This window comes from Sabethes cyaneus, chromosome 1 (assembly GCF_943734655.1).
Source record: "Sabethes cyaneus chromosome 1, idSabCyanKW18_F2, whole genome shotgun sequence".
NCBI lineage: Eukaryota > Metazoa > Arthropoda > Insecta > Diptera > Culicidae > Sabethes > Sabethes cyaneus.
The window spans coordinates 160,049,113-160,193,291 of NC_071353.1; the positions used below are offsets into that span (position 1 = coordinate 160,049,113).

General features: G+C 40.8%; 3 protein-coding genes across 4 annotated transcripts; 2 read left to right on the plus strand and 1 right to left on the minus strand.

The window, feature by feature from the left end:
- The first annotated feature begins 1,729 nt into the window (after positions 1 to 1,729).
- Positions 1,730 to 3,340, plus strand: LOC128734800 (tRNA (guanine-N(7)-)-methyltransferase). The gene is made up of 2 exons (XM_053829155.1): positions 1,730 to 1,969; positions 2,679 to 3,340. The coding sequence occupies exons 1-2, from the start codon at positions 1,842 to 1,844 to the stop codon at positions 3,289 to 3,291; spliced, it is 741 nt and encodes a 246-aa protein (XP_053685130.1). The 5' UTR covers positions 1,730 to 1,841; the 3' UTR covers positions 3,292 to 3,340.
- Positions 3,341 to 11,369: 8,029 nt separating this feature from the next.
- On the minus strand, positions 11,370 to 99,403 carry LOC128743265 (rho GTPase-activating protein 190). Of its 2 annotated transcripts, XM_053839848.1 has the most exons (12): positions 99,288 to 99,403; positions 88,812 to 89,953; positions 37,289 to 37,719; positions 36,071 to 37,215; positions 27,923 to 28,375; positions 26,368 to 27,866; positions 17,962 to 18,006; positions 17,279 to 17,851; positions 16,809 to 17,209; positions 16,384 to 16,747; positions 16,034 to 16,316; positions 11,370 to 15,976 (listed from the first exon to the last, which is right to left on the minus strand). In XM_053839848.1, exons 3-12 carry the CDS (start codon positions 37,436 to 37,438, stop codon positions 15,778 to 15,780), a joined length of 5,112 nt encoding a protein of 1,703 aa, XP_053695823.1. In that variant the 5' UTR covers positions 37,439 to 37,719; positions 88,812 to 89,953; positions 99,288 to 99,403; the 3' UTR covers positions 11,370 to 15,777. The 2 variants fall into 2 exon arrangements, with proteins under 2 accessions (XP_053695823.1, XP_053695899.1); XM_053839924.1 differs by lacking the exon at positions 17,962 to 18,006.
- Positions 99,404 to 131,983: 32,580 nt separating this feature from the next.
- LOC128737389 (S-phase kinase-associated protein 1-like) lies at positions 131,984 to 132,481 on the plus strand. The gene has a single exon (XM_053832019.1). The coding sequence runs from the start codon at positions 131,984 to 131,986 to the stop codon at positions 132,479 to 132,481; it is 498 nt and encodes a 165-aa protein (XP_053687994.1).
- Positions 132,482 to 144,179: the final 11,698 nt, after the last annotated feature.

Here is a 144,179-nt window from a genome sequence, read left to right on the forward strand (position 1 = left end):
CAAGCTACTCCGCAACATGCATAACAGAGGGTGCTAGTGTGCAAGTAAAATGTGTAGGATGATGGTTTTTAAAGGATTTTCTTCTATGTGTCTTGTCAGTTCGTCAGTGCTTTTTTTTTTTTTGTATGCCAGAAGGGCATTGGGTTAAAAGGCCACTGCGACAGTCTTAATGATCGTCTTTTGTGGCAGGCCCCGATTGCTGTACACAGTTTACGGATCGCTCATACCCATTGATGGAGTTGAGCGGAATAGTTGTAATCCTGTGCCCCAATTCGGTACTACATGGTTTATAAAGCCAATGACCGTTTTGGGATTTAGGCTCCATACCTGATATGGAGTAAGAAGGAAACTTCCTAAGAAGTTGTGCCTTGATAATGCAAGAGCTCCGCAATAGCAGAGCAGATGCGCTGAACTTTCAGGTTCAGAGTTACAAAAGCGGCAGGTGTCAGATGATACCTTGCCGATATTCTTTAAATGATAAAGAGCGGGGCTGTGTCCTGTTAGGAGTCCCGTGATCGTGCGTAGTTCACTACGAGTTAAATGGAGTAGTTTTTTAGCTACTGCAGGGTTTGGGTAGATAAACTGTTTAGCTTGTCTACAACCCTGTGTTTGATTCCAACGGGATGCTATTTCTAGCTTTTCCCATGTCATCAGTTCGCCTTTCACGGCGGATGTGGAGGTGCCCAGAAACGGTTCAGGACCAATAAATTGCTGAGCTGATCCTTGTCTTGCTAGGTTGTCAGCAAATTCATTGCCCTCGATTCCGCAGTGACCGGGCACCCAAAGTAATAAAACTTTGTTTTGGCGGGAGAGTTCCCTCAATGCTGTGCTGCACTCCCAAACTAATTTGGACACGCATTTGGCGGACTTGAGAGCCAGTAGTGCTGCTTGGCTGTCCGTGAAGATACCGATTTTCGCATGCCTGTACTTTCGTTTCAAGCATATTGTCGCACAGATGTATATGGCATATACTTCTGCTTGAAAAACGGTGGGCCACTTTCCTAATGAGATAGTTTCCCTGATGCCGGGTCCGTAGACTCCGGAGCCTGTGCAGACAGTGCTTAAACAGTTCGGTAAATTTTACCGAAATCTGAACAGCTGAACGTTCGGTAAAAATTTCGGTCGTGCATAGAGCTTTTCAGTTATGTGTGTATTGGTGCTTGAAAATAAGGCAAACCACAACAGTAAACAAAAGAGATGCATTCCTTTGTCACCAAGGTACAGAATGAATTTCGTCTTCCGCTGGTTTAAATACCAGCATATTTTCAAAATATGTGCTTGAATTTGGAACAGGGTGGAAAATTTGACCGAAATATATGCCCTGCAGTGTGGCAAACGGAGAAACACAAGTAGTAATCGCTTTACCGCGAATTTACCGAATTCGGTGCTTTTTTTTAGTGTGTAGCCAGATTTTTGCAAATAATACCCACGCCGGCAGTAGATGTTGGCTACTATCAAACACATACAGTAGGGATAGGGTTACCAGTCCCTTGGAAGAAACCAAGGAAGAAACCTTAAAGCGGGCTTAGTAAAAATTAGAAACTGGACCCCTTCGGCTCAAAGCTGTACGATCATTTTGAGAAATGCCCAATAGCGAAATTCTGCGTTACGTAATGTATGACAGTCTCTTATTAGCAAGAAAATTAAAAACAAATCTGGCAGCTCTGACAATTCACGACTTTTGACACAACTTGAAAACGATAAACAAATACAAAACATACAGAAAGAAAACACATGGTGTTGCTCTAATAAATTTTCGAGAAATTTTAACATTTTTATCTCGTAAATTTAGTGCTCATCGTTTCGAATAGCTTTTGCCAAGTGAATGTGACTTAGGCACCATGGAAGAAAAAGATAAAACCAGCGGCCAAGCCACTGCCGAAGGAGAAGCACCGGTCCGGTTACCTCAGAAGCGCTTCTACCGACAGCGAGCGCACTCCAATCCTATCGCTGATCACAGCTTTGAATAGTAAGTACCTGTCCCTGTCCCGTGTCCCGCGAAGGTTTATGCTAAGTGCTAAGTATATTTAACAGGTTTAATTGTTTATAATCGACTGACTACATTTGGTAGGTGACTAAGTTTTCTATTTGCCAGGAATGTCTATCGGAACGCATTCTACGTAAATCTAAAGCTGAACATCCAAAAAGACTGTCGGAGATTTCAGAAATATTACAAATGTCCATCCTTCGAGAAAGCCAACCAAAAAGTTGGCTACGAAAAGTACCTAACTAGTCTAATTAGTAAAAGTTTTAAGTCAGTTAAAGAAATCAAATTCAATATGTTTTATTTCATTTAAAAAAAATTAGTTGGTAATGTTGGTTAACGCGAAATTTAGATTTTTGGGACGCTCAGCGACAGTCTCTGAACTTTGATTTTTTCATGGACTTACCTGCATTCCGATTCACTGTTGATCTAAATCGGTGCCTAAACTCTGATCGAAGCCACGCCACTTCACAAACCTTCGCACTGAACTGCAATTTTCCACTTTTTTTAGAAACATCTCCCGATAAGTTTTCTTCCGAAACACGAAGCACATTTTTTCAAATGTCTACTTTTAAACACTGCCTACTTTGTTAATCTTTGTCGCGACTTGAATTGTTTCAATTTGAATTTTGATTTTCATGGCTTACTGCTCGCTCGCGGTTTCAAAAAAAAACATTTCCATCCATTTTTACAGCCCCGTCCGACCGGACGATTACGATTGGTCGCAGCACTATCCCACGATCGGCGAGGGACAGCAGGTGGAATTCGCCGACATCGGTTGCGGCTACGGTGGCTTTCTGGTTACACTGGGTGAGTTGTATCCGGAGAAGTATGCCCTCGGCATGGAAATCCGCGTCAAGGTTTCCGACTACGTGATGGATCGGATTGTGGCGCTGCGCAAGCTACACGAAGGGCGCTATCAGAACATTGCCTGCATTCGGACGAACGCGATGAAGTACTTGGTTAATTATTTTCGTAAGGGACAGCTGGAGAAGATGTTCTTCCTGTATCCGGATCCGCATTTTAAGAGGGCCAAACATAAGTGGCGCATCATCAATCCGGCCCTGTTGAGCGAGTACAGCTACGTGTTGCGCGAAGGAGGTTGCATCTATACGGTGACGGACGTGCGGGATTTACACGAATGGATGTGTAAGCATATTGAGGAGCATCCGGCCTTCGAGCGGCTGAGCGAAGAGCAGCTGCGGGATGATATTCTGGTAGAGAAACTACTGGACAGTAGCGAGGAAGGCAAGAAGGTTACGCGAAATAACGGTGATAAGTTTGCTGCGGTTTTCCGCAGGATTTAAAGACTATATAACAAAATAAAAGTTAACTTCTTACCACTGAAAAATCTTCAATAATTTCATTCGTTCTGCATATATCGCCATGCAACGGCAAAAGGCTTGATATTAATTTTTACTCATATATTTAAACAATTTTCCACCAGTTTTTGCTTCTGTTGATGTTTTTTTTTTGTTTTGCTTTGACACATTCAATACTAGTTTTGTTTTGCTGTTTTGTTTTTTTTTATCATTTTTTTTCTTCATTTTGTTAAAAATTTCTTATACAAAAAGCTAGCGAGTGAAGAAGAATCCTTTTTTTTCTTGTTTAATCGTTCTTGTTTATTTCTGCGGGTTGGTTGCTTCATGTTTGCAAATGCATATTAATTTTCCTACCTCCGTCGGGTTTTTTTGTTCACTACACTCACATTTAAAAGTTTCACGACCGTCAACGTACGTGCCCTCACACCTTGTTGTTGATAAATATTTATTGGTAAGTTAGCATGTAATGGTGTATTATATGCCTGTGGGTATGTAAGTGGGTGTGGTGTGCAAGTTGTGTGGTTTTACGGCAGGTCAAAAACAATATCATTCGCGGTTGTTCGCGTGTGTGTGTGCTTGCATGTGTGTGTGTGTTTGTGTGGAGTATGTCACGTTTACTTTTCTAACTATTTTTTAAGTGGCCTAATAATTGAGTTTCGCTTGTTGTAAAATAAGTTTTATTCGTGTTTCATTTTTGCCCGTATGGAAAATCGGAACAGGACATCTGGCTAATTGTGTTACATCCAGTTCTTTTGTCTTTACTTTTGTTTTTTGTTCGTTAATTTCTAAGATACAGATTGTAACAACATTGAGTGTTTTTTTTTTGTTAATTTTACTGCATTTTTATACCATTTTTGTGCACGATGGGAATGAACGATGAATGGAGAGATGGGTTCGCTTCTTAATAAGTTGGTGGTTTTATAAACAGGAAGGAGGACAAATGGAGTTAACTAATCAGCGCTTTTTTACATTTGCTTATTGAAACGTTTTCTTAATTAGAGAACAACTAGCCGATTGCTCACGGAAATTTTGAATGCGGAAGTAGAGGAAAAACAACAAATTGCGCGACTGGCTTTTTGGCGTTCCATTTTCTGTTTTCAAATGCATTTGTTAAATACTTTCTAACTTTAAACCGACGACAGTTTGGTTGCTTCAAGACACGAATTTACAACTTGGTTTTGGTTTATCTTTTCCTTTGTTATCGATAGTACTACTAGCCATTAGTGTGTTTTCCTTCTTTTACATTGTTTAGCAGCCTATCTCGAGAGGAAGTCCCCACATTGGACCTCCTCGTTTCGGACTAAACTAACATTCGGTCAATCGTCTGTCCTCGCTTCTAAGCAGGGCGATTAATACACCTATCAGTTATATGATACGGGTTTGGGGAATCGACACTTATTTTGGGTCTTTCCGACTATACTGCTATTCTCCTATTCGATTCGTTCTACACTTTTCCTCCTTTGAGTTGCGATTATCGTGTAACTTTTTAGCCCCGCCGATTGAAAACTTTCTCGAACGAGACGGACACAACACTACTATAATTGCACACGGCAATTTACAAGCAACTTTACAAGTTTTGTTTTTTCTTTTGTGTGTGTAAAGTGGAAGTTTGACTTCATTATCCTAATTCTTATTTTCTCATTTCGTGTTGTGGTAAAAAGCTACGAAAAAAATTTAGAAAAAAAACACATGGCAGCATATGATCACACCCAGCAGAAATACATACATATATCTTGCGCTAACTTGTTTGCTACTGTTCGTCTCACTATTCATTTTGTTGTTTTCTTTTTTACGATAAGTGTAGTTTTGTACAACAATCATGTAAATTTTGTATGTATGTGTGTGTGTTGGTTGAGAGGGGCGGTTTCTCTTCGCAGCTTTGGATTTTTTGTTAAAAGCTTATTTTCAATAAAGAAATCAAACGATAAATAGAATAGCTGCGTCGTAATTGCGGCCCGAGCTGCTGATACCGATTACTCGCGAGGGCTTGCATTCCCGCCCGTGTGTAGAATAGAGGGCGAAGATGAAAAAGAAAGAAAAGGTAATGCAAAATATGTATTCCAGTGAGCCGCTAGCCCTCACGAGCAACTGGTTGCTCATGAGTTGTTTGACTCACGAGTGGGCTATGCAAAAAGACGATATGAGACTGTGCGTTCGCGAGTGTGTAGATAGCAGAATGTCTGCACACAGCAACGGTGGCTGTTGGCCTTAGGAGAGAGAAAACAACGCCGCCAACGAAAGCATCCGCGATTTGTACGGCATTTCTCCTTAGTAGTGTTAGGACCAATGCGAATTTGCCGCTCGAGAATAGAGCTGACCTGCTACAGACCGACCATACAGAGCAGCTTAACTTCGAACTTCGCTTCCGAGTCTCAAGTATGGCGTTCTAACAAAATCGTAAACTGCACCCACGTAGTTCGTCGTATTAATCACGTAAACTCATAGGCCCAACCAAGAACATGAAAACTGCTCAAAGCTGACCCATTTTCGTCGGCCTTGATGATGCTTTACTTATTTAGCAGTTTACAGGTAAACCTGTTCTTTTTGAGGCCCATCTAAATGGGCCAATTTGAGGCCAGTCTGAAAACTGAGAAGCACGCCCGGCGATCGTCGGCAATGGCGATCTCTAATTTCATATTCCTTTGTTTTACCGGGCATGGACCAGTAGGCAAGTAGTAGCGCTTTTTTCAGTCGTTCCTGTCCTGTCGCACTTTTATTTTTGGGATGCGAGAAGGCGTGGACAGACGACGGCTGTCCACCGTATACTTCAGCTTCATGAGGTGAACCACGGAGCTGTGGCTGCTTGCAGAATGCAAGTTACACTAGCCTCAGGTGCTTATATTACCAAAACGTGCGATTGTTATGGACACACTGAGACTTGGAGGGCAACCTAGAGTACTGAATTCAGAGACTGGCCATGGTAACTCAGTAGCTCGCGAGTACTTGTCATCATTAAACCAGCGACAAACGTTTCAAGTAATCAGTGAGTTTCGTTGGTTTAATGATACGAGTTATTGAGTAACATGACCAGTCTCTCAATTCAGTGCTCTAGGGCAACCTTCTCCTAAGTGAGTATCGAGAGATGGATGTAGTACTTCGATGAGTACCTAAGCGGCAATACTCCAGTAAATAAAGGTCCCACGATTCTATAATTGAAACCCTCCGGGATAACCGCCTCTAGACCAGTAATGTTGCGAAGCCCACACTCGTGTGGTCTAATTCCACAAATTCTCTCTTTCGGACTCTCGCTCTTATTTTTTCATTTACTGCGAAGAGCCTTTGCGAATGTGCATTTAGCTGTCAGCTACGGTCGTCGCTCTCGTTCGTCATTGCAACCCGCGAGGGCACTCACTCTCAACCACGTACGTCAGGCAGGGAGGGCGTAAGATGAAGAAAAGAAAAAGCAAATCTGTATCCATACAACCTAGTATGCCTTACGGGCTATTGGCTGCTCAAAGGTTGCTAACCTCGGGAGTGAGCTGTGCAGAGAGACGCTACGAGGCTGTGCGTTCGCGAATGTGTAGGTTGCAGAATGTATGTACACAGCCCCGGTAGTTGTTTGTCGTTTGCGTCAGTGGCGTAAGCGTTGGATGCTATGCTTCTCATACTCGCTCGCGTGTGAGTGGGCATTGTTTGCTTCTCGCTCGGTTTGCAATAAATATTGCTTTAGACATTGCCCTTTTTATGGACAGACTTAACAGCCGGTTGTTCGAGTACAGGAGAATTGCGGAGCTAGTGCAACGATCCTACTGACGCTAGCAGCACCGCTCAGCCGAGATTCGGACGTACGATGACTGGCTTGTTAGACCAGCATCGTACCTCGAAGCTAACTGGACGGTTCGATTCTAAAATTAGGAGACACAGGTGATGGTAAGTTGCCGGCCTCAAGTCAAGGAAGTTAAGAAGGTTTCGTTAGCGTTGATTAATCGCCGTGTAGCATATAGTAGCCATTAAGAAATTATTCTTTAAATTCTTATATACAAATGTTCCGTTTGCTTTCCAAATTCAGCACATTTCAAATGTATTTCCCGATGTTTGCGTCTAACTATTGTGCTTTGCAGCGGAATCTGAATTTTTTCTCCATGCCATGCATATGACGGAACGAAACAACAACATTGCCGTTAAAAGGGATGGGAACTAGCATTAAAAATCGTTACTGATAACTATCAATAGTTTTCAGTACGTTACTGATAACTCTCAGTACTAACTATTTTACCCATCACGACATTGAACCAAAAAATAGGAAATTGTATTATTATAACTGCATTATTTATTAGAAGTTTACTTTGTAATTTACCAAGCCAAGGGGATTTACCAAGGGATTCATGGGGGCTCCTGCAACGACGGACCTTACCCAAGCAGCACATTTTACGCACTCATGGTTGCAGAAACTTATTTACGACTAAAATTAGTCATAATTCGGTTACCACAACTGGTTTGTAACAACTGTGCTAGAAGGGTATTTTTGCCATCCGACAGAAATGTTGGTGGGCACGTAGTGCTCCCATCCCATCTTTATTGAATTCAACGCAGCATACGATATAGTCGATCGAGACCAGCTCTGGCACATAATGAACGAGCGCGGTTTCCGAGATAAACTGACGCGACTGATCATAGCTACAGAGGGTTTTGTGTGCATTTCGGGACACACTCAAGTCCCTTCGAAACGCGGCAAGGGTTGTGACAAGGTAGCAAGAAGACTATGATATCATTCCCAAGAACCTTGCGACGGCAGAGGCAATCTACACCAGGCGGAAAGCGGAGTCTATGAGGATTGGGTAAAAAATAAATGTATCGAAGACGTGTATCTCACGGACGGTAATCGTTGATGGCGACGAACTAGAAATGGTTGATGAGTTCGTGTATTTGGGATCGCTGGTGAGCGAGGACAACAATACTAGTAAGGAGAGCCCGCGGCGCATTAAAGTGGGAAGTCGAGTCTGCTTTGCCCTCCGCAAAAACACTACGATCAAGAAGCATATGCCGCCGTAAGAAGCTGACAATATAGAAAACTCTTATTAGGCCAACAGTTCCATATGGACTTGAAGTCGTAGGACTGCTCACAAAGGACACAGGCGTCCTTGCCGCGTTCGAGCGGAAGGTACTGTGAACGATATTTGGTGGAGTAAAAAATCAGAGGGGTTGTGTACAAGACACGACCGCATATATAGGTGACGCAGGACTACGTAAGTCTCATGTCTCGTAAGTGGCATGTATTCATGCTTGTAATCATTCGATTCTTCATGTATACATGCTATATGCAACATATATACATGCTACATGCGTTGTATGTAACATTTATCAAAGTAGTAACATTGCATACGTTCAATTCTCAAAAGATTTCAGAGTTATTTCTATGTGCATTTGGAAACAATTTAACAAAATCAAGAATACAAACTATTGCTTTCCTGCTACCTTATAGAAATTAAAGATTGTTTTTATTACCCATGGTTCCCCACGTTGAAGGAATTTTACCAATTGAATCCGATTTTATCAACAGCACATCTTTTCACTACGCTTCTAATGAAACGGCAAGCATGCGTATTCATACAGAGTCATGTTATAACCGAACACTACAGCTGTAGCACATTTTTCCAACACAGATATCAAATTCGCCTAGGTTTAATCGTCTCGCAGTAAAAAATTTGCGATCTGTTTGGACAACGAGCGTGTCATTTTTTCTGGCACACTTCCCTAACACAGACATCAAATTGGACTAGGTTTAATCGCGTTCGTAAGAAATTTGTTGGCACGAGGGGGCTTTGATACTCCCTCTGGCGTACTTCCCACGCAAGGACATCAAAATGGTCTAGGTTGAACCGCGGTGTTAAGAAATCTTGTTGAAATGAGGAAACTTTGTCACTTGTTTTGGCTTACTTCTCAAGCACAGATGCCAAATTGGTATAGGTTTAGTCATCGTAAAGAATCTTCCAACCAATCACGAAGCGAGAATTCTGGTAAAACATAGGTTCATTATTTTCAATTTTTCAATAGTTCAGCATCAAGAATCCATACTTTTCTTCTTTTGGGTCAATTCTTAGAAGATTTTCCGATCGATTAGTGTAAGAATATTGAAAATCGATCGGAAAACCGCTGAGCTATTAGCGCTCAAAACCTTTCATTTTTCGCGACGCTCGTATTTTTCGATTTTTTGGAATGACACCCTATCTCAAAACTTGCCGTAAGACGTAGCCCTACGTCAAAACTGAAAGTGGAGAATGGCGAAGACGTATGAATCACGAGCTATTTGCACCGCTTGGAGAGATTCCCATCGTACATCTGGTGCAAGTCGGTAGGCTACGGTGGGCCGGACAGTTCTCTTCAACAAACCCACCAGCAGGCTTCTGCCGTGCTCTGCAAAATATCTCAATTCTTGGCGTTTTACTGGCAAAGTGCTGAAGACGAATCGATTTGCTCTCTCTCAGTCGGATGTTACCTTCTTCGACGCGGCGAGTTTTGTTTTGCTTTTGCAGTGCCTTGCTACATTAAACTGTATGCAATGCACTGTATAAATCAAACGGGGAGCTGTTAGGTGAGGTGAGGTGACTGCGAGAATAAGGCGCGTGAGAGAAGTAAGGTGAGGTGAAGTGACTGTGAGAATACAAACCCCGCTTTTGGGCCCAAAAACTGCTTCCGAAATTGGGCTCTCCGATGGAAAGTCAATGATTGCTAATTTCCCGTTAACAGAACCATAAAGTTTTGGATGACAGCCCAGTACTGCAGTGGTTTGATAGACGATTACTTTTATTCAACTAATTTTCTATGGGCCCTATTCTGTACGTCATATCGAGTACACTTTGCCAGACTAGTCTGAGCAACTCGAGTACTCGACTCGAGTTGTCTGTCTGCAAGTGACCCAAGCAGCACCATTTGTTGCATGAAGGGTTACGCAACTATAATTGAAACATTCAAATATGGTAAAAATTCGTATCAGTAACCTTTATCGAACTGTTATGTGACTGAAAAAGTGCAAGAGGTGGAGCCTATATGCAACCAATTGTTACACAGATGTTTCATGGAACATCAATGTGCGTTACCTATCCATTCGTGACTACGATACTGAAAGAGATTTTAAGCCTGTTCGCACTCCTACGGAATCCTATGTCGCGTTGTTAAAACTTGCGTAAAAACGAAAACAAAAAAACTTTCTTCTCTTTTTTTCTCGCACAAAAACCAAACAATTATGAGCCACTTCGTAATCGCGAATTATGTTAGGCTGGAAACAAATTTCCTCTCCAGTCTCCAAGACGAAAATTATTTACATTAACAATACATTTACATGGAAATTAAATATAAGAAAACTTATCCTATTTAATTCTACTATGTATATTTAATCTTGACAGATACGTATTTCGCCTACGACGTATCTGTCAAAAATAAAATATACATAGTAGAATTAAGCTGGATAATTTTTCTTTTATTTAATTTCCAGGTTTCGTATTCTACTAAGACGTTCCAAAAACTTCAGTCAATACATTTACATTCGTAATGCGAAACAAAACTTTAGGGTTTTGGGCCTATTATGAGCTAATCTTCATGCCCTTCAAAATTTATCGTGCAAAATATAATTTTGCTTTGTATTATTTCATGCGTCTCGTGAAAGTTATTAATTTATTAATTTTCAAATTTAAAGAATTAAACCTGCCAAATTAAGAATTCGTTTACGATGGAAAAATGCGATGTAAAATAGAACTAGATACTGTAATCAAATAATATTTTAGTAAATGCCATTGGATCCTGATGAATGTTCGTGTAATTTATTGTTAAAATAAAAATGTTCCTTTGTTGGAAAATATTTTTTCATAAAAATATGACTGAATATGATGTAACATTGATTGTATTTGTTTAGTTACATTTATTTTTAAAAATATGCCGTAATCAACATGATGCAACATCATGTGATATTACTGTTTAGCAATGACGTTATAATAACACGATGTTGCGATGAAGTTTCATGTTACTAGATATACACTAATATGTATTGGTGGAAGCTAGTATAAGTATTGGATAACCTGAATACAACGTAATAATAACATAAAGTTGCTTATTTGTTGTGTGTTTCAATACTGTAACCGGTGAAGTTTTTTGCAATTTGAAAAAGATTTAATAGCAACATAGAAGATGTTTCAACTACTGCTTGGATGACACTTGCTTTGTTTTAGTTATTTATCGAGCAGCTATGCTGTCCGATTTCCTCGCATTCAACATTCGACAGTAACGGAGTCGAGTCGAGTCGCTCAACGTATAGAGCCCTATGTTAGCCACGTAGAAAAGGTGGAAGAGGGTTTCCCATGGATGATGCTTTGGTTTGCATGAACAAGAAACACCGTAATGCGCAGAATTAGGCACGCTTTCTCCCAAGATGCCTCCTATTAGGGCTCTTATAACTTGCCCTGGCATGAGGCATCGTTCATGGTAAATGCAGTACTCCGTGTAAAGGAAAGATGTAGATGCATCGGAGAACAAATCCATACTCAAGTCGCATAATATCGATTTGCCTGATTCTGCTTAGATTCCAGGCTACGACCACTCGCTTGTTAAGACAGACTTGATTACCTTTCGGCTACAGAACCCCTCAAGAACACGGGATTGGACAAAGAAGGTTTTTCCATGTACTTATTTTCATGAGAGGGGAGCGTTCAATTTTAGGCAATTTTGAAAAAAAGTTATGAGCAGGTGATTAACTTATGGATTAGACAATTTGCCACTGTTAACTCGACAAAAAAAAATTTGTTGATGAGTAGGTTATTCAACTATGGTATAGCTAGTACCCGCGGAATAAGTGCTTGATTAGCTATTATATGGTCGGTGTTAAGTCACAGACCGAACCAAGTGGCAAAATTCTGATTTTGAGAAAAACGCGTTCAAAGTTGGCTGCTCTGTAACTTTGTATGGTTCATAGCTATCAGTTGTACGAAATCATCTCATAGCTCTGGCTGTTTGCAACATTTATGTAGTCTGATTAGAGTAAAATGTAGCTTAGAAGATTCTTGATTGTATGCTGTCATTAATGCATTTTTTAAAATTTTGCGACTCGGTCCGGTCTGATTTAACACCGACTATATAAAAAAATGTTTCTTGGGAATACCAATGTTAATTGGCAGCCTGTACTAGATTTTGACTTGAAGTAACCGCATAGTTGAGGCTCATATTCGGAAGATTTTGTTGATATTGTGAAAACTGTATGAAGGTACAACAAAATCATCCCTGCGTTAGCCATTCTGTGAACCAATCCGGAAAGCCTATGCGCTTCAACTGGACGATACCAACAATGTGATGTGAGGTACACTTGCTGCTAAGAGTCGTGTTTGACGAGTGCTTCATGAAGCCCTGCTAGGTCTCACAGATGACTGATGCCACTGCGTTCTCTAGTGTTCTCCGAACTAGCAGTTCTAGAGGTTACACAATTCCAACGTCCCTAAAAGTTTCTGTAAAAGCAGAGACCGATGTTCGTCTTCTGTACGAGACGATATACGATAAACGAGACGTATCCGATGATAGAGCGGAAGGGTCTCTGATGAGCATGGGGCGTGCTATAGAATGACTCCAAACGGAACGTGGAATCGAGACGATTGCCTATTTTGGATTAGGTCGAACCAGTCTGGTAATTCAGAATACCGTTATTTTAACTATTGTTTTTATTTCCGATATCCCATTTTCTGCTGACCGAGTCAAGTCTTCCACACCGTCCCTGTTACCGTGGCTAATTTAAAATTACAGTATTTTCCATTAATTTCAATGCTGGCTTGATATAGCATACTATGCGGTCGATAACAAAAGTATTAAAGCAAACAAAAACCAACGCTGCAACGGTCGTTCGTTCCATTGCCACCAAACCCCAATTTCATTTCGTTTGTATTAGTGTGATAAATGTGTGCTTGTGTGTATTGTATGTTTGAATCTATGCATTCGTCGAATGCGACGTGTTGTTTGCGTTTACATGTTTAGATCAAAAAAACGTTCAACTGACGACTTGCTTGCTTGTTGTTTATACACATTTACACATTTAACACTTGTATTGGTTTTTTTTACTCCTGTTACTTCACATGGCTAGTTTCTCTAGTTTACAACTCATCATTATTTTGCTTAAGTTTTGACGAAACATTATGATACCGTTTTTATTTGGTTTAGATTTTCCTCTCTCTTTTTTTTGAGTAATTGATCCGTTTCGTAACGGGCGCCGTAACGGGTGGTGTTTTGCCAAACTTTCGAACTCACTCTTGTTTTATGTTATGTGTTTGGGTTTTGTTCCATCAGTTGGTGTGAAATTATTCGTCTTTAATTTGCCTGTTTTTTTTTTCTTCTGGCGACTTGCTGTCTTCTTCTACTACACTTTTGGGTTCTGTTCTTCTTTCTAGTTTAAAAATACGGTCTCTATCTAAGGAACGCGGTGATTATCTTCCTCACCACATTATTACATTTACACTCCCACCCTCTGCTGGTCTACTCTACTAGAGCAGTACAGTAGGCTTAACTGGGAGAGGGGGTTGTTCGACGTCGTACACATACTAATATAGGCTATAGCTTAATAAAATGTTTCTTTAAAATAAAATAAAACCCAACAAATTAAAATAGAAAAAAATATGCATAAAAAGCGCATCTTTTACTTACTCACCTTGTCTCTCTCACTTGATCACTTTTAGCGTCTCTATTCTTGTTCGTTTTGTTTTGTTTTGTTTGCTTGTTTGTGTTTTTTGAGTATAATAAGTAATTGTGTGGACAACTAAAACTATAGATTCGTTAGCGTTTCGTAGTTTCGTAGTTAAACCTAGTCACAATGCGTTTTGGGACGTGCTCGTATTAGCTTGATGAAATCATTTCTTGTTTTTAATTTTTTTTTTTTTGCTTTCCTTCAGTTGTTTTAGTGTGTGGGATTGTGGTTTAACAGTGCGTGGTTTCGTGGCAGCAGGATTGCGTTGCGATTTTTACTCATTATAAAACTATAAAACAACTAAAAAGAAAAGGACGAATACTTTTCGGGATGGCACGTTTGGTTAGTCTCTCCAGTTGGTTGGTTGGTTGAGATTGGTGGCCGATTCATGGGAAGGGGGGTTAAAATTTGGCAAAACTTGGGAGAAGAAAGCATAGGGGGGATATAAAATCTGGCAAATCTTCTGGTTGTCTCGTCGCCTCCAACATACATTAGACATCCGGATTGACTAGAGTCGATTGTAATCGTAACACTGTTGAAAGAATTTCTCGTCTCGATTCGCGATTACTTTAAAGGAAATGCAGCGGTAAGCTTTTGACACCCAGAGTTCCGATGGCAACAGATGATCAGAAGGTAATTAAATACATTAAAGCTGCTGGCAACACTGATTAAGCGCAGTTTCGTTTTGTCCGTTCCGTTGTCTTGTCTTCTGTTCTTCTTGCTACGTTTATGTGCTTCTGCTGCTACAACATTGGAGCATTCAAAACACACTAAATTTTCCGTTTAGAGACAGTCACATAATTCCTAGTTTTATGTGTTGTGTGTTTGTATATAATGTTTACAGGTATAATTAGAGTATGAGTTCGTTTCGATTCTCTTTCCTTAAAAGTACACAAAGTACAGTAACTAAAACCTACCAAAAAAGTATTTCACTTTATCACCACATATTTGTTACAGCTTATCGCTTTCATATCAATAATTGTATTTAATGGCTTAACAGGCTTACCGCTTACAGACGTGTTACTATTTTGTTTTAATAATTTGTTCCACTATTTAGAGCATTGATGGTTTACTTGTTTTGCCTTAAAATGTACACAGGTAAATATACAAATATTTTGTTTGCATGCTTTTGCTCAAATACACTGAAAAACCAGTTAAAAATATCTCTGAATCTATAATAGAATGTTGGTTGTTTTCATTTTCTCTTCCTGCCCGGGTTTCTCTCCCCGCTTTGATTTGCGGGACAGTAAGTAGCAAGTTCCGAAAACTCTTGGCTCCTGTTTTTCGGGCTTGGCTTCTTCTTCTAAGCATGGTAAAATAGCGAAATTTTCCAAAAAACGAAAATAGTCCGAGCCATTTTGAGTATCTAAAAAGCACTAAATATACACATTCACATCGACGACCGAAAAGGATTGGCTTCAGTTGGATCGAATTGCGTTTTTTCTTTGCGCTACTTTTCCGTTACTAGCCTGGGGATGGAAAGACAACAAAAAGCTTTTGTTTCTACCAGGGAAAAAGCGCAATAACTCACGGAAGAAGCCCATTTTCGCAAAGTCACAGTCGCTAAACAAACACAAAAATGTACAACAATTTTTCTTTTCTTGTTTTTTCTTTCGTCCCTAAACGCCTAGCTAAAAATGGTATCGCTAATTTATGCATTCGAGTTCCATTCGCCCGCCGCCGAAACGCGCGGACAATCTTTCGTGGATGATGGGTCAAACTAAAAATTAATCAACAATTCATTTGTCGTCCGTTTGCTGCTGCTATTGTTGCTGGTTACTGTTGGTCCAGCCACTTCCCGCCGGATCGTCAGTGCAGCATCAGACCATCACGAATGCTTCCTCGCCGCGGAACAGAAACGGATACTGGTCGATCATCGTCTGGACGATGTCCTCCAGATAGGGTCGCATCGTTTCGAACCGCATCATGTCGGTGAACTCGATCGGCAGCAGCGTTGGCCACCAGCAAATGGCCAGGTTTTTGCTGTCCATGCTGTTTAGTTTGGAGTTTTCGGACACCCTGTCATTTAGCAGTTGTTAAAAACCCAGATTAAAAGGAAAACAAACCCCAACTCACCTCACAAAATGCTGAAATATGAAGCTGAGAATGGCAAAGTTACTCGGCGGCAGTCGGCCGAGCAGCGACCGCAGCGCAATCAGCCGACAGCTGCGGTCGGTTTTCACCACGTCCATATTGTGACTGCTGATGGCTTGCTGGGGCCGCGAGCCGGCAATGTCCTCCAGTTCGGCCATCATGTCGGCGGCAAACAGCGGCGGCAGCCGTTTGGAAAAGAAATCCTTCAGTGCCGTTGCCACCGCATTCACGGGAATGTCTAACTTCTCGATGTCCACATCAACTTCTGCAATCGAAAAGAACCAAAACTTAACCCAAATCAAACTGACCGACAATCCACAGAGCCCGTTTACCTTCATCGAACTTCTGATACAGCAAATCAACGTGGGTCCGATTACCGGGCACCCGGTAGATTCCTTCGGAATCCAGTCCCTCCAGTTCGATAAATCGAACGCACTTCTCCACGAACAGCGGCACCAGATTCTTGTCCGACTGCTTAAAACTCGCGAGCGACGGTTGCTGCGGAATGGGAGGAACATTTTTAGCATTCTTACCGCCGGTTAGCTTACCGGCACGGCCTGCCGTTTTCTTCGAATTGGTGTCCGAATCCTTCGAGTCTTTGGAGCTGCTCTTGCTGCTGTCGATCTCCTTGCCGAACCAGTTCTTCTGCTTGGTGATCAACTTTTCCCGGTCACCCATCTTAGGCAGGACGCCAAACTATTAAAAAAAACAGACCGTAAATTTAGAATTTCAAGCTAAGGAATTGAACAAAACTCACAATCGGCGAATTGTTATCCCTCGGCGAGGAAACATCGATACTCGATTCATCCTCCTGCCGATCCATTCCGATGTTCTTTTCATTCTTGAGCTTCTGATACATCATCGGCATGCCGAGAGCGGATCCGAGCGGACCACCACCAACGCCCGGCAGGCTTACCATCATCGGTGGTCCACCACCGCCGCCGCCGCCACCATCACCTGCCCCAGTGGAACCGAGTCCACCACCGAACGGACCCAAAGGAATCTTCGGCGGTTGCACCGGAATGGCGGTACGCTTCTTACGGTGCCGCTTGTGTGTCTGTGGTTTACGATTGATTTTCGAGTAACCGTCCGTCGAGCGTTTGCGTTCCAGCGAGCTGGAATCACTCTCCGAATCCGAATACTCTGGAATGTTAAAAACTTCAAACGCAAAAAAAACCGTAAACAAATTACAACTCATATTTTAGCTTTCAAATAAAGTCAACTCACTTTGTTCCTTCTCCCGCCGCTGGCGGAGCTTGTTCTTTCCGGCCAGTTCCATCGCCTCACGCTGCGCAGCATCGGCTGCGCTGACGACCACCCGCTGCCCGCCGGAAAAGGTGGTAAATAATTGACTCGCCACATTGTTAACGGCATCGCTGAATGCATCGTTAATCTGCTCGTAGCCCGCTTCGTCCTCGTAATCTTCGCTGTCATCCTCGGGCGCTGCCAGCGGAGCATTCTCCAGCTGTTGCTGCAGCAGTTTCTTGGCTTTCTTTTTCTCCTTCTCGGTCATCGGTGGAGGCGCTTGGCCACCGCCCATCCCAAGCTGGGCCTGCCCGTCGGACTGGCCGAGATTCATCCGGGCGATCGCTTCGTTGACGATGGCGAAGCTCTTCAGGTTCAGCTTGCCCGGTTGCTTGAGCGTTTGGCTCGGGCCCTTGGGGCGAATTTTCTTCGCGAACGAGGTCTGGTTCGGTCTCCGACCGGTCGTGAACGCATGGTGAGCGTTCACCTGTTTCCAGATGTCTTCGTTCTGTTTGTTATCCTGCTTCGGAATGAGAAAGCCGTCATCCAGCCAACCTGCAGAAATCAAGTTTGGTGTTAAGCGGGGGTGATTAAATAATATTGTAGACAGATATTAATCGAATTGTATTAGTAAAATTGAATGAAGAAAAGATGCCATTAGTAACCTGAGTCGTAGGTGTTGATTGAGTCCTTGGATCCGCTGACGTCGGCTGGTAGTAGAGTAACAGAAAGAGAAAGAAGGCCCAACCGTGGTTAGTTTTGTTTTATGATTGTGGTTAAATTATTATGATGTACAGTATAATATTGAACAGTGAAGCACTTGGTGCAAGGTTGCTTGATACATAAAATCTTAACGTCTGTTCACATTTTATAATAACATTGGACGTTAGTTATGAGTCAGAAGTCTGAGCATATTCTGATTATTTTGAAAATGCTGAAAGCATTGACATAAATTGAGCAGAAGTTAGTTAGATAGCAAGAACATACTGGTAAACAGTAAAAAATATTGATCCTAGCTTGCTTCCCTGCGGCACACTGTGCACAGCAGCCTGTTCAAAATTTGTCACGAAGCTTTACATTTATTGAGCGCGCGTTACTAGTAAGTCAGAATAAAAATTAGTTTATCGTAAATACGACTTTTCTGCCCAAAAACGCATAACAGTCCCATTTGACTTTTTGTTACTTTTGAAAAAAACCTGGGAATCATCTTTAAAATTAAATTATTTATTCTTTCAATATTTCAAACAAAAAAATTATGTTTGTTCCCAAAATGTGGAAAAAAAATATCAAACTATGTCAGTCCCATATTACAAATAAACGTATATAACAGTCACAGTAGTAAAAATATATCAATAAACATCAATTTTTTGGGATCATTTTTTGGAAATGCATGGACCGATTTGACTGCAACAACTACCAGGCGGAAGATTTCATAACCTAGAAGAAGACTATTAAAGAGAATTTGGATCGGATGTTGTACGGTTCCGAAGTCATAGCGGGAACAAGTTCCGGAATATATAGAACTCGAACATTGGAGCACCTTGAATCCCAATAAACCCATTATGTGACACCTATAAGTATACGAATTTGCAAAACCAGGCTATTGGTAGTCGTATAGAGTGTTCAAGGCGTCATTGGCCACATCAAAACATGTCCGGGACCGTTCCGGATACCTCTACGGGGATCGGTTTCAGAATACAACTAAAATAGAACATGTGACATCTCTAAGTACTCGAAATTGCAAAACTAGTTCGCACTAGTTCATTTGTCGTCATAAAAAGTGCCCAAGATCACATTGGTCACACTTGGATACGTTCTGGGAATGTTCCGAACATACAGGAAAGCGACCAGCTTCTGAGCCAAACAAAGCTCATCACGCGACGCCACTATAAACTCAAAATAATAAAGTACAAATAAAAGGAGAAAAGACTAGGAAGAGATTTGGGCGAAAACGGACACTTTAAACAATTAAATCAAACAAGCACGTGAATTAAAACAACGACATGTGGTCTTGAAAATACTGCCGAGTCACCGGCAACGCAAGGATCAACGCATGCTGCGATTGTTATGCGTTTCTTCTTGCTTATTCAAGTTTTGGAACAAATTTTACGTCACTTGTGAACCAATTGCTTGTAAAAGTATTCTCTTATGTACATTCAAGTGATATTATGACGATTTGGACGTTTCGTTTCTAAAATCGATTCAATATTAAAGAAAAATTATCGCGGTTTCAACATCGTTTTTCGCAGTTGCACGTTTTTGCACATGTAACTGTCTCTCATTGGGTATGAAATGGCGACGGCAAATGAGGAAGCGTCCAACATTGTGGCTCCATGTGGCCTTACCCGGTAATGTTATATTGAGTAGCCAAGCTAGAATGTGTGATGATGGGTGGTTCCCGGTTGCCTGATCTCAAAACTGCGTGTTTGTGGATGACGGCGGAGCCACACGACATTGTTAGTAGGTAAGCTTAACATAAGTTATTTTAATTATTTCTGAAAACTCGGGCCGAAAAAAGTTTAAATAATGCTCATGGATACCAGAAGATAAAATTAAATTCATAATGGAAGCACTCATGTAAACTCAAATGATGCAACTCTATTCCATTCGAAGGACTACTGGTCAGATTGTTCTATTTTTGTCCATATATCTTCATATAATGTTGTATATACATATAAAACATATTTTATTACATTGCCATATACCATCATTATTGTAAAGGGGAAGGAGCATCAGGGTATCGAATGAATCGAAGACTGGATGAGGGATGTGGTAACCCGTCCAAGTCAAATAAGGTCGGAGAGGATTTTGACGCGCCCTTTGAGCATACAAATCATCACGCAAGATTGGTTTGCACGGCGAGGTTATGTATCTGGAAACCAGAAGTCTATGCTGGAAGGAGTGTCTTATATTCCCGTGGAATCATATAGGTGACATTGCTTATATAGATCCACCCAACCCCTTTAGGTCCTCACGAACAGCATTGACATGAAAGTTGCTAGGTAGATAAATTCGATTCTGCAGTAATTCTACTTGCATACAATGGGAAACCCTTAAGGTGATGGTGGCTACCCCCATACATACATACATGTGACTGTCTTCCATTCATGGGCAGTCCACGAATAACGCTTCATAGAGAATTTCCATGAAGAGATACAAGTATGGTGTCTTTGACAAAGTTGTTTGTATTAATATTCACAACAACTTCACCGAAAGCACCAGATCTTTATGTCGAATATACGAGAAAATAAATTTCGTATCTCACTTTTAAGGGAGTTGATCACCCAAAGATTTCTCTCACAAGAAGGGGCTTGTTATACCAAGAAATGCTCCTAAAGACACTACATGCGAAAAACTTCACGTTTCGGTGCAATATCACACGACCACGTATTTCGCTGTTTGGACCACTGTGCATTGAACCACACTTTATTTTCAAGTGTTATATTATTTCTAACTAATATTTTGGTAGACTATCTGCCCATAAAAGCATAACTGTCCCTTATGGGTTTTTGTCGATTTTGAGAAAAGCACGAAAGTAGCTTGTTTATATCCTAATTCACCTAAAAAACTGTAATTTAGACGGACTTTGTTTGAAAATTTTTCCAAAAAATATCAACTGTATGGACAAAATATGGACTGTTCAGGCCCATACGAAAAATAAAAGCATAACTGTCTCATTATGATATTGTCCATTATAAACATTTTTTTTTGCCAGTTGAGGTAACCATAAACCAGCTATAATAGCTTTGATAAAATAATATTCTCTTAGTTTCCGCCTCTATTGAGTACGATAACAACTTAACAAAAAAAGAAAGAAATATGACAGTAATATTTGTTTAGAAGTTTATTTCAATGTTCGACCACGATTTTTCCTTAATTGGCAAAGCTTTAACAGGCAGAATTTTCTTCGGCGGTGACCGGGAAAAGACTTTTTAACGGGAAACTAGCAGTAACTGACTTTTCGTTGGAGAGCCCAATTTCGGAAGCAGTTTTTGGGCCCAAAACCGGGATTCAGTTTATAGAATGAATACATTTCTGCATTCTTCTTGCCAATCTGAACACAGAGAAATATATTTTCAGGAACAGATTTTTTTTAAAAAAAAACTGCTTTTTGAAATTTACAGAATCGATGACGACTAATTTCACCTTAATAGAGCAACTCCTTTCTCCGTTTTGACGATGCCCTTTATACGGATTTTGTATTCCGATTCAGTTCGAAGCTCGAACTTCATCAAATTTGCCGTTGTATGGCTGCTCTTTTTGAATATTCGTGATACACATTTTATATAGCCTTGGTTAGGATTTCGAGACCAAGATCGAAGATATTCGAGATAAAATTTTTTGAAAAAATATGGGACATACATACTTTTAGTTAGCAACTTGCGTTTGTAAATAAAAGCATAACTGTCCCATCTTCGAAATTTTGAAAAAAAAATTGCATTGGTGTTTAATTTTACAACAAAATTTATGTGGATAGTTCCATTACTAGTGTAACGTGATGTTTTTTTCGAAAAAAAGTAAAATAATTCATTGTATAATGACGCACAACATATAAATCTTTCAGTCACTTTCAATCTCATTTTCCCACACCTCACGTTTTTCCATAAGGGACAGTTATGCTTTTATGGGAAATCTACTTTCAGAGAGCAAAATAAGGCGTTATATCCTTAGCCAATTACAGACCGACCTATGGTCTAAATGCCAATTAGCAAAGATACTGCCAACGTCTGTAAATAAATCATTATCTATATGGAAAGAGTTTAGTACGGGAGGTCCACGCTTTCTTCCTTCCCCTTGAAGGAGTTTTATCGAATTAGGAATTATTTCTGGTTCCACTTGATTCCTTGGGAATCTCTCTGCGATACATGCTGCGCAGTTGGCCTGACCGTTGACAAGCATAATAGATTAGTAGAAATCCGATTTGGCCCAAAAGGTTATGGGCCCACCCTCGCGAGAGCAGCAATTGTACTCGTGTGGGCAGATATCTGTGAAAATCGCGTTGTTTTCACGGCTGAACAACAGTTCACGAAAATTGAAAAACTGCGCATACAGTTTTCGGATTGGTGTGCTTCGGTACGTCAGCAAAAACAGTGGTCCTGTGCCTCTTGAGGTGGACTGGACCTTTCCCTTTTTAAGTCTTTTTAATCCCTCTATTTAACGTCAAACCATTCCATCAACCCATTTGACTGTGGGTGAAAAGGTGCCGTGGTGCTGTGTTAGATGCCCTTCAGAGCACAGAACTGTGCAAACTGTGCATTTTTGAAATGGTTACCATTATCAGATGCCAACAGCTCCGACATACCTAGCGAAAAAACTATCTCGGGCCACATGGAGAAAGAATCCATTACCAACAGCAAATAGTCCAGCAAAAGCGCAATGTGAACACGTTTTTACGTCTCGAGTGATTCTCGGCGATTATCGAATTGCTGTAACTCACGATTGTACGGAATGATCTGCTTGGCTGATCAGTCTTGATTACTTACTTACTCATCCAGGTGCGATGTATCCCACAAGTTCTAGGCCTTGCTCCACTTGGTCTAACCATCGATCTAGTACGCTGCACACCTCTGCGTCTAGTACTAATCAGATTTGAGGCGGACACCATTCTTGCGGGGCTGTTGGCCGGCATTTTCACAATATGACCCGCCCATTGTACCCCACCAACTTTGGCGCCTGTCTGAATACTGGGATCGCCGAAGAGCCAGCTCGCGGTTCATCATTCTCCTCCATACACTGTCTCACATACCCCATAAAAGATGGTCCTAAGCGCACGACGAACATTCTGGGATCCTACCAACAGCCCCGCCGTATGGATGGTTTTCTGCAAGCCCAGTTTCCGAAAGTTTACGCATGTAAAATAAAAAGTGCACGAAGACAAAAGTCCGACTGACTGGTGTCCGCTTCCGCTACCAGAAGACATCTTTACCAAGATGGCCGGATCTAACGTCTTCAGTCATATGGACCTATCCGATGTCTATCTTCAAGTGGAAGTGGACCCCCGAGATCAACCTCTCCTGACAGTCAACAACCACAAGGGTCTATTCCGCAATACTCACGTCTGCAATCAAGTCAGCTCCGGGTGCTTTCTAGCAGATCATGGACGCTGTGGTGTGAATGGCATCAGCAGAGCCTGTAGTTATTTGGATGATGTGCTAGTGGGAGGACGTACGAAACAAGTACATGATCGAAACTTGAAACGAGTACTTCAACGTCTGGAAGCATACGGATTTACAGTGCGAATTGAAAAGTGCAGGTTCAACATGGAAGCAGTGGAATATTTAGGCAAATCTGGCATTCCCTTCAGCTATCGCTACCATGCTGCCGCTTCCGTTCATATCTTGGTGCCGATCCGATGCCGATCCCGATGTATCAACTCTTGAAGTCTGGTGCCAAGTGGATTTGGTCGGAAGCATGTCAGCGGTCATCCAACCGATTCCGTGAAATTCTTCAGTCACCGTTAGCGCTCACGCACTACAATCCAAGCATGGAACTCGCAGTGTGAGCAGATGCGTCAAATTGGCTGCTATGCCTTTTGCTGCGCATCGTCATTCGGTCGCGACACATCGGCAGGAAAGGTTGTACTTGAAACATTGCTTCTGCTTGCCTCTGCCTGCCTTTGCTGCTCATTGTCATTCGGTCGCGACGCATCGGCAGGAAAGATTACATTTGAAACATTGCTTCTGCTTGTCTTTTACTGCTCATCGTCATTTGGTCAGCGGGTTTGGTTAGTGACACATCGGGCAGGCAGCTTTCGAGTCACATCCGTGACATAATTTTAAAGCTTGTATTTGAAACATTGCTTGCTTTACGGTGCGCATCGTCATTCGGTCAGCGGCTTTCGTTGGCGACACATCGACAAGCAGCTAGCATAACATCATCATAACATAAACACACAACAAACAAACATAAACATAATCCACACACCAATAACCTATCTGATGTACGAAAGTTGAAAATGGAAACCACGAGTCGGAAATTTGAGAATTCGAGATTGACAAACGGACCTTTTCAGGTCCACCATTTAAATTAGCTGAAAAGTTGAAATTATGAATTTCTCACATGTAAGAACACAATCCTTTAATGCGCAACTTGGGCATCTATCTATATGAAATTCGTACAAAAAACACCGGCTTTAGCATTGGAAGACGAATTGCTCTACATTCGGAGTCCTACGTCAAGCCTGCGACCGTGCCACTAGGCATGGATCCTTGTACTTTTTTATTTTTGAGAAATCGCCGGTGGCCGGGCTTAGAAGCCTGTCTGTCCATACACGACTTCCCCCTACAGAAAGTTTCGGCTATGCAGCTATCCTATCATGTCTGATCAACATCCACATCCGAACGAAGACTACGTCATCGCATCGATCGACCTGGAAGATACCACGGAAGACATCGTCAAGCAGTCAGTGAAAGCTCTCCCCGTTACGTTCAAGATGATTCAAGCTGGAACAGAGTCCGACGTAGTCCTGAAACAGGTGAAGCGATTCGTCCAAACAGTTTGGCCGTCCGATCAGTCCAAATTCAACGATCCACAGTTACAGCAGTTCTATCAGCGGCGCGACAGTCGATCCGTTGTTTCCGATTGTCTCACCTACGGAGAACGACTTAGTGATTCCAACGAAATTCCAATTGCCTTCTACACAAGTGACACCCGCGAGTAGAAAGGATGCGCTCCGTAGCACGTAACTACGTCTGTTGGCATGCAATCGACGAGCAGATTAGCCAGCGTTCGTACGTTGAATGTTGGAGAGCAGCCAAGACCAACAATAAAACCATCCTGGAATCTTGGTCAGCACCAGAAAAGCCTTGGCAGAGGATACATGAAGATTATGCTGGACCGATATGATTCAGAACAACGTAAATTCCACTAGACCTACTTCTGGAATTCTGCGGTCTAAGTGTCGCCAGTCTTCTAGAGTCAGAACACCACATGTGAGGTATGAGCCGTCAGCCGTATCATCTCTTCTAAGAGGGGGAGGTGTTGGGAGGACCACTCTACGAACCAACTACACACCACCTGAATGTCGATCGATTTATCGTCTGACACACACTCTTAAATGATTCTAGCTGATAAATAGGTCAGATTTAGCTAAAACTTGGTGAAAACTACTTATAATACCCTTAAATTGTACAAACTCAAATTTTGGGTAAAAAATTCAACCAATTTTGGCTGCTTGCCACCGATAATTGAATGATTCTCTTGACAAATAACGCACTTTTAAGTTCCTACTACCAATTTTTTAGATGAAAAGTCACTCAAAATCTCAAAACGAAAACGTTAGAAGAAAATTCCCCTTAATTTTATTCTCCTAACTCTCTCGTTGATGTTTTTTTGGCTTTCCGGAAAAAAGTTCAATGGCTCTCATCCTACATTTTTTAGTTTTACAGAACGCTTCAGTTCAGGTTTGCTAATTTATGAAAATATCTCTGGCGTACCTCAAGCCAGTAACCTGTGACCGGCAAATTTGTCATTTTTCAATGAATTCTGCGAAACAGTTGAGTTGACTGCAATGTTGGAGGTACGATCGAATTATTAGCATTGGCGTAACTAGGGAGGGAGCGGGGGTGCTAGAGGAAGCTAAGCCATCTGAGCTATCTTCGACAGGGATCGAGATTAAGAAGCGGTGAATACCCTCGACCTTTTGTTTCCGCTATACTATCAGAACGTAAGGGGTTCAAGCACGAAAACCACTCAATTGCAGCAGTTATTTAAACAGCTACGCTAGCAGATTAGAAATTAGAACTACATACTGTTTTAATGCAGTAAGTTAACTTTAACAAAGGTAACCCAAGTAACAAATTAAAGTTTATTGCGCTCTTAATGACCAATTTTGGTCATTAAAGCCCTTATAAGACTGTTATGAAATCTAAATTGCTGCTTGGGAAGTTAAATTTAACAAAGGCCTCGGCGCAAGAGATTTTTTTCGTACCTGTAGAAAACCACGAACTGGAACCATATTAAAAAAAAAATGTTTTTACCAATACCAAAAAACTTTCCCTTGATCCTCAAAAAGCAACCCAGCACCAGTGAGTAGTGCAGTAACATCCTTATCCTTACAGACAAATACTTACAGTTAATCTCCTCGAGACTGCTTTGCGACTGTGACACCGTGTTCGCCTTCAGCTGGCGTAGAATGGACGACGGTGTCAGCAGATGATCGGGCGGAGCCGGTTCTGGTGGCGTGGTCGGTGGTGGATAAATCTGAAATCCTTGATTACTTCCACCCTTATCGAAATCGCTACTATCCTCGTAGTAGTACATGTTGGAATACTGCTGCTGTTGTTGTTTTAGGTTTTCTAAATCGTCCAACGAGTTGATGGAACGATTATCGAACAGCATCTTCTGCTGTTGATGTGGATGCGGATGTTGGTTGCCACTGCGGTAGGTTGTCGAAGAACCATTGATCAGATAGCTCTCGTACCGTGGTGGTGGCTGCGGTGCCTGCTGGTGGTGGTGATGCATTGAGTGTTCCATGGTTCCCTCGCCGGAATCGATCGTGAGGGGTTCCTCCATGTTGAAGGCTTGTTCGATTTCCGGCTTCTTATCCCAGACCTCCTTGAGGAAGGGTGCAAACGAGGCAAACTTAAACTGGTTATCATCGTCGGAAGCGGTTGCGAAGTGCGCACGCAACTTGTCGGCTATGGCATTTCCCTCGGTGATTAGCATCTGCGAGGTTTCGTTGTTGAAGAAAGCGTTGACGCCACCTTGCTCCGAGACGGAAACGATCTGCATTGGTAGGTTCGGAATGTTCAGTGAAAAGGCGCTCAGTGTGGATAGGGAAGCCTTTCGTTTGCTCGAGTACAGCAGGATGAAGCCATGGATGAGGTCATCTCGAAAGGCGTTTGCTCCGTGGTAGGAGGACAGAATGAGTTCCACCCGTCGCTTGGAGTCACCCAGAAACATTTCGAAAATAATGTTGCGTTCTCCAGCGCTGATGCAGGACTGTTCGATCATCATCGAACTTAGCAGATTTTCGATCGAGAATGGATCGCCACAAAAAATGCACATGATAATTCTAAGATCGGGCATGTCCACTAGATTCATGCCGTATTTAAGTTCCTCGAAGGGGATCGAATCAATCACACTGTTTAGTGTGGTGTCCACAAAGCGTGCCTCCTGTCCGGAGGCATAGAATTCATTTTCGTCAATGAAGACACAGTGAAGGCGTTCCGCCAACGATTGGCCGTCAGCTTGCAGCTGCTGTAGGGTACTTTCGCTGTTCTTCTCATCGCTCATAAACACAATATGCAAATTGTTTACACTATCCTTAAAGTCCAGATTATCCACCAGCAGACGATCGAGCACTTCGTAGATGTAGGTGAAGGTTTGCCTATTCGAGTAGCAACAAATCAGCCCCTTGGAGGCCAGATCGAACGAGAAGGAATCGTTCTCCCGGTTGATGGTTTCTATGTTCAGTCCATAGACCTGTCCGTCGACGATGTACTCGCCGTTGTCGTTGCAATGCTGATGTACCTTGTCGATGAAATCATTGGCAATGTAATCCAGGCCGATTACGATCAAATTCAGCTGCAGCTGACCATCCTTTTGGGCAAAACGAGGGTTCGGTAGGCTGAAATAATCAATTTTATAACTTGATCTGACAGGACGAAAGCATAAAATACTCACTTCTGATTGGCAATTAGTATCCGTTCGATCAGCGCATCCATGCAGTTCGGAAAGGCCGGGCAGTGCTCGCGGATCGGACAGTGAACGAACCCGAGATGCTGAAACAGCATCAGCTTCCGGTCCTGATCGAGCCGATCGAGCAGCTTGTAGCGCAAATCCTCCTGCAGCACATCGGTAATCTCCTTCACGTCGTTCTGCGTGATCGTTCCCGATGGTTCAATGTTTTTAAAGTGGTAGAACAAATCTGCATGCTCCATTAGTAGCTCCTGGAAGTTGTGCTTGGCCGTCTCGATCAGCTCCCGCTGGTGGTTATCGTAGATCTGCTGACAATCATGCTCCGACAAGGCTTCGAAGCATTCGCGTCCCATAAACAGGACACGCACCTCGGCCAGTTGCTTGCCCGGCGTTACGTAACCGGTTTCCTCCAGTAGCTTCTTGAACTGCTTCTTCCATCTGTTGTTGCGTTGCGTTTCGAAAAAGGACACACAGAAAGTGGATATTGTAATCAAACGAACTCAAATCGGACTCAAAATATAGAATCTAAGGTAAAACTGATGTTTAAAGTTCAAAATCACCTCTTTGGCATCCTTTTTTGCGGGTGGTTAGTTAGTTTTTTGCATAACAGTTTTTTATTGTTTTAAGTTTTCACAACACAATGCAAGCCAAGACAGGGAGTAAATACAAGAGAAAGAGTTTAGTTAGATTCAGACGCAAACACACGCGCGCGTTCGTATCATACATAATAACACACACACACGTACAACACAACAGATTAACGAATTGTTAGTTTTGTTTACTTTACTACATTCTAACTAAACCTATGTATCTTCTAAAGTACTACACAGTTGGTACTGTTTGAATTTCTACTGAAAAGCACGAATTTTTGAAGAAAATCCATTCATCTGAAGCCAATTGCACACGAAGCGGTTACTGTTTTCGGCGGAAGTTGGTTGGAGTTTGTTTTTAAAGCTTGTGCTTCTAAAAGCTTCATCGGTTAAGCTGGTTTTTAAAAATTTACTCGACCAGATAGCTAAAAATACTAAAAGGAAGTGTTTTAAGTAGTGCTTATAATTATGCACTGTCCCAAGATAAGTCTACAGAGTAAACTGAGGACAGCGCGAAGTGGACGTTCGCGGTAGTCGACAAAAGCTATAAACCATAGAGTCGCATCCGCCAACCCAAGAGACCAAGAACTAGTGCGCAGTATTTTTAATGGAAATTCACCGCCAAACCTTGAAAATCGCCCGCTACTCAGCGCCATCAAGCGTCCCGCTGTTCCCGCAGTCTGTCCGTAATACGTTTTTCTCCGCCTTCTGAATTTATAAGATTTTTATTAACCGAAGGCAAATTTCGTGAGCTGTCAACAGACCTCGCGAGCGCGAGCGGCACATTGGGATGTATAGATACAGATTTTGCTTCGCTTCTTTTCTTTTCTTCGTCTTACGCCCTCGCTTGCCCATGTGGGTAAGAGTGCGGGCCTTCGGGAGTGATGATAGGTATCAACCGCTGGGTTGCAATGACGAGCGAGAGCGACGACCGTAGCTAATGACTAAATACATACTGGCAAAAACTCCGAATCCGAAAGAAGTACTTATGCATGTGTGTTCGTTAGAACGAAATCGCGCGTGGAAGAAAATTGGACGGTAGGGGAGAGTAATGAAAAAATTTTTGAATGGAGGGGAGGGTTATTGGTAGCTACACTTAGCAAGTTGTCGTTGTGACTCCTACTTTTTGTCGAATGCTGGAAGGTGCTCTACTCTTTGGTCTACTACCTTTCAGTTTGGAAAAACAAATTTTTTCCCCTCCCTTTGATTAGCTCTCCTATATCAGCCCCTTTTGTCTACAGCCACTTATAGGTCTGATTTCTATCCTAAGATCCTTATAATGAAAGAGAAACAAAGCCAAATTCCTTATATTATATTGACCTACCCACGTAGTTGTGACCCTCCCATCTTTTCACACCCCCTTCCTCTTATCTCTCAGCCACTTGTACAAAGTCTATCGGTCCAAATGCAAGATAATCGCAGCCACATTTACTTATTTGGACCTCTCCCTCTTTTTAGCGACTACCCCCTTTTTGTCAACCCCCTGTGCTGATTCACTTATGTCAAGAAGCATGTACGCCAAGTTCGATGAAGAACAGTGAAGGCGCTTCGGAGTTATGGCGTTCACTTTTTTCTTTTTAAAAATGTTAAAACCCTGCAAATTCAAAGTTGATTTGTTTGGGATAGAAAAAAAATCCCTTCTCCAATTGTTTGATATCATGCATAGTAAGCTACGTTCTTTTGGCTTGCCGATTCGGCTTGCATTGCTCCAAGAATGAAAATGGCCTATTTTTAACACAAAATTCGATATAAGTGTAGAAGTAAAATTGATAACCAGCTTCTTTTTTTGACCAAAAGTTGCGTCGTATTAAATCGCAAAAGATATTTCAAGAAGTGTTTGGCGAGAAATGCAAAATAAAAAGTTACAGAGAAAAATCGCAAAATAGCAAATTCACCTTAATTTTATTCAGAAAAAACGCCCTAATATGAAAACGGTTTGAGACAGAGGGATCCCATCTTCTGCAATATTACTCAAAATACTTCCAGCTATAAAACTGCTTAAGTAAATATCCTCCCATCTTGTTTCGTTCTGAAGATAATTTCAGGATCTTGGTTAATTTAAGGGTCACCCTAAAATAGCTCAGGCCAAAAAAACGGCATCCTAAATTGAGATTTTGTTTTTCGTTTTACTGATACTGAGTTTTTCGCGGTCAAATGTAAACTCTATTTTGATTAAAGCAGAGGAGCGTTTGGTGCGAAAAATGTTAGACTAAATACTGGGCAAGTTTTCAATCTGCGGCTAAAAATATATTGAGTTTAGTTCGTGGCAGTGGGACTCCAACCCACAATTTCTCGATTAGTACTCGAGTGCTTTACGCATTTAAACTACACCACAGCCATGTATTAATTAGTCTCAGATCTTGGTTTTCTACACATTGCAGTCGATAACAGTCTATCTTCTCGTGTAGAAGCAAAGGGCAGTCATACTACAAATAATAACCGTCACCGGGGGAGCGTATGTGTGCGAAAGATGGAATGCTTGGACTGGTAGGACAAAAACTAGATCTGAAACTAATTAATACATGGGTGTGGTATAGTTTAAATGCATAAATCACTCGAGTACTAATCGAGAAATTGTGGGTTGGAGTCCCACTGCCACAAACTATCCCAATATTTTTAGCCGCAGATCGAAATTTTCTTAGTATTCAGTCTAACATTTTTCGCACCAAACGCTCCTCTGCTTTAATGAGATTTTGTTGCTAACATGTAAACCATCGACTACTATAACTACATTACACAATTTATTCTTCTTAATATGTCTTTCTGGACCACAGTGCATTGATGGGAAGACCTCCGTACAAGCTACACGTTCGATTCTGCTACATCATGTGTCTGGCTGGAAGGTTGGAGAACGACCATTAATCGCATAACCAACGTTATATCCAAGTCCAAGTCTAAATCCAAAACTGCTCAAACTGAAATCCAGTTTTAAGCCCAACCCAAGCCCAAGTTCAAACCCAAGTCCAAATCTAAGCCCAATTCCAAGCCCAAATCCAAACTCAGGCAGGCTCAATTCAAACCCAGGTCGAGGCCCGCCCCCAGGCATAACCCTAGGCCCAGGCCTAACCCTAAGGATAAATCCAAACAAAGTTCAAGATCAAATCCAAACCAAAGTTCTAGCCAAAATCAAACCCCTAGTCCAGGACTAAACCCAGGCCGAGACCCAAAGCCGAGCCCAAGCCCAGACCTACACCCAAGCGTAAGGCCAAGTTCAATTCAAACCTAGGCCGAAGCCAAAGCTCAGGTTCTGGCATGGGCCCAAGTCCAAGCCCAGGCATAAGCCTAGGCCAAGACCCAAGCCTAAGCATAAGTCCAAGTCCAGACCATAAACCAAGTCCAAGCCAAAACTCTAGCTCAAATCCAACCCCAAATTTAGGCCCAAACCCAAGCCTGAGTCCAAGCCAGGCCCAGACCCAGGCCTGAGCATAAGCCCAAACTCAGGCTAAACCTAAATCCAAATCCAAACCTACATCCAATCTCAGACCGAAGCGCAAGCCCAAGCCCAATGGAAACCCAGGCCGAGGCGCAAACTTAAACTCTAGCCTACGTCCAAATCCAAACCCAAGCATAATCCTAGGCATACACCCAAGCCTAAACATAGGTCCAAGCCCAGGCCCAAACCCAAGTCTATGCTCAAGCCCAAGCCAAACCTCTAGTCCAAATCCAACCCTAAGTACGGGCCAAACGTAGACCAAGACCCAAAGCCAAGCCCAAGCCCAGGCCCACACACAAGCGCAAACCCTAGTCCAGGCCCAAGCACAAGTTCAAACCCAAGTCCATGACCAAGCCTAATCCCAATCCCCAAATCCAAGTTCAGAAGCAATTTTACAAGCCTGGGATCCAGGCCCACGCCCAAGTCCTAACCATAGCATAAGCCTAGGCCCAGACCTAGCCCTAAGGATAAGTCTAAAGCCAGGCCCAAGCGCAAGCCCAAACGCTGGCCGAGGTCCAAGTCCAAGCCTATGCCCAAGCCCATACCTAAGCCTAATCATAAGCCCAAACTCATGCCCAAACCCGAACCGAAGCCTAACCATAAGCCCAGGCCTTAACCTAAGCATAAACCCAAGCTCAGATCAAACCCACGTCCAAGTCCAGGCTTAATCCCAAGCCCATACCTGGACAAAGTCCAAACCCAAGTCCAAATCCAAAACCCAAGCATAATTTGGAGTTCAAACCCAGGCCCAAGCCAGTCTTGGCATAAGCCTAAGCAGTGATGTTAAAAACTCAAAATCTCAAAACTCATCAAAAATCAAAAACAACTGTGAATTCTCGCGTAATTTTTCAAAAGGACCTAAGTAACAATGAGAGATTCTCTTCGTGCCTCTTCTCTTTCACCTCCCACGGTAATGCAAATGCACTTTAAAACACCAGCTTTGCATGAATCGGTTGCTAGCGTCATTATCTAGCTAAACGGGAGGAATTTTTTTGTTGGAATGCATTCATGTCGCCGTAATAATCAGAAGAGAGGGACGCCAAAGAGAGTCTGTCAATGTTACTTAGGTCCTTTTGAAAATTTACGCGAGAATTATGTCAACTCGATCCTATGCAGAAAAAACTCACGCGTGAGTTTTTCTGTTATCATAGCAAGAAGCACAAAACTCACACATATTTCTTCCCGCTTGATCATATTCTGCTTTGCTTCAACTGCTACCCGGAGCTATACACCTATACATACAAATTCGTTGTTGAACAGTATAGGCATTCTCTCGTGCGATACGTAACTGTGACTGAGCGTAAGAGAATGAATCTCTAAATAAATCGTAAAGTTAAACTAAAACACACATTTAAACTACATGTTTATCTAATTCTTATTAGATTTTATACTTTCTAATTAAGAAAATGTCGATACCCGCGAAGGAAAAATGTAAATTCTGCCAATTTGTTTGCCATCTTCATTCATGAATGTGTGCTAGCTTTTTTCGCAGCTGATGTTTTCTCTGGCGGTTAATTCTCTTTCGCTCTCTGGTTCGTTGTATGAAATGCCAGCTGTGGAAGAAGTAAGCAAAATGCTCACAGCTGAATTTGGTTCACATCGCATAGCAACAGAGACATCGCATATAATAACGAGAGAAATTCATATGTGAGTTCGGCGCTTCTGATCAAGGTTGAAATTTCTTATGCTTGAAATCTCATTGAGTTTTTTGCTGCTATAAATTTTTCAACACTAAGCCTAAGGTCAAACTCAATCCCATGTTCAGGGGAGTTCCGTAGCCGCATAGCTACGGAGCACTATGGACCAGAAATTAAAATTTTGGGACAAATATATTTGCGGTTAAGCGGCATGCCTCAGCTCAATGTGATCTTCGGCAACTTTTTGAATGAAAAAATGTTCCATCTTTTGAAGGGGTCGTCCAATATTTTACTGAAGACTGTTTTGCTTTTTCTGCATTAATTAATAAGATATAACTGTTCTTAGGCTAAAAACCGTCTGATGAAAAATATGTATTTTTTCAAGGGTGGTGTTTTCGGAGAAGTAAAATAACAAAATATAGCGCATCTTCCTGCATTATTAGGGTAACCATGAATTCACCTATAAGGGTGCTACAAACTTTTGTTTTCCTAAATAATTCTAAAAAAAGGTTTTTTTCTCCAAACGTTGCAGAACATACTAAAATAAGCAACTTTGCTGAATAAAGTAACTATCTATCTCTTACTGGTTGCGAAATATGTGTTAAAAAAGTCCTCTTGAAAATTTATTAAACTCAATAACTTTGCACACGATTATTTTATTGCTTTAAAATGTTCTACAAAGTAATTCAGAATGTTGAAATACATATTTTCTGTGAAGATTGTTTGACGCTAGGACGTATATTTATTAAGTTATAAAATGTATGAAAAAAAATCCGCACTATTCCCTGGTGTTCTCAGCCATGGTATTTCCAGGTATTCTCTGAAATACACATTTGGGCAGATAGCTTTAATAATTTCCTGCAAATTGGTATGCAAACTAAATGCAGATGGCTAAGATATTCGGATTTTTCATCAGACTTATTAATTAATGCAGAAAAAGCAAAACAATCTTCAGCAAAAATATTCCTCTTTTATGTGCAAAATATTTTCTAGAACATCACATTGAGCTGTCTGTTGAAATAAACATGTTACAAGAAGAAATGTGATTTGAGGGGTCGTTTATAAGCAAAGGTCAATTTCTGAAAACGGGTAAAAGGTAGAAGTTTCATATCTTCAAAAAAGTTACTTGAAATTGGTTTATCTTTGATATTTTGAAACCAACAAGTGGAAAAAAAGTTTACTCAAAAAGTTATTACTTAAATTGTTGTTTAAGTAACGCTTAAATATTGGACGACCCCTTCAAAATATGCATCAATTTTTTATTCACAAACTTGTCGAAAACCACATTGAGCACATGCCGTTCAACCGCAAATATTTTTGTCCCGAAATTTTGATTTGTGGACCATAGTGCCGAATCTGCTTTGACAAGCGAGTGGTCGTGGATTCGATTCTTAGTAAAATCAGACCATTCGATGTCAAGTGACTTTAGCATGGATATATTCTTAAGCCCCTCATTACCTTTCCCTAATGCTGAATTCTATATTACTCCGATGAAACCTTTTGACAGTGCAAAAGTCACTCTTATGGTTAAAAGTGTACTGGTCAGAGAAACGCGTTGAGTCCTCGCCAGGGACACTTATAATATCAGATAGTGGCAATAATATGGGCAGGGATTCTGACAGTGAGGAATGAGTGGGTAAAGTAGAGCAAGCTTTGAAAGAAGGGTAAATCCAACACACACGCAAGCACGCATAAAATTTAATAAGCATATCGCTCACTCAATAGCGATTATAGCAAAAAGAAATGCAGTGCACGTTAGACAGCAAACACCCGGGCGATATCACAATAGATCAACGATAGTAGTGGCAGTGATGAGTCCATGCGGGAACAAAATTTCAAGCCCAAACCCATGCTTGAGCTCAAGCTTGCTTCAATTACTCCCACCATGTTCGACGATTGCTACGAAATTTGTTTAGCAATACAATTGTTACTAATTCTGACCATATATTAAATTATTAAATTAATAACTAGGTAGGTGCCGGTGGTTCCTTCATGATTACATGAACATGAATTGCATGTTGAGACTATACAACATCTTCCACAACTTATATAGAGGATAGCCACGATAACTCAAACTAAACGTTATCCTGAGCGTGACGATCAACAGATGACCTCTTACCCCATAGTGGGATACAGAGGGCTACCGATGGCTTGCAGAAAAGTCCAACGCGTTAAGGAACTTTCAAAAAAAGAAAAGTTGATTTTAACGCCCCCACTTTGGTGGTATATGGGAGGCTGAGATAAAATCAGCAAAAAACCAGCAGTCAGAAGCACAGCTACCTGTCCTTAAGCGTACAGGTAATTACTTTGGCGACGAAAAAAACTCAACATGAAGCGTTTTTAAGAAACCTCCAACCAACTTACCCTTCGAAAAGAAAAACCTCCCCACTAACTACTCTACAGTACAAAACCAACCAACAAGCTAAACAGCACACACCATCCACAATCACAACTCAGAATTCACTCTACTTACTCCAGTCGCTTCTGCTCCTGCTGCAGTGCATTCATGTGATTCTTGAAAACCGTTTCCGCTTCGGTCGTCTCCAGGATATCGAACGGTATCCGGTTTTCATCTTCCATATCACTCATATCGCTCAGTTCCGCCCAGCTGCCACCCCGTTCGACTGCGTCGAAGAAATACTGCTCGAACTCAACATGATTCCGGAAGTAGTTCCGAATCGATTGCCAATCGTTGAAAGTATCCAACTCCAGATTAATACTGTTCATGTCCGGCAAAAGCTCCTGCAGAACGCAAGCGAACGATTCCATGTAGCTTTGAAGCTTCTTCGCCTGATAATCTTCACGAAGCTTTTTAATGTGCCGTCGGAATATTCGCTGTCCAGCTTCCTGACCGAACAACTCCAGAAAATCATTCCATTCCCGGTGGCTAGCTAGCTTTTTCGACGAGCTGGTCCAAATCGACCGGTGATCCGTGATTTGGGTGCGTATCAGACGGGTCACGAACTCCGAGCTGGCATTCAACAGATCGGTTCGCTGTTTGGCCGCCTCCGTATAGCTCATGATTTTCGATCGCTGCTTCGCTTTATCGATCATCTGTGCCAGCACGATGAAAGCCAAATCGACGTTAATGCTCTCGTGGGCCGAAGTTTCCACCATCACGATCTGACCCTTGTACTCCTTCCGGCTGCAGAATTTCTCCACCTCGCGGATGTACAGCTCGTTGGCGTCGTCGTTTTTGGTCGTTACCAGCACGATCGGTTTTTTGTTCTTTAGGATGTTGTTTACAATCTGATTGGTGAACTCGATCTGCTTCTCGACGGTCCGATTCGGAACGACGCTGACGTCGAACACGCACACGAATCCATCGACTAGGAAACGACCCTCCGGAAGGATCACTTCCTCGTACTCATGCTCGATACCGAGCTGATTTTTACAGATATACTTTAGTTTCTCCTGCGAGCTCAGTCGGATGGCCGAACAGCGTTTGCTGTACGGTTCCATTTTGCCCACCTTGAACGGCTGGAATGTGGCATCGTCGACGAATTCGGTCTGCTCGACGACGCTGAAATTATACTCGACCCCCTCGTCGGAGGTTTTGCGCACTTCGCCCCAGTAGAGGAAGTGATCGTTGTTGACGACTCGGCCACTGAAGTCGGACTGCATTTCATTGGGAAAGGGAGAAAAGTTAAATATATTTTTTTTTTTTTGAGAAAATTTGGTTTCAACTCACCTGACTCAGTACCGAAATGTGATCGATCGCGTAGTCATCGGTCTTCGGCCGGACGAACCGATTGCACAGGCAGGACTTGCCCACCCCCAGCTGACCCTTGTCCTTCTCGACACCGGACAGTCCGACGACGGAAACATTGATCTGTTTCATTACGCCGCGGGGGACGCCGCCTGCAGCCTAGCTAGTTGGGTGGGTGGCTGCTGCAGGTGGCAGCCAATTTATGCAAATTATGCTTGACGTGCAAAACTAGATTTCTCGGTTGGTCGGTCTGTCGGTCGGTCGGTTGGTCCGAGACTGAAGCCGGCCGGCTTTACGGCAGCTGTGATTTTCACCGTTCGTCGTCTTTGCGGTGTTTCTCCGCGCGCGTGTGTTTCACGTTTTCCCAGTCGCTCGTCTGCGCGCCGCTGATGAGATAATCCTGCGTAATGATGCTAGAGGAGAAGAGGAAAAGAAGAAACAAAGTTGCGTCATTAGTATAAAAAGCGCAATGAGATGAGATGGTTCCATAATTGTAATAATAAAAATAATAAGAGCACGCTGCAGCGCATAGTGAGAGTCCAACAACTGCGGGGGTAGATCACGACGGGACGGGGACAGACGGAGAAAGGTCAATAAATAAAACTGAAAAATTGCACTGGAGGAAAATAAATGAAACACGCCGCCGCCGGGCATGAGTGGACGCGTGAGCGAAACACAGAAAGCGAGTAGGTCAAGAAGGCCACCACCACGGAAGGAAGAGCCGTACCCGTGCTGTGCCGTGCCGTGCCGCGGTGGCTGGCAGGTCATGCCCGCCCGGATGGTGGAGGAGGCAAGCAAGATTAATTTTATTACTTGTGATTCGTTAAATCATCAACTTAATGCGGTTCGTGCATTGGTTACTAAACTTTTCGGGTTTTTCGGTCGGTATTGGGCGAAATTTTCGCGTTGGAGTTTTTTTTCACGGTAATCTGAGAGTGTCTCAAGTCTTAATGTGTGCATAAATTTGTATCATTGACTCATTGCAGAATGGTGTGTTCATATTTCTCTATCATTTCAGCGTGGAAGTTGGGTTATTAATTAAAATTCTTAACCATAAATACTTCTGCAGGTTTCGGAAAACCAAAAAAAGACGTATTCATTTTTGACAGCTAAATATATTGCTATAAATAATGACATGACATTAGTATAAACAATATTGTGACACTGAGCAATTTATATCTCTCGAATAAATGCGCGAAAGCCGCAGCAGAAAAATGATGGAAAAAATAAAATAAAATGAAAGAAAAAGTTAGGCGAGACATGATGTTAGTGAATCAAGTTGAAGGAATTTCTATTTTTTATCATGCAGAGGTTTTGCGGTTCGAAAAATATTATCGTTGTTACGTGAACTTGATCACAGACCAGATTGGCTTGACTTTCATTTGAAAAGTCTAGAATGTTTCGAGCAAGGAATAAAGTTTTTCCGACTTTTCTAAAAAAAATCTCCAGACGCGTATTTTTTGTGGATAACTTTTTCCCAACATTTTACCGAAATTATCGAACAAATTTGCTTAGAGTTTCCCACACAAAATTATTCGAATGAATAATTTTCAAATGCATGAAACAAGCCTTGGCAGCACGTAGTATTACGATAGGTTTTAACTTTTCCTAATTCTAGACTTTGTCCTGACCGACTGATGATGTTCAGTGCAAGGAAAGCAGCGAGTGTTGCTGAGTGGACCTCTCTCTACGGCAGAACAATGCCGAATGCAGAAAACAGTTTTCGTGTCTACGTTAACCATTCTAGTTGAGCTTAAACAATTTATATTGACAAACTAGAAGAAAAAAACAGTGCAGAATCAGACTTAGAATATCCGAATTATACTTTTTAAAGTAATGAAAAATGTGGAAAACAAAATGCTAAATAAAATTTAGAATGACCGAGTTCCGCTTCTAAAGTCACAGAAAAGAGTAACAGGATAGTACAAACTATGGTCGTAGGGTCGCAGAGTTTCATTAAATCTTGGATTTCCTCGGACATGGAAAATTTATATCTTTTGAACCAGGCATCGTAGAGCAAACAATTTTTTATTAAAATGTAAGTAAGTTTCCTTAGCAGTTCCAATAAAATATTATCTATGAAATTATTTTTATAAAGTTGTCCACGGCGGCGGACCTTGACAGTCAACTATTTTTCACAGCATGCATATAAACCACATTATATCCCGTAAGAAAGCAAAAGTTAGAAAGCTAAGTTTGTCAATTCATAATCGTTTTTAAAAAAAATTTGATTGGATTGTCACCGCGACCAGTAGATCTATTGTTATATTGCCCGAGGTGTTTGTTGAATTTTGCACTGCATTTGTTATTGGGTGCGGCAGTAGTTTAATTAAGTAAAACATTCGGGTACCAACCGCAAGACCGAGGGTTCGAGTCGCACCTATCATTGAATGACCCAATATTTTCTAGTTAATTCAGTTTATCATTCTTCGCATCAGACACTTCCTCACTCCCAAAAAACTAGTCTAGATGATCTTGGCGTGGTTTAATCAGGTTTGGCTAAGTCTTTTCTTAAATAGGTCTTCAGTTCAGTACACAAACTATAAGAGGTGTGACAGGGGCAATGTAAAACTCAGCATGAAAGCAGGTTAGTGAAGGACCAAAGAACATATCCATGCTTAAGTCACTTGACATTATATGATCTAGATTCTACTATAATTCGATTACACGACCGTTCACTTATCAAAGCAGACTCCGTAATTTTTTGCTGTTCTTGAGCAATGGCCAAAAAATGGCCGTCTATAAAATGTTATGAAACTCTGTGACGCTTCGGTTCAGCTTTGGACGATATTTTTTTTTAAAAAAAGCCAAAATCTAAAGAAAGCAAATTCTATTCCTGTAAGCCAAAAAAAGCGAAATAAAGAAAACATCTTATTAAGCTTCTGAATGTTACAGAAAATGTGAATAACAATAACAGATCCTGAAGTGACCAAATTTGTCTTCAACCTTACAATGGCAAAGTTAGGCACCTAATGGGCGAAAAAATGTAACGCAAAATGGCTAGACTAGAGGCTAGAGACCTTTGAATGGACTGCATATAGAGATAGTTAGTTTTGGAACGTCAACATAAAGATTTGTTTGCTGCCAGTTGATATATCAACAATCTTCAAATTCAACTCTCTAAAGGCTTAAGTTGTAGTCCTGAAAAGGGCTGTTTTGATTTTCATCCATCGCCTGGCAATCGAGCGAACTTGTCTTTCTCTTCGTAACGTTATTCTGCAAGTCATTCTGCTTTACTTCTTTAGCGATGGTGATACGCGGCGGCACGTGCTCCTTGATCGTAGCGTTTAATGGAGAGAAAAGTAGACCCGGTTTCCAGCATAAATGCGAAGTCGAATCTCTTCACTCGTATTATTATTGTTGGCGACGCCTTTTTTCCGGCCATGTTGGGATTCAGTACCGTTTCACCTAAACCACTTCCAGTTCATCGTCGTTCATAGTCACTGTCCATCCATAGTCACTGTCCGTGGGAGGCGAACATTGTTTTCGCTTCAGGCACTTTCTACCACAAATTTTTAATTTTTGAAGAGTTGATTTGTAACCCAATTGCCCCATTCTCCGTTTTAAGTCTAGTGTAGATTGCCTCGGCCCTCTTTAGGTTTGTAGTAATGATGTCATAGTCGTCTGTGAATGCTAGAAGTTGGTTTCTGAAGATCATTCCTCTCGTTTTGATGCCCGCTCGCTAATTACAGCTCCAATGGCGATGCTGAATAACTTTCTTTCTTTTTATCGACATAGGGTATGTTGCTACATCGTCGTAATTGCCTATTTCCGTCCTATCCAACACATATTATTAAAAATATCAGCATTTTTTGACACACAATGCAAAACTAGTTATTCCCTCCCTAATATTTTAGTTAGTTGTCTATCATACGCGATCAATCAAAGTGAGCAGAGATCTATTTAAATGCTTTTTATCATTAAAGAAGTCCTACAAGCCAAATTTCCTACGTTTTTTCGTGCGACGAAGAAGACAATGTCGACTAATCGTTTTAATTTCATAATACAGCCAGGAAAACTTGCCTGACCTGCAGAAATTTTGTAGAATAACATTTGCCATGCCGTCCTATACAAATACATGCACGTTAGCTTCATAAACATTGTTGTGATTTTTATTTCGGACGATGAAAAATTTTGATGGACGGATTTTAAAACCGTACGACGAATTTTAGAAAAAAAGTCAGTTGCGTAATTTCAATAATATGCTTTAATGGTCGCTTTTCAGTGATTTCAAAGTTCACGGATCGGAAGGTAAGTGTGTTTTAGTCAAATCAGCACAAGAACTTTTGGAGTATTCATTAAATCCATCCAACAAATGATGAAAATTAGAATGGCTTTACTTATTACGACGGGAATTAGAAAAAAAACCCTGTCATTTTACTTTTTATTTTTTGGAGAAGCTTAAATGGCTCATATGACCAAGCAAAAATTGGTTGAACTGAAAATTTTATATCAAACCAAAAAGATCGGCTAATAAGCGAAGGTGAGAGTCGAACTCACAGCTCTCAATCTCTGGTTAAGCGCTTTAGTCTAACCAATTATACCACTGAACTGTCTGCTATCTACTAGCTCTGAAAAAGAAGCAGGAAAAGCCATGAGGTTTCGTCCAAGTGCAGAGGCGTTTCGCACCACACCGAGAACAATCCCGAATGCAGACTACTCTAGTTTGCATTTTGTAGTGTATGAGTTCAAGTGACTTTGCTCGACTGGTCTGCTCTTGGTATTATGAGAGGCACACGTGACTCGATTGTGTCGAGTATTTCGACTGAGTCGACTTCTAAAAAGCTAGTGACTCTGCACTGGCAGTAAATGACAAGTAACTTTGTTTCGCTTTGGTCGAGAATCGACTCGAATGTAACAAATATCGGGGCATTACTTTCCTCAACTTTGCATACAATATTCTTTCCCGCATTCTGTTTCATAGACTAAGGCCGTTTTAGAAAGCCTTTGCTGGTGAATACCAGTACGGTTTACGAGAGGAATTCTATAACGGATCAAATGTTCACCTTGCGACAGATCCTCAATAAAATTCGGGAATTCAACTTCAAGACTCACCATTTGTTTACAGGCTTCAAGGCGGCGTATGATTCAGTTAAACGAAATAAGCCGTGGCGGATTATGTTTGAACATGGTTTTCCAACTAACCTGATTAGGATGATACGTGCTACCATTGATGGTTTGAAATCAAGAGTCAGACTCGTTTGTGACGTTGCGTGGTTTGACTAGGGATCTGAGGAACAGGCGTACCGTGAACCCCCGCTGGTATGACTTTTATTTATCTGAACATTTTTAATATGAACCCCGGTAATATAAGTGCTCACATTGAAAAATGTTCAAGTGTCATACATAATTGACGGTTAAGCTTACCGGACAGATTGGAAAAAAGAAAGAACTTTTAATACATTTCCTCTTGCCTTAAGTCGAGGTAAGTTTGAGGGTAAATTTCCTATCTTCTGCAATCCGGACATTGAGAATTCGCGTACATTTGATGTTTTCAAAATGTTTTCGTAAAATCAAAACAATAAATGCATAGGGTGCGCTCCTTGCGCGTATAGAAAATGAATAGAGTTACCAAATATTCAAATTAAAAATTAACTTGCCTAATCTGAGCGACGTGTCATTATTATTAGCGGGAGTCTACGGTACAAGCATCTCAAGGAGGCAGCTTTGGATAAGCTGGATATCACAAACTATGCCTAAACGAAGATATAGTGGCTGGTAGGGAGCGCGATAACCCTTCAGGCGTTGGAACTGCAGTGGCGATAGACGAAGGTACTTTTGAAGTGGGCGACAAATTTGTCTATGTGGGTACGTTAGTGACATGCGCCAACGATGTGAGCTGTAAAGCAGAAAGGCAGACAGCGGCTCCCAATAGGGCTTTCTACGGATTACGAAGGCTGTTGAGCTCCCGTAGCCTGCAATTCCATACGAAACTCGCGCTCTATAAGACGCTAACTGTCCTAGTGGTACACTACGTTCAAGAAAAGTTGGACGTTGAAGGAGAGCAATCGACGAGCTCTTGGTGTTTCAGAGCGTAAGATCCTGCGATCAACTCTTGGGGACATATTAGAAGATAGAGTGTGGCGCAGGTGCATAAACCACGAAATATACCAAGTACACAAAGATGGGGATATTATGGAGCAACTAAAACACAGCCACGGTGTTCAAAATACCAATATTAAAAAATAAAATATACCATTCAAATGGAAAATGCTAGTTGGTTTGTATTGCCATCCTACACCTCTGAGCCAATTTTAAAAAAAATTGATCGACGAATTTTTGAGTTACGCTCTTTTCAAGTTTTAAAGGGCATTTCGCTCATATAAAGTAAATAAAAATCTTCAATGACACTTCCAAAATGAACGTAAATCACAGCCAGTATTGATTTTTTATGTAGCATATGCCCATTGCCGACCATTTTAGGAGTTTTACGCTGTATTGGGACTAACCGGAAATGCCTGGAAAATAGCCAGTATCGAACATGAACAAATACTTATCATGCGACACCGCAAATTACGCCAGAATTTAAAAACTAAATCACTGATAGTCAAATCAACTACCTAGCACCACGTTGGTTATATCTGGACAAGTTCCGGGGATTTCCGGGAACTCCCAGACGAGTGGCCAATTTCGTCCATAAATAAAAGCTTATCGTGCGGCACCTTAAATCACACTAGAATTCAATAACTAGATCAGTGGAAGCTAAATCTGCTATCTTTGGTCAGGTTTGGTCATATCTGGACATATTTGGGGGGCTCCGGAAACCCCTAGAAAATGACCAATTTCGAACATGAACAAAAACTCATCATACGACACCTTAAATCACACTAAAACTTTTAAAATAAATTCAAGTAAGCCAAATTGAGTACCAACAACTACAATGGCCAATTCCGAATATGTCTTTATTATCAAAAATGTACCACATTGTGTTATTGACTTCCCAGGGGTTCTCGGAGTCCCCCAAATATGTCCAGATATGTCCAGATATGACCAAATCCCTTTAAGTATGAAATTACTTCAAGTTGGAGTAGGTAATTTTTTGCATTTGAGGTGCAATTTTTAAGAGAAATAAAGATTTGATATTGCAATGAAGATGCATGATGCTACTTTCAACTGCAAGGAAATGAATATTTCTGGCACTGAAAGTATTGTTATAGCCTCGAAACTTTATTTTAGTTCATATAATTCTAAGAAAGCCCATAAAATATTGCGCTTGAATAAATTTAAAGGGCAATGTTCTGAAACATCTTTTCATCTTTACTTTCCCAAATTTTTCTATACCTACTAGCAATGCAATTGTGAGAAAATACAATTTACAATTTTGCTCTGAAAAACAAGCATTTCTTTTGCAATATCCGGGAGCCTGATAAACTTTCCAGCCGGCAGGCAGGCATACCTCAGCTCGGCCTCAGTCGGTAGTCGTCAGCAATCGGAAAATTCAACTAAAGTCAAACTACTACGCTCTAACGGTTGCTCAATGGAAGCTGCCTAAATAATGAAAAAAAAAATGCCTCCGAGAGGAAAATTTCCATCCCAGCACAACACAAAGCAACGACTTTTCACCAGTACAGTGCTTCAGAGCCAAACACAGCGTTATTACTTCCGAAACTGTGTACAGGAGACGGCTTCTGTTTCTTTTATCGCCTTACGCAAGAATAATTCCTTAAGTACTGCAAATTATGCAGTGCTCTCATTTCTCCGCGAGATGCTGGATGATGCTTTTGCCCTCCCCGTGCCTGACGACCGACCGACGACGGCGTCAACAACGAAAACAACAACAACAATGCAGACCAGGCCAGGGCACCTTGTTTCGCATGACTTATTAAAAGCATCAGTTTTAATCTTCGACGGCGCTGGCCGGAAAAAAAGAAGAAGGAAAGGTCGGCGCGATATGGAATCTGATATGCGTCCTCGTCCCTGTGTATGTATGATCGTCGGGGAGTACGGTGTTGGACTAGATTTTTTCCGCATTCTCACTTTTCTTTCTGGCTTTTGGTGGATGGAACCAACCGCGCACAGTGCCAGTGAGTGAGTGTAAGCGGGAGACCACAATGACCCTGAATGAAGAAGGTACGGCGGGCGGCGGTAAAGTTTATTTTCGAAGGGGTTGAGGCGCAATGTTGCGGTAGCAGCGACGATAAAATAGTTGAATCCTTGAATGCTCGGGTCGGTCGTCACCGTCGGGTGTGTGCTGTGTCCTAATGATTATTAGGGTGGCAAACGACGGCTGTGTCAGGAAAGTTAGATTAGGCTTAATATTTCAGTTTGAACGATGGTTTGAAGACGCCAGCTTGCTGTAAGCAAGGGACTCAAATTACGGTGTAAAATTTGATCAAGATTTACTAAACCGAAATTTGCAACTTGTGTCACCCTATTTTGGCTAATAACCCTGAACGCAAAGGTAGACTAACGAGTGAGAGCGAGAGCACGGCTGCGCTCGTACGTTTAGAGAAAATCGTTGGAAAGGGACCAATCTTTCTGAATGAAGCCCGGCGTTGCCCCATCATTGGCATGGCATTCAGCAGGACTTACATAGTGGGAGTGAAAATTAGTCTTTTGTGGGGAGTTTAAAAATAGCTAAATGGGATCAAAAAAGGTCAGGTCCACCTCTATTGAGATTGAGAGACAACCGGCATCTCGAACTCGAACCTGTAAGAACGTGACGAGCTGGAAACACACACCCACACATTCCACCCAGCTAAGATCGGACCGGTTGAATAGGTCAAGTTGGCTTTCGATAATATGATTGTTTCCGACGAAAGCTTCTTAGAGTTTCCAAAAAGTTTCCGGACTCGGACTATTGTACTGAAAATGCTAACAGTTTACAAGAACAGTTTACTCAACTCGCACGTGATAAAGTCAACCGACGGAAGGTCTGATTAACATTCCCTTTAGCAGCTCCAGCTGAACAAACATGAAATCAATGGATTTGTCACTCATTTTCGGGGCCCTTGACAAAGCACATATGTGTGTACCTAACTATGGAGACGCGAAATTTGCTTTGTGCAAATTCTTCGATGAGAGTTCGCTATCCTTCCCGCAGGAATTGGCTCGAAACAAAGGAGCATGCATTGAATACTAATATTTTCATTATCTCCATCGAATCCAGCAGCAGCAGCAGGCAGGAACGATGACAGCAGAGCAGGTTGGTCTTGCGTTCCTTTCCTTGCTCTGTCTGTCTACATTGCTGCCACTTCGACACGACAACGATGATGTTGACGACGACAGCAATGCGATGACGGTGGCTTTGAATTGCCATAAAAATAGCTCCGCGCCAGCTGGTGCCAGTCCATTCCAATTGTCCTGACGTTTTGATACTACGCTGACTGTGACGGTGGGGGTGGGGGTGGTGGCGGCAGGATGAACTGAACCAGCGACCGGACGGAAATAATGCTTTCGTGGTGGTGCCTGTGGGAGTCAGTCAATGGAGTCTCTCTAAAGTCCACTCCGTTCAATGATGCCGGTCGGTGCGATTAGAAGAAGCACGGGTCCGGGTGTAATTCCAAGCCGGGCAAGGCAAGAAGGACTCGGGAGTTAACTTCGTGTGCAGATTACCGAGCAATTAGTTATCTGAGCTCACGATTGATGCAGAATTAATACAGTTTCTGCTCGAACGGATTCATTAGAAGTAATCGGCTAGGAAAATGAAACCGTTTGACTGGTTTGGAAAATGCTGCACGTGTACCGTGGTTTGTGGTGTAAAACTAGGGCGCGCAGATATAATGGAAAATCCTTAGATTACAATTCTTAGCGGCGAATCAGTTGAGGGGATAATTCTTGTACATTTGCGAAAAGATGTGGTGTTTTACGGTTTGACATTTACTCTTGGGAAATAACGAACATTTTGAACTAAACTAAATTGAAAAGATGTAATTTCCACGGCTTGATAAGAATGCAAGTTTTACTACATACATCTTTGGATATAAGTTACCGTGACAATTTTTGTAGAAAAAAACTAGAAATTTGAAAAACATCAACTACAGAGTATGATTATTTTAAAAACTTCTAGTCGTAGTTGTCGGGCCAGCTGCTGATGTACGAGTAAATGAAACTAGCAATTATCTCTTTTTAACAGCAGCGCAGTGCCAAATGTACAGTGTAATTCGTGCAGTTTCTAAACGTAAACAGCTGCTGAGTTTTACTGGGAGTCGTCGAAACGTCAAACTTCGTCGCGATAATTGGCAATACAATGCATTCGAATATGTATAATCCTATTGGACTGTGCGGCTGCTGATGTTCTATGAAGAAGTCGAAAGAGTAGTTGTTGCTTTGCTCAGTTACTTTTATTGACAATGGCAGCACAATGCCGAATGCAGAGTACAATTTGCGGTTTCCCATGAACGGAACTAACGGAACTGCGGTAGTCTCTCTCTCTCGCTCGTCGGCCTTGACCGTTCTCCATCAAACTTGGTACACTTGTTCCTTGACATAAGGGAATCAGCATTAGGGATGTTCAGAAAGCAAACCCAAGTAGCACTTGTAACTAATCATAAAAATAAAAAAATACAAAAAGGTTGCACAGCAGTTACATTTAGGATACTTATAACGATTTAGGTTACATAAAATTAAAAATAGTTACTTTTTAGTTTTCTAGTGACAAAAATCGCAAACAGTTACCAGATAGTTACCAAATGACCAAATTGAAACCTTTTTTTCGAACTGTCAACAACTTGGTCGTCGCAAAAGAGTCACATTTCAGTTACGAGTTACCAATTAGTTATCAAGTGACACAAATGAAACCTTTTTCCAAGTTTGTCATCAACTTGCTGGTCGCAAAACAGTTAATTTTCCGTTACGAGTAGTTACGAAGTCAAAAATAGTCGGCTAGTAACATTTTCGCAACAACTTGTTCACTGTTCCTTGTAAACACAACGGATTAAGCAAAAACTAGATCTCAAGAATTTTACTTATGGTAAAGATAAACAATTGGTACACGGGTTGTAAAATGCTCTTGTAAATGCGTTTATTTACTTAATTGATGGTATTTGGAATCTTCTCCGCACAGACATTGATATTAAATAAACAAATTTTGATTATTCTCAAACGTCAAAACGATCAAGTTACATCGAAACGAAATCGGCAATGAAAATAGGTTACAGTTTAACTTAGAAATGAATAAATGACCACAACAGATTTAATATTGGTTACCGTAACTAATAGCGTAACCAGCTCGAAGGCTAAGATTACGTGCAACTAGAATGTAACTGAATTGTAACCTTCTATGATTAACATTGCTGGTAAACTGTTTTATTCAAAGTGAAACTATTCTTTGATATTAAATTAACACTTTCTTTACAAGAATCACTAAAAAACACGTTTTCCCGATATCTATGAACAGTGTCTGCTTAAAATCATTGCATGAAATGCAATATGCCGAAAACGATACAAAACTTCAAGGACGATGGTGTAGTAGTTAAAACCAAAGGCAAAATGGCTATGAATTTTACTAAGTGATAGCGAAAACAATTTGTTTTTAATGATTTCTAGGTGAATGCTCCACTAATTCATTATTGCTAAGAATAAATTTAAAAATCAGAAAATTAAAATTAAAATTTTTATATTTGTACATATTTGTTTTACAAAAAATCAATTTTTCAAAGAAGTAAGTAACGAAAAGCTAGATTAAATAAGAGCGCGTGATTTTTTCAAAGCTAGAATCATGCATTTCACCATAAATTTGAAACTGCATTAAAATTTGTGTTGAAATAACAAGCGAAATTTATACACTCTTCTATATTCAACAGTTAAATTTACTGCTTGACGTTGACAGCCATAGATTGAAATAATAAACCTGCTGCATTGTTTTCGCTATGCAATAAAAGTTTCAAGATAACTAATTTGCCATCAATTGAAAGTCAATTTACAGTTTATGTGTAACTTCAATAGTAACCATTTTGTAACTATGCATGTTACATATTGGTTATTGAGTAACTGTTAATGTAACCATATTTAGTTACATAAGTTGCGCTATTTCTGTTACACAACTGTTATATTTTAGGTTACTGTAACCGAAGTTTTACATTTAAATTTGTCGCTGCGACTCAATTGTGACAACGTGTGCTACTTGGGAACAGACGCAACAAAACGGAGTGCTGACTGGGAGGGAGCCAAAAAGGGAAGAGGGGCGAAGAATATGAATATGAATGTATGTTTCAACATAACTCCCAAAAGCCTGGCCTCACTTTTCAAAAAGAATTACTATTCCAAATCAGGACTAAAAAATTTAAAATACATGTAATAGATTTTTATGTTATTTTTGTGCTATTTTGGTGTCCTCTTAGTATTATTTTTGGTCACTTGAAGCACCTTTTATGAATTTTATTAGTTTTATACAAGTTTGTGCCATTTTGATGTGATTTTTGTTGTGCAGTTGTGAATCGATGTCAATCCTTTTGATATCAATTTGCCATCCGTGCAATTTGTGTGTAATTTCTTTTTCGTTATACATACTACCAGTTTCACGCTATTTGGTGTTGTTTTCAAATTATTTTCGTGGCAATGTTTAGCCATTTTGTGTCACTTTCATACTGATTTTGGAATTACTTTCGTGTTATTTTTTACTATTTTTGCGTTGTTCTTAATTAATTTGCTGTCTTGTTTGTGTCATTTTTTGTGCTATTTTAGTATCATATTAGTATTTTTCGTATCAATTCTTTTACATTTTTGTATCATCTTCGTAACATTTTTGGGTCATTTTAAAGCCTACCTGTGTAACCTCGCATTACAACATGAAAAGGGCCTATGTGCAAATGAATGAGAGATTCTCCTCGTGTTTCCTCTCTTACGTTTAATACGACGACAGAAATGCGTTTCAATTTATTTATTTATTTATTAGGAATCCGGATATGGGTCTTGCCCTTCATCCATAGGATATTTAAAAAAATCACTAGAATACAAACGTATAACATAAATTACATAAAATGCACTCTTAATTTATTTGTAATTGATTGTCTACATTCTAAAATTGATACAACGTTTTGTACATCGTTTGCCATGGACATCATGCGGCGAACTGGTTCGTTCATGCTGTAGTTCGTATTTCTCGTGGGTAACTGGAATTGGCGAACTCTCCTCAAATTTCTATTTCCTTCGTTAAACGTTACCTGACTCAGAAGGTATGGCGAGTAGAGCCGGTCCGTTAAGAGGTCCTTCAGGAACAGCACATCGTTCATTTTTCGTCTACAATCCAGCGAGTTTAGATTTATTAATCTGCAGAGATCTAAGTATGGTGCTAAACCATCACGCCAGCCCAAGTTCCGAGGTGCGAACTTAACAAATTTCTTTTGAACACGTTCCAACCGCTGTTTATGGATATTATACTGAGGTGTCCAGACACTTCCTGCGAATTCCACACTTGATCGTACCAGAGCTGTGTACAGTGTCACAATTGTATACGGATCGTCAAAATCTTTTGCAAAACGTTTGACTAAACCGAACATCGAGAAGGCTTTCGAAATCACTCCATCGATATGTGCGTTAAAAGATAGTTTCTTGTCCATAATCACTCCCAGGTCGCGTACTGTGTCCGATCGTTGTAAGTCAAAATCTCCTATGCGGTAGTGATGTATGACATTAGATAGCTTGTGTGAAAAAGTCAAAACGCTACATTTCCAAGTGTTGACCATCAAACCACATCTGTCGCAAAATGTCTTGAAGTTGTCCAAATCAGCCTGCAGCTTGCAGCAGTCAATATTGTTTTTCACCGGGTAGAACATTTTCACATCATCAGCGTACACTAATAAGAACGCATCATTGATGTACTCAGGTAAATCGTTCATTAAAACAATAAAGAACAAGGGCCCAAGGTGGCTCCCTTGTGGAACTCCAGAATTTACATCGAAGGTTTCTGAGCAAGACTTATTAAGCTTTACGAATTGTTCCCTATTTGACAGGTATGTATAAATCCAGTTCAACATATTTCCTGAGATTCCACTATTGTTCAAACAAGCGAGCAAAACTTTGACTTCTGACAACGTCAAAAGTCTTCGACATGTCGGTATATATCGTATCGACTTGATAACCATTTGCCATCCAGATCTTGGTTCTTGACACAAATTCTGCGAGGTTAGTCACAATCGATCTTTTCTTTAAGAAACCGTGTTGATGATCTTTAATCTTTGATTCCAACCATAGATAAAGGCGGTCGTAGACGAGGGATTCAAATAATTTTGGAATGGCTGATAAAATAGCTATTCCGCGATAGTTTTCTACGTTCAATTTACTGCCCTTTTTGTGAATAGGAACAATATGTGAAATTTTCCAGCAGCCGGGGAAATATCCGCGGTTTAATTGGTTTAATTCAATGCAATTTTTCTTACCCAATAAGCTAGCTAATAACGCCGTTCCATGCAAAATTAATCCGTTCAAGTGCATTTGCATCGCTGTGATAAGCGGAAGAGAGGTGACGCGAAGATTTGCTCTAGCAATGGTATTAACTACCGGTGGAAGCATAACTGTCCCATGTTACATTTGGTCATTTTCGACATTTTGTAGTCAAACGTTATAATTATATATGTATTTTTATAATATGAATCGAAAACATGGTGTTTATACTAGAAAAACTCGAAAAATCAGAGGGGTTGTGTACAAGACACGTCATTATTTCTGGTATACTTCCCTAACACAGACATCAAATTGGACTAGGTTTAATCGCGTTCGTAAGAAATCTGTTGGCACGAGAGGGCTTTGTCACTCTTTCTGGCGTACTTCCCAAGCAAGGACATCAAAATGGTCTACGTTTAACCGCGGTATTAAGAAATCTTGTTGAAATGAGGAAACTTGGTCACTTGTTTTGGCTTACTTCCCAAGCACAGATATCAAATTGGTATAAATTTAGATCATCGTAAAGAATCTTCCAACCAATCACGAAGCGAGAATTCTGCTAAAACATAGGTTCATTATTTTCAATTTTTCAATAGTTCAACATCAAGAATCCATACCTTTCTTCATTTGGGTCAATTCTTAGAAGATTTTCCGATCGATTGGTGTAAGAATATTGAAAATCGATCGGAAAACCGCTGAGCTATTAGCGCTCAAAACCTTTCATTTTTCGTGACGCTCGCATTTTTCGATTTTTTGGAATGACACCCTATCTCAAAACTTGCCGTAAGACGTAGTCCTACGTCAAAAATTTAAAGACAATTTGTCCCACTGGAAAAATGTACGCATATTTGTCTCGCTGCATATACCTTTTCATATAAAATGTTTTACAAAATTGAGCGAAATTTTTCAACATTATCTCAAAGAGGGACAAATAATAACATCAAAACTAAATAATTTTAGAAAAATCAGTTTTTCAACTTTGAGTGCGATTTTCTCATTTTCGTGTTTTGTAACATGGAATAGATATGCTTCCAGCGGCAGTTAAGCTTTTCTTTGTCATACCTGCGACATTTTTGTATCACGTTTACATCTCTTTGTATCTTTTTTTTGTTAATTTTTTTTCCTCTTCTTTGCGACAATTGGGTTATTCTTGCTATAAGTATGATCATATTTGATTTCTTTTGTATCATTTTCAGTGGTTGGAGAATTCGCGAAAAAGTGTTCGTTTGAATCGATGAACATCCCTCATGAACACACACTATTCGCGTGCCTCGCCGATAATGCACGCATTAGCTTTGAATTTTATCACGAATAGAACCTCAATGTGAACATCAGAATTCGTTCAAAAATTGAATATTGAACATTGAACATTGAGTGTGTTCGATTTATCGGATATAGAATGTCCGGGGACGCCGGAAAGTATTCAAAATAATATTACCACGAAAAGGGAATAGTTTAAAGTAGTGTAAGTGGCTTTACAAGCAGCAGAAAGCAGTAATTTGCACTTTTGCGTTGCTCACGATATTCGTATATTCAGCGATGCTATGAAGCGTGAGTGTATGATGCTCATTGTTATAGGCGAATTGAACCACTCGCGTAGCTGTTTTATCATGATAAAAACCGTTTGCCGATGCTCGGCGTATCTATTCATTTTGCGTGTTTTCCAACCTCTGATCATTTTTAAATATTTTCCATTTCATTTTTGTGCATTTTCAAATCATTAGCCTAAATCAAAATTCCTACAACATAAGTAGAAAGTACATTTTATATACCTAATGTTACTTTACATAGATTAAAAACAAATATATTTTTATATTAATGACATTTATACCGGTACCACTCAGCTGGTATATCTAGCGTTAAGCTCAAAGCTTTGCTTTGCTTTAACTTCATTTCTATATACTATAGTAGTATCATAATGCTTTAAGAATTCTTGCTGTTGTTTGCATAGTTATGTCCCATCATTTTTGTGTAAACTTAGTGTATTTTTGTAAAATTCTGCTCCGTTTTTGTATATGTTTAGATCATCATTTATATTATTTCTATGTTTGTTTTGTATAATTTTTGTATCGTATTTGTATCGTGGTTTGCTACCTTTGGCGGATTTCACGCCAACTTCATGTAAATAAGCATCTCTGCATACTCAGTTTTTTCAAAATTTCGAAACTATTGGAAAGGGCGCACTTTTTTTCTCGTTTTTCTTATTAAAAATATAACTCGAAAACTATAGGACTTACAAAAAAAAGATCTATTGATGACTTTTAGAACATGTTCTGAGTTGTCATAAAAAATACTGAAATTGAAAATTGAAAATTAATTTCTACACTGAAAAAAAAAGCATTTTAAAAATTAAAAAAACAATTTCCTAAAAATCGTCATCTTAGAGAAATTGATGAATTTTTTTAAAGACATTATGTGGCCTACAAATTATGGAAGATTTGTCGCAAGATGGGCAACCTGAAGGAAAAAAAGTTTTCCTAACAAAAACTTTCTCATGAACATACTGAAAAAAAGATATAAATAGCGGATGAATGATAGAATAGGCATGCGTCATAACAAAAACTTGATATAATCTTGACCACAGAGTATAGACGGCTTAGTGGTGTAGTTGGTTAAACAACACGCTCAACTAGAGATTGTGAGCTGTGAGTTCGACTCTCACTTTCGCTAAGTCTATATTTTTGGCTTAATATCAAGACTTTTCAGTTTGCCTGAATCTACATTTTTCGCATTAAGCATTTATTGTTCCCCAACAGAAAAGTTAAACCGACTGCTATACGTCGTTAGAAAGAAAGAAAAAAGATAAGATATAGATATAGAAAATAGCTTTAAGTTTTGTTGAAGAAACTTTTTTCGCTTAAATATGACCATTTTGCAAAGCATCCAATTTTGTTAGAAAAACTTTTTTCTCTTTAATTTGACCATCTTGCAGCAACGTATGGATTTATGGAAGATTTGTAAGTCACATAATCTGCAAAAAAAATTAATCAATTTCTGAGATGGTTTTTTTGGAAAGCAGTGTGGATCAGTGTAGAAATTTATTTTCAATTTTTTCTGTATTTTTTATGAAAATTCAGAGCATTTTGATTGCTGCCAGCTCTATAGACGAATTGGCGTGAAATCCGTTATTTAGTTCATTGTTCTGGCATTATTTGTGTTATTTTTGTATCTTTTTGATCATGCAGTTACGTTGTGCCAATTTGGAGTATTTTTTATCATTTGTGATTCGTCCTTGTAACCTTTTTATATCTGTTTTCGTCCGTGTTATAATGGGACTTCATACGAACCGTTGCTTTTCAAGAGATGGCGTTTTTCTAGTGGCAGTAAAATCAAAATTTCTCACTTATCTATGTTTGCCTACTTGAAAAACAATCATTAATCACATTTCATTTGTGGTACAGTTTTCGCGCAAAATTTGGCTGTTTCCGAAATGTACAATATGCAAAGTAACAAAGCAAAGTACATGCAAAGTACAAATTAACGGCCTTTGTTGTATTCAGCAGGGAAACATTGATAGTTTCAGGCATACTCTCACGCCAACTTCTGTCATTTAGTATCAGAAACTAGAGGCGGTGTGTCCTATTAATGACACTCTCGGTTCAGATGAAAATCCTATTTTTGTAATATTTTTTTTACTTTTCTTTGTGATATTCTTGCAGCATTTTTGTACCAAATTTGTTTCCTTTTTTTAGTATCACTTTTGTTTTATTTTTCAATGTTTTTCGTGTCATTTTGGAGGCATATTTTGTCTTCAATTGTCTCATTGTTGTATCGTTTTGATATACTGCGCCGATTATGTCATTTAGAACATGGAATTACGATGATTAATATCATTTTCAAATAAAGCGTGACTCTAAATGTCACACTTAATAATATTAATATTAATAATAAATTAAAACATTTTTTTATTAGCAAGAGGCCGACCAAACACATCTCGCAGTTAATTTTGTTTAATTGTTGCATCAATTATAAATCAGCTTCCCCGCACGAACCAAAAAGATTCGCACAGAGCGTCTGGGATTCCTCGCATTGGAATCGTGTAGAGGAATTCTGCATAAGATTCGCACAGAATGCTATGCTTATAGAACCAGAAATCATGTACGAGAATCCAACAGGCGAATCCCTAGGATACCTATAACTCAGTGAAGGACTCTAAAACAGAAATCGTCGGTCGGGATTCTAAAAGCAGGAATCCAGTATATTAGTGAGCGTCGTCAGCTTTGTTATCTATGTTTAAGTGTTTAAGATAAACCTTTATTTAAGTGTCCCTTTTCCTTGTTTACTATTTATTCAATATTTGATAGAAACGTATTCAACTTGGAATTGAAAATTGTGTACGATATCAACCTTTAAAAAAGGATGGGGAATGTGCCCCGGCGTTCTTCTTTCGAGGTACGCCAGTGGTTTCAACAATCCTTTCAGGAATATCTCACATGTACCCCAAGGAAGTGATCTAGTACCACTTCTTTTTTTGCTATTTATTAACAAAATGCCGATTCTACAGTCAGTTGGCTGTCGTATTTTTGTGCAATGATGATTTCAAAATATTCAACTCTCAAATATACATATATACATATTCTGTTGTACACATATAAGGTTGGTGCAAGAGAAATATGCTTTTGAAAACCGATATGGTGTGTCGCCCAATCCCGTTCCATCAAATGTGCCCGTCGATGTTGGAAATTTGAACAAACTTCATATAATCTTGCTCATATATCTTGGTCTTTTTAAAGTCCGATTTGTTTTCCAATTTCGCGTCGAAAAATAATTTGCCTTTCTCACTGGGCACTGTTGATCGATCGTAAAAAAGCTATTCTTCGTAACCATTCAGAATTCCCAGTGGATAAGCCAGATAAGTAATGCTTGTGTGTTGTAATGTTCACCATAAATAAGATAGATAGTGTGCAACTTTTACGAATGGATAGCTAAGTGTAGTGTACTGAACTGGCAAAAAAATATATTATGATCCCATTTACAGTCCGCCACGGCAGCAATATGTTAAAACGGAGGTGTCCACCATAAGCACCAATTCTGTCGAAGCCCCACTAGAAAACACAAGCCACACACAAATTCATCACAACCATAAATTGTCAACATCGGCGAAGATGATGATATCGTCTGGCGCGGAATATTTGCGCCTTCAGTGTGTATCATTTTATTTACCGCTTCGTTCAAGCGCAGAAAATGTCCCCTCAGATAGGTACTGAGAAAACTGTTTTCTGTTTGTTACGACAGCAGGGAAGATAATAAAAACACCAAACGAAACATAAAAACAAAACTTTTATTAAGCTCAATTTATACTCGTTGAAAACATCAACTTTCTGACAGTTGCAGGAAAATGTTGCGAGATACTTTCTCCTGTTCTATACTTTGAAAGAATAGAAGCGCCCCCCTCCCCGTCCTAGGCAAGGCAGCCCACTTTCGAGAGGAATGCGATGATATCCGCCTCTTCCCGAGAAGCTGTTCTAACAAAGACACTACTTCGGTGGAGAGGAAAAAACAAAACTTGACAAGTTGCAAAGCAGCGAGACCACTACGCGGGTAATGAGCGTTTGGATCGACAGGGAAGCCCGAAGCCGGTTCCTGTGCAATCCCGATTCCCGTGGCGCCTCAACTGACTTATGGCAGCAGCAAATTGCATTTATGGATGGCACTGAGTGTTGCTATTTTCGTTCTTTCCTGCTCAGCGCCTTGTTGTAACGTAAGAAGAGGCTGCCGCATGTTTCCCTCTTATATTGGAGGGATCCACAACTTGAGGCAGCGTGGCACCAGTGCCGCCGAGATTGGCCAATCACAGCGATGAACGTCGTCGGCCTGTACACAGGTTCAGGTTGCCCTTTTCAGTAACTTATTTTTTCCGCTATTCTTTCGCACTGCACTGCTAGGATGAAGAGAGGTCTTAATTTCGAATGCAGCATGCCTGTGCAGCGCGTGGAATGGGAAGATGAAGGAAATTCAAATTGAGATTAAGCAGAGCTTTCTACCTTTCGCTCGCCCGTGTCCAATCCCACGTAGGATAACGTACCAGGTTAAAGCTCGCATTTAAAACAAGCGGACACCGATGCGAGAAAAGTTTTCCACTTCGTTCCTTCTGAATGGTTCCGACTGCTGTTCGAGATATATCGAAAGCCCGGCGAGAGATTTGTCTGAGAACTTCATTTCATTGTTCGGATGTTACAAATGTGTCGCAGCCCGAGTGATAAGCTGTACTAAAATTGGGATTTTTCATTCCGAAATTCCAAGTTTAAACTGCGTTTAAAGTGGTTTGACTTCCCCTATCTTTCTGATGGGGCAAAAATTATGTATGCCATGCCATGGCATCAATATTTTCCGTCGATTGGGTTCAACATCTGCGTTATCCTGCTGGTCGGAAAAGGCGTGTTCTGCCGCGATGCGACTCCAGCAGCAGTTCGGGCGTATTTGTATGCACCGTGAAGGAAGCTAGGAAACTATTATCGGAATGATAGCTGAGTGCACCAGCTGCACCAGTGTGGTCGACCTTTCCGACTGACTAAACTATTCATTTCATGGGCCTGGACGACATCACCGCCGCAGCCGCCGCCACGGTTGAAAGCTTTCCGGTGGACGGCTCCATCCATGGACGACGGACGGTTCGAGTGTCACTTGAAGTTTTAAAATTGTACCGCTTTTTTGCCCCGTCTTTCTTTCTATTTTTAATTTTTCTACAGATTAGGACAGAACGAGTGCGGCTGCACCGCCGGCCAGTCGAGGCCCGGTCAGCCGCCCTGACGAAGGCGGTTGATTAAAAACTTTCGAAACGAGTTGCAGCGAAATTGTTCGAAGCGGCTCTCGAACGACCACTACTGCGCCATCCGTCGACGACGACGACTGTCTGTTAGATTTTTTTTAATTGATGGAATTGCGTTTCGGACATTCCGCTCTAGACGAGGTATTTATGAAATATGCAGCGAAATGTTTGTACCGTTCGAAGTTTACTTTCTGTTGTAAAATATACATAGGAAAGATTCATAGGAGCAGCGCTGAATGATTTTTAATTCATGACCAATGACAGAGGAAAATATTGATGAAATCACAAAAAAAATTGTTGAATGTTTCAATTTGTATGTTTAACAACAAATGAACAGCGCATTAAACAATTAACAATTCGGATGTTCCACAAGGCTCACATCTCTGTCCTTTACTTTTTTCTATTCATTCATAAGCGATGAACTTTTCTTCTAAGAACATGTGATGACAACCAATTACTGTTTGAATACTCATTGTGTCAACTGAAAACCGCAGCAATTCGACTGACTATTCTACTGCAATTCGACGACGACGCAGTTAATGATAGTAGTTCTAGTGCGCTAGAGTTAGTTGTTGCGGCCATACACGGCTCGTGTCCGATTGGCGCCGATTATAATCAGCGCGCCGCTGATGTATGTTTTCAATACAGCAAACTTTGTCAGCCTGGGCCTGGAATATGTGAACAACTGAAGCGAACCTCTTTCGCCTACGCGGATTGATTTTCACACAATATTTCAAACCAGCAGTAGTGGTTGGCGCATATGATCCGGTGAATGAATTAGACTGCAACAGACAACTGCTACACCACGAATGCAGAAATATTTTCACAGAAATCCGGAAGAACTTTTTGGCGCTTCCGTAACAATAACTAAGCTCCGATCCGATAGCGATGGAATGGAATCCAAACCTTCACAGTTATCCGACGAAAGTCAAGCATCCGAAGTTATTTGGTCGGCAAAATGAAACAGTTCACTGTCAGGTATGGAAATAATCAATTCGATTCCCTATTCTCATTCCTAGTTAATAGTTTTTCCGGAGTTGTTTGCCTGAACTGAACATTTCGTCTGTTTTATTTGATAAACCTTATTCCAAGTTGCGATAATGAAACAGGTTTCAACTGAAATTTTGATAATTCAAACTATATTTAAAAAATGAAAGTTATAGTACTAACAAAAGTATTTTCCCAATAACTAGAACAGTTTCTGCCAGAAAAAAATTAAATTAAATTGAAGTACCTCAAGGCTACATTCTAGGACCTTTACAGTTTTCGATGTTCATAAATAGTTAGTAAGTACCTCAAGGTTATTTTATGCATCAATCATCGAACTTATTTCCTACTATGAAGTGCCCATAAACCGTTTATCTAAGTTACTTCTACATGAGATTCAAACATATTTTTAGACAAATTTGTACAACAAATTGGAGATCCACAGATGTGGAGTTTATTGGCTATTGCGCTTTATCCGCGTTAAGGATTTCCAATCTATACCTATAAAAATGGATTTCTGTCTGTCTGTCTGTCCGTATGTTTCTTATAGAATCGAAAACTACTGAACCGATCGGCGGCGATCGGCATATAGGGGTTTTTGGGGCCGGGGAAGATTCTTATGATGGTAAGAGACGCCTCTTCCACTAAGAGGAGAGGGCTGCCATACAAATGAAACACAAATTTCTGCATAACTAAAAAAATAATCGAGCAGATGGAATCAAATATGGCATGTGGGTGTTTTTGGAGGCATGCATTTTTTCTATGATGAATCAGGACCACTCCTTTTTTTAGGAGGGTGGGGGGCTCCCATACAAATGAAATACAAATTTCTGCATAACTCGAGAACTAATCAAACAAATGGAACCAGATTCGGTGTGCGGGATTTTAGAGGCATGCATTTATTTTATGATGGTTTGAAACCCCTCACCCCTGTGGTAATGGGGGCGGACTCTCATACAAATGAAACAGAAATTTTTGCGTAACTTAAAAACTAATCGAATTCGAGAAGTTTAGGACTTTTTAGGAGCGCTGGCCATTGCGGGGGGTAGCAAGCAGGATTTATGTACAGCACAGTTTTAGTTTTGGCAATACAAAGTTTGTCGGGTCGGGCTAATCGTCAAATAACAAAAAATGCCCCTGAGTAAACCATTTAATATGACGACAATAAACCGAATTAAGCACGAGAACAGGCAAATCACACAAGTGGGATAAAAACGAATTTTTGAAAGAGATAAAATGTGAAAATAGTCTACAATAATTTTACTTCGTAACATTATTCTTCTAAAGGGGGATGGTGTAGCGCACGCAGAAAGCAAGTTGGGAGTCATAAAATCAACCCAAAATACGCAACAATCGATTCCATACCACACACTGAAGGCAAAGAACGGATGTAAAATGCAATTATGCGTTTGCTTTATCGTTCTCCTGCTTGCTTCTTTACCCAATACTGTACGGTTTTAAACTTGTTTAGTAAAAATACGCAACATTTCCGATAATGCAAGGTTGTACGTCACTCGCGTTATACGTTGTCACGCTTTGGCAAATGATGAACTGGATTTTAAAGTTCTGAAAACATATAGTGCTAATCGATTTTAAACTTTGAAATTAGTATTCTTTCTATTCAGGCTATTACGCCGTCAAATTTTGTCCGTGTTTTTCAAAATTTGACCACTGTGCGCTGATGAGAAAAAGGCCTTTAAAATGCTAATAAAATCGTGACACGATTTAAATATGTAAAAGAGTGCTCGATTGAAAGAATTTCGCCGATGATAGCATTTTAGTGCTCAGCTAATGAACCGAAGCACTAGCCCCGTGATTGTTCTGTTTTCTAATAACCGACTGCAAACTCTGTCGATAAAGAAGGGTCATGTTTTGAAGACCGGATCGAAAATTTCTATTTTTTTTGACACACTAAATTCGCGAAAATGTAAATTTAAGAGCCACGTTTATAGAGACACATCATGATTTTCGAGCATCAAAAAGCCAATTTTGTATGAAATTGTAGAAAATTCACCAATATAAACGTCGCTAATTGCCGTGGCATAACTTCGCTAAGTGCTGGATCAAAACTGCTAGAAACGCTAGTTAGTAGGCAACTGATGCAAGCAATCAAATCCTACATCTCAGCCGATCAGCACGGCTTCTTTTCTGGAAGATCTATCTCTACAAACCTACTACAGCTTACGTCGTGCTGCCTAGTAGGCATGAGCGAAGGTGCACAAATTGATACCATCTACACGGATCAGAAAGCAGCATTTGATAGAGTCAATCATAAAATTTTAATCACAAAAATCGATCGTCTAGGTGCGCCAACTAGCTTTGTGAAGTAGATAGCGTCATATCTCGTGAATCGCCGACTGTGTGTGAAACTTGGGTCCCACGAATCAAATGGCTTTGGAAACCTTTCTGGTGTACCACAAGGGAGCAATCTCGTACCGTTGCTTTTCTCCATATTCATCAACGATGTTTGCATCTTAATACCCGAAGGATGCAGACTGTTCTATGCAGATGACCTGAAAATTTTCTTGCGGGTGAGATCCGTCGAAGCCTGCAAGCGGTTACAGTGGATGATAGATTTGTTTGCAAACTGGTGTAGTGCAAACCGCATGGTGATCAGCGTGAAAAAATGTGCCGTAATTTCCTTTACTCGTAAAAAACATCCACTGCATTGGCAGTACAAGATTGAAGATGAAGTAATTGAACGAGTTTCATCATTCAAGGACCTTGGAATTTTGCTTGATACACAACTGTCATTTAGGGAGCACTACTCTTACATCATAGCGAAGGCTAATCGCAATCTTGGGTTTATATACCGGATTTCCAAGGAGTTCAACGATCCGTACTGTCTGCGAGCACTGTACTTCTTACTTGTGCGGTCAACACTTGAAACGGCAGCCGTAGTGTGCAGTCCATACCATGATGTTTGGAATAAAAGAATTGAAGCTGTTCAGAAGAAATTCATTCGCTATGCTTTAAGATTTCTGCCTTGGAATACCCCAAGCGACTTGCCACCCTACGTGAATCGATGCGCGCTGCTTGGCATGAAGACTCTGTCGAAAAGACGTGACATTGCCAGTGCTGTCTTCGTTGGGAAACTATTGCTAGCTGAACCTGAAATAGACGCTGCTCAAATCTTGACTCAGATTAACGTGAGCATTGCCCCAAGGAATCTTCGACTTCGGCCGTTTCCTAGACTACATTGTTATAGAACCGAATACGCGCAGAACGAACCTGTAAGATTGCATTATGCATTATTTATGCATTAAACGGCAATAGGAAACATAGACCTAGCGTCACTGCGGACTAATCTTTTACCATCCGACAAATCAAACAGAAATGGAGTACCAAGTGCCCACGCATTACATCTTTATTGACTTCAAAGCAGCATACGATACAGACGTACGAGACCAACTGCGGCAGATAAAGCACGAACACGGTTTTCCGGACAAACTGACATGACTGGATCGAGAGATGAGTTTCGTGTGCATCTCAGGGACACTCTCGAGTCCCTACGGCACGCGGCGAAGGTTGACACAAGGTGCTGTTCCACATTCGTCTTGAGGGGGAAATGAGTGGCACGATCATCAGCAAAAGAAATCGACTTCTAGGCTTTGCAGATGACTGAAAACAGATTTCAGGAGCCTTGGGTTAAAAATAAATGCGTCGAACACTAAATGTATCTCTCCCACGGATGGTAACTGAGATCGGACCTAATTTGTCTGTTCGCAAAACGCTACGATCAAGAAGCATACACCGTCGTAAGATGCTGACAAGGTACACGAGAGAAAGGAGACATTCCCAGATTCCGTACATCTGGCGAAAGTCGGTAGGATATGGTGAGCCGGCCATATCGTAAGGATTTCGGCGGGATGACATCACGGCGAGAATGGTTCTCTTCAACAATCTGATCGGCACCAGGAACATAGGGGCTCAACGTGGGTAAGGTGGTTCGATCAAGTCGAAAGTGACTTGCGACTTCTGAGATACCTACTGACGGGCTGCCCAGGATTGAATTGAATGGCCCCCGTCTCAATGCTGACGACAACGACAATAGAATCGCAGACAATTCTTCGATTTTATTGAATACTAATGCTCTCCCCTACTGTACTGCCAAAGGAGCCTATCCTAAAGTTTTTATACTGAATTGTTATAATATAAGAGGCTTATGTCTGTACCGAAAACCAGGTCGCTGACAGGACGCCATGCTTTGGTGGCAATGCGTGTATTCTCAGTTACCTCACTGGTCGACTGATTATTGATTGGAAAAATTTCCTTCATTCAAATTAGAATCTGCATCAATCTTTAATTGTGCAATGCTATATACAGCTATCGCGGGACATTTACGCTTTTATTTTGCAACATCACACAAACTTCTGTTGACATGGTGGTTCGTCGTTTTCCCGTTACCAGCAATCGGCAGCCGTCGGCAATGCTCAATTAGGTAAAAAAATTTCGCTCCCGGGGGGAATGGGGCCAATCCTAAATTAGAATGTGGCACTTTGATTTTACCATTTTGAACAAACCTAACGGAGCCAATTCAATTTTGCCAATTCACCGTTACGCCGCCATTGGCGGCGGTTCGGGTTCTCTGACTGCTGCTGCTGCTGCTGCCGGGGGATGATGACGATGATGATGATGACGGTGATGATGTGATACAGTTTCACGCTCGTCGGAATTTTGCAACATTACCGTCAGCATTCCTGCGGGAAATTGGATACTGAGCAAGCAGAATAAGGAGACGAACAAGAAGCAAGAAGCAAGTCCTGACGACATTCTCTTCGGGTAGGCACACACAGAGCTGCTGAACTGAACTGTGCTGAACTGAACGGGGACAGTGTGGGCTACATCCCTACGTAACGCTATAGCTACGGATCCTTGTGCATTCTTTTATACGCAAAAGCTTTTCGAGCTACTCCTCGCGACCGACACAGGCTTCATCACTTATTTATGGACCACAATAACCGTCAAGGATAATGGCCTTTTAGTCTAGAGCTACTGTGCCGAAAGCTCGCTCCCGATGGAAGTCCAAAAATTCATTCCAAACTACGGAGGTGGGGGGAGGGGGGACAGCTGGGTATGATAGGGTGGTACGACACGAGACGAGGATCCTTGACTGTCTCAACGGTCCTCCCTATTTGGTGCCACACATACCAGCTATTCCATGCACACACACAAGGCCAGAGGCGCGACCGCACCATTCCAGAGTTCGCTACGCTTCGGGAGAACAAGCGGAATTTCGAACGAATACCTATATCTGATGATGCTGATGCGGAAAAAAACCGGAGATTCCCATCGATGGAGATATGTATGTACTCAACCGAGCCATATATAGAGCGAGTTGTAATAGTTTTTATTCTATCGATTTTTTTCCACTTTATGGCGGGCGCGATGGCAACTAACGTTCGGTCGCCACTAGCAGCAGCAGCTGATGAAGGATTCCTCCGAAGGGAGTTTTATCGCTTTATGTGCTCTACCTCCACTACAATGTGTTGCCGCGGGGGGAAAGTTGATTGTATGCGAACGGCCGTGATACGGCAAATCTTCTTCCGGGCTTTGGTTGCGTAATTTTTGAATGGGCAAAGCGCTTTGTGCGTGAGAGGTCCTCCACTAGATGCTGTTGAGTTTCAAGTTAGAACCAGCCGTTGTAGCAAATCCTCCTAGCAAGCTTGCTAGCAGCTCACTGCTGCTGAATGACAGAGCGGTTGCTGAAGTGCCCATTCACATCCCTTGACAATAATGGCTGTTCTTACTTTCCCGTGACGGCTTTTCTCGAATGGTGTGCCGAGAGTGTCACATCAAAATCTTCAAATCGGAATCCAGAAAAGAAGATGGGAAAAGTTGTTGAGTGTCAGTTGGTGTAGAAATTGAAACCATTTATATTTCTAGCTTTTTCGAGTGGAATGAAACCGACAGAGTCCTTGCAGTTTTATTTTTTTTTTTGTTGCTTCTCCAACACATGCAGGTATGTTCAACGAAGGACACACACGAACTTGCTCCCGAAATCCCTAACCTTCAATCCATCCAGTCCGTGGCGTGATGGCGTGGGTTCGCACTAACTGTATCGATTGCATTCCACTTTACCAACTCTACTGCTGACTGCTACTATGTAGGTAGGTAGGTAGCAAACCATCACCGCCGTACCGTTTCACATCTGCGCTGCGAAAATTCACTACCCTCAGCTCACTAATGCTGACGTGTGGTTTCGCTGGGAATTGAACCAATGATAATCGTACATCACATGTCATGCCGACAAGCAAGTAAGCAAGCAAGCAAGCAACCAAGCAGCAGCAGTAGCAAGTAGAGATGATGGTATACAGACTGACTGATGCTACCGTCGCCACCAGCATTTCCAAAGCCGTACGTGGATAGTTTGGCGGGCCATCAACCTTCTCGATACGATGGATGCTTTCGTGGCGGCTGGCTGTACTGTAGGTATCTCGTGCGAGAATCACACCGATGTTCGGTGCCGCCGCTGCAGTTTTCATGTTATTTTCCCGTAAAATAAGTTATCGCTTAGTGCGTGACAGCAGGATGTGCTCGCCATAGTGAGTGGAGTGGCATTTATGGGAAATTACGCGACGGCAGTGGAAAAACTTACCACCGTGCCTGGAATACTGTGGTGATGGTGTCAATCGACAGCCAATTGTACAGCCAAAAGCAAGAATGAGAGCTATCTCACATTGAAAATTTACCTTGAAACGTTATTCGATTTCGTTAAAATTTGATGCGTTGAGTTTTAGTGAGATAAACTAAAATCTTTTGTTATTTTCTTATAAAATCAGTAAACAGCAATTTCATTAAAAAAGTACTATCGAAACTCAAAATCACTTTTGTTCAAATCTTAAATACTTGTTCCTTACAGGAACGTAGTGAACTCCAATTATTTTTAATTAAATCATACATATGTTTAAAAGAATCAAAAATATCAAAAGTATTCGTTTTTCCTGTTGTTAACTTTACTGGAAAGTGTAAATAAAACTTGATTTGATAAATTTGATAAACATATCACATTTTCCCTAAATTATACAAGGACGCATACTCTCGACTTTCACCATTCGCCTCTTGTCTTTGTTGTCCGTATTTCATCTTTCATTTTTCGTCGTTTGGTTTTTTATCTTTTGTCTTTCATTTTTCGTCTTTTTTTGCAATGTGTACTCCGTCGTCTTTTACTGTCGGCTTCATGTCATTTTTTAAAATTTTTTTGATATGATTATAGTCACTTTAACAGCTTGGTTCATTCACGATTTTTGCGGGGTTGGGATTTGAACCCGAGTCCTCGGTGTGAATGCAAACCACCATACCGGGATCGACCCCTCGTTGTTTAGTGTTGTTGTCTTTTTAACGTTTGTTAGTCGTTTTTCAATTTTTTTAAATTTTTTCTTTTTAGCATCTCTTTTCGACGGAAAGCTTTTTGGTTTGATGGCATTGTCAAATGTAGTCTTATTTGACATTTCTAGTCGCGGTTTTACTGCCTTTTCATCGCGTTTTCTGCATCCTATAGTTTCCGTCGTTTTGTATCTTTTTCCCTTTGTCATTTTTAACGCCTTGGCTTTTTTGGCGTTTTCGATGTCTTTCCGACGTATATTAGCCACCTTTGTTATCTTTCGTCTTTTCTTCATCGTCTTTTCCCCTACTTGACTCGTCAGTATTCCGTCGTCTTTTCACTGCCTACACACTGTTCGTTGTCTTTGTGTTGTTTATTTACTGTCTTTTTGTCATTCTTTCGTCGTATTTCCTTATCATATTACCGTTGCCTTTTCACCGTTTTTTTTCATTTCTTTGTTGCATTTTCTCGTCGTCTATTTGTCATTTCTATGTCGTATTTTTGTTATCTTTTCTATGTCGTATCTTTGTTATTCTTTCTATTCCTGAAATTAAATAAAAGAAAACTTTTTCCAAATCAAACTCTACTATTTATATTTATTCACGATAGGTACATATTTCGCCTACGACTTGTAGGCTTAATCAGTGTCTGTTCTCGAACTCACAGACTCTGATGAAGCTTGCAAGTATCAAAAGCTGTGCTAGTTATCTTCTTCTTTATTTTCTGCAGTTTACAGTGCATTATCGCAGTTATCGCGGCATTGTAAAGCTATCTTAAATAAGCGATAACGCTAAAATAAATACAAATACACTCAAGTCGCTTTTTACGCGAAGGATACGTTCCGCGTAAATCAAGATCGCGTAAAAAACTCGCGCAAATTCCGAAATTCGCCTAAAAAACCGCGTAAATTCCAAAATTCACGTGAAAAAAACTTTGTGGATTTTAACACTACACTAAAAAAATAGACTAATTGAGCACATCCGTGTAAATTCCGAAAATCGCGTAAAAAGCGACTTCAGTGTACATAGTTTTTCTGAAGGGGGAGGGTGTGCTTTACGCATTTGTATAAAAAATATTTATTTTTTAACATGATCGCATTTTTCATTTTAAATTACAAAAAATATATGTTAATAAAATAATAACAATATATACAATATAATAGAGTAATGTTCCGATTTTGTCAGCACCCGATTTTGTCTACCCCCGATTTTATCAGCTTTTTATCCCGCCAATAAATTTTGTTTAACTTTTGTGCTTTTAAACATGATTTATAAAACTTTTCAACCTGCATGAAACTATTCCGATTTCCTGGGGAGAGTTTTTGATTAAAGTGATGCCTTCTTGCGAGTAATTCGGGGCAAAATTAAGGTATTTTTATAGTAAAAGTTCTATAATTCCTAAACAAGCAAAAATAGAGGTATGCTATATTTAGCAGTGTTGTGTATTTTTACTATTTATACAACTTTGTAAAACAAGAAAAAGTCATACAATAACTACAAAAACAGCTAGAATAGAAAAACAGATTTTAACTTGCAAGGAAGAAGAGAAGTGGAACAAAAACGGATCTGAGGAACCACCACAAGGATGCGAAGGTAAAACAAATATTACGGAGGAGACCAGATCTTTCTGTACGTACTATTGCTCGTAAAATAAAAATGTCGCCAACATTCGTGCACACTTCTAAGCACCGACAAGGCATGAAGTCTTTCAAGGTGAGGACTGTGCCAAACCGTAACGATAAGCAAAATTCGACGGCCAAAACACGCGCTCGTAAGCTTTATCGCGAATATTTTACGAAGTTTCCATGCGTTATAATGGACGACTTTAAACAGCGTCCAGGTGTCTTTTTACACTGCCATGAAATGGAATGGTGTTGCAGAGCATTTTAGGACAAAGAAGAAAGCCAAGTTCCCCAAAAAATATTTAGTATGGCAGGCCATATGCAACTGTGGCCGAGCAAGCAAAAGTTTGGCGCTGTTTTGGCATTCTGTCACTACGCCAAAGATGTTTTGGAATGGTATGATGCTAATGGAGTCCATATGATATTGTACGAGGCGAATCCACCTAACTGTCCAGAGTTACGCCCCATTGAACGGTATTGGGCTTGGGTGAAGAGAGAGCGGTCCCAACACAAACAACAACAACAACAAGCAACAACTATAGATAAATTTCGAAAATCTTGGACAATCGCAACTAAATTGGTTGCCAACAAGTCTGCACTGATCCCCTCATCCAAAGCTCGCCAGTTTTTCATGCAGACCAAATAAATAATGTTAATTTGTTTGATAATTATTAACGATACAGACATAAATGATAAAAAAAATTTTCCCCGATTTAACTTCTAGCAAATTTGTTTTATTGCAAAATTGGGGTGTCCAGATTTTGTCGCGAACAAGCCTTAAAGTAAAGACTTGCCACAATAGATTAAATAATTGGTCACAGTGGGAAATGTACCCAACAAGTTAAAAAAAGTAGTCTCCAAGATGAAGCACTGATTGCACGTCTCCGCTTGCCCTTTGGTTCGGGAAATTGGGGAAAAATGAAGCTTTAAAATCCGATAACTTTGTAAGGAACAACCAACGAACCACTTGAGAGCCATTTCCGAACCAGTTTAGCACCAGTTTTCCAGCCACTTCAAGATTATTTCCGAGTCACTTCAGGATTATTTCCGAGCCACTTTAGGATCGTTTCCGAGCCATTTCAGGACCATTTTCTAGCCCTTTCAGGTACATAGATGAGTCACTTCACAATCATTTCTGACTATTAACCAACCACTTTAGGATCCTTTCTGAGCCACCTCAGGACCGAACCACTTTATAACTATTTCCAAGGCACTTCAGGACTATTTCCGAGTAATCTCAGGACCATTTTCGAGCCACTATAGGATCATTTCCGAACCACTACAGGATCATTTCCGATCCCCTTTAAGATAATTTCCGAACCACTTTAAGGGCATTTCAGGATCATTTTCAAACCACTTCAGGATTATTATCGAGCCACTTTAGGATCATTTCCGAGCCACCTCAGTTCCGAACCACTTTATAACCATTTCCGATTCACTTTAGGAAGATGTGAAGATGCAGAAGATTCCCTGGTCTTTAGTAGTAACAAGTATTGGACTAACATTCCTTCCCATCCCACCAGGACCCGCATTCGGACGTGGCCGACGTCGGTATTGATCAGCATGCAGAGACCTGATAAGGTTGCGCAATGAGAAATAGCGTGTTGTCCCAAGTATGCTTTTTCCAGCCATCATTTTGCAATTTTCATCGGTCCTGGTCAATAACGGAGTAGCAGCACATGGGCGGTATTCCATGCTTATGTTATTTCCGATTCACTTTAGGACCATTTCCGAGACACTTTAGAGCCATTTCCGAACCACTTCAAGATTATTTCCGAGTCACTTGAGGATCATTTCCGAGCCACTTCACAATCATTTCTGAGCCACTTCAGAACCATTTCCGAGCTACTTTAGTACCATGTTCCGGCCGCTTCAAGACCATTTCCAAGACACCCGACGGTGTCAGTGACAGTCGAGTGGAGTTGTTCGACGTGACTAACAAAATTGGGCCCAATATTTGCTTAAACCCCTTTTGATATGAACTTTTCCAGAAAATGGGTGGCTGTTTCAAATCCAAGATGGCAAACGATTACTCGATATTTTATATGAAAATACCTGCGATATATTTTTTGCTAGGAACTGGGGCGGTTGGGATCCTTTTGTTCTACCGCAGTCACATCAGCGTACATTCAAGTTCACACCGTCCGTTTAGTGGTGGAATACGAACGCTATGCATCACACAACTGGCAGTTTGCTCAGTCAAACGGCGATTGAACGCAGTAGAACGAACGCGTTCTATGCCTTTTTGACATTTTCGTTTCGATCAAGTTGCCGTTACCGTTTGGAGCAGCGAGTGACTGGAAAACAGTCAAATGACTGGCTGTCACCATGCTAATGAAAAGCAACCGCGCTATCGTATATTCAATACTACAAAAAAAAAAACAACCACTACATGTCCATGGAAGAAGTCGGTCGGACTCCGTCCAATACAAACGAATATTTTGCTTGCGTCGGACCGACGTCCGGATGACAAACTATTACTGTGAGCAGCGGATTTGGAGACAAAAAGAGAAACGAAAAAATGCGTCATCTTATGCTTCCAGTCAGTTTGCAGTTCAGATTCTTCATATGAACGTGCAAAGCGGGGCTAAGCGGGAGAACGTCTGTTTGCTTTTGCAGAGAGGCCGCATGAATTGTAAGACGCCAGCAGCGCAAGCGGCAGATTGACTGGATTCAAAAACAGTCAAATGATCGTTCAAAAAGCGGAGGTTGAATGCGGAAAGTGTACGCATTCACGGCAGTCACATTCAACTTGCGATCCCTTTTAAAGCCCTGGTTGGGAGTCGAAAATTAACTTTTGACTCCATTTGCTCGGCTAAGATGGCGGCCTGTTATTTATGATTTTGCATGAAAACTCCGCAAAATGCGAAATTTTTAAAACGGAATAGCTGTCAGATTTCGAAAATCGATGACATTGAACTACGCCGCAAGATGGTAAACAATAATCCAATGAATTATCTAAGAACAAAGAAAGTGATGAATAAACAACATTGTTTGAGGATGATTTTCTAGTAATTACAGGAACAACCCTATAATATGGTTCTTTTTGAAAAAAGGGCTGCAGATTGATGTCGTAAGTCACTGTGTGATGCCCTGTTTTGAAATCTAAGATGATGTCTCAGATGAATCAGTAAGGCCATTGCAAATTATTTCTAAAGTTTTTGTCACCCCCTCCTCCCTTGGAAATTGGCTTAAACAATCGGGGGGCAAAAAATAATTTGTAGGATGAGTTAAATTGTTTCTATCGAATCAATTCTGTGAGCTCTACACCCTGAAAAACTCGAAAAATGTGAGTACGAGTTTAGTTACTGCTTCTAGCACGAAACAGAAATGAAAATTCGAACAATGGAATTTCTGAAATTCGCTCAAAAAATTTTTCTGTTTTTTCGTAAATTTTTGAATAAAAAATGATAAAGTATATATTAAAAGCAAGAATAGATTTGGTTTTCACGTTTAAACTTTTAGTAAAAAATCTGTGTTTTTTTGCAATATCCCCCCCCCCTTCAGTGGCTCAACACCGGAAGGACAAAAACTTTATAAAATATTTGTAATGGCCTACATATGTAATACATATTTTTGGGCGAATCCTAAATTGTGAATTTATTGAATTGGAACGGACAGTCAGGGGGAAAATATCTTCAATTGAACCTGGTGTTATTTTTATTTTGGATTGCAAAACACTATGAACTGACCCATTTTCGACCAGGACTGTTAAATGTACTGGTTGGTGACATAAATTTGGAGACATTTGACATTTTTTATTGCGACCAGTTAGGCGACACGTTTCCACTATACACGCACCAAGAAGAACTGTCATGAGAGTGATGACATTTTTGGTCTCTGTGTCGTTTATACTTTGGTACAATATTCTAATGACATGCATCACAACAAAATATAAAGTCCTTCACATGTGTACACTCAAGTCGCTTTTTACGCGAAGGATACGTTCCGCGTAAAAACAAGCCGCGTAAATTCCGAAATTCGCGTAAAAAAACCGCGTGAATTCCGAAAATCGCGTAAAAATAGTCGCGTAAAAAGGGACTTCAGTGTATTTTTAGTATTTTTTTGCTTTCGGGATACGTAAGTACAAACGGGATTTATTAACGAACTCTTGATTTGCATTTTGTTGAGTACATTAGAGGATGATTTCGTAACAGATTAATTCTTGGTCACATCAGTACTCTCTTCTCAAAATTTTAAATCTATCAAATGGTAATGCTAACTGAAAACCACATTAATAATTTACACCTCTTTCGGTTTCCCTATAACGACAACACAAGTCACGACACTACAGCGAAAAATGTCGTGACATTTTAGATGATCTGTCATACTGTCTGTCTATACTGTCATATAGAAATTCGGATTGCTCTCGGCTCTCGCAAAATATAGGCAAGTCGATACAAAAACAGTACGAAGCGACGGTTTTGATGCAGAGGACATGACGCTGCATGCTGGTAAATGCAGAGCAAAATCGTCAACCATTTTGGTCCCTCGCTACAATTGTAAATGCGATTCAAAAAAAAATATCCATTCTTCATAGATTTTCAAACATTTTATTTAGCCCGAGCTTAATTTTGTCTTTTCTGCTTCAAAAATATTGTCACTTTTTAAGATGATCATATAGTTTTGGGCCGAAACGTAGCAGAATTTCACGTAATTTTGTACATGGGCAAAGTTAGTGGACATTCCAAGTAACAATATAGGTTTTATCACACACTCATGATAGTTTCAGTGAACAAAATTGGACATAAAACCACAGTAAGAGTGTAACAAACTAGAATGGGTCCTTCTGTAAAGAAAATTTCACGATGTGCTAGCCGGTGGCATTAGAAAATTCAACCAGATTAACACCCCGCAGACAAGTCAATCCATAATTCTTTCGATTTAACACTAATTTAACATTATGAGGCAACTCCTAAATCTGTCGATTACAGCAGGATTTGTTTGCTCGGAATTAGCAAGCCCGAAATCACTTAAATACGACTTAAAAGTTAAAAGGCTTGCTGAAACTCCATTAGAATCTATCCTCGAGCTGTGCTTCTAACACTCAGACGCAGACCCAAACCACAAACGACAAAGTTCAGCAATTCTCATTAAAGATTAAGTCTGGGAGCACACAAACCTTCCACATCGTTTGTCCAGCACTCCTCCTCCGGTCTGGAATCTGGAACGGTCCAAAACCTCCCCCCGCGCGAATCCCACGCAACCCGCAAATGAGTATTTATCGTACGAAGCGAATGATTACGACGACTCCCCAGCAGCAATGTAGACGACGCAAACGGGCAAAACCACGTGCCGTAACGACCCAAGGTCGTCGTCGTCGTTGACGGCGACGTTTTATGCTAAAATCCGCCATCCAACGTCGCGCAAAGTGCAGTGCAATAATAATTATTCAATTCATATCTTCTTATGTACCGACCGAAACATATTCGGTTTCTTTCGCGCAGAGCGAGCAGCAGGATGAACTGCAACTGAAATCGTACGCAGTCATGCACCTTCCCCATTGAGCTGAAGAACCTTCAGTCAGTGGCAGCAGCACCAGCACCAGCACCAGTGAGCGATGCATCGGCACGAATGAACCGCCCACACTCCCTCCCCCTCCGTAGCTTGTTTACCCCCTCCGCCAACCGTAATTTGTGATGCCACGCTGCTACTATACCAAGCACTAGTAACACGCGGTGTACATAACTTGATGTAACGCGACGGACTCCCGCGTGCAATGACTGTTGATCAACGACCAGATAAAGGTAGACAGAGAACGGGACACGACGGCAGAGGGCGATAGACGGGGGGAGAGGGGGTCGGGGGACGCAGAGAGAGAGAAAACGATTGCATCATTACTCTTCATTCCCTACATTCCTTGCAATAGAGCGAACGAATGGCTAGACACGTGACTTGGTTGGATAGAAGCTAAGGTTCCCTGTCGCGCGTCCCAATTGGTTACACGACGGAATCTGGCCTCGAGACAGGTGTTGATTAGCGACTGTGAATCACGCTTCGTAAATTTCGTTGTTAGATTGAAACTGCCAACGTGTACAATATGAAATGTTCGGCCCGTCTTTCAACGCTGATGAATATTTTGTAGTAGTTCATTCGAACGATTCTTTTATTTGTTTTTTTTTTGGTTTCCAGTGACAGATAAAATAGAAACATATTGCACCGGCCGATTCGGCCGGGGATTCGGCTCCGGATTGGGATGAGAGAATATAAATTGGCTAACCTTAACAGCATTTTTTACTCTCCGTTAACAGGTCGAAAGATTTACGGCCCTGCCGTGACTCGCCAGCAAATGAACGCCCGCCCTGGACTTTGCCTCTGAATATTCAAAATGCCATGAATCACCACTTGATTGCAATCAAAGTTCAGAAATGCTCGACGTTCGGTATGCAAAAAGACCTATACATATCTCGGTACCTAAATATGTATATATTCACTGTCCCTCATCGGTCACCATTCATCGTCGTCGACCGTCGTCGTCGATAAGGCAAACTCAAGTAGCGCACATGGAAACACCCTCTTTCTTGCACACGAAGTTTAAATTTATTCAGGATGTAGAATTTAAACTACCATAACAACCTCACCTACGGTTAATCCCGCTGCTGCACGGACGTCGACCAGCGCAGCACCCTGCCCAGCCCAGCCTAGCCCAGGAGGGGGTGTAAATAGCAAATTAAAATCGTTCTTTCATTTCACAGCTCGCAACGATCTCGTTTCGTCATGCGGTCCTCTCTTGCTGTCCTGCCGCATCCGAGGGGTCTCATTCATTACTTACACTGTAACAAACAAATCAGAAGCTGTTCAAAATGGCTTCTCCGCTAGTTGAAAATTGGTTTTAGCCGTCAAATTTAATGGCCAACCTGTCAAAAAGCCACCCGTGAAATGCTGAAATCCAATCAACACACACACACGACTAAATCAATCACGGCCTGGCAGCCCAACAGTTTTCCATCAGTGCAGTGCGCGAAAATTGACCTATCCTAGCTTCTGGCAGCAGAAAGAAGAATGGAGGGAGTTGCGGCGGACGAGGGAAGGATGGCCGGACTTTGACATACCACATAATGCCAAACAAAATACTCGAAAACACGAAGCATAAAAAGCGTGAGTGTATGTTTACAACAGTCAGTCGTCGTGTCGAGTGAGAATTGTAAACAACAATGAATGAATGCACAGCAGAGCAGCAGGCAGGCAGAGCAGACAGCAACACGGCGAAGAAGGGGGCACACAGGGGGGATGGAGCACTTAAATGTGTGTAGTTCGGGGTGGTAGCTGGCTGGCTGACTGCCCCGGGAACATCAAGGAGCCACTTTGTGACGGAGAGTGTGTAACAGGCGCAAATAGGCAACCAAACGGGGTTCTTTTCACCCCTCCTCCCCCGAGAGCAGTTGGCGGTAGGTATTAACACCAAATGGTTGCTGCATATTTCACGATTTGTCCGGGGGACGACGACGACGGTGGGTCGAGTGGAAGTTTTTCTTGTTTTTGATGGGCGAGAGAGAAAAAGAACTTCGAGGAACCTAAAGCCCTAAAGTGATTGGAAGGAAAACAAATTAACTGTAAAGTAGGGTCGCAAAAATTTAGAGTGAAAGAAAATAATTTCTGTAACCCAGAAGTCCGCAGTTTTAAATTTATTCGGCTACTATCTTTTTGTGTTAAAGTGGTTCAAATTTGAAGTCGAGTTATAAAGTTACAAGTTTAGTTTCAGTACCCTAATTTAAGCTCAATTTAAATTCTAATTTCATGCACAATTTGAAGTTCAATTTTAAGTCTACTTTCATGTCCAATCCAATTTTAATTCCCACTTTATGTTCAATTTTTCATGTCTAATATCAATTTTGATTTTAAGCTTAGATTCAAGTAGGGTTTATTTCTAATTCCCGTCGTAGTAAGTAAAGCCACTTTAATTTTCATCATTTCTTGGATGGATTTAATGAATACTCTAAAAATTCTTGTGCTGATTTGACTCAAACACACTTACTTTCCGATTCGTGAGCTTTGAATTCACTAAAAAGCGATTATTGAAGCATTTTATTGAAATTATGCAACTGACTTTTTTTCTTAAATTCGTCGTACCGTTTTAAAATACGTCCATCAAAATTTTTCATCGTCCGATCTAAAAATTACAGCAATGTTTACGAAATCTGCGCGCACGCATTTGTGTAGGACGGCATGACAAATGTTATTCTGCACAAGTTTTCCCGGCAGCAGAATAATGACAATGCGTTGCGTGAGTTATTTTCATTTTATGAATGACGGAAATTGAAACGATTAGTCGACATTTTCTTTTTCGTCGCACGAAAAAACGTAGGAAATTTGACTGCCGGGATTTCTTTAATGAAAAAAGGCATTTAAGTACATCTCAGCTCACTTTGATTGATCGCGTATGAGAGGCAACAAACTAAAATATTAGGGAATAACTAATTTTGCGCTGTGTGTCATAAAAAACGCTGATATTTTTATTAATTTGTGTTGGATAGGACGGGAATAGGCAATTACGACGAAGCAGTAATATACCCTATAACGTAAAGTCCGATTTCAACTCCAATTTGAAGTCTGGTTTCAAGTTCAATTTATATTTTTAAGTCCAATTTTATGTTCAGTAACGGTGGAAAATTCAAAAGAAAAGTCGAAAAATCATGTTTTGTCACATGAATTTTTTTTAATATACAATTTGCATAATAACATTTTTACCTTTGTTATACTATAACAAAGGTTTAAAAATTGGTCGAAGCACAGAAGTTGATCCGAGGCCCGGAGGGCCGGGTCACATATACCAATCGATAAGGTTCGACGAATTGAGCAATGTCTGTGTGTGTGTGTATGTGTGTGTGTGACGCTTGACTTTAGTCGTCTGTTTCTCGGAGATAGCTGAACCGATTCGTTTGCTATTACGCTTATTTGAAAGGTGTTATCACCTTGTAGATCACTATTGAATGGTTTTGAGGTCCGACATTTTGTTTAAAAGTTATAAGCAAAAATGTTAAAATTACGTGACATGATTTTCTTCGGAACCGCTCAACCGATTTCAACAATTTTAGTATCAAATGAAGGCTCTTGCTACTGCAAATTTTTTGTGGAAAGTTTTATCGCAAACAATCAAGCGGTTCAAAAGTTATGCTTAAAAATGTGCTTTTTCAAGGTGTCAATTAGTCGAACGTTTCTCAGAGATGGCCAAACCGATTTATGCGCTATTAGTCTCATTTGGTAGGTAATATAGCCGCATAGATCCCTATTGATTTGTTTTTTGATTGGATGTTTAATTTGAAAGTTATGGGCAGTCGTGTACAGCATAATAAAAGTTACAATTATTTATAACGTATTTAACCAGATAATTAATCAGATTTCAATTATTTTAGTATCAAACAGGAGGCCTTAATGCTGTGAACATATCTGCTAAATATTATTAGAATTGGCCTTACCAGTCAAAAGTTATTTGAAAAACATTGATGAAATTATTTAAGCAAACTTTACTGATATGAACCAAACAGAAAAAAACGCGATCATGTGCTCTAGCGTAAAAATGCTTAATTTTCCAGGTGGTGTCTTTGGAAAAGTTTATTTAAAAAATCTGGCGCAACTTTTTGCACTATTAGGGTGACCGTAAATCTACCTTTAGGGTGATACAAATTTCGAAAACAGACACTGAGGAAGCCTGCATGTCGTAGGCGAAATACGTATCTGTCGTGAATAAAATACACATAGTAGAATTAAATTTGGATAAGTTTTCTTATTTTTTTTTATTTTTTTATTTTTTAGATACAAATTTGTTTTTTTAAATGCGTCCAAAAAAGTACAGTGTCTCCACAAGAGTTATAGAACACAGTAAAAAAGGCAACTTTGTTGTACATAGTAACTATCTATCTCTTACTGGTTGCGAAGTGTAACGATTTTTTTTAAAATGCAGCGAAAATTAAAAAGTTGAGATATCGAAAAGCGGTTACGTCACAATTTATTTAGGTAAGTAATTTTTACACGTCAAAAAAATTCACTTCAGTTTCTGAATTCAGCTAAAGTACAACATATGACATCTTTAAGTACTCAAAATTACAAAAGTAGCTCATTTGTTGACATATAAAGTGTCCAGGGTTACATTGGCCACATTCTAGGAACGTTCCGAATACATCCAGGAAAACGGACAGTTGCTCACTTAAACCAAACCCCAGGATGTCACCCCGCTATTAACTCAAAATAACAAATTATACAAATAAAAGGAAGACATTTTTTGATTGCTTTGGAATATTATACAAATTTATCAGTATATTACATAGACATGCATATGGGTCATTCCACGGGAAATTTACAGTCAAATTTTTTTTTCTCTTCGGAATATTTTTTTACGTTCTTTGGTAAAAAAAAATCGACACGTATTTTTGTATTTCGATGTTACTGTTGGAATTCGCAAGATATGATTTTTTAAAGTATTGTAATCCGAAAAAATCACTATTTTTTAAATACTGATTGTAAACATAGTTTGTAATATCAAAAAATGACTTTCTACCAGATGTGTTCACTATTCCACAAGCTTTCAAAATTGGTATACCATACCTCCTCTCGATTGTTTTTCAATAGTTAAATAGTGCATTTTTATAAACAATTGCAATTTTTTCAAAGTTGGAACTTTTTTTCTCGATTTTTTTTATTTTACAATATTTGTTCATCTTTCTCGAAGAAGCATGCAAAATTTGGAAATGGAGAAATGAAAACTCTGGAAGTTATGAGCTTTTATGTAGAAAATGGGAAGGAAAAAGAAGAAGAACGTAGCAAAAAACTGACGACAAAAAAGATGAAGAACGGAAGAGAAAAGAAGGAAACCCCGCTAAGAAAACGAAGAAAAATTGGGTAATGTAGGTAGAAAAGAGAGAAAAAACGGAAAAAATAGAAAAATAGAGGTTGAAAATAGAGAAACGAGAAAAGAAACAGAGGAAAAACGAAAAAGAATCGAAAAAGAAAAAAAAATCAAAACAAATAACATAAAGATTCGAAAAAGAAAACCAGAACGTGACGGAAAAGGAGACAAAGCAGCACATAATAAGAGGAAAAGACGAAAACGAAAAACGGGATAAAAAAGCGAAAAGACAAAAATCGCGACTAAAGACAAGAAAAAAGTCACAATGGGACGGAAAATGGCAGAAAAAAACGAGACAAGGAAAAAAACAATGGGCCTGGAACTAGGGAAAATGGAAGAAATAAGACAAATATCGGAAAATAACAATCGGGACTTAGGAAAAGGGTGAAAAAAACGGGCCAGGAAAAGAAGAGAAAAAGAACAGTGGAAAAAAAAAACAACGGACAGAAAAAACGATAGAGAAAGAGCAAAAACGAGACTCGAAAAGGGAATATAGAACAGAAAACAAGAGAAACCAAAAGGGATGAAAGAATGCCAATAGAGCAAAAACAAAAACTGAGGGAAACCGGTAGAGGTCAAACGGGATATTAAAGGAGAAAGATTGGACAAAAACAAGAAAATGGTAAGAAAAAGAAGTATAGAAAAACAGGAAAAATTAACTAAAAATAGGTAAAACAAAAAACGGAAGATAAAAAGCGAAACCGGAGACGAAAGGAAAACAAACGAAGCAGAAAAGACGAAAAAGCGGAGCATCAAAAAGAGAAAAAGCGAAACAGACGAAGACGAAAAACGAAACGGAAAGAAGCTAAAAAGAATTAGAAAAAGGCGATAACTAGCAACGAGAAAAAGGAAAAAAAGAAGTGATAAGACGAAAAACAGGAAAGAAGATATAGTTTGTTATTTTCTAAAACATGAAAACATGATGTTGCGGCACAAAGCCGCAATATGACCGCGTTGACCTTCACATCTAGCAGAACAACAATCAGTGTACTCGGTCGAAGATGAGACAAAGCGCTATTGTTGTTCTGGCTAGATATAGTAACAATATGCAATTATAGAACGATGTATAAATAGGAGAATAAACTTGAGTCTGGAGTTCAGTCCGTTCGCAGCCACCGCCGCTGGCGGTGGTGTGCAAATCGCAACACGTGTTTATATATTGCATAATAATATCACAGTCCCGTTGGTAACCGGCCCCCCTTACGACGATCACGGAACACATGAGAAAAAACAATTGAAAATAAGAAAAAATGGGACACGAAACGAAGAAAACCGAAAAAATGAAATAGAAAACACGAGACGAAAAAAACGAAAAAAGAGAAAAAACGGAAGGAAGAAGAAAAATGGGAGCATAGGACAAGAAATAGGTACAGACTAGAGACTAGAGATGAGAACAGAACGAGAATAATACGGAATATCCAGTTTTAGGTTAAATTTCAAGTCAAATTTAGCAAAATTGAAATTCCTGAGACAAGAATTTTTTCTATGGTGAATTGAGACCCCTCTCCTCTTTAGAAGGGGAATTATGACTCCTCTCCCTTTTAAGAGGGGGGGCTTTTATAGAAATGAAATACAAATTTCCTCATAACTCGAGAACTAATCAAGTAAATGGAACCCAATTTGGCATGTTAAGGTTTTTGGAGGCGAAAATTTTTTCTATGGTGAATTAGGACCCCTCCTAACTTTAGGAGGAGGGCTCCTTCACAAATGAAATACAAATTTCCTCATAACTCGAGAACTAATCAATCAAATGGAACCATATTTGGCATGTGGAGGTTTTTGCGGGCAATTTTTTTTCTATGGTGAATTGAGACCCCTCCCCTCTTTAGGAGGGGAATGACCCCTCTCCCTTCAATAGTGGGGGTGGGGCTCCTAAACAAATGAAATACAAATTTCCTCATAACTCGAGAACTAATTAATCAAATAGTACCATATTTGGCATGTGGGTGTTTTTGGAGGCATGAATTTTTTCTGTGATGAATTAGGACCCCTCTCCCTTTTTAGGAGGGGGGAGCTCCCATACAAATTAAATACAAATTTCCTCATAATTCGAGAAATAATCAAGCCAATCCCAAGTAACAATTTGGGTTTTACTACACTCTTATGATGGCATTTAAGACCAAAATTGGTCATGAAAACCGCCATAAGAGTACAATAAAACTCACATTGTTGCTTGGGATGGAACCAAACTTGGCATGTGGGGGGTTTTGGAGGCATGAATTTTTTTAATGATGGTTTGAGACCCCTCACCCCTGTGGTAGGGGGATAAGGACTCTAATACAAATAGAACAGAAATTTTTGCGTAACTCAAAAACTAATCGAACTCGAGAAATTTTAGACTCGATCATAAAACATTAGTCAATAACAAGACCACCAGAAACTATCAATAGTAACATTAGATAATTCAGGGCGAGACGGATACAGGCCGCGAGTGTTGCCGGCGGGGGAGGGACAGCCCCAAATGAGAGGCAAAGTTAAAGGGGCCATCGTGCAGCTCAAGAGCCATAAATTAGTTGGGAAAGATGGCATCGGCACTTCACTTGCCTACACCGGCTAATTTTTAGAATTTGGGGTACGGATTCAGCTACCGGAGGAGTGGAAAGATGGGGTTATCTGCCCGATCTACAAAAAGGGGGTAAGCTGCACCGTGAGAACTATCGAGCGATCACCGTTCACAATGCCCCCTACAATGTGCTATCCCAAATCATTTTCCACCGACTTTCACCAATTGCGAACAAATTTGTGGAAACTTATCAAGCCGGCTTCGTCGAAGGACGGTCAACAACGGATCAAATATTTACACAGCGGTAGATCATCCAAAAAAGGGCGTCAATGCAGAGCTCCCACGCACCATTTGTTCGTTGACTTCAAAGCCGCATATGATACCATTGACCAAAAAGAGCTATGCAAAACCATGGACGAGAACAGCTTCCCTAGGAAGCTCATCAACCTGATTCCATCTACGATGGATGGTAGACAGTGCTGTGTTCGGATTTCAAGTGGATTGTCACCTTCATCCGAATCACACAGAGGGCTTCCTCAGCGTCTCTCATGCTTGCTGTTCAACATAGCGTTAGAAGGTGTTATATATGTCGGTGGCTAAACAGTGCACAGACTAAAACGCGAATTAGAAAAGTCGGCGGAACCGAGGCCAACCGACCCCGCTTGGGTAGTAATAGAACGATCGACGGCGTTGAGTTTGAGGTAGTCGATGAATTTGTCAACCTTGGCTCACTGGTAACGGCGGACGATGACACCAGCCGTGAGATTCAGAGGCATATTATCAGCGGCAGTCGTGCTTACTATGGGTTTCATAATCAATTGCGGTCGAACAGACTCAGCCCCAATACAAAGTGTACCCTGTACAAGACGCCTATCAGATCGGTTGTTCTCTACGGAATTGAAACGTTTGCTAAGAACGATCTTTGGTGGCGTACAGAAGAACGGATTGTGGAGACGGAGGATGAACCATGAACTCGCACAGCTCTATGACAAACCCAGGTGGATAAAGTTGGACAGATACAATGGGCAGGGCATGTTGCAAGAATGTCGACCAACTAGCCTGCAAGGATGGCGCTCGCTTCAAATCCGATAGGAACAAGACGAACGGGGCGCAGCGAGCAAGAAAGTTAGATCAGCTGGACTGAGATCTGGCGGAAAGTACACGGTGTCTGAGGAATTAGAGAGCGGCAGCCCATAACCCAGTAAATTGTAGAAACCTTGTTCATTAGGTTATGGTTTAGGATGGCAAGCCAACCAAGTGAGTATAAACTAAGCGCAGCGTTTAAAATTATAAATTTAAAGCGCTCCATATAATTGTGAACAATGTTTTGTTCCCTAGCTGTCAGCACTACATTTCTTCAGATCAACATGAGGTTTTTTCCAAAACGTTCAGTCTCGATCTGCCTGCGCAACATGGAAGTGGAGGAGAGCAAGTTGGCGCAGTATACACGGACTTAAAAGCAGCGTTTGATCGGGTGGATCACGGTATCCTCCTTGCATGACTGTTTAGCCGAAAATCCACAATACAATATACCTCCGTCGATCTCAATAACATACTTTTCGAACAAAGCGAAACGAACAAATAGCAAGGTACTATTCCGCCAAACAGAAGTAATTAAGGTATGTGCTTCAAGGATTGCAGTAGTAATCAAAATGACGAAAGACAAAGTTATCGAAAGCTTATCGTATTGTACCTTTATATTGCAAACAACAGTAGTTTGTGTTGAAAGACGGAATAATCCATTAATTACCAACGATATCAGAGTCAACGATCGTTCTTGACCAGTTTCAAACGCCTGGCTAGTCAAGTCAGGGTGCCTCGAAACTAATTGTGCGAGGCAATACAATGTACAGGTGCTGGAAAAAATCAAATCTTAGCAGAAATAGTCAAACAGGTCAATTAGACCATAAAACAATGCCAACGGAAAGAATCGATCGGGCAAAAGGACAACCTAAAAAACCAGGACTGAAGTTCAAGAAACTGCCACGACAAATGGAAGATATTTGAGGCTGTCATATTTTGAGATACAAACGGAACAAAAGGGCACCCATGGGAAACTCTTTGTTGCCTTTTCCTGTGTGAATGTTTCTTAGCATTTCATTTCAACTCCCAGATTTCGCAGATGACTGGTGCTATAGCCAGCAATTACGTCATCTATACGCAATAGCAAGAGTACCAGATGGGTTTTATGTGGACTCATACTGATACGGATCAGATTTTTACAAGGGTGTGATCAGACAGGCGGAAAGAATCTTCTCTGGGCGTACAATCAATGGCAATTAGATGGAACAACTCTCCAAGAAAGTTCCCTTTCTTTATGAATTATTCTTGCTGTACCTGTTCAAGCGCGGACAAGCTTCTTTCTTGATCTAAGCATTGGAACGGATTTCGGAGGAGCTTATCCAGGAACTGGAATCGACCACGTAGTCTCTGAGAGACTTGAAATGACCATGAATTGCGTTTTTTGTTTTTGGATATGCAATAGTAATAAAATATCGTTGCTGCCGTATATTGAAATGTTCCTGCAGCGAACGAGCACAGTCGATGGTGCGTTTAAAAAGATCAACACGTTTCAAAAGAATTTAAAACATTTGAAACCATCTAAAAAAGCTAAATCACAGTCCCCCAAGCAACACCGAATTAACTCCGGGACTATGTGACATATGGCCACGATCTGTGGGACTTGTGAGATTGTAAAAAGATTTTCGAGAAAGATTTCAAACACGGCGGAAAAATAAACTAAATAAAGAAAAATAACAAATAAAGAGGTTGATAAAAGAAAAAATAATGAAGAGACCGTATAGGAAATGCAACATTAACATCATGATGTTTGAAACGATTCAAAGCAACCTTTCCTACTATAAATCCGAAGCGATGAAAGGGAAATCACTCACCTGATCACGCTGTTTAATGTGCTTTAAATACGACCCGCGGCATGAAAGGAACCATTCGCTCGTGCTTCAAACGAAGCACGGAGATTGTTTCCGACTGGACGACGGTAACTCGAATTGCCTGTAACACAATAATTGGTGCAATAATGCAAATGAAACAATACCAGTGATCGTCATGGAGAATTGCGAATTGCTTCAATGACCCTGATGGATACCAGTTTCGATTTGAAGTGAAATGAAGTAACTTCCGATAAATGCAAAGCTTCATCGTTGTGTGAAGATTTCCAATTGAAGGTAAAGTTTTATTTTATTTGTAAACATCATCAGAGCGGTTTTCATAGTATAACATACAATACACATACGACAGTAACTGCATATAACAGTACAATTACAAATGTATCATCTTCGAGACAGTCCTCGTTGAAAGTTATTAGCCGCCAAGTTAAAGTTGAACCATTTGTAGACTTCGTTGAACCGGATTGCCATAAATCGAATTTGGTCGGAGTTCTAAGGTGTCGTTCGAAAGCATCCATGTTCAGTTGGCTCAGAATGACGGGGCAGTCAATATCTCCTAAAATCATTCTAGCCGGAGACGTCTTCTTTCATGAGTCTCGAAATTAAGCAAGCGGCAACGTTCTTCCAACGGCGGTAGGTTTTTGGGATTACACCATGGAACACTGCATAAAGCATACCGTAAAATTTTTTTCTGTACTGCTTCAATTCTGGCGATCCAAACCAGATCATAGATCCGAACTCCAAAATAGTCCTAGATTTTTATTTGCATAAAAAGACCGACAGTCAGGTGTCAGGAGAGCTCACTGCTCATTTACCAGAAGGGAAAAGAGCAGTAATTCAAGGTTGCTCTCCTGTGGTAGGTCAGAGATGTTGCAGTTTGCAGAACGAATCGGAAAACTCAAATTCCCTTTCTCACTCAGCCTACAGAGCGAAACGGTGCGAAAACTCGCAGCTTCTCCAATGTTTCAAGGAGAATACCGTGATCCACACGTTCAAACGCTGCTTTCAAGTCCGTATACGCATGTTCATGTTGCGCAGGCAGAACGAGACGAAATCAACGAGATTCGTAGAGACTGATCGTTTTGGGGAAAAAACATGCAGGTCTGAAGAAAGATAGTGTCGATCGCTAACGAACAAAGCGTTGTTCACGATTTTCCTTTTACGCCGAAATTGCGTCGATGCTCAGAGAACAATCGGCCACTAGGAGTTTTACACAGAGGTCCTCAAGTGTTTCGTAAATCGGGACGACTTGGAGCAGCAACTCAGCTTATTAGAGATGGTGATTAACACATCATCACATCGCCACGACATTTTCTAGATTTTCTAACATTTTACAGCACGACTTGTAGTTTGTTGTAATGAGCCAATCGGAACGACGTACTTTCTTCTATTTTCTACATTCCGACAGATACCTAATTTCAAGTTTGTAAGTTCAACTTCTAACATAATTTCAAATCTAATTTCAAGTCTACTTTCAATTTCAATTCAAAACCAATTCATTTCCATTTTTAAGTTAAATGATTGCGGAAATTTTCAAAGAGAAGGCGGTAAATTGTTATGTCACACGAAATTTTTTTTAAATATTTTTTTTTTGTCAAATTCTAGTCTTGTTCCTTTGTTTACCCAATTTAAACAATTTTATCTCACTAGCCGACAAACTTCGTATTGCCTCAAATTAAACTGTGTTGTACTTAAATCATAAATGAATCTCGGATGAATTTTATCACAATCTCGAGTTTTGCAAGTTTCTGAGGAGTTCATGGGTGTTTTAATATACACATTTTCCTCACAGTAAAGTGGAAAACAACTCCCCCCATTGCTTAGTCTGATAAAATAAAGCAGATAGCATTTAAATATTCGCCATCATTGCAAAGCATTTCGCAGAATACCATTTCGCGAAAAACCTTACGCGGGATGTACCATTTCACGGAGAATCTTTTCGTAGAAAGTGCCATTTCGCAGGAACTGAAGGAAAGTAATAGAGGTCAGTAGATCTAGGAAAAAAAAATAAACGTAGATAGAGGTGATCTCAACGGGGCCCTTTTTTGGATGATCTACTGCTGTGTAAATATTTGATCCGTTGTTGACCGTCCTTCGACGAAGTCGGCTTGATAAGTTTCCACAATGGCACCTCTTCTCCATTTGTTGCACCGTCGAAATTGCTTTGACTGCCGCTATGGATCTCCGCAAGGGCGCCATTCAGGTGTTCATCGAAATGCTGCTTCCACTTTTTTTGGTCACCTCAGGATCATCCGTCCAAATATTGTCATTCTAATCCCGACACATTTCGGCGGGCGGCACAAAGCCTTTGCGGGATCCGTTCAGTTTCTGGTAGAACTTTCGTGTTTCCTGAGAACGATGAAGTCGCTCCAACTCCGTATACTCCTGATTCCGTGCCTCACGATCAATGGAGCTCTCCGCTACACTGCTAATGGCTGTTTTCATGGTGTTCCAACAGTCCTCGAGTGGGGCTTCGTCCAGCTCCAGTCCTCTTCCGGTAGCGCAGCTTCGAGTGAATGCGCGTAGTTTACGGTGACATCTGGTTGCTTCAACCAAGCGAGATTCTACCGAGGTTGCCGTCGCTACCGAATGTTGTTCACAACGGAGAGTTTCTGGCGCATATTAACCATCATTAGGCGGTGATCCGAGTCAACCATTTGCGCTTCGATAGGACCATTGCAACCGAACTGTATCGGGATAAGAATGGTGACCAAAAAGTGGAAACAGCATTTTGATGAATTTGATTGAACCTGATTTGACCCTGATTGACGCCCAGGCGGAGAACCATGGCGGCGGGAAAAGCAATTTTGACGGTGTGACAAACGGAGAAGAGGTGCCTGCCCTGGATATGACGTCGATAATGTATGATAAGTGCCGACCGTCGATCAAAACGTGGTCGATCTGTGATTCTGCCTGATTTGGTGACCTGCAGGTTTGCCTGTGTAGGAGTCTATGCTGGAAGGAGAGTCGATAAGTTTTAGGCCCATTTCATTGGTCAACGGATGTGCACTGAACCCTCCAATGACCGGTTTGTGTTCCTCCTCCTAACCGACTTAAGGATTCAGATCCCCGATGACGATGTTTATATCAAGTTTTGGGATGCGGTCGTATTCACGCTCCAACTGCGCGTAGAATTCCTCCTTGTCGCTATTGATATTTCTGAGGTGAAGGTCTTGCAGCATACCTCATGCAGCGCTATGACGTCGAACTGGCGACTCTTCAACACGAGATCAGCAGTTCCACGTCCCGAGTTTTCAATCCATAAACCTCTTTCGTCGCATGGGTCTATTCCGATTGTTCCAGTCCGAATTTCTTTGTTCCTCGTTCATTGCTTAAAATTTTTTCGTGGTGGCAGCTTGCAAGGCCAGCAGCACCAACCCCTGTCTCGCCGGAGGACCAACGAAGTTCAAAAGAGCTGTCCTTCCCGGTCAGCATTCGACTTTGGCTTCCACCGGAGTTGGTTACAGTTTATAAAATACACACAAACTTAAGTAAAAGCAAAATGGCTTCCAACGAAAAGTAGAATTTTGGAACCTCATTTTTTTGTAAAAGTAAATATACGAACGTTTATTACGCCAATAATGTTCTAAAATATACACAAATTTTAAGAGTACATTTAAAAGTACACTGTTAGAAATATCGTGGACTATTATGTACCACTTAATCTAATACGATAAATTGATCCATCATTTCAAAAGCGAATGCGTATATTTTGTTGCATTCCGGGCTTTCAATCAGACCTGAAACCTATCAATTATGGCATTAATATTTTCCACCGTAGCATTCAATCCCAACATAAACAGCAGCTTTTGCAGTGAATTGTTTGCTCACGCCGCCCGATTGCCGTGCCTCTACAATTATAGCGACGATAGAATCTTCTAACACATATTACAAATCAATATTTTATGAAATTCATTCATCCATAAACACACCCCCGCCACCGGTCGGTCGGTCGGTCGGTACGGTGGTGGAGTTTCGCCGTAAATCGAAAATTCTGTTGTGTGCCCACACTTAGCACTATAGAACGTTATCGGCACATTTTCCGCGCCGCCAATTATTCGCGGAACTTCCTACTTCCTATTCTCCGCGCGCGCGGCACATGTTTCCGTCGACCTTTCCCTTCTCCTCTCCAGGACCAAGGAAAAGCGTCGACGGACGGCGCGCGGTTCGCTTGGAACCTACACGGAACGGGATAGCATAATAAAGAGGATAAAAAGGGAGCCAACTTACCCTTTTGGAAAATGTTGCCCTGCACTGCCGTGTGTATGTGTGTTGGTTGGTACGCGAATCCCTGCTCCCGGTCTGGATGCTTTCTCTCTCTCTCTCGGTCGGTGTGTATAGTTTTGATACAAGCAGCTTCTGCTGTTGCCGTCACTGTGCAAATACGGTTGACTGGCTTTTGCTTGCTGACACTCTCGGGCAGCAACAGAACCGCCGTCGCCTCCTCTTCACTACCACACCACCACCACCACCACTAACAACAACAACCCTCCTGTTGCGCACGGACACCGCCGTTCCGGACTTGACTGCTCGCTGTTGCTGTTGCCGCTGCTACTGCTGCTATTGTTACTTCTACTGCTGCTTCCTGTCGGGGTACCGAACTTGCTGTATTCTTTCTTCGCTGTATTACCACCACCGCGCCTCCACTCCTTCTTCTCAGCACAGGAGAAAGTTGGCCACACGGCGCAAAAAAGGCGCTCCCCACACACACAGTTCGTGTATCGCCGTTTCTACTAAACTATGATGAATGGAGTTTTTGTTCGGGGGTGTCGTCTTTGAAAGCGATTTTCTCTAGATTTTCCACACTGATGCAGCCACCGACAATAATAATAATAATGACAACAACAACAACAACACCACCACCAACAACAACAACCACAGCAACACTTAGGACTGACTGAAGAACACTTTTTCCTTTGGGCTGCTTTTGCCGGTCGGTCGGATGGTTGGTTGGTCGGTTGGTCGCTTTCGAAAGGAAGCTTTCAATCACTGGCTGCACATGCACAAACCCACACTCACACGTACACCGGGGTACACTTTCCTCCGCCGATTCTGGAACCCTTGCAACTGGAGGAAGTGGAGCGAGCGAACGAGCGAGGGTGCGTTCACTCACTCGGTTGAACTTTTTCCTTTCTACTTACAATATTATTTTGCCATTTTTCATCATCGCATATCGTTTTCCACGGTGCAGTTTATGGTTCTAGCACTAGTTCTGTTTCTCCTCGACTTCAACTCGAGACCACCATGGCTGGCTATATTTACTTATTCTGCCGTATATCGCCGCGCGCGCTGGAAAATTTTTGCTTTCAGGCTCTCCTGGTCATTCTCCGAGTTGGGAAAATTCTGCTGCACTCCGTGCTTTGCTTTGGCTGCTAGAAAAGAGAGAGACCCAAGAGGATGGGGACGATAAGAAGGGCAAAGAAAAAGTTGACATCAATCAATTAATTGGATTTTCCACCAACTCTTTGCTCCCGGATGGATGGAGAGATTGTGCCACCCTGGTAGGAGGAAAACCAAGGAAGGGGGAGTAGATTCCATCCAAACACACGGTTTGCACGGAACGTACACTACACGGGTCACTGACCGGTTGTTGGAAATTTTCATTTGATTACCAAAGTGTGAGCGGAATGCATTGCTGCTGCTGCAGCAGCAGCAGTCAGAGTTTGTGCCCCCGTTATGGTGTTTTTTTTTAACTGAGCCCCCCGCACACCCCCGCAGCATCGATTCGTCATGGTAAAATGCAAAATATGTTGACGATAGATTGCCGGGTGTGTGTGTGCGCGCTGTAATTGGTAATGGCTGGACGATTTTTTTGCAATTACATACCCCAGATTGAGAGATGAGCCACACACCGAAGTGAGGGAGGCTGCATCCATAAGTCACGGGGGAGAGTGTGGAGTTTGGAGAAGGCGTCAAGGGGCTTCTCTTCGTTTTCGGTTACGAAAGATTGACTTGAAAAAGTTGGCTCTTTTTTTTTGTTTTTAAGTCCGGCACGTACACAGCGCACTGGGCCTTGGGGTCAATTGGACAAATGACTGATGAGATTACAAGATAATGAGGCAAATCAAATGTAATTTGTTTGATGGTGTTACGCGGCTAGCGATTTAGTTTTTTTTACTTTGAATTTGCACAAACTAACGTAAGTCCACCACCGTGGAAAATTTCGCCAAAATATTTTTTTTTCTGAATTCATTACACATTAACGGAGCGAAAAGCCCACATTGGCTGCGAATACAAATCTACCAGAGCAGACAGGATCGAATTTTTGAAGTGATTCGTATTGAGAGTAGATTGAGATGGCAACTTGAATTCATTTTAAATTTTAGCTTACAAAGAAATTACTCTCAGTAAGATGGGTAACTTATTTGCTCATTATTTGTTCTAAGCCTTGCTCTTCTCTTAAAATACTATTGAATTCAAAAATTTTATTATTTCGATTTGTAAAAAGGTAGGTACCAAAAGGTATTTGTAGCTGACAAAACACTATTAGTGGAAGTTGTTGTCATTGTCAGTGCATACCTCTTCTACCAGTAAAATTCATAACTTGATTAACAGTTGTAGACCGAAATCCGAAAGGTTCTATGGTTCTTTCACCGAAGATTCTTTGCCAGCGAAGAGTTATTGCCACTGCCAACTGAGCAAATATTGTGCTGCAGTTTCGTCTTCGAATCCATAGAGTTGGCAAGTTTCGTTGTCCAACTGACCAAATATTCTAAGATGGTGTTTGCTCGGATAATATTCGGTACATAGTCTTATTATTATACATGTCCTAATTTTGTTTAGATTAAATTGATTGACTTCGAGGTCGACACTTGTCTAACAAGTCAAATACCGTCGGTTTAAATCTCGATTGGGAAATGCTGAAAGAGTCAATAGGATCGTTCAACTAGTCCCGTAATTGTCCTGTACTCCAACAGCTGACTGCGAAGTTTGTCGAATAAAGACAGAAGGTCAAATTTCGAAAGCGGAAGGCTATGGTTATGGTTGTATAAAGCGCTTGGACTATCGTAGTCCTGCATTCCTGGATTTCCAGAGGTTCTGACGCGATCAAGTCGGTGAATGATCCCTGCCTAGCTGAAGTATTGACATTTTGTTCTCTTGCACTCCACAACGGCCTCCAAGCCACTAAAGATTTATTTGATTCTTGTTCGCCAGTAGTCAGTGAGAGGATGTACTCCTAAATTTGCCTCTATTCTGCATACCGATCGCACTCGTTCTAATCAAAAATTTTACACCGACCAGAATCAAACCGTGTTCTATTACACACGCTGATCGGAATTCAGAATATGGTTCCTGATCGGGATCTAGAATCGAGTTCAAGGCTACTACAAATAAAGGTTACATTAAGCGCTGCTTGACTGACAGAAAAAATACATATGTTGGTATACCTATGTATTATGTAAGACACGTCGAGCAACTCAACTCGACTCAGTCACTGTCGACTGTCGATTGCGGGTAGAACGGGTAACAGCGACTCACTCATCATTAGCTGACAGCTGAGTTACCAGCTTTTTAGAGGTTGACATTTTGCCCCACCTGAATAGAAAACAACAGCACTCTGACGGATGTTTGGGCGTTCGTGGTCTCAAGCTTCCCGTCCGGTTTCCAATATATTGAAAGGCTTTTCTTTGTTTCCATTCAATCTTTGTTGCATAATGTAAGCTTGCTCAGATAACATTTTTTAAGAACCCGTAAGATCTCCATCACCCGCAGATCCTTGATCTCCATCACTTACTTTTATGTGATGTGCAATTTTAGTCCTATGTTTATCCGCCTCCAATTGTATTTCCTAATGGAAGGGGCAAAAGATGCAAGATTGTGTCTAAGGCTTTCAACGGTGAGCTCCTTCGGTAATTAGATTACACACCAGCCTGACGGAGCTGATGTTAGCTAAAGTCTTGCGTCTAGAATGCCTGGTAGGTTTTGTTAGGGTATGAAAAAGGGAAGGCAACTAGGAAAAAGCACCCAACATTGCTCTAGCCATCCCAAGCCATTACCTAGCGCCTTCACGTGACCATACCTGGAAATACTTCAGTTTGTATAATTAAGTAGCCAAGCTAGGAGGTGCGGGGTCGTGCGTTCCCAACCTCACAAATGTAGTTTTAGACAACCATTAAACCACACGACTTTATTTTCAAGTATTACATGATTTAAACTAATATTTTTGGCAAACTGACCTATTTTCAGAGAACGAAATAAGACGCTATATCTTTGGCCAAATGCAGCCTGGTTTCTGGTCTAAATGCCATTATTTCATCCCCGGGGGTCCGGAGTATCACTTAAGCTTTATTAGCAAAAATACTCCCAAGGTCTGTAAATAATTCATTATCTATGTATAGGGAAGCGTTTGGTACGGGAGGTCCACGCTTTCTTCCTTGGCCTTGATTTCAAGGAGTTTAATGGAATTAGGTATTTTTTCTGATTCCACTTGATTCCTTGCAATTCTCTCTGCGGTACATGCTGCGCAGTTGGCCTGGCCGTTGACAAGAAAAATGATTGATTCAAGTAATCGTCAGTTTCCATGGTGCCTTCAAGAATTGGCTGCGTCAGTGTGAGTTATCCGTATTTCGTTACAACTTGTAACCTTCATCACTGTGGCAATTTTATGGATTTTATGCCATGTGGCAGCAGAATTCCTCCAAAAAAATTTCTCGATTATTTGTGAATTCCATCAAGATACTCGATTTATTATTCTTCGGTAAAACTTTGTTTCACAGACGGTTTAGATTTTTGCTGTCTATTCTGCGAGGCGAGCTACGTGAAAAGCCACATTGCACTGCGCAGCCACTCGCATTTAGTTCGATGTTCCGCGATTCACCACATGCCACATGCCGCATCCCTGACAATTCCAGGTTTTTACACGTAGGTGCCACCCTGAGAGAATATATGTTGTAGGTCCCGTAACCGTTACTCGCACAGTTGAGCTTCTGGTTTGTAAACTGAGGACGATTTCGACAGTAAAACTCGATAGATAAGAGTCAGTAAGATCCGTTGCACTGGCCCCGTAATTTTCCTGTACTCTAATAGCCGACTGCGAAGTCTGTCGATAAAGAAGGGTAATGTCTAAAGATGGTTTAAGCCCGAGGCTTTGCTTTTTGCTTCACTTTACAAGCACGGACAATATAATATACACCAAGCAATTTCACTACTAATGAAATGATAGATTTGTACATTCATATCGGGTTTCAAGATTACTATTCGATTATGGATACTACAAGTAAAATCTACTCTTAATAAACTCCACAAACAATCCTAGGATACACCTACTGGTATTTCCCTTAGGAAGAATGTGGAAAGGAGTAGGACTCGTTGCTCTGAATGTAAAAAGTATGAGAGTCTGTGCTAGGGACACGGACGCGTTGAAGTAGAACTACGAATGTAAATGCAAATAGTCCCGGCATAGTGGTCAGCATTCACGCCTCTTACGCCGAGGATCCGGGTTCAAATCCCAACCCCACAGAAATCACGAATGACATAAGCTGTTAAAGTGGCTATAATCTAACAAAAAAAAAAAGATAATGTGTGGAAGTTCACAAATGTTTACTAATTTTATGATTTACTGTATTGCTAACAAATGCCATGAAATATCATTTTTATCAATCTGCACTTTAGTTGTAACAACTGCTTGTTTCCAAAGTTTCCAGTTTCACTACTCAAACCATTACAAACTGTACTGCCGGTGGAAGCATAACTGTTCCATGTTATATTTTGTGATTTTCGTTATTTTGATATCTAACGTTATAATTCGATATGCATTATTTGGTGCAAAATATGGTGTTAATACTAGAAAACATCGAAAAATATTTGAAGACAGTTGAAAAAGTGGACACATTTGTCTCACTGCATGTATCACTTCATATAAAATGTTTTCAAGTTATATACCAAATTAATGAAAGTTTCTAAAATTTTCTAAAATTTTCCAAAACGAAATAATTTTAGAAAAATCAGTTTTTCAACTTTGAGAGTGATTTTCTCATTTTCATTTCCAGGGGCAGTTTAGTTGAAAAATGATAATGGTTAACTGGCTTAAAGAACTTTCTCGAAACATATAATATCAATAAGTGGACGCACCATTTTTGGTTAAATAATAATTATAAAGAATTATTCTGTGTTATCATTTACAACATTGATTCACATTCGTCAATTTCTTCAAGAATAACTGAAACAGTATAGAATTTCAGTCAAATAAAGCCGGTTAAAAGACCAATAATTAACTAATGTTCTCTGTAGCTTAGAAGAAGATTTCTAAGCACTTTGCTTTTTGGTTATTTTAATGATGTATGACAAAGTGGGGAAGGCAAATGAGGAGCGTCCAATACAGCTCTAGCCATCCCAAGCCCCTACCTAGCGCCTGCTCGTGGTCATACCTGGTAATGCTCTATTGAGTAGCCAAGCTAGGATGTGCGATGCTAGGTGGATCCCGGCTGCCCGATCTCAAAACCGCGGTTTTGGATAGACGGCGGAGCCACACGGCCTTGCTAATAGGCAAGCTTAATATAAGTTATTTTAATTAGTTTTTTTTTCGTTTTAGCTTATGAAGCATCTCCTGCTATATAGTAAAAACTTTAGCCAAAACAAGTTTTAATACTGCACATGGATACCAGGGTGATAAAAATTAATCATTAGAAGCACTTATTGAACCTCAAAGAATGCTACTCTATTCCATACGAAGGACTGCTGGTGAGATTGTTCTATTTTTGACCATATATACTATATTTCATCTTAATATCATATTATTAATAGTATTAGGTCATTGCAAATCATTTTCAAAGCTTTTGTCACCCCCCTTGGAAATTGGCTTGAAAAATCGAGGGGCAAAAAAATAATTTATAGAATATGAGTCAAATTTTTTTTTATTAAATCAACTGTCTGTGGGCTCCACAGTTTGAAAAACTCGAAAAATGAGTGTACGAGTTGAGTTAACGCTTCCAGCACGAAACAGAAATGGAAATTCGAACAATGGAATTTCCGAAAATCGTCCAGAAAAATTTTCCTTCTTTTTTGGCTTTTTTTCGTAGATTTTTGCATAGAAAATAATAACGTATATATTATAAGCAACAACAGATTCGGTTTTCACGTTTAAACTTTAAATAAAAATGCTTAAAACCCATGTTTTTTTTCGCTCGATTAAAAAATTCAGGTTTTTTCGCCCCCCCCCTTCAGTGTCCGAACACCGGAAGGACAGAAACTTTTTAAAATATTTGTAAAGGCCTTATTGGTGGATGGTGGATTGCCAACCTGAATCCTTAAGGTCTGAAGCAAATATGGCACTTCTCAATTCAAAACAAACAAATCATCACGTGGGTTAAAGTTGGTACAGCGAAATTGATTATTAGATGGAAGGATCCTAATGCTGGAAGGCGACTCTTATATCCCCGGAATGCGCACAAGTGCCTCTGCTTGTGGGTCCGCCCAATCCCTTTTGGCCCTTCTGTAACAACATTAGTGTGAAATTCATTTGATAATCAAATTTGGATCAACTATAATTCTACCTACATACATTGGCAAGTCCTTGAAATGATGGTGGCTTTGCCCTACTAATACTACTATTTTTATGATGTATGATAAAGTATGTACAGAATTGCAAGCAGCGAGCTGATGCAGTTCTTTGAGTGATTCTTCACTTTGAGAATTGCTGCGCCACATCCCATGCATAAATGTTTCTCGTTTGCATACCAGGTTTCAGTTTCGAGTATGATATTACAATTATCGATATAGTCGGTTCGTTGCTCTTTTCTACGAACTTATATTACGTGCAGGACATCAATGTGGTCTAGCTTCAATGTCTAAATGTAAAACTTGATTGAAGAGAAGGGGTAGTTTTGCACTTTCACAAAAATTGTTTACTTTCAGGACATCAACTTGGTCTAGGTTCAATCGAAACAAATAATTCTTTACCTATTGGACGGTATGACTTGCCACTTTTTTCTAATGCTGTGTTAGTTCAATTCGCAAGTATATAAACTTGTTGTCGCGGACTTGAGAAGCTAAATCATGCTTACATATGATTGGTCCATTCGTTAATTCTTGACAGTGATTGATATTTATGGTTATTTTAATAGTGACTGGACAAATACCTTTGCTATACAGTGGGATTTCGAATTTGGCATGGTTCAATTTTGGCAAGTCTCAATTTTGGCAACATAAAATATTTCACTTCCAAAAATATGCTTAAAGATTAGTCAGTTTTCGCATACGTGCTTTAAATGACGAAAAAATAAAGTCCTTAGCGTGTCCATGAAAACAAAATTTCGGTTATAGAATGTTTCGAACAACAATCTTTTTATTGCCGTAGGACTACGTCTTACCGCAGGTCGCCAAAAACTTACTTGGGCTGGATGGATAGCTCTTGGCGGACTTTTTAACCATAGGGTTGCAATCATTGATTAATAACATTTAGTCAATTTCTAACACATTTACATTAAAAATTTTCATATCAAAAAAGGGTCTCGATTTTGGCAACATAGGCGACGCGCATTTGTTGCCAAATTCGAAATCCTACTGTATCAATGTATGAAAAAATTCTGATCGATTGCAGCAAATATCTCAAAAATCCATTGAAAAATTACTAAGTTATAAGCGTGCAAAACGTAACCACTTTTCGTTACATGTTCATTTTTCGTACTTCTAAAATGTACCCCAATATAAAATAAATATGTAGTTCGACGTTAACATACTGCGTTTAGAAATTCTTTGTGCTGCCTCCCATAAATTGGATGGCATTCATATGGATTGGTCGCTAAAGCTTCTATGCTTCATTTTGCAAGCAGAAACTTCTTCATAAACCTTTCGTTTCGGTGAAACTCAGCTGCTCGAATCTACAAAAAAAATCTTTTTATGGAAAAAAAATCGAAGTAGCAAATAACTGGTGATATATGAAATTGACGTCCCTGTTTGTGAAGTAGTGCAGGAGTCATCCACGCGTGAACTGAGTCAAAGCACTAGCTCTGTGAATTGAGTGAGTAAGCTAGAGTAAATTTCCACAGCAGAACGGAACGTAAAAGAGCTGAAGACCCAATGATAGCTGGGTCATTCAGAGGTGCTAGTTCTTTAAATTTATGTGAAATTGGCGTTTAAAAAGCTAACAAAATACAATTTTGCCATTGCCATTGCTATTGAAAAACAAGCTTTGTTGTGAATTGGTTAGAAGCCATCAAGATCTATTCCGTTATCGAAGCTTGACCTTCTGTTTTTATACGACAGACTTCGCAGCCAGCTGTTAGAATGCAGGACAATTGCCGGGCCAGTTGCTACGATCCTATTGACTCTAACGGCCTCTCCCAGTCGAGATTCGAACATACGACGGCTGGCTTATTAGGCCAGCGTCATACCTCGAAGCCAACTGGGAGCCAGCTTGGAACCTTATACTTAGTCAACAAATAGAAAATAAGTTAAGTAGCTTTGATGACGTTTGCCAACAAAAAAAAACCATTTCATTCCATTGACAATGGTCTGCACCTGATAACAATAATTGTGGCGGTGCGACCCTTCAATAGACCTAAGAGTATTTTATTAAAATAAGTCTAAAGTTATGTAACTTATATAATTTAAGTGCTAAATATATAAGTTAACATATAGAAACCTCTACTGCGGTGTAAACTAAAAAAAACTAGAAATGCAAACTGGAAATGCTAAACAAATAGGTATTAGGAATACAATATTACTTTTTTAAACTTCGAGCTATTTATGACCAATTTAAAAGTCTCAGGACTTTCACATGATGAATTTAGCTATCGATTTTAAATAAATCAATAGCAATTTTTCTTCTTGTAAGAGAAAAAAACAATCAAAGCTCTCGATGGATTATTGCGTACAGAGAAAAAAAATCATCCCATTCTGGACAGTTCGCAAACCGGACGCAATTCGCAATCGGTCGTCGGTCCCATACCGGGAGAAGGAAAAAACAGCATAGGAAAATCAATAAACAAGTCCCCTCTCTTCGCCACCGGCACCGCCTTTGTATGTGCGCTTTGCCAGTCAGTCCTGCTTTGCTGCACAGCAGCAGCCCGGCAGCAGTCGGAAAATGCTTTTCGATTCCCAGTCATGGGAAAGACCAGGATTCCTTTCACCTCGAATGTAGCAAGGAATTTGCTTTGCTCTCGGTTTCCGACGGCGGTGGAAAAAAAGTTGCGACCACAACTTTTTGCACCCGTAGGTGCCTATCACACAGGATACGGATGATGATGATGCGAGAGCGGATAACTTCACAACTTTTTTTTTTTGCGAATCGTTTCCTCACTGAAATTTGCACTTGTTTCCCCGATAAAACCTCACGCACAGTAAGCAGCAACACACTGATTCGCCGTTGTCGTCAGCGCTAGGGCGCAGGCCGCTGCTGAAAACCAAGACGTCGTAGAACGGGGAAGCAACGAAGGTGTTGTCCCTTCCTTCTTCGAAAATGACACTTAATAACGAAACAAAAAAACACTTCTTCACACTTCAATGCAAAACAATTATCCACCTGACTGGTCAGAAGGCCCAGGAAAATGGATGGAAAACCACCAGACACTTTTCACGTCACACGAACAAAAAAAAGACAAAATCTGCTCAATCCGCGACTCTAATCAAACTGCACCGTCACAGAACAGACCAGACTGGCTGGAGGAGAATGTCATGTTTTTCACATGTTTCACGCAAAATGGAACCTTCGACTTGGACGTTGCTAGCACCGACAAAACTTTTCTTCCAACTGCTACCGATACTTACGACGACCCGCGGATGCAACGTATTTCGGACCGTAAAAATGGGCCCACGCCTTGCTTTGATCTGCACGATTTCACGGATTTTCCGCACAATTTTCCAGCTTGTTGTTTGCAAAGACTCCGACTGCGAACAAAAATTTTTCACTCGTCTCGTTCGTCTTCGACTCTAGATCTAGTGGCTGCCTAGCGCTGGCTGGCTGCTGCTTGAATGGCACGACGATGACACGAGCACACGCAAAGGGCGATCGCCTAAACTGAAAGTGTATTTGTGCGCATTCGTTCAGTTTTACTCACACTTCGGTCGCAATGTGAATGGTTGTGTGTGCACATTGCTGTCCTGCCAGCGTCGTGATGTTTTTGTGGTTTTCACGTGAGTAAAAGGGAGAGCAAACTATTTTTGTTTTGCTGCCACTGCTTTTTTGACAGTTCTTTGCACGATTTAGTGTAAGTGCGAGCAGCACGAGCACGCATTATAAAAAAAAATCTATTCTTCTTTTTCTTTAATGTTGACAACGCTGAAAGAAACATGGCAGTGTAACCAGAGATGCTGTATTGAAACAAACTGCAAACAACAGCAAATAGCAAACTACTTATTGCTGATTGCAAAAATATTTTACCATTCAAAGTGCGCAATCGCTCATAAAAGTGCTATTTTACAGTGAACCATTTCTATATCTTCGGCTTAATTTTCGTTATATTCCAATAATTTAATAATAAGCTCGTTCTGAACGAATTTAAAGTGAATTCTGAACGAATTTTTATGGTAAACAAACTTGACGCAGACAAAAGCTAACCAAAAAAGGACAATCGTTTAATTCCGTTCCGGTTCGCGAGTCCTCTCGTATACAAAACAAATTTAAATTTATTAAACAGATTTCACCTACCATTAATAACAACGATGCTTTATAGCCGGGGAAATTTTAAAGAAATTGTATTTACTTTCCACAAATACACTCAACCCCGCTTATATGAAAAAACACCTCGTTCCGATTAGGCGAATTCATTTTTATCTGAATATTTGGTAACTGTATTCATTTTCGCGTAGGTGCAAGGCATGCTATGAACTTATATCACGAAAACAAACGAAGATGCGCGAATAATTCAGAATTCAAAACTCTGAATTTTGAATTATTTCCTAACGTCCGGAACTGTAGAAGATCAATTCGCTGTTCAGATTAAAGAAGATCATTCCAGCAGAGATAGGGTGTATTTCTAAGTCCCGTCGTAGTAAGTAAAGTCACTCTAATTTTCATCATTTCTTGGATGAATTTAATGAATACTCCAAAAGTTCTTGTGGTGATTTGACTCAAACACACTTATCTTCCAATCAGTGTACTTTGAAATCACTAAAAAGCGATTATTATAGCATTTTATTCAAATTATGCAACTGACTTTATTTCTTAAATTCGTCGTACCGTTTTGAAATCCGTCCATCAAAATTTTTCATCGTCCGAACTAAAAATCACAACAATGTCTACAAAATAAGCGAGCATGTATTTGTGTAGGACGGCATGACAAATGTTATTCTGTAAAAATTTCTGCTGGTCATGCAAATTTTCCCGGCTGCAGAACAACGACAATGCGTTGCGGGAGTCATTTTCATTTATGAATGACAGAAATTGAAACGATTAGCCGACATTTTCTTCTTCGTCGCACGAAAAAACATTGAAAATTTGACTGGCAGGAGTTCTTAAATGAAAAAAAGCATTTAAATGGATCTCAGCTCACTTTGATTGAACGCGTATGATAGACAACAAACTAAAATATTAGGGAATAACTAGTTTTGGATTGTGTGGCATAAAAACGCTGATATTTTGAATAATTTGTGTTGGATAGGACGGGAATAGGCAATTATACGACGAAGCAGCAACATTCCCTACATGGGTATGAAGTAATTTGCGGTTTCGTCACTAACGAGAATGACATTAGCTGAGGCTCGTTTATGTAGGAGTGAGAGGGGAGCAAAGAGTGGAGGGGAAGATCCGGGAGTTTGAAATTTGATGTTGTTAACATTATTCCTACTGCAAACAGCTTTAGCGAGGGCCCCAGCTAATGTCAAAAAATCTTTATATGTGTGCGTGGTGGAATACTTCATCCGAAACTGAAAATGAAAACTTCGGAAAAATATGCAGATTGGCATCCCTGTTGACGAGCAGCGCGTGTGTCGTACACGCATGGAATCAAAATTTAAGAGACATTGACAGCTAAAACGTTCAATGAAATATTTCAGAGCTAACTGCGTTTCACAGAAAATCGGTACATGTTGATTTATTTCAAGCGACGACATTCAGGTTGCTGTACACGTTTTCATTTTTAAATGCATCGTTGTGAGCTATGAAAAATAATGTCTGTAATAATGAGCTGTTTCATCAAAAACGGAAATTTATCAAAAAGTTGCAGTAGAAATACAGGTGTTTAAAAAATATACTTACTATCTGAGAGAGATTCGCGAAGAGGAAAAATTCTAACGTCAAATGCAGCCAGTACGATCTGTCAAATGCAGCCAGTCGTTATCGTTGTCCCAAAATGGAAAAGTATTGTTAATTCTCATAAGTTTTCTGCCGGTGTTTTTGTGAAAAACATATTCGGAATTGAATTAGTCTTGTTTGTCTCAATTGTAAATTAACATTTTTGCAAAAACTGAAATGCCCGTGTGACAATTAACACCAAAATATGTTATTATAAAATGCACACTTCACACGTCCAATGAGATGTTCACGCACAAGTTTCATTTATTTGCCCGAAAATGAAAGCAAACGTAATAGGAAGAAGAAGAACAGCCAAAGCATAAGAAAAAGAAGACCGTCTCCGCGACTCTCTCTCAGCTTACTATTTGCTTATCTTTTCTTACCAATGGTTATTTGTAATATCTCTACTACAGATATCTTTGGAAGCCAATCTCTTAGTGCAGTAGCTAGAACTCACGCCTATTAAGGGCCAACTATAATCCTGCGTCAGTTGGGTATGAAATGGGGAAGGCAAATGAGGAGCGACCAATATAGCTCTAGCTATCCCAAGCCCCTACCTAGCGCCTCCACGTGGCCATACCCGGTAATGCTCTATTGAGTAGCCAAGCTAGGAGGTGCGATACTGGGTGGTTCCCGGCTGCATGATCCCAAAATCGAGGTTTTGGGCAGACGGCGGAGCCACACGACCTTGTTAATAGGTAAGCATAAATAAGTTATTTTAATTATTGTTTTCGTTTTAGCTTATGAAGCACCTCCTGCTATATAAAACTTTGGCCAATACAAGTGTTAATACTGCACATTGGATATTGGATTCCAGAAGAAATAATTATATTAATTATTAGAAGCACTTATGGAACTGCTGGACTGCTGGTGAGGTTGTTCTATTTTCATCCATATATACCACATTTCATAAATAAACTAGAATGGGGAAGAGGGAGGGATCATCAGAGCACTTGTTCGAAGCGGTGGGACTAGGGAGAGTGAAATAGTCAACTTTCTAGGGTTAATCTTGCCCCGATTAACAACACATCGTGGATAATGAGCGGGCTCTTCTCCCCACCTGCTGGAGTCATGTCTGCATTAAGACGGTTTATTCAACGATTGACTCAGGCGACTTAGCCCTTGGAAGGAGATTCTCTAAATCCCTGGTACGTGTAAGTGATGTTGCTTATCGATCAATTCCCTTTTGGCCCTTCATACAAGAGTTGGGAAGCATGACCAATCGTTGAATATCTTCAACTCTTTTTGACATGATAGGGTCATTGCTATGAACGGATGTTCTGCTAAGGCAGGTGGTAGTACCATATATTCATATTCATATTCAACTATAATGCTGCGTCAATGCGTCCGTCAGCGTTCTTACAGTCAAATAGCTTAACTGTCAAATTGGCGCTGACGGATGCATTGACGCAGCATTCTGTTCGGCCCTTTGCTCCGAGGACTCTGGTTCAAGTCCCAATCCCAATCCCTCAGATGTCACGTATGACTTAAGCTGTTAAATGCCAATAACAAAACTAAAACAAATAGATATTTTAGATTTTCGAAATACAAAGAGCAGGGTGTGTAGCGTGGTGTACCGTATAAAAAGAACTCGAAGGAAAAAATTACTCAATTTTTTTGAGTTCTACAATTAGATACAAAGAGTCTACAATTAGATTAACAATGGAATTTAGCAATAGAATTACTTAAAAAGACTTGGCACTGGTAGTAAGGATGGATATCCTCGTCTTCATCTTATCAATCTGGGAAAAAATGAAACACAAAATTGTCACCGCCCCCTCCACCCCGGTCTTAGGGTCAGGTCAATTTCAAACTTCGTTGACCAATATTATTGTTTTAAATCATTCTTTTTGAGTTTTTCGCGCGGGAATATTGTTTCAACCCCAATTTTTATCTGTTACTGTCAAATGCAGTTTTATTTACCCGGTATGAAAAGTTCTTAAGCTGAATTTTTCATATACCGGAGTAAAATTTTCGAGATGAAATGAGTCAATTGCAATTTATTTGGGATATACAGTCAGTCAAACAAGTGTTCGAACATCATCGAATAGTTTTTACTTTTGATAATGTTGTTCAGTATTTATGCAAAGAATGGTAATATTTATTTTTTTAAACAATGTTTAATTTCCGTTGTGAAGAAATAGACTCATTAGTTAGAATTTCCCAAAAGTGCAGTCAAAAAAGTATTTGGATAGACTATTAGATGAATTGGTAGAATTTTTCAAATATTCCTGTATAAATTGCTAACTATTACTCTTCAAGAGCTCTGTTTATTTCAATTTTATGAGAAATCGAATGATTGTTCATTTTAGTTTTGAAATTATCCCAAAAGATGTTCAATGAGGTTTACGTCACATCAGCAAGAAAATTAGCAATGATAAATTAAAATTCGCCAATGAATATTAATATTATTAAACCTGTTGGGTTAAATATGACATCTTTGGCTCCGACGGAAAAAGCGAAATACGGAATTGCAGCTGAAAGCAACAGTAAAACATGGTGGTTGGAGTCGTGTACTAGAACATTTTCTAAAACATTTACACTCTAATAAAATTTATAATCACCGGAAATAATCAAATTGTCAATACAACTGTTGGTTTCCTGCGTGTCAAACTCTTGGAATGCAAATATTTTCTTACCACAATCTCACCCCGATTAGCGCACGAGCCTACAGTGAAGATATCATTTTACAGTATCCCTCGTTATTTTTTTTCTCCAATAAAAGTCAACCAACTAACATCAAAGAATAGAAGCTCCAAGCTCACCCTACCCTTCCCGACAGCAAGCACCCTTCACTCTTAAGGGTTTAGGCCAACAATTGCTCATCGTCCGAAAGTGTCGAATTTCGTTTCCCGAGTGACTGGTTCGCCATTCACTGCTCCGACTTACCCGATACCCGATGGGCGACAAAATAAACGATTATCATATTACTTATTCAAATAGGTAAGCATCTTTGTTAACACCCAAAATATCTGATACTCTATCCATCACTCTCTATATTTATCTATTTACTCTATCACATTCCATGGACCAATTCATGATGATAATTCTTTACAGATTAAGACAGGCAGGCTTGATTTGCTCTTTTTACTTTATTTTTGCTCTTTTGACTACAGTGTCCCAGTCAAACAAAATTTGAAACAGTGATACATAGGCCAATTGTAGAGTTGATTATTATCTACAATATTGTTGAAGATAGTATAGTTTTACCTTTTATATTTATGGCGCTATGGGGTTGATACCCCGCTGGTAGCCAAAAGAGCATTCTTTTTGCTACCAATGGGATTGCAGCTCTGTAACGCTATAAATACAAAAGATTAGACTATACTTTCTTCAATAATATTGTAGATAATAAGTAACTCTACACTTGTTCTATAAATCACTTTTTCGAATTCTGTTTGACTGAGGCGCTGTAGTCAAAAGAGCAAAAAAGAAGTAAAAAGAGCAAATCAACCCTGCCTGAAGACAGGATTTTTATATTGGCGGGGGAGAAAAAAACCCAATTAACGCTCTCTTTGAAGGCTCTGCCCAACTAACGAAATTCTTCACTAAACGGGACTACGGGATTAGTGTGAACGAAGGAACTATTCCTGCAAGGAATTATAATTTGTTTGTAGAATTATTATTATTATTTGACGCTGCATTAAGCAGGGGACGAGATCACTGAAGCGGGTGAACTAGCACGAGCTCTCAAGGAGTAATGTAACGTGGTTGTTGGCACCAATGCCAACATGTGAAAGCGGGTGGGCGAGCGGTGCCTTCTTACCGCCATCACAGTAACAACAGGTGGATGGATTTGTGCCACACCACTGCGAAGGTTAGAGTCCAGAGGCGACACCGGAGAGGGTGGAAGGGTCACGCAAAACACTGAATCCTAGCCGGAACGGTTTACCGACTAGGGACGACGCCAAACTGGAATTCTTTCGGATGTCGGGAAAAGATCACTTTTGCTTAACACTATTTTTATTTAACTATACTTTTGCACAATGTGGCACATTCACTTAGTTCTAATCACTTGTTGTTACTATCACGGTGGTTAAATCGATGTTGTCTCTAAGACGGTTGAAATACTTCTCTGTTCTTTGCATTCTGTTAAACGCCCGTATTTATACTACACGGCGCGACATTCTGGTCATCTCGGGTAACTTCGGGAAGGTTCGACGAAATACATTGCTGGCATAGGAAAGAAGTTCCTAGAATGTTCGATGTACATTGCTAGCAGATGCAGGCAGCTTGGAGATGCTTTTCGAATCTTCGAAAGCACGAGTTTCATACGGTTGGCGGATTTTAGCGTTTGTTTCGCTGTCGCGAACAGTGGTGGAGACTATCGAGGCAGTTCGTCTGCGCAAGGGACCGGCGAGAACCCAGGTTGGTACTATGACTTCCAATGGTAGACGGAAATGCAGCCCTGGAAGTGGCTAAGCTAAAGGTGGGATGGTCCAAATGCTCACTGAGCGTCTTCCAGCAGCCGGAGATCTGCTGCCGATGTTTTGAGCGAGGGCACCAGTCCTGGAGTTGTAGGGGGACAGACAGAAGCTACCTGTGTAGGAGATGTGGCGGTGTTGACGCACGTACCATAGGGGTCGGATTCTGCTTGAGGCTCTGGCAAAATTCAACGTAGACCTGGCCAACGTCGGCATCATAGGTACCTTCAGTAGGAATAGTGCAGAGTCGTCGATGTGACATTCGGCAGTCCTGGTCTGATAGGAGACTGGAGGGTAGACAATGGCTACACTCACAGTGACCATCAGGCGGTCCGCTATGGGGTCGGTCAGATAATCAGGCGGCAGACGGCGGGTAGAGCCAACACTCCTGCCACCCGTGGATGCAAGACATCATACTTCGATTCCGAAGTACTTGTGGAAGCGATCCGAAGAGAGTGCGGTGATCGCGGTATGCCCGATCCGAATGCTGATCATTTGGTTGAGGTACAGTCGTGAGCGTGTGACATCACCATGCCGACCTATCGTAGGTAGGTCACCGGCTTACTGGGGGACAGAATAAATTGCGGAACTCCGCGGAGCGTGTTTTCGTGCGAAGTGAATTATGCAAAGAGCACATTCGGGCGAAGGCAGGCCAGAATGTCGAGTAGCACTTGTTGCTGCACGCGCAGCGCTTAAAAGTGGGATAAAAGCTAGCAAGCGAGCCTGATTTGAAAGGTTATGTGCTAGTGCCAAAGCGAACCAACTCGGGCCGCTGATTCGTCCCAATGCCGACGTTCCAGTATCTCAGACCATAGCGTAAGATCGTCGGCCTCCATGCCAAACGTCCAAAGTAACGTGGACGATGGCAGTTTAGAGGTAAGGGACGAAGCGACGGTTACGAACGAGGAACTCATTGAGATCGCTGTATCCCTAAAGGTATGCAAGGCACCGGGGCAGACGGAATCCCGAATATGGCCATTAAATCGACTATTCTAGAGGCTCATGGCAGTAATGAGTAGATGCCTGGAAGATGGCCACTTCACGGACAGATGGAAGCGACAGAACCTGGTCATATTGCCGAAGCTGGGAATACCTCCGGGAGTCCCCTCGTCATATAGGCCGATCTGTCTGCTCGATACTGCCGGCAAGGTGCTGCAGAAAGTTATGCTTAACAGACTAGTACAGTACATTGAGGGTACAAACGATCTATCAAGGAACCAATTCGGCTTCCGAAAAGGCAAATCTACGGTGAATGCCATCTTGTCTGTCACTAAGACAACTGAGGTGGCAATCCAGCGCAAGAGGACAGGTATCCGATCCGCTATTGCGCAGTTGTCATGCTCGACGTGAAAAATGCATTTAATAGCGCTAGCTGGGACTCCATAGCCAACTCGCTTCGGAACGTCCAATTGCCGGTATCGCTGTACAGGATTCTGGAAAATTATTTCCAGAATCGTGTGCTATGCTACAACACGGAGGAGTGTCAGAAGTGCGTTCCAATCACCGCAAGGGTTTCGCAAGGTTCCATACTGGGCCCGGTATTGTGGAACTTGATTGTCGGCTTTGCGGACGACGTTACCTTGGAAGTCTACGGTTGACGGCTGTCCACTTTATAAGCATTGTTTGAAGATTGGATGCGCTTTAGGAAACTGGTGCTAGCGCATCATAAAATGGAGGTTATCGTGGTGAACAACCGCAAGTCGGTGCAGCAAGCAAATACCCTAGTAGCACAGCTGTTACAAACAGGTAGTGGCATCCAATTTGTGACTTATTTTAGCCATAAATGAGTTGCTGCAACTAATAGTGCCAAATATGTGCTGCTTGGTCCCTAAAATTCCTAGGAGCCATGGTCGGCGACAACCTCAAGTTCGGGAGCCACGTCGACTATGCCTGCAAGAAGGCTTCCACAGCTATTTCGGCATTGTCTCGTATGATGTCTAATAGCTCTGCGGTATATGGTAGCAAGCGAAGGCTATTAGCCAACGTGGTCCAGTCCATACTCAGGTGCTTGTGCTTAAGAGTGGCGAGTGCGTATCGAACAGTTTCTCATAACGCAATCTACGTCTTAGCGGGTATGATGCCTATTGGCATAATCATCAGCGAGGATGTAGAGTGCTTCAACCAACATGGAACTAGAGGCATACAGAGTACCACAAGATCGACCTCGATGGTCACATGGCAGTGGGCATAGTCTAATTCGACAAAACGCCGGTGGACACATCGACTTATCCCGGAAGTATCCGGGTGGGTCAACAGGCGCCAGGGCGAAGTCAACTTCCACCTGATACAGATTCTGTCAGGATTAAATTACTATCTAAAACTACCAGGATTCTGGTAGTTTTAGATAGTAATGAGTCATGGACGTTGAGAGAAGCAGATCGGCGTATACTTGGTGTATTTGAACGAAAAATTTTGGCGGCAAGAGAGAAAACGGCGAATGGTGAAGACACATGGACCACGAGGAGTTGTATACATGGTGTTCAATAAGTTCGAATACACTTTAAAAATGTGTTTAAAAAATGAAAATACAAGATATTCTTTTCTGAGTCAATTTTTATTGAAGCAGTGTTTATTGAGAACCTTTACGACATATTTGGTAGAAGCACACCCCCCCCCCCCCCCACCCGCTTTGTGCTTTATGACGAGCTTGAAACGTTTCTCAAAAGAGTCACTCGCGACACACACCTGGTCCATGGGCATCTCGTCTCAGATCTTGGAAATGAGCATCCTAAATTGGTCCATAGTGCTAACTTTATGTTCGCTCTGCTTGGCCAGCATGTACGACCATACATAAAAGTCCAGGGGACTAAGATCCGGGGAGCCGGGACACCACGACACCACGTTTGGACGTTATTCGCCTAGTGGACCGGTGCACCGTCCTGTTGAAAGACGTAATGATCTTTCTCGTAGAGGTCACGATCGAAGTGCCGGGGTCACAACCTTCTCCAGAACCTCGGTCTGATAGTACGCGGCGTTGGTTTTCACGTTTTTCTCGATAAAGACCAGTGGAAGCTTCTCACGCTTGGATACGGCCCCCAAACCATCCACGACGCGACGCTCTGGAACCGCGGGATGTTTATGTGGTACGGGAGATGCTGGTCAACGCCGGCGCCCACAGTCGCTCATTTTGGACATTGTGCAGCTGTAGCAAGATGAAGAGTTTCACAACAGAAAACACTGCCCTCGCCACCCGGATCTAGCACGGTCCTTGGCCGAGCCCGTCTCCCGGTACCGACGGATGGTGTTATAGATGAAATTCCGCTTCACCCCGTGGGATTTCAACCGCCGAAATATGTTGCCGGGTCGCTCACCTCTCGCAAACAACTTTACTATGACGTTGCGGTACTCCTTCATCGCGCGCGGTATACAAATAACAAATGACATCAAGTGAACACCTTGCGCGTCGGGTAGCCTATATATAAGGCTAAAGCTGACACCAATACCAATATCAAGCGACGGCGGTTACAGCGGGTTGGACATGTACCCCGAAAGCCAGAAGAAAGGTCAGCGAAAATAATGTTCAGCAGAGAACCTGGGCGAGGTCGTCGGCTTGCAGGTAGACCTCGCACTTGTTGTCTCTGTGTGTGTGTGTGTGTGTGTGTGTGTGTGTGTGTGTGTGTGTGTGTGTGTGTGTGTGTGTGTGTGTGTGTGTGTGTGTGTGTGTGTGTGTGTGTGTGTGTGTGTGTGTGTGTGTGTGTGTGTGTGTGTGTGTGTGTGTGTGTGTGTGTGTGTGTGTGTGTGTGTGTGTGTGTGTGTGTGTGTGTGTGTGTGTGTGTGTGTGTGTGTGTGTGTGTGTGTGTGTGTGTGTGTGTGTGTGTGTGTGTGTGTGTGTGTGTGTGTGTGTGTGTGTGTGTGTGTGTGTGTGTGTGTGTGTGTGTGTCTGTGTCTGTGTGTGTGTGTGTGTGTGTGTGTGAGTGTGTGACTGGACACTGGTGATCAAAAACCGAGAATCCTGGAAATCACTAATACATTCGGCTAGGAGCCGCTAATAAGGATTGTCAGATTGTAAAGGTGAACCTTTACGTCCCCGATACAACGGATATTCCGGGATGTCCAGATCGGGTCAAAATACTTCCAAAAGTCCACCCAAGAGCTCGCATTGAAAAATCTTTTGATTTGATACCCCATTTGCCATATTACTGAAGAGAATTCAAAGTGACCAATTTTCAGTTCCGGTAGAACCGATACCGGATGTTCAGGAGTGTGGGAGATGAACTTGCGCTCTACAGGATAGTGTAAGATTCATTCTTATTTACCACAAATGAAATGGATAACTTTTGCGCACTCTGTTAAGCAGATTTCAGAGTTTTATTTCTCATGCTACTCAGGACGTGAAAAATAATCCCACTGCGATCTGAAATATCTCCGTGAAAATGGAACCAAAATTTATTAACTTATTTTTTCATTAAAGGCCAATCTAATGTGGTTCTTTTAAAACTAATTGCGCAAAAATCGAATGAAAATAACTGGAGATAGAGCTAAAAGTGTAACTGCAAGTACCATCATTTTTAATGTCGGGGACGTAAAGGTTAAAGTAAAGTAAGTATTAGAGCTTATAGCCTATCATTTTTCATGACGTTTATATTTTTAGATTTTTTTTGGAATGGCACTCTACCTTTGTCACCTTCCTGTAAGACGTAACATGTTACTCTTTTTTGAATAAATTGACGAATAGAAGGGAAAATATTAATTTATTTTCTTTATCAAAAGTCTAAAACATTTTTATGGTTCTCTACGCGCACTAAAAACGATTAAGTTTTACTCGGGCATCCGAGTTAGGGGAAATCGAGTACTCGAGCAGTTCAGGGGAAACTGCTGTCCGGTTTTGGGGCATGCGCTTTAACAAATATCTTGACACTAAGCATTAGAGCATATGATTATATCCTTGTGTAATGACGATTTGCAGTTTTGCTTGCAGCTGTGGCCTCTTCCAATTATAATAGTTGTTATTGAATAACAACAACGTAAAAAATGATCAATAATATGATACAATATAAAACTTAACTTTTATGTGCACTATCCCAATATATTTGCATTCCCGTATTTTCATATTATAAATTAATAATATAATATTCCGCAAGTAAAGAACTTTTCGAAAAAGTCTACAATTTTCGGAAAAACTATCTCTTCTGTAACATGTCTCTGAGCGCTTCAACATTCAGCTGCCATGAAAATCAATTATTTCGGTACACTTTGCCGGGCACCTGATTATCCGGGTAAACCCAAACGACAGTTCGGTGTTAATGTTTTACAATACCTCAAAAGCTGACTATTCTTCCGATTACACACTTTTCAATGTTGTTGTGCAACAGTGAACGAATAGACGAAATAAATTCATTGTGAGAATTGGGCAGAAAGCTTTTTCCAAATTGATTTGAACCATGTTGTTTTCTTGGTGTTATTCAGAGAATTTAAATATTTTAAGAGCTTTTGTATCACAGATATGACAGCAAAAAAAAAACAAAGGCATTTTTTTCTGTTCAAAGCCGCAATGGCCGTCCGGTAGAAAATGCTCGATTATGGTTCACCACCATAACGGGCGGATACTCCGTCGGTCGTAACGTAATCTCAATAACAAAAGCGGGTTATTCTCAATAATGCCTTGTCTTGTCGAGCTGGAGCTCGTGTGACAAAAGCTGCGGTAAATACTGCTGCTGCTACTGCTGCATCAGTTCAGTTCAGTATGTATAGTAAAGTGCTCTGAAAATGCAAATTCAGCGAGCTTTCACTGTGCTGCACCAACCCTACCGGATGTCGCCGGATTCCAGCAGCAGCAAAGCGTACAGACAATTTTCCTTGGCTTTGGCTTTGTGTTCCCTTCTGTTTATTTCTTGCAAGAGATGAACCTTATGGCCTCGTAAAATGTGCATTAAATTAACATATTCATTTGCTCCGATTCATAATTGTCTCCGCAGCTGCTATGCTGCTTCTTCGGTCACCGCAGCTTGGTGGGTTCTGAACCGAACCGGACGGTAGGATTGGCTGGATTGGATTTGATTGACTGCAATTTATCCGATGGTCGTTCTTGGGGGACTAACTTTGCGGAATTTTTAGTGAACTAGTGAACCGGCTGTCCGGGTTGTAATCCAATCACATGTAAGTTAGGACAATTATTAGCCGCTTTTTCGATCCGAACGGGTCTTCCGTGTCCATCGGCACGTCCAGCAGCAGCAGCAGCGGGACCGAACCGTGATAAAATCTCATAATTTTCGTAATCATATCGACAAGCTTCGCAAGAAATTATCTGCTCGTCAACTCGTGCGTCGTCGCTCGTTGAGCTGCACATTACACGTTCCTTCGAGGCTGGACTCCATCCTAGCATCATCCCGAACCGGATTATGTGGGACAGCCAATATGATGATGTGTCGACGTTAATCTGCAGGATTTCCAGCAGCTGTCGACGTTCGGTTCGGTTCGCTGGGTCGTCGGTTCGTTGTTGGTTAGCAAAAGTAGCAGCAGCCAGAACCCATTAGTGATGCGTGACATTCGGCGACATGTGACTTTCTCTCCTCCGGAGTTGCACTTGCCTGCTGAACCGACCGGGCGGTGGTGGTGGTACGGTGCGGGATTCTGAACACGTTCCCAATTTGGAGCTATACGGATCCATTCGGGCCCTGCCCTGGTGGGACAGATGCTGCCGTCACCACTAATGGGTGTTTCTAAGGTGTTAGGTTTACTTCTTTCCGACCGAGTGTGGGAGGGGAAAAGATGGGAAACGATGTTGTTTTATTGGAGCGAATCCGACGGGATGTGCGATGTGGAAATGCGAGATAATTATGAATTTATGTCAGTAATTTCCTGATGGTTTATATCATTTCGTTCGTTGTGGGAGGATAATTCTTGTAACTCGTCAAACTTTTCTCTGCTGCTTACATCGGATCAGGCTTAAAGTCCATTGGATTTGTACGAATTTATGAGCATTGAAGTCAGTTTGTTAGTCTGACAAGAATAGTTAATAATGAAATAATTCCTCCTCCTCCTCCTCCATCTCCTCCTAAAAGTAACTAACTTATCACTGTGAGAACGCCCGCCGTCGCGAACGACGGCGGTTAAGCGATATGTAAAACAGATATCACATGACTTTATTAGCACTAGCAAGTGGCGCGCTGCGCCAGTAGACAGACAGGCATGCGAATCAATGCGTGGTGGTTGCGTTGGCAGTAGATATATTCAAATTTACCCGCAAATATTTATCATCACCAACCACCGAAACACCAAACCGCACTCCAAACCACCAGCCGGATCTCAATTCATCCATCAAAGTTACCAAGTAGAAGTAGGTAAACCGCGTGCCGTGGAGTGAGGAGGAGGGTATTGAAATGAGCAACATATTGGCATCGAGGCTGAAAGCGCACTTACTTTGAGGCTGTCGCCCTGCTGGATATCTGTGTCCCTTCCGAAGCCAGCGATTGACGAATGGGAACTATTCGATCAGAAATGGCTTTTCCCTCCGCTGCTTGCGCTGGTTGGAGTGTCGATACGGCAGTTCCGGTGCTTTTGATGTACGCCCCGGTCTTCGACCGACAAAGGCAACAACGACGATGACGTCGGAATGATGGTGGCATTTGCGGGATTATAATGTGGTTTTGATTTATGATGTCAATTTTGCATGCAAGCGATTACGATTACGGTCGGTGGTAACGCTTCTGGGCGTGTGTGTTTGAGTACTATACTGAACCCTGAGCGAGTGAACGCGTGACACCGACTTGTTCGACTGCCGGCGGAATTCAGCAAGTGATCGGAAGGAAACCGGAAGGGTTGTTTATTATATCTGAAGTTTTGTACAATTGGTAATAAAGTGGCACCGTCAGCTGTTTGGTGATTGTGGGATATGAAATGAACTGTGATTGATGTTTTATTGCTCACATAAAATCGCATCTCAAGTTGACTCTTAAAACTATTAATAAATTGTTAAATTAGAATTACTGTACTTGGAAAAAGAGATATTGATTAATTCGTAACTTCTTATAGCGTGTGGGGTGTGGGTAAAAACAGACAAAATTTTAACTGAAACTAGCTAACTGGAATGTTTACGTTAGCAAAGTATCATCCACAGTTTGTTAAGTGGTTGTCGCGATGACATCGGAGCAAGGGCAAATCCGTCGTCGTGAAAAATGCCAGACTTTGTCCTTGATTGTATTTCGAGAAAATTAGTGCAGATGGCTGAACCACAAGGACCTGGTAGCAGGTAAGCCTAATATGTTACTTCCTGTTTTTACATACATTGATTACAATTTAGGTTTAGATGATTAAATTAAGAAACTGATAAATTACTTTGCATTTAAGGCGTTTTCCGTTAATAAATGAATGTAATATTTTATTTTCATTTCATATTTCTTTATTTTCTTCTTTATTTTTATTTTCTTTTAAGGATTTTTCGAAGTGTTTCACAACCGGAGACACTTTGTTTTTGGTCAAAAAATTCAATGTCTCCCAATTTCGCTATAAATTTTTTGTTTCAAGCAAAAAATATATGCTGTCTTTAGCAAAAATATTCGTTAGTCTTTAATCTTTCAAATGCTTTGAAAAGATTTGGAATTAAATAATCCGTTCAAAAGCTATGACCAAAAACCAAACCTGTTTCATAACTGGAGACATTTCCCTACCTCCTACTGTACAATGAAAACTTTGGTCGTAACAAGTTTGAATAATGCACTTGGATATCAAAACGAAAAATTGAATTATTGTATATTAGATGAACTGATCGAAATTCAAATGACGCAATTATATCTCACTCGATGGATTGTTGGTGGGATTGTTCTATTTTTGCCCATTTAAACTCATTATATACTATATATACATACTTTATTATTGAATCCTCATTGTTTACCTTGCCCTACTAACACGATATTCTCTGTTTGTCTGTAACATCTATGAAAGTAGTAGATGCTTCAAAAGTAGACGCTATCACTAATATTCCTATCCACTTCCCCTGCGGTTGTTCGGATGTAGCCAGGTATATGCGATTATATAGCCATCTACGATGTGTGCAACCTCATATCGAAGAGCCCTATAACAAGAAGACTGGCAGCTCTGCCAATATTCGAGAGACACCGATGGTGGCTCGCTCTACCGGCCAAGGTGGTCCCTGGATGCATTTGGGTGAGTGAGTGCCAATATTCATACCGCCATGCCAACATAACCGAACAAACACCAGTAGCTGTCAATTGGATAACTCATGCAAAATTTACCATTTTCGCTAAAAGAAGCGCCGCTGACGGCGACGCATGACGATTATATGGAAAAATAACAGAGAGGCCAGTCTTGTTAGTAATGGGGTCTTCGCTCATCTGCTAATGCTAATTTGAGATTCGACTTAAATTGATTAAGACATGTTTTATTTACCCGGTTTTGTGGTTCGGTGGTTCGCTCTTTTTAACAACTGCTTTTCTGGCAACTTTACTTTGTCCGTTTAACTATTTGCAGCGATTTGTTATTTTTTGACGTAGGACTACGTCTTTGTTTACTATACTGGGACTGGGTAGCACTTTGTGAAAACGAAAATAGAAGTGTAACGTTTGAATGAAAGATTTCAAATGCTAATAACTACTAAACTACTGAACGAAACTAAACAATTTATAGGTCGTTGGATAGATAAAATGACCAGCAATTTTTTAAGCGGGTAAGAGAACAATTTTAAGGGGGGTGTAAGAGGGTCTCCTATACAAATGAAACACAAATTTCCTCAAAACTCGAGAACTAATCAAGCAAATGGAACCAAGTTTAGAATGTGGGGCTTTTTGGAGGTAAGAATTTTTTCTATGGTAAATTAAGACCCCTCCATTCTTTAGGGGGAGGGGGCATACAAATAATATTCAAACTTCGAAATTTCGAATTCAAATTTTGATTCGAGCAAAAGGAATCAAAATTGGCTTGTGGGGGTTTTTGGAGGTAAGATGTTTTTCTATGGTATACTGAGACCCCTTCATCTTCTAAGGGAGGCTCCCATACAAATGAAATACAAATTTCCTCATAACTCTAGAGCTAATCTAGCAAATGAAACCAAATTTGACATGTGTGGGTTTTAGAAGGCAGGAATTTTTTCTATGGTATAATGAGACCCATCCGTCTTTTAACAGGGGGGGGGGGGGGGGATTTTTTCTATGGTGGATTAGAACCTTTGCTTTCTTTAAGAAGGAGAGGTCCCATACAAATGAAATACAAATTTCTTCATAACTCGAGAACTAATCAAGCAAATGCACCAAATTTGGCGTGTGGGGTTTATTGGAGGCATGAATTTATTTTGAATTTATTTAATGATGCTTTGAGACCCCCCCCTGTGGTAGGATGATAATTCATTACCATTTCAACCTTTATGATGCACACAAGTGATTTTCAAAAGAAATTTTTAGCTCTCAAAGGTTGCAGGCATTGTACTTATGAACCCCCGTCCACGTATTTTCAAAGCCACCATTGCATTAAATGAAGAATTGAAACTGAATATATCTCTCTTCTATTTTAAACATTCACTTAAACAATGGCACTCACAGATTCTTATAAACATACATATGCCAGAAATGCAGTTTACATTAGTCTTTGATCTGATGATCTGATATAGTCCTTTTTGTCGTCTATTTGCTGTGTTTTCGTCCTTCTTATGTTGCTCTTTCGTTACTTTTTGTTGTTTCTTTGACGCGTTTCGGCGTCTTTTTTGTCGTCTTTTCACGGTCGTTTTAAGGTCATATTTCCGTCGATTGTTTGTCGTTTTGTGACTCCGTTTTTACATATTTCGTCACTTGTTCCAACGGCTTTTAACCTTCTTTTTTGTTGCTGTTTGGGTAACGTCAATTTTGTTCGTTTTTTGTCATCTTTCCATCGTTTTAGGTTGTCTGTTCATCACCTTTTTTAAACCTTTTCTCACTATCCTGTATGCACAGACTAACAGACGTAACACTGAAGCCTCATTCCATCGCCAATAAAAACGATCATTTCAAATGTTCACTTAAGCCAAGACTCAAACAACAGTCGTTGCGCGAGAACTTCAGAAAATATACAAGTAAATTTATAGAATTGCTAAATTTATAGCAAGCTGCTTTGCGTAGCGCGAAGACTGCACCCCTTGATGCTAGTGTTTTTTCCAAGTTTTACGAGTGTCATTGAAACGATGGTTTGTTACAAAATTTGATCGAAGTGTTACGTCTGTTAGTGCTGTGTTTTGACGTTTTTTGTCGTCTTTATCATATTGTCAAGTTATTTTCGTAGTTTTTTCGAGCTTCGTTGTTGGCATTTTTCGTTGATTGTTTCGGCGGCATTTTTGTCGTTAGTTTTGTTGCTGTTTTGGACAGCTTTTTGTCGCCTTTTTTTCGTTTTCTCTTTTGTTATTCTTACGCAGTTTTTCGTTACCGTTTCGTCAATTTTTACAATTTCATCGTTGTTTTGTTTGCTGTCAAGATAACAAAAAGTTGTTTTTTCGTAGTTCTTTTATCGTCCTTCTGTCATGTATTCACTATTTGTAGCTTTTCCCTTGTTTTTGTTATGTTGTATTTTGTCCCTGTTTTGCCGTTCTTTTATCGTTTCTTCATGGACTTTTCTACACCTATTGATAGTCATTTTGTCATCTTATTGTTGTCTTTTTGATACATTTTTGCCTTCTTTTTGTCATCTCTTCGTTTTCTACTATTCGTATGCGTCGTCTGTTTTTCATCTCTCTGGCATATTTCTGTTGTCGTTTCATGTTCATTTTGCCACCATTTCCACGCATTTTCGTCGTTTTTAAAAGGATGTTTTTGGAATTTTAGTCGTTTATTCATCGGATTTTGCCGATTGCATCGCATTTTTTTATTTTGACACTTTTAAACGTCTTTTTGTCGTATTTTTGTTTTCCTGGTCGTATTCAGTCATATTTTTTGCCGCTGTTTGGCTTCTATTTGTCATCGTATTGTTTTTCTGGTCGTTTTTGTCTTTTTTGTTTCTGTTTTGGGGTCGTTTCGTCGTCTTTTTTGTCATTTTTTATCGACTTTTTCCATCGTTTCGCCGTTTTTATCCGTGTCGTCTCTCCATCCCTCTTTCATCAATTTGTCGTGAGAAATTGGTTGTCAAAACAACAAAAATGCTACTTTTTTACTATCTTTTCATTTTTCTTTATTGTCGTCACCCTTTTGACGGTTTTAAACCACTCTTTCTCATGTTTTTCTTCTTTTTGTCGCTATCTTGGCGCCTTTGCACCGCATTTTGAAGTTGTTTCCTTGGGTCGAACCAACCATCGGTTGAAAGCCCCATTAAAAAAGTTATTAAATAAATAAATAAGTTGTTTCAGTCGTATTTTTGTAGTTTTTCGTTGTCTTTTTGAATACTTTTCATCCAGTTTTCACCATCTTTTCATCATTTTTTTTATCATATTTCTGTCGTCTTTACGGCGCCGCTTCGTTGTCTTTTCTTCGTATTTCAGATTTCTCTTCGTCACCTTATCGTTGTGTTTCCTGAAGGCTTAAATGTTCAACAGTTTTCGATTGTCGGGTATTGATTGTTGCTTGTTTAATCGTGTGTACAGTCTTCCTGATTTTCATTGTTCTAGTGATAGTTTTAGACGCCGCTTACAAAGATTAAATGTACTATAGTTAGTTGTAAAGTAATGCTTTATTCGTGTAGATGTTGTGGTCAGATGAATTAATGTTAATAAATAAATAAATAAATGAATAAAAAAGACTATAGCCAATAATGCAAATAGAACAAGAATTTTGAAACTGAAAGAAATTTTCAATCATTACCGTGAAGTCTTTGAAAATCCGTAGCACCGTGCATGGGATCCCTGGGTCCGTGGAAAGTTCCTAATTCCGTAGATCTGGCGTCACTGGCGTCCCACATATGGATCAGAGCATATAGCATTCGACGGCGTCCCAGGTGGTGAAGTCATTTAAGGAGATCCAGACGACCCAGCGGCGATCAGGCAGCAGCGGAAAACCGAAGTCAACTGATCTGGTTAAGGCCAGAAAGGTGTTGAGTCCGTTCAAGCGTCGACGGAAACTTTCGATTCATGAGGCGGTGGAGAAGGTAAATCTTTGCATCTGGTTCATCTAAAGACGATGAAACGGGCCGACCTCTACGTTTTCTAAGGTCCAGTAGGCACCGAACCGGAATGACAAACAACACACGGTAACTAAAACCGGCTAATGAAACGAAGGGCGTCGTGATGGAAGACCAGAATTGGATGATCCCGGACAAATGGCAGTTGACGGGGTAAGAGGGATATAACGGGATATAAAAAAGGAAAATGGGACAAACTAGAAATGGGTTACCCATCCCATGGGACAGAAAAACCAGAAGAAAAGATAAAACGGGATAGAAAAAGCGAGAGATAAAAAAGGAAATCCGTACAGAAAAGCGAAACAGAAAACAAGAGAAAGCAGGGCATCTGAAAGAGGAAAAACGGAATAGACGAAGACGGAAAACGAGAAAGAAAAGCAGACAAAAAGAGTTGGAAAAAGATGAAAACTGTAACTGTAATACTATAAAAACTAGAGTAAAAAATAACGGGAAAATCAGAACTAAAAATAAAATGGTACAGTGATGAAAAACGCGATAGAAAAAGAAGAAATAGAAGAAACAGCGGGCAGAACAATGAAACAGAAAACACGAGACAGGAAAAGAGAAAAAAACACAAGAAAGAGATAAAACGTGTGAGAGAGACGGAACATGCTAATCCTAATTTCAAGTAAACTTCGTGTCATCGCACTTACTTGTTTGTACTGCAAGCTGGCGATTCGTCGGTTTGTTGTTTGTCAGTGCCCCTCGACGGTGCCCCTTGTGAAATCTACACCGACAATGCAATGGTACGAATTTTCAGGGTGCTTGTCGTGAGTTGCGAGTAGGAATCGATATGCCATGCATAAGAAACTTGCGATGTGAGTGTGTCAGAACGGTGCTTAACAGTTTATCCAGTTCACGGTTCATCGTGAATTCACGACCTTTGATGTTCGTTTCAGTTTGTTTTTTTAAATACACTCAAGTACTTTTTTTACACGGTTTGTTTTTTCGAATAATAAAAACGGGGCAACTTAAGGACCATTCATTTATTTATCAATACATTTGGGAGTGGCCCGACATTCGTCACGTATTTTGTAAATGGTCCCTAAGTTGCACCGTTCTTGAGTAATCGAAAAAAACAAACCGTGTAAAAAAAGACTTGAGTGTACGTTGATTAGTTTCCGAGAAAAAGGTACATAAAGTTAGAAAATCGTATTTTTACAGGAGTGGCGTTTTAACCCGACGAGTTTGTTCCACGCGACAGTGGAATACTTATGTGTATGATTGTTTTGCATCCACTTCCCGTGGTTGGATCATCACAAAATTAGTGTCAAAATAAACGTAAAAGTTTGTAGAATCGATATCTGAAATGAAACAATCGCTATTTCAACAAACAGTGACAATTAATCGTTTTAAGTTAAGTAGCTAGAGTAAAATGTCAGTCAAGTACCCGACAGCATAGTCCGTGCTGAAAGGAACAATTTAAAAAGCAACCACACAGTAATGTCTTCCTTCGTTTATCAAAAGCGCAGACAGACCCTACCTCCCCAGTTCCAAGGGTCTCCAAAAGGTTCGGGTCACACTGACGAACAACACCCACTCGAGTGGCCACAATTTTCTTTCTCCTACATGCAGGCTTTGTGTATTCCTTCCGGTCGAATCCCTTTACAATGGCCAACCGCCATCCGTCCGCTCTTTGCCCAGCTCGACTGCCGGCAAACCAACCGAACCCGAATGTGATTGAAGTGGCTGTAAAACTGCTTGTAATAAAATTCTCCAAATTCCATAAGTCCATATAATTTTCTGGTTAGTCAACAGTACAAATCGTCGTCATCGTCTCGGTCGGTACCCGGAAGAAAACGGGTCGGGTTTCAATCCGACATGGGAGAATTCACCGTCTACCGCCGCTGAAGCGTGGCATATGTGGGCAAACAAGTGTGCGAGTGTGTATGTGAATTGTAGGATGACTTGCGTCCTATTATTCTTGATAAGATTGCAGGTTTCGGAGAGCAGATGCTCCTTTCAAGAAAGTGTATAACGAGCAACTTAGACGCTATCATCCTATTCATAAAGTCAACATTATAAAGGCTTAATAGAAAAACCTTTGCCTAAGTCTTCCGTTCCTTCCACGCTCGAGCGCTTGAGTCCTGACGGTGTCCTTTTGGCCTGTCCAAAAGTGGTGACATAAATCGTTACGCACCTACCCTCGCTCTTGTTGAAGGGAGGTGACTGTGCCGGACCGACAAAGACAAGACAATTCAACCGATTCCGGGAAGCCGAGCCGTTCCGGTCTGGACTAAGACGGCAGCAGAAGTAAAAAAAAACGACGCCCCACTCGTACTCGTATCCTGCGGGCCATAAAAGAGGCTTACCTTAATAATATTATCGTTTGAGATTCTTCCGCTTATTTTGCTTTCTTTCCCCTCGTGGCGTGGTAGTAGGTAGCTAGCGCGCGGCGATGATCCAAGGAATGCCTTGAGGCTTGAAGGTTTTTATTATCTCGAAAGTATCACCCCTCGGAGTCTGTATTTTTTTGCCGTTCCTGTGTCCGCCAGTCCGCTGCTGGCTTGAGCATGAGTGAGTGAGAAAAGAGGGACTGCAGCGGGTGGAAATGGGAATAATAATATCAACACTTACTTGAGCAGGAAACAGAACACAATCTCATACGTGCAATTACGCCCGAAGAATGGCCCCAATGTTCCGCACAATGGCAGCAATGGCCCCGGAGTGGCTTATTTCGTTGTCGGGATTTTTATCGTGAATTGTTGGAATGTGTGATGCCGCACAGGATGGAGGCCGACTTCCGACTAGGTGGATTACATGAATGTTTATGATTGTAATATGTTATTTTATTGTGTTTTAATAGATATCATGACTCTTTGAGCTCCCGGTGCGACTCGACGGACTGCAGGCGGAGAAATCCATTTGCTCATTGTTTTTTGTCTCTTCCTGTTTTGAAGAGCACTTGGCCAGCAAACGAATCCGGGTTACATTTGTTGGCTAAATAAATTGGATTTATTACACAGTGGGCTAGGCTGGAAATCTGCTGAGCATGGCCACATTCCGTCCACTCGTAAATCTCGGCCGGCTTGAAGTGTCAGCTTTCGGTGCAGCAGCGAAAAGAAAAGGCTCGGCTTTTGGATTCGTTTCGCAATCCTTTCCCGGAATGAGAAAGGCTTGCCCAAGCAACGAGTAAGCGTAAGAGAAAAAAATATATATAGAAATTCAATAAATCCTCATGGAACATAAATCATAGCCATAGGTAGTATGTAATGCCTTTTTTCGGTGTGATTTATGGTCGAACCGAGTTTTGGCGGAGTAGTGCATTTTTGGTTTGATTTTATGGTTGGTAAACTTTTTAGTTACAACATATTTTGATTCGGTAGTATTATTTTATTAGTGCAAATGATTTTTACTACAAAACAAAGATCAACTTTTTTACAAGAAAATGATTGGTAAAGTTTCACGTGCTGTTCTCTAAAATCCCAGTTTGAAAAAACGCTAAATGCTAAGTTCCGAATTAACTGGCATTAAAAGGAAAGTCTAATTGGTAATCCTTCAGCAAATTAGCAGCATTTTCACGCATCGAAACAATAGCCATCTTTAGGCGTACCATCATTGCCGCGGCAGATGAATCTTCATTCGCAGCAGCAGCAGCATAAACAACATGACACAGCGTCGTCCGTTCATTCATCCAGTTCCGGAACAATGCAGCATGATTTATGGTATGCATACTTAAGCAAGGCTACAACAGCTCTTTTGACTGTACCTTACACGGGAAGTAGGACTTTTCATTCTATCCTTCTCTGTAGTTGTTACTCTGTCCCGCTGCCTGTGAGTGATAATAATCCCACTAATTACTTATTAATGAATTGCTTTCACTTCGCCGCATCCAGGAAAAATAATAGAGAGTGACGAGATGAGCGGTTTCGTTAAACAGATAAGTCACTACTGTAATATGTGTAATAATGGGTCTTACATTTTTCCGATTTTTAAGAAACGTTTGATAGTAAGTATTTGCAAATAGTGCTAAACTTTTAGTACAACGCTAGACTAGAGGCTAGATCCCCGGAATATACGAAATGATTGGTTTGATGCCAACAAGCGGTGAAGAGAAAAAAATTGCTTAGAAAATTATCTGAGCATTGCCACTAGGGAAAACTAGGTCAAATACAGACGAGCAAGAAACCAGTAAATAACGATTCTGAGCAGTAAAGAGCGCCAAAAGGGAAGACACAGATCGTGACATTTTTTGTCGAAGCACAAACTGAAAGTCGAGAGTGGCGAAGGAGTATGAACCACGAGCTACCGGTTCTGCTGGGAAAGATTTACATCGTACAACTGGCGAAAGTCGGCAGACTACGATGGGCCGGACATGTTGTAAAGATGCCGTGCGACGAAAACATTTCTCTTCAACAAATCTGCCGGCACCAGGAACATAGGGGCCCAACGTGCAAGATGGCTCGATCAGATGGAAAGCGACTTGCGACTTCTGAGACACTAGATCTGATCTGAGTGGCCCAAGATCAGGGCTTGAAAAGGGAACGCAACTTGACTGTGACTGCGTGAATGCGTACGCTTTCTGCATTCAACTTGCCCTTCGAAAACGATCATTTGACTGTGGTTTGAATCCCGTCAATCTGTCGCTTGCGAAGACTGCCGCCTACAGCCGTTATCAAGAAAAGCCACGAGTCGTTCTCCCGCTTTGCGTTCATATTGAAGAGTGTAAACGGCAAACTGACTGGGAGCATGAGGCGACGTATTTTTTCGTTTCATTTTTTTTTCTCCAATTCGGCTACCATTTGTGGGTTTATCATCCGGCATCGGTCCGACGCAAGCAAAATGTTTATTAGTGTTGGACGGCGTCCGCCGCATTCCTTCATCACATGTAGTGGTTGTTTTTTTTTTGTAGTACTACACTCAAATCGCATTTTACGCGAAGGATACGTCCCGCGTAAATCAAAATCACGTAAAAAAAACCGCGTAAATTCCAAAATTCGCGTAAAAAAACCCGCGTAGAATCCGAAATTTACGTAAAAAACCGCGTAAATTCCGAAATTTGCGTTAAAAAACCGCGTAAATTCCGAAATTCGCATAAAAACCGCGTAAATTCCGAAAATCGCGTAAATTCCGGAATTCGCGTAAAAAAACTGCGTAAATTCCGAAATTCGCGTAAAAAAAACCGCGTTAATTCCAAAATTCGCGTAAAAAAAGCCAAAATTTCGCGTAAAAAACTGTGGATTTCAACACTACGCACATCCGCGTAGATTCCGAAATTCGCGTATAAAAACCGCATAAATTCCGAAATTCGCGTTAAAAAAAACCGCGTAAATTCCAAAATTCGCGTAAAAAACCGCGTTAATTCCGAAAATCGCGTAAAAAAACCGCGTAAATTCCGAAACTCACGTAAATAAAACACGTAAATTCCGAAATTCGCGTAAAAAAACCGCGTAAATTCCGAAATTCGCGTAAAAAAAACTCATAAAAACCTGATTTAATCCACCTAGTGGTGAAAGGAACCTTTGTTATACGATCTTACTTGCTATTTGAGATAGAAATCGACACGTTTGGCATACATGAAATTTTTGGAAATTGAATTTTGAAAATTTTGATAGTTCCTTTTCTCATGAAATTGCTGAGTAAGTTGTTACTAATGAGGGTAAGTCCAAGTAAAAGTGAGTTGTAAGATGAAATATTTTTCTTTAACATATGCATTGCGTAGTAAAGGTCTAGTTTATAAGTTTTTGAACTATGCATAATTTCCTGTAATGCCATTCTATTTGATTCACAACAATAAAGTTTTCTTGAATAAATTTCATCAATTTTTATTAACTTTCGGTTACTCACGCTGTTGTATTTTGTACAACATATGTAGGTTTTTGAATGCCATATTGTTATAAAGTTACAAATCGTATATTACGTATATACTAACGTATATTCTTCGGTAAACTTGTTATGAGCAAAATTTCAGAATTATTCAATGCATTAATACTTTAAATTGTTAGGAAACAAGATTAGCATAAACCGACATCACAGAAACGAAGCAAGTAGCATGTGAGGTGTACCGCAATTGGCCCCAACTGGAATTTTTTTCGTTTCTTCATATGGAAAAATGATGTCTGTGTGCAGCAAAACTACCAACAAATGTAAAATGTTTAAAATGTATCCGTCTGTTGGTAGTCGAGTAATTCGGGGTCAAAATCAGGGTATTTTTTATAATCAAAGTTCTACAGTTCGTAAACAAGGAAACATAGAGGTATGCTATGTTCAGCAAAGTTGTGTATTTTTATTATTTATACAACTTTGTAGTACATGAAAAAGTCATACAACAATTACAAAAAGAGCTAAAATAGAAAAACTGATTTTTCAAATTCATATACAATAAATAAGATCTCTTCGTTGAAGAGATAGAAGGTTACTGTCTTCAGCAAAATTTCTTGTAATAATATGCTCTAAAACTTTGCAGAACACATCAATGTGTTATATTGAAACTGAAGGAAAATAATTTTTTTATTTCACTTTTAGGGGGATTAATCAAAATTCAAATTCTACCAGACGATAGAGCTTTCAATTTCAAGAAACTCTTCCAAAGGTTCGATAAACTTAAAACCAAGTTTTCCTAGTCAAAATTCTAGTGCGCACGTTTTCTTTGGTTTTGGGCTATTGTGCGCGCGAGTAACCGTGTTATAAAAGTTGGCGCGAGTGTTCGAGGGTTAATATCTTTTGACCGGTAAAACCAATTCTTATGAAATTTTGCATATATATTCGTAGTGTGAAAACCTCTCGTTTGATATTAAAATAATTGAAATTAGGTTATTTTTCTTGGTTAAAATCATTATAAATTATTGTTAATTTTGGTGTGGTGTATTGAATTACTCATAACTTTCAAACTAAACATCCAATCAAAAAACCATTCAATAGTGATCTATCCGGCTATATTATCTGCCAAATGAAACGAATAGCACGTAAATCGGTTTGGCCATCTCTAAGAAACAGGCGATCATTTGAACCTTGTCAAAACTGGTTTTTTAAGCATAACTTTCAAACCACTTGTTTGTTTTCAATAAAAATTGGCGTGAAGTTTAGCAATAGTAAGAGATTTTATTTGGTACTAAGATCGATGAAATCGGTTATGTGGTTCCGGAGAAAATCGTGTCACGTAATTTTCACATTTTTGCTTATAACTTTTAAACTAAAAGTCAGACCACAAAACCTTTTAATAGTGATATACTAGGTAAAAATACCTTTCAAATAAAAGTTATAGCAGACGAATCGGTTCAGCCATCTCCGAGAAATAGGCGATTGAAAATTGAAGCGCACACACATACACACATACACACACACACACACACACACACAGACATTGCTCATTCGTCGAACCTGATCGATTGGTATATGTGACACGGCCCTCCGGGCCTCAGATCGACTTCATGTTTTTCGACCAATTCCTAAACCTTTGTTATATTGTATAACAAAGGTAAAAACCGCGTAAAAAGCGACTTCAGTGTATATCATACGATAGCGCGGTTGCTTTTCGTTACTGTGGTGACTGCCAGTCAATTGATTGCTTGTGAACCTTGCTTGGAATGCTGCCAGTCAATTGACTGTTTGGCAGTCATGTGCTGCTCCATACGGTAAAGAAAACTTGATTGAAACGAACATGTAAGAAAAAGATCAGAATGCATTCGTTCGGCTGTACAATCGGAGGTATGGCGAACTACTGCCCAACAGTGCATTGAATGGAGACGACTACTTGAACCAGCACGGGCTCTATGCCAACGATGATGACGACGACGACGATTTTAAATCGCAAAGATAAACTAAGCATGACATGGTAGACAAAGCAGGGAAGGGGAAAGCCACTCTCTGTCACGACCGCCATTCCCATACATCTCTCTTGAAGTCGTCTGCAGGATCGATTTTACTACAGAGAACAGACGCAATTCTTCCGGAAAAATTTCTGTTGGTTAAAATCAGCTTAATATATTAATATATAGTACTAGTGTCACCCCCTCTATAGTTTCCTAACTAAATGATTCCTTTCTAGAGTAAATGATTTGCACACTGACAATAGCTTGAACTTTACACATGCGCCACCAGAAGCTAACTGTTTTGAGCTTATTGTAGAATTTTATGCGCCTTTAGCGACACCTTCTTTACAGTTTCCCAACTAATTTGATTTACGTTTTATCCAAGTGAGGACGTTTGGTTTGAATGTCTGTTCTCTTTGATTTTATATAGACAAAGACGTTCGTTATCGGTAACGAGAAACAGGAATAATTCTGACCTCTCATACTCTTATTTCATACGATAAACGAAAGACGGGAAGCAATTCGTCGTGTTGTGCAGCATCAATTACATGCTGTATTCTGTATAAACTTTGCAACAACGCTTGCTGTTAACCTCTATTATCATCGAAGGCGGCTTCAGCTGACAGCTGACAGGAATCTGTGGAAAGGTGGTAGATATTCTCAAGCGTATAAAAGTGTCGAAACTCGCTAGGAAATATCCGGCGTGATAGACTGTCAATCTGTACATGTGACTAGAAAAGCGATATTTCAATTAATTTTTTATAGCGGTAGTTTATACAATCGACGGAGCGATCGCTACTAAGTTTGTATAACGTTCTTCTTTACATAAGCTGGGGGATCCACAGAGGGCATTCAATCTACACCTATAAAAATGGATTTCTGTCTGTCTGTCCCTATGTTCCTTATAGAATCGAAAACTACTGAACCGATTGGCGTGAAAATTTGCGTGTAGGGGTTTTTGGGGTCAGGGAAGGTTCTCTCGATGGCAAAAGACTCCTCCTCCCCGCTAAGAGGAAGGGCTCCCATACAAATCTATACCTATAAAAATGGATTTCGATCTGCCCTATGTTCCTTATAGAATCGAAAACTACTGAGCCGATCGAAATGAAAATTTGCATGTAGGGGTTTTTGGTGCCAGAGAAGGTTCTTATGATAGTTAGAGATTCCTCCCCTAACTAAGTGGGGGGGCTCCCATACAAATGAAACACAAATTTCTGCATAACCCGAGAGCTAATGAAGCAAATGAAACAAAATTTTACATGTGGGTGTTTTTGGAGACAAGAATTTTTTCTATGGTGAATTGAGATCTCTCCTCACTTTAGGAGGGGAGGAGGGCTCCTATACAAATGAAATACAAATTGCCTCATAACTCGAAAACTAATTATCAAATGAAGCCATATTTGGCATGTGGGTGTTTTTGGAGGCAGGAATTTTTTTTAATGATGGTTTGAGACCTCTCACCCCTGTGGTAGAGGGATAAGAACTCTCATTCAAACAAAACAGAAATTTTTGCGTAACTCAAAAACTAATTGAACTCAAGAAATTTTAGACTCTTTCATGAAACATTAATCAATAACAATACCACCAAAAACTATCAATAGTAACATTAGATAATTCAGCGCGAGACGGCCACAGGCCGCGAGTGTTGCCGGCGACCTACCATCAACAGCGCCGGTCACTGCGGGGCGCAGGCAATGGGGGGAGTTGTTTTCTACTTTACTGTGAGGAAAAGTTGTATATTAAAACACCCATGAGCTCCCCAGAAACTTGCAAAACTCGAGATTGTGACAAAGGTCATCCGAGATTCACGATTTATATACAACACAGTTTAATTTGTGGCAATACGAAGTTTGTCGGGTCAGCTAGTTATCTATAACTATGCTGAAGAAAGTTTGTCTGTATCTTTTGTAGTCACGATGTTACAATGCTTGTACCTCATTAGTAACCAAGTGAAGGTTCATTTGTCTTTGTCAAGTGGCCCGTGTAAAGGGCTGAGACGGTACTGTCAAATGAATCAAAATTGAGTCAAAGTGATCGGACCGTCCCTGCTCGAGAGTGTCCCCGAGCAGCGCACGAAACACATCATTCGGTCCAATCTAGCTCTGATCAGTTGCGTTAGTTTATTCGGAAAATCGTATTCCTGCATTATGTACGTACCATAACCGGTCTCGATCGACTGTATCGGATGCTGCTTTGAAATATGATGCGTGGGCACGTTGTACTCCCGACATTTCTGCCAGATCTTTCAGCTGTTATTGACCAACAAAACAAAATAAAAATGATTCGATACGAATATGGAATATTCGACATGGTGCCGCCATAATAACGACGATCTAGAAGAATGGATATTATGGTTATGATTCTGCCATGTTTGCAATTAACCTTGAAGCCGTTAAAGAGTTGTGTTCAGAGTTGGAATGGTTATAGTCTCTTAAATATTTTCATCTACAAATTGCAAACAACTAATAAGTACTCTTATAGTAAATGAACTCAGTTTTGAATAGCTTTGAAAACAAAAATTTGGTAGAGTGGATTCAAAAGTTGACTATTTGCCAAGAGCCTAAATAGGACTTTTTTTATTCATAATCTGAGTTTGTCCATTTTGAGGATATTCTAAGAAGTTTTAATCAAGTCTTAGGTAAGGCCAATTCGTTATCTTTGACATCAATTTTGGTGGTTGAAATCTCTTGTTATTTGAAATAAAAACGATACACTGCAACACACGTTTACATGCGTCTTTCTATATTCCCAAATCCAACGAATTCTTGGCACATCGCAGAGGAGTCATATTAGAACTGATTTTCTCTTTCCATACCCTCCAAAGCATGGGTGGAAAGGGGGTTCCAATTTTAATGAGATTTACGAAAAATCTCTCTTTCTCTCGTCTTCATTTCACGGGTATCCACAGCCCGAATCCCGCATGAGTTATTATAAATCTTGACACCCGACCCGACGAACTCCCGGTCCCGGAGAAGGGTTGCACTGGCAGCAGATTAAACCAGGGATTTAACCTTCGCCTTTGTCGACGTTGTTCAATGTCGGATCGGTTTAGCCCAGTACAGTAGTGCAGCAGTGCTGGGATGAAGCACCATGCTTTTGAGCCAACAAAAGCCAATTGGTTGTTGAAATTGTATTAAACATTTAGCTGTCGGTTCCCCCTCCCCCCGTTCCCTGCGTCGTGTTTCAACTGTGGAGGTGATTATGTGAGGTACTGATGTGTTAAAGAAAGATAAAACTCATCTTCGTTTGCGTTGTCGTAGGCTGCGCTGCGGCTGTTTTAGTCTCTCTCTAAACTCTAACCTCTGTACAGACTACAGACATTCACTCTAGTCTTCAAGCAGAGCTGGATGTTATGATTTCCACCTAACCTATAAGGGTGGCCTCTTAAGGGAGAATTTTCTCAAGTCAATTGCAATCGCAAGCACCCTATAGCATCGCTTCCGTTTTTCGGTATCGAGTTTTTCGGAGGCAATTTCCCAACCAGCGCCAGTCGACGACGACGAAGGCAGATTTATAGATGCTCTTTTCGTTTAGCTTCAGATTTATCAGCTCTCACCTTTCGACGCTGCCGTTTCTGCCGTGTGCGGTTAGAGTGACTATCCCGCCCTCTGCCTATTTAGCTTCGAATTAGTGCTGCGAAGTTAGTAACCCGAGCGCGCCGCACACTCGGGCAAAGGTGCCTTCCCAGAGCCAGATTACATTATATGGGAATAAAACATTGATCCTCTTGAAACTAAACCAGGCAGGGGCAGCCGGCTGCCTACTCGAACGTTGCTGCCTTTCCGGAAGTCAGTTCCTGGAGCGCCCGTGTGTGCCCTGCCGAGCCGTGTTCAGAAGCGAACAAGCGTATAAATTATATGAAATAGTAAAAAGATTAAATTTAGCATTAAATTTAATTGAGACTGAGTTTAATACAATTTTGTTTGCGGCCTGCTCCGTTCCGTCGCGCCGCGCCGGTTGGGTTTGTCCTCGGGACGTCCGGAAGTAAGCGTTTTTCCTCTGGTCGCTCGTCGTTTACGCTGCTGGTTGGGAGCAGGTATAGAAGAGCTTGTCTTTTGCGGGCGCGGGCGGCGGCGGTCAGGTTTCACTCCGACCGGTTACAAGGTAAAGTAGTAGAGTATAGTAACGGTGTGCGGTTTGGCTGATGACGTTTTTCCCCGAAGTTTTGGCTTTCCGCTTCCGTCGGTGCGTGTGTGGAGGCTGTATTTCCGGATCTTTCCATTTTTGCGCTTGTGGCTAGTCCCTCGAAGAGCGAGTGCCCTGGTTGGGACACACGGAAAGAAGCGGATGTGTGCGTGGAAGTACATTTTCGTATGTAGTCACGAGGTTACATATGGTTCGGTCATCACCGGACCGGAGCTGCCGTTTTCATAGGTCTTTTGGTCCCACTGAGGAGGAAGAGGAGAAATTTTAATTTATTTATGCATTGAAAAGCGAAATGCTGAGACTTAATTATGATGGCAAATGAAATCAAGCTTCTGGACTGGGGATAATATGTATTCTCATATTTTTTTACTTCTGAACTAAAACTGTACTGAATCTGAACTGCAGCTGTCTTGAAAGTGACTAGAAATTAACCTAAGCTGAGTTAAAGCTGGACTAGAATATAAGTGAAACTAGACTGATTGTGAACTGAAATGTTATGAAAATTTACTTTTAAATTGAAATAAGTTTGATTTAATTGAACTAATATTTCAATTCAATGGAAATTCCTAAACACTGTGGCAAAAACGAGGAAAGCAATCAGAAGAATTATTCCTACTTCACAAATACTTACAATACAAATACTGTGTTCTACGTAATCATCAAAGAAATTTTCATTGACACCAATACAGAGTTCCCATTTGATTGGCAAAAGAAGGAAAGGTTGGACATGGGCTAGATTAATCTTGAGCTGCATAAAAGCGGACACCGTTCCGGGGTGAAGTGCATTAGTTTCGTTGATACGGCCGGCGGGCAGACATAGTTGCAGTTCTCGTGTTATCTCGTGTTGTTGTTGACAAGAAAGACAACCAAAACAGATAAGCTGAAACAATGACCACCCCAATTAGGCTGCAATCGTCGGACGGAGAGTCGTTCGATACGTCGGTTGAAATCGTGAAATGTTCCGGAACGTTGAAAACCATGATCGAGAATCTGGGACTGGATTTCACCAACGAGGAATCCGTTCCGCTGCCGAACGTGAACGCAGCCATACTTCGGAAGGTGCTAGAGTGGGCCACCCAGCACAAGGACGATCCAGTGCCGATTGACGACGACGACGATGAAAACAGGGAGAGACGGACCGACGATATCTGCCAGTGGGACCGGGATTTTCTTGGCGTCGAGCAGAGCACTCTGTTCGAACTGATTTTGGCGGCCAACTATCTGGATATCGGGGCTCTGTTGGATACCTGTTGCAAAACGGTTGCGAACATGATCAAAGGTAAAACTCCGGAGGAGATTCGAAAGTTATTTAACATTAAAAATGATTTTACACCGGAGCAGGAGGAACAGATCCGCAGAGAAAATGAGTGGTGCGAAGAGAAGTGAGTTTAACCTGGAAGAAAAGTTTAGTTCTGAATAAATATTACATTTAAATTTTTAATTAACACAGTGTTTAGTTACTCATTGAAAGAAAAGCAACTGAGTAGTGTCTTAAGTTTTGACAAACAGGTGGCAAAAGCAGATTTTCCACTCTCTCCCCTTTAGGCCTTGTCTCGCCCTGGAGACACTATCAACACCTTTGTTTCATTACTTTCTTCTACTGTTCCCTCCATCGATTGTAAAAAACTACCGTTCAAAACAGTTATTTACAGAGCTTTACTTGTTAAACATAAAATCTGTAACTATTTGAACCTTTTGTCTGGGCTTTCTCGGTTTTTGTTGCATTGTTTATACACAGTTGTTCGTATCAGTTTTGAGTGAATGAGTCACTTGAGGTCTCGAAGCAAAGAGAACAACAGAATGCCAAAAAGTGATAAGCAGAACAGGTTTGTGGTGATTGTTGATGTCAAACAGACTGCAGAAGAAAACTAAACAAGCTTGTACGGCTTTTCGGAGCGACCTTGTAAAGGAATGGATTTGATCAAAAAGGACGTTGCTGCGGTGAATGATCCATGATGATTGTATTAACGAAAATGCAAATGAAAACGACCTTATCGCAAGTCAGTGATGTACTCTATTTATTAAATGGAGACTTGCTGCATTACTTTTACTGTTGATGATGATTATTATGATATGCTGATGTTGCTATCTCGATAGTTGACGCTCGACCTTTTTCTAGAATGCTGCCACGTGAAGGAGGCAGCAAGCAGTCTTGTATTGTTTCAATTAGCAATTTTCAATCAACGAAATGACGTTTTCGGAAGGTATTTGCGGATCTGACCGTTCACCTCATCTCAAATTGGTTTTAAATCGGATCAGATAAGAGAAGCTACGTCAATGAAAATTTAACACCAATGAGAAGATGACTAAAAGCCAACAACATGCCTCACAATCCGAAACAGCTGGTAAACTACATCTGTCAGAACTTGGAAACGAACGAAAACAGATCTAACATGATGTCAGTACTTGTCTAGAGATTCTAAAGTCGGCTACCTTTGGAGTATCTCGTGCCTCCTGTTTCAAAGCCCGCTCGTCGGATCACCGTCTCAAGAGCGATGTTGAATAGCATGCAGGAGAAGTCATCATATCTCAACGCTCGCCACGTCTCGAAGAAACTTACGAGTGTCCCGAGATGCGTACGAAACACAACATTCGTTCCAATAATAGCATCAGTTTGTCCGGAAAGCTGTGTTCGAGTATTATCTGCCATAGAGGGACTCGAGCAACTGTATCGTATGCTGCTTTGAAATCAATAAAGATGTGATGCGTGTGATGCATATTGTAGTCCCGACATTTCTACAAGTTATGCAAAGTCGTGAATCCCACGAAGCCCGCTTGATAATTAATTGTGTAAAGCCGTTGCCAGCATTTCTCGGCCATGCTTGTAAAGCTTAAAGTGGATGGCGATCCCTACTGGCGAATTTGTTGGTCTTAGGTAACCCGCTTTCTCGTTTGATTTCTTGGAGATACATACTATCTCCCATGGGCATTCTTACGTTAACATCTATTCCATCTTCTTCTTTCTTCTTCTGTCGGGTACTCTCACCACTGCGTCCATTATTTTGAACTATTGATCTATTCCGTCTACTTTGAGGTCTACTTTACGTCTACCATTGAGGTGTTTGCTTCACCGCTTGTTGGCATTCTCCATCGAACCAATCATTACGCAGATTCCGGAGGTATGCACTTAGTATCGCGGTAGCGGCCTCTCCGATGTATTCCGTTTAACTCCGCGGAAGAAGGTAGCCCAAACAACCAAAAGTTCGGATTCTACTTGACGGGCGAACTTCAAAGTTCACAATTAGTTCAAATTCAGTTCCGTGGAACTTTTTTGCCACGATCCTGAGGAGAAAAAAGCGCCAAAAGGAGGACAGAGATCGTGAAGAATTGGAGCAACTATTCCGAGCTAATGACACGCGCAAGTTTTATGAGAAGGTGAACCAAACTCGGAAGGGCTACACACCGAAACCTGACATGTGTAGGGACGAGGGAGGGAATCTAATTACAAACGAGCGCGAGGTGGTCGACAGGTGGAAGCAGTTCTTCGATGAACACCTCAATGGCGAAGTCGCAGAAGGAGGCGGAACGGAAATTAACCTAGGAGCGCCCATGGAAGATAGTGATGTCCTAGCACCTGATCTCCAAGAAGTCAAACGAGAAATCAGGTTGCTGAAGACCAATAAAGCCGCTGGGAAGGACCGCCTACCGGCAGAGCTTTATAAACATGGTGGAGAAACGCTAGCAAAGGCTCTACACTGGGTTATTTCGAGGATTTGGGAGGAGGAAAAGTTACCGGAGGAATGGATGGAAGGAGTGGTTTGTCCCATCTACAAAAAGGGTGATCGGCTAGACTGCTGCAACTATCGCGGTATTACGCTGATAAATGCCGCCTACAAGGTACTCTCCCAGATCCTGTTACGCCGGCTGTCACCGATAGCACAAGGTTTCGTAGGGAATTATCAGGCGGGTTTCATGGGGGCTCGCGCAACTACGGACCAAATTTTTACTATCCGACAGATCTTGCAGAAATGTCGGGAGTACAACGTGCCCACGCATCACATCTTTATTGATTTCAAAGCAGCATACGATACAGTCGATCGAGACAAGCTATGGCAGATAATGCACGAATACGGTTTTCCGGACAAACTGACGCGACTGATCAGAGCTACATTGGATCGAGTGATGTGTTTTGTACGCATCTCTGGGACACTCTCGAGTCCCTTCGAGACGCGACGAGGGTTGAGACAAGGTGACGGTCTATCCTGCATGCTGTTCAACATCGCTCTTGAGGGGGTGATCCGACGAGCGGGCATCGAAACGAGAGGCACGATTTTTACCAAGAGCAGCCAACTTCTAGGCTTTGCAGATGACTTTGATATCATAGCCAGGAACTTTGCGACGGCGGAGGCAATCTACGCCAGACTGAAAGCGGAGTCTAGGAGAATTGGGCTAAAAATAAATGCGTCGAAGACCAAATACATGAAAGGAAGAGGCTCAAAGGAAACAAATGTGCGCCTCCCACGGACGGTAACCGTTGACGGCGACGAACTAGAAGTGGTAGAAGAGTTCGTGTATTTGGGATCGCTGGTGACCGCGGACAACAACACTAGTAAGGAGATCCAGCGGCGCATCCAAGCGGGAAATCGGGCCTACTTTGCCCTTCGTAAAACGCTACGATCAGGAAGCATACGCCGCCGCACGAAGCTAACAATGTACAAAACCATTATTAGACCGGTAGTTCTTTATGGACTTGAAGCCGTGACGCTGCTTACGGAGGACATACGCGCCCTTGCCGTGTTTGAGCGGAAAGTGCTGCGGACGATATTTGGCGGAGTACAAACTGAAAGCGGAGAGTGGCGGAGGCGTATGAATCACGAGCTACAGGCACTGCTTGGGGAGACTCCCATCGTACATCTAGCGAAAGTTAGCAGGCTACGGTGGGCCGGACACGTCGTAAGGATGCCGGACGACTGTGCTGCGAAAATAGTCCTCTTCAACAACCCCACCGGCACCAGGAACAGGGGGGCCCAACGTGCACGATGGCTCGACCAGGTCGAGAGCGATGTGCGACTTCTGAGACGACTAGGAAATTGGCGACGAGTGGCCCAAGACCGAGTTGAATGGAGACGAGTGCTTGAAACAGCACGAGCCACCCCGGCTCTATGCTGCTGAAGAAGAAGAAGAAGAAGAAGGGAACTTTCTTGCTGATTAGTAGTGTGTGTCAAGTATAAGAAGAACTAAATGCTTCAAGAAGTATTGTGAGTACCTCATGGATACATTTTACGCATTAATGCATAACGAATGGGTTCAAATCCAACAGTAGGTATAGAAGTTTAGTTAGTAGAAGGTAGAAAGATAAAAACAGAACTTATCTTATTTTGGTTTCTCAGGTTTCTGTCGAAGCTGCTTAGAGTTCAATGCAGCGAACTCAAGGCAACTTCAAAGTTCGGTTGATAGCTTAAAAATGAAGCTGCTTAAAACGAGACCTTTAAACCCAAGGTATTACTTTTTTGATCTCCAAAAGAGGAATGATATTCTTAGCACTTATTTGATGCCACCTCAAACTGCTTGATTGGTGCTAACTGCTGCAGCAACTCAGTTTGATTAATACTATGGAATGCTTCAGTTTTGATCCAGCTGAAGATTACCGTATTATAAATGAAATTTACCGCATCAAATCTAATGCAGTTGGACTTGATAAAATTCCTATCAATTTCAAAGGGTTGCACAATGGGCAAAAACGAGTTCGTAATCCCAAGAATTAGAAGCCGCTGGTTTGGAATCTTACAAGATATCTATTCTTACGTAAAAAATGCAAGAAATTGATTGGTGATGGTTTCACCCTGCGCAAACTTCGGTAAGTGGTTCATTTTGCCCTATTTTACCCAAAAATCAAATTAAAAGCTAATTAAACAGTCTTAAAACTTATTTGCCGCCCGTGAAACATACCCAAATAGCTTCCAAATTTTGTCAAAACTGTCATTTTGTCAAATTTTGTCATCGATTTAGTACAGAGATGAATTCACAATCGGTTCGTTTTGCCTGATTCTCTCTTAGATAGACAAAAACACGTTCATTTGCTTTTGCGTAAAAAAAATCGTAATTTTTCCACGATGGTGTCTTTGAAGAAGTTTATCAATAAAATACAGTGCATCTTTTCAAACTAGCAAGGTGATCTTATATTCATCTATCAGGGTGATACAATTTTTTGTTTTTTTGAATACGTTCAAAAAAAGATTTTTTCTTCGGAAAAATTATAGAACACACTAAAATGAGCAACTTTGCTGAATATAGTAACTATCTATCTTTTGCTTGTTGCGAGATATAATGATTTATTTAAAAAGTACACATAAAAATCAATTTTGCTCAATAGCTCCGCATCCAATGAATTTATTGCTTTCAACTGTTCTCCAAAGTTATTCAGTATGATAAACTACACATTTTTTTGCACACTGTTTTTACCTTTGAGTTAGTTTTAATCGCTTTAATTAGATTATCTATGTATATGGGAGTGATTTGGGAGAAATGGACTATTCTTGCATTTCGCACAGTATAAAATGGATGGAATTTGATTCTTCTGATGTTTCGACAAAATTTGGAAGCTATTTGAGTTTGTTTCACGGGCTGCAAATAAGTTTTTATACTGTTTAATTAACTTTTAACATAATCTTTGGGAAAAATAGGGCAAAATGGACCACTTCCCAAAGTCTGCGCAGGATGAAACCATCATCAATCAGTTTCTTGTATTTTTTTCATGTAAGAATAGGTATCTTGCAAGATTCCGGCTTCTAATTCTTGGGATTACGAGCTCGTTTTTGCCCATTGTGGGTTGGTGTAAATAAACCCTCTTTCTGAACCTGTTACTTCACGTGTACCACAAGGACCCAAGCAACAGAGCTTGTTATAGAATAGTGTAACATTACATACATCAGAACTTCTCTATTACCAGAAAAGCGCAAAAAAAGTAAGTCTAATGAAAAACAATTGAAAGAAGTATGTATCAGGTTATTTCATACAATTTTAAAACGTTATTATAGCATAAGCTACAACTTGTACATAATAAAAACTTCGTGTTGACATGTTGAGAAAAACAAACATTATTCATTTGATATCAGCTGTCAAAAAAATTCATGTTATCACAAAACATCTTAAAACCTTTGATGGTTTTTCGGCTTTTCAGTCAATATGATGTAGCAAACGAGTGTTTTGCCTTTACATATCCGACGTTTCGGTGATTTATTTCACCTTTTTCTAAGAATTAAAAGATGAAATAAATCACCGATCACGTCGGATATGTAAAGGCAAAACAATCGTTTGCTACATCCACTTGACTGAAAAGCCGAAAAACCATCAAAGACTAATAATTTACAGTCGATAAACCCACTCCCTCTACTTAATAATAGCAACACATGTTTTCAAAGTACGTTTATAGTACTCTTAAAGGACTACTTTCCATGAAGATTATTTTCTAACTTGTTTTGTGTGTTACTTGGGGATCAATGCTTGGCCCGTTACTGTTTTCACTTCACGTTAATGATCTATCTATCACAAGTTGTGCATGAATGTGGAATTCATGTGTTTGTCTATGATAACAGGGAGTTCCATTGAAGCAGCACCTACTAGATTCGTAGTTTTTTTGCGTTTTGTTAAAATAGGAGAGGGTCGCAGGTTGAACCGGATTAATTGGATGCCAATTACTGGCCTAGGATGGCCAATCCTCTAAACTTCTGTGATTCAAGGATTGAAGTGCCTGGTAGAAAAATTGGGTTCGAATCCGGTTATAATTGGCACCCAATATGGCCTAGTTCAACCAGCGGATCTCTCAGTTTTGGTTAAAAGCAACGAGCTACAAGCCTAATAAGTGTCTCGACCTTCGTCTCCTTCATATTTTCGTTTTGCGTCCCACCCTAGGGATACTATAAAACATCTTTCATTACTTTCAGTTCGCAAGTAACAATTCTAAGTTTTATTACGTTCCTCTAGTTGTTTTCATGACTAATCTCATAAAACCGCTAATAAAGCTAGGAAGCTCCACTTCCACACTTCACAAGGTTTTTATAACCACTTTAAAAATTAGGTTATAAGCTCAAGTAGTCGTATCCCAAGCAGCACCATTTGTTGCATGAAGGGTTACGCAACTATAATTGAAACATTCAAATATGGTAAAAGTTCGCATCAGTCACCTTTATCGAACTGTTACGTGATTGAAAAAGCGCAAGAGGTGGAGCCTATATGCAACCAATTGTTACACAGATGTTTTATGGAACATCAATGCGCGTTATCTATCCATTCGCGACTACGATACTGAAAGAGACTTTAAGCCTGTTCGCACTCCCACGAAATCCTATGCCGCGTTGTGAAAACAAAAACAAAAATACTTTCTTCTCTTTTTTCCTCGCACAAAAACCAAACAATTATGAACAACTTCACCACGAATTATATTTAGCGGGAACCGGGATTTACTCTCTGGTCTCCAAGACGAAAATTATGTACATTAATATCCTTAATGCGACTTCAGTTTTTTGGGCCTATTGTGAGCTAATCTCCATGCCATTCAAAATTTACCGTGCAAAATATAATTTTGCTTTGTATTATTTGATGCGCCTCGTGAAAGTTGTTAATTTATTAATTTTCAAGTTTAAAGAATTAACCCAGCCAGATTAAGAATTCGTTTACGATGGAAAAATGCGGTGTAAAGTCGAACTAGATACTGTAATCAAATAATATTTTAGTAAATGCCATGGATTCCTGATGAATGTTCGTGCAATTATTGTTAAAATAAAAACATTCCTTCGCTGAAAAATATTTTTTCATAAAAATATGGCGGTATATGATGTTTGGTTACATTTCATTTAACAATATACCGTAATCAACATGATGCAACATCATGTGACATTATTGTTTAGCAATGGCATTATAATAACACGATGTTGCGATGAAGTTTCATGTTACTAGATATAGACTAATATATTTGTGACAGCCAGTATAAGTATTGGATAACCTGAATTCAACATATTAATAACATGAAGTTGCTTATTTGTTGCGTGTTTCAATACTGTAACCGGTGAAGTTTTTTGCAATTTGAACAAGACTTAATAGCAACATGGAAGATGTTGCAAGTGCTGCTTGGGATGATGCTATGCTGAAAGCAGTATTAAAACCGAATAAGTTTTCGCTGCTTGACAACTACCGTCATAATTTAATAAAGCTTTTCGCTGTTCGCTCTGGTAAAAAGTTAAATCAGTCCGTCAGCTTTGTTGTCTTGAAAATACATCCGTGAGCAGAAAAGTTTTACTGTTAGATCATCCTGAGTGATTGGTTTATAGTGACCATAATAAAATATCCCATGTAAAGCAAAGCCTTGGGATTAAACGTCTTTCTAGGACTTGACCCTTCTTTATCGACAGACTTCGCGGTCGGCTGTTAGAGTACGCAACAGTTACGGGGCTAGTGCAAAATCCTGCTGACTCTATCTGGCAGCACCGCTTAGCCGAGATTTGAACATTCGACGACTGGCTTGTTTGACCAGCATCGTACCTAGACGGTAACCGGGCGGTTAAAATATCCCATTTAATAATCAATAAAATTTCAGCAGTCTCCGTTGGCTTGCAGCATATGCGCATTAAATTTTAGCGTGCATGAGAGTGATCGTTCGATAGGGTTAATGAGATAATCAAATCGATACATCAGCGTAGAGTTACGCTTTCGCCTATCAAGTTAGTATGTGTCTGGATGTGAATCGCTTTGTAAAATGACAGCTTTTTGCCATCCTTGTGCTGGTATCGATTACCATATCATAACTTTGGTCTTTTTGATAGCTGGTTTTAAAGTTTTCTTCTACCCTTCATCGCTTGGAAAGGCTACTGTATTTTTTTTTATTTACTCGTATAGGGTCGAGAATCCATATTTTGCCAGGAGCCATATTTCGCCAGTTTGATGAATCCAAAGCCTTTTTGCATATTTTTGGCAGACTTAAAAGAAATTATTTGACGAATTGACAAAATTGATGTCCTCAATTTTTCCAATTCGTCAAATAATTTCTACGCTATGAATTTACTGGGTCATGATGTAAAATACTTTGGAAATGGAAGAAGTGCGAAGAATGCGCGATCTGTGCGAAGAATGATTAATTGGATGAACTGGAAAATTTTGATATAGACCAGAAATATATCGGGTAGTGCACTGACAGGTGGGGCTCGCACCCACGATCTTTCGGATGGTACCCAAAAGTTTTACTCACTAAACTACTGCCGTCCGTTCTATTAGGTAGTCTAATATCTAATTTTGTTTAATTCTCTCAATTCTACTGTTTCCCGTGTACGCACGACGTACTTCCCCTGCGACGATATTATTTTTGTATAACTGCTCTTTGTTTCTACCGCCGAGAAGATAGACTGTTATCTGCTCGGTCAGTGCGATAGAAGCAAGCAGTGCGTTGCCGACAGCTGCTGCGGCAAGTCTCGTGATTAAAACCACCGAGTCTGTTTTTTTCTTTTGGATATATGTCCACAACAGGATTAGGTAGCTAGTAAAGCAGATTTATCAGTGTTGCCTTATAGCGTACGCGACTGACGACTCCGAGAATGAAAGCCGAAAATTCCGAGACAGTGAAGAAGGCCCTGCATAAGGGATACCAAGCGGATTCGTTCAGAAAAGCGGTAAGAAGATAGGCAAATAGAAAGGCAAACAGAGGAGGCATGCGGTAGTTAGTAGAGGAGGGACGACGTGGCTATCAGGAAGCAAAAGCAAAAGGCAAGGTTAAAGGGCATTTCTTCTAGCACGAATCTTAGTTTGAAACTTTTTCCGAAAAAAAAACAAATTTTAAGCCATCATTATTACATAATCACAGGCAGCCTTCCATTAGTGCCTCTTGGAATAATTCATCCTACCAATCTAAAGTGATTGAAATAAGGCGCAGCTTCCGGGGGCGAATAAAAATCACTCCAAAAAGTCAAAATCGACAAACAATAAATGCCTATCACACCGGAACCGCAGTTCCCAGTCCCGGCGGCGGTGCCGGTTGATTCTCAAGAGACTCTCGAAAGAAGAAAAAAAAAACTTTGCAATTGAATATATCCCGGAAGATTCGTCAATTCGGTCGGGCCGAACCAAAGTGTTGGTCAGTTCAGATTTACCCCAAGCCGTACTCCTCCGGTGCTCAGAAACTCTTGAAGGGGTTTGATTGTCGGGTCGCCAGCTGGACGACGGAAACTGTCAAATTTCCTTTCCATTCAGATTTGTTATCGGATTTCCATACGTAATCGGAACCGAAGCGACCGTAGGTAGGTAGGTAGGTAGGTAGGTGGGGACCACGTGAGTGTCTCACGAGAGATTCTTCACCGTCGATGATGCGGAAAAGATTGAATCTGAAAATTGAAATTTATGGTCCGGCAATAGGTGGGTACGGTTTTGTGGTTGGTGCACTAGCTAGTGGTTTGGCTGCCCTTCGGGGGAATCTATTCCATGCTACTGCTGCTGCTGGTTTCTCGTTGGGGTTTTGCTGGTTTGCAAATATGAATATTTATTACAGCTCTACTCTACAGATGCGTTGTCCGATGATCATCGTCGGTCGGTGTGACGGCTGCTGGGGATGATTTGACTTTTGGAAAATTGCTGTTTATTTATGGTTTTTTTTCTTCTTTCGTTCCTTTCGCTATTTGCCATCCGTCACGTAGATGTACTCAATTCTGAATGGGAAAAGGACAAAGGGTACAGGACGCAAATTGGAACCAAATCTCAGTTCTAATTCCGAAGAGAAGGGTTTGATGGAAATGTGTACAATATTTCGGCCATAATTGTGTGGATTAAAGATGACAGATTGAAACTTGAACAGCACCGAATCTCATCCAAATTCAGCTGGCTGTATTTACTTTCTCCTTCAGCGGCAAACCAAGTCCAGGACTTTGACCAATTGTTCAAGGCCGTGCAGTGCACTCGTGACAAACTTCGTCCATCAAATTAAAAACTTAGCCGCCGTTCGTTGCCGTCTGCCGCGAATGATGAGCCGGCTCTTATCGTAAAGAAAACAAAAAATAAAAAAAAGAATAACTAGGTTTCCAACTTTTCAAATAGGAGTTGTTCTTGGCAAAACAAACTTTCTGCTCTGGTCCTTCTGGTGGGGTGACCAGCCTCGTATTATCGCATACACCTCTCTCGATGACGACGACGGCAGCGGCGGCAGACTTTCTAAAAGTGGGCTAAAGATGCCGAAGTTTTTCACCCCCCTCTGCGTCTCCGCTTTTGTGTGATGAGTAATTTATGGTTCCCTATCTCCGTTCCCAGCCACGCAGCCAGTTGGCTATCGATCGGCCAGGGCAGGCAGCAGAGCCAAGTGCCAAGCCCAAGTCCCAACCCAACCCTCGCCCGGGTGCATGTGATTATCGTCCGTGCAGCGAAGGAAATGAGCCACAGTCTGCCTGCCGGTAGATGACTCTTTCACCGCTAGGCCCGGTCGGCGGATTATGGAAAGTTAAGAAAATCGATTTCGAATTACTTGGAAGGAAGCTGTGTGCATCGGGAGCAATCGATCTGAGGATGCGAAAATTAGAATTTACTTTTTAGACGAGGCGAGCAGAATTTAAGAACAGTATTTTCCCCCATAACCATAACCAGAAAGTGATATAATTATTGACGAATCGACAATGTCGCTCTAATTTCGCTGCCTCAGCAGCAGCAGCAGCATACGCATACGTGCTGGTAATTCAATAAACTTTTTATTCGCCTTCTTGCCATTGAACGTGATCCAGTTGTGGTGTCCTGATTGGCATGTATTCAAACTCTGCGCTTTTCCCCCGCCCCGCGGTGGCACTCTTTCCCAGTGGAAATGTTTTGATGAATCCTTAGAAAAAGAAAATCCGTAATGTTCATCCAATTATGATTATTTTTCTTCACTAGCTCATCGTTTGTCATCTGAACCGTTTTCATCAGGATTTTTTTTCTGCTCCTCATCTCGTTGCTCGGATCATTCCTTCAATCTAGTCTCAGCATCAGCACCAGCACGGAGGAGGAGCAGAATGCCGTGCAAATTGAAATCATCAAAACATCGTTTGCATTTAAATGAGATATTATCGATAATTCTTCCATTATAACGCACGCTGACACCGGAGCACGGCAATAATCCGCCAGTCGCATCGGCATCGATGGC

Bases quoted from the DNA above. Each gene is read 5' to 3' on its own strand.
- LOC128734800 (XM_053829155.1), top strand. From the start codon at position 1,842: ATGGAAGAAAAAGATAAAACCAGCGGCCAAGCCACTGCCGAAGGAGAA. The intron at 1,970-2,678 runs GTAAGTACCTGT...CCATTTTTACAG, and splicing joins GCTGATCACAGCTTTGAATA to CCCCGTCCGACCGGACGATT.
- LOC128743265 (XM_053839848.1), bottom strand. From the start codon at position 37,438: ATGAAACAGATCAATGTTTCCGTCGTCGGACTGTCCGGTGTCGAGAAG. The intron at 27,867-27,922 runs GTGAGTATTTTA...TGATTATTTCAG, and splicing joins ATACTAATTGCCAATCAGAA to CCTACCGAACCCTCGTTTTG. The intron at 16,317-16,383 runs GTAAACGGGCTC...TTTCGATTGCAG, and splicing joins GTATCAGAAGTTCGATGAAG to AAGTTGATGTGGACATCGAG.
- LOC128737389 (XM_053832019.1), top strand. From the start codon at position 131,984: ATGACCACCCCAATTAGGCTGCAATCGTCGGACGGAGAGTCGTTCGAT.